General features: G+C 43.8%; 1 protein-coding gene and 1 long non-coding RNA gene across 7 annotated transcripts; both read right to left on the bottom strand.

Moving 5' to 3' along the window:
• Positions 1–51,754: 51,754 nt before the first annotated feature.
• Positions 51,755–108,966, bottom strand: LOC106572122 (solute carrier organic anion transporter family member 4A1). 6 transcript variants are annotated; one of them, XM_014145979.2, is made up of 13 exons: positions 108,627–108,966; positions 71,332–71,401; positions 69,650–70,725; positions 68,286–68,376; positions 67,823–67,944; positions 67,584–67,695; positions 67,065–67,219; positions 66,552–66,822; positions 65,663–65,825; positions 54,225–54,403; positions 54,040–54,104; positions 53,788–53,936; positions 51,755–53,600 (listed from the first exon to the last, which is right to left on the bottom strand). In XM_014145979.2, the coding sequence occupies exons 3-13, from the start codon at positions 70,476–70,478 to the stop codon at positions 53,421–53,423; spliced, it is 2,316 nt and encodes a 771-aa protein (XP_014001454.1). In that variant the 5' UTR covers positions 70,479–70,725; positions 71,332–71,401; positions 108,627–108,966; the 3' UTR covers positions 51,755–53,420. The 6 variants fall into 6 exon arrangements, with proteins under 6 accessions (XP_014001454.1, XP_045552016.1, XP_014001455.1 ...); XM_045696060.1 differs by lacking the exon at positions 108,627–108,966 and adding an exon at positions 98,451–98,686; XM_014145980.2 differs by lacking the exon at positions 108,627–108,966 and adding an exon at positions 89,273–89,448.
• A 15,575-nt stretch (positions 108,967–124,541) lies between these two features.
• LOC106572321 (uncharacterized) lies at positions 124,542–127,335 on the bottom strand. The gene is made up of 3 exons (XR_001321102.2): positions 125,204–127,335; positions 124,976–125,041; positions 124,542–124,811 (listed from the first exon to the last, which is right to left on the bottom strand). It is a non-coding gene; the product is annotated as an uncharacterized lncRNA (long non-coding RNA).
• Positions 127,336–144,179: the final 16,844 nt, after the last annotated feature.

Here is a 144,179-nt window from a genome sequence, read left to right as displayed (position 1 = left end):
GAGAGCTGGCCAAGGACGGCACGCTCAAGAGTTTTGGAGAGAGAAGAAAGAAGGGATACTGGTCTGTAGTTGTTGACATCGGAGGGATCGAGTGTAGGTTTTTTTAGAAGGGGTGCAACTCTCGCTCTCTTGAAGACAGAAGGGACGTAACCAGCGGTCAAGTATGAGTTGATGAGCGAGGTGAGGTAGGGGAGAAGGTCTCCAGAAATGGTCTGGAGAAGAGAGAAGGGGATAGGGTAGAGCGGGCAGGTTGTTGGGCGGCCGGCCGTCACAAGTCGCAAGATTTCATCTGGAGAGAGAGGGGAGAAAGAGGTCAAAGCATAGGGTAGGGCAATGTGAGCAGGACCACCGGTGTCGTTTGACTTAACCTCTTGGGGCTAGGTGGGACGCTAGCGTGCCACCCGTGGTGCACTCCATCAACAGCAGGTGCATTTCAAGAGCGGCAAATTTGAATCCAAATAAATGTCAAAATTCAAATTTTTCAAAAATACAACTATGTTACACCATTTGAAAGATAAACATCTCCTTAATCTAACCACGTTTTACGATTTCAAAAAGGTTTTACGGCGAAAGCATAAATTTAGAGTATGTTAGGACAGTACATTTACAAGAGTTGTGTGTAATGTTTTGTCAAGTCAAAGACAGGGTCACCAAAACCATAAAACCAGCTAAAATGATACACTAACCTTTTACAATCTCCATCAGATGACACTCCTAGGACATTATGTTAGACAATGCATGCATTTTTAGTTCTATCAAGTTGATATTTATATCCAAAAACAGCGTTTTACTATGGCATTGATGTTGAGGAAATCGTTTCCCTCCAATAACCGGCAGTCAAGTCAGCGTCACAAATTAAATAATTAAAATTAGAAAACATTGGTAAAATATTATATTGTCATTTAAAGAATTATAGATTTACATCTTTTGAACGCAATCAACTTGCCAGATTTAAAAATAACCTTACTGGGAAATCACACTTTGCAATAATCTGAGCACTGTGCCCAGAAAAATACGGCGTTGCGATACAGACTAGACGTCATGTTGGGGAGATCTAAAATCGAAAATACTATGTAAATAATCCATTACCTTTGATTCTCTTCATCAGATGTCACTTCCAGGTATCACAGGTCCATAACGAATGTAGTTTTGTTCAAAAAAGCTCATCATTTATGTCCAAAATCTCCGTCTCGTTAGCACATGATGTAAGCCAGCCGGGCTTCTCGTCATGAACGAGGGGAAAAAATATATTTCCGTTCGTTCAAACATGTCAAACGTTGTATAGCATAAATCATTAGGGCCTTTTTTAACCAGAACATGAATAATATTCAAGGTGGACGAATGCATAGTCTTTTATAACGTATTGGAACGAGGGTACCCAACATGAAGTAGCGCGCCAGGTGTCTAATGGGACATCACCGTTCCATGGCTCTTGTTCGGTCAGATCTCCCTCCAGAAGACTCAAAACACTTTGTAAAGGCTGGTGACATCTAGTGGAAGCAATAGGAAGTGCCAAAATATTCCTAAACCCCTGTGTTTTTCAATGGGATAGGTTTAAAGTCAATACAACACATCAGGTATCCACTTCCTGTCAGAAAATGTCTCAGGGTTTTGCCTGCCAAATGAGTTCTGTTATACTCACAGACACCATTCAAACAGTTTTGGAAACTTTAGAGTGTTTTCTATCCATATATAATAAGTATATGCATATTCTAGTTACTGGGTAGGATTAGTAACCAGATTAAATCGGGTAAATTTTTTTTATCCAGACGTGCAAATGCTGCCCCTAGACCCAACAGGTTAACAAACGAGGAGCGGATGTCGTCAACCTTCTTTTCAAAATGGTTGACGAAGTCATCCGCAGAGAGGAAGGAGGGGGGGAGGGGGAGGAGGATTCAGGAGGGAGGAGAAGGTGGCAAAGAGCTTCCTAGGGTTAGAGGCAGATGCTTGGAATTTAGAGTGGTAGAAAGTGGCTTTAGCAGCAGAAACAGAGGAAGAAAATGTAGAGAGGAGGGAGTGAAAAGATGCCAGGTCCGCAGGGAGGCAAGTTTTCCTCCATTTCCGCTCGGCTGCCCGGAGTCCTGTTCTGTGAGCTCGCAATGAGTCATCAAGCCACGGAGCAGGAGGGGAGGACCGAGCCGGCCGGGAGGATAGGGGACATAGAGAGTCAAAGGATGCAGAAAGGGAGGAGAGGAGGGTTGAGGAAGCAGAATCAGGAGATAAGTTGGAGAAGGATTGAGCAGAGGGAAGAGATGATAGGGTGGAAGAGGAGAGAGTGGCAGGAGAGAGAGAGCGAAGGTTGCGACGGCGCAATACCATCTGAGTAGGGGCAGAGTGAGTAGTGTTGGAGGAGAGCGAGAGGGAAAAGAATATAAGGTAGTGGTCGGAGACTTGGAGGGGAGTTGCAGTGAGATTAGTAGAAGAACAGCATCTAGTAAAGATAAGGATGTTAACCTGTTAGGGCTAGGGGGCAGCATTTGCACGTCTGGATAAAAAAAAATGTACCCGATTTAATCTGGTTACTAATCCTACCCAGTAACTAGAATATGCATATACTTATTATATATGGATAGAAAACACTAAAGTTTCTAAAACTGTTTGAATGGTGTCTGTGAGTATAACAGAACTCATTTGGCAGGCAAAACCCTGAGACATTTTCTGACAGGAAGTGGATACCTGATGTGTTGTATTGACTTTAAACCTATCCCATTGAAAAACACAGGGGCTGAGGAATATTTTGGCACTTCCTATTGCTTCCACTAGATGTCACCAGCCTTTACAAAGTGTTTTGAGTCTTCTGGAGGGAGATCTGACCGAACAAGAGCCATGGAACGATGATGTCCCATTAGACACCTGGCGCGCGAGTTCATGTTGGGTACCCTCGTTCCAATACGTTATAAAAGAGTATGCATTCGTCCACCTTGAATATTATTCATGTTCTGGTTAAAAAAGGCCCTAATGATTTATGCTATACAACGTTTGACATGTTTGAACGAACGGAAATATATTTTTTCCCCTCGTTCATGACGAGAAGTCCGGCTGGCTTAGATCATGTGCTAACAAGACGGAGATTTTTGGACATAAATGATGAGCTTTTTTGAACAATACTACATTCGTTATGGACCTGTGATACCTGGAAGTGACATCTGATGAAGAGAATCAAAGGTAATGGATTATTTACATAGTATTTTCGATTTTAGATCTCCCCAACATGACGTCTAGTCTGTATCGCAACGCGTATTTTTCTGGGCGCAGTGCTCAGATTATTGCAAAGTGTGATTTCCCAGTAAGGTTATTTTTAAATCTGGCAAGTTGATTGCGTTCAAGAGATGTAAATCTATAATTCTTTAAATGACAATATAATATTTTAGCAATGTTTTCTAATTTTAATTATTTAATTTGTGACGCTGACTTGACTGCCGGTTATTGGAGGGAAACGATTTCCTCAACATCAATGCCATAGTAAAACGCTGTTTTTGGATATAAATATGAACTTGATAGAACTAAAAATGCATGCATTGTCTAACATAATGTCCTAGGAGTGTCATCTGATGGAGATTGTAAAAGGTTAGTGCATCATTTTAGCTGGTTTTATGGTTTTGGTGACCCTGTCTTTGACTTGACAAAACATTACACACAACTCTTGTAAATGTACTGTCCTAACATACTCTAAATTTATGCTTTCGCCGTAAAACCTTTTTGAAATCGTAAAACGTGGTTAGATTAAGGAGATGTTTATCTTTGAAATGGTGTAAAATAGTTGTATTTTTGAAAAATTTGAATTTTGACATTTATTTGGATTCAAATTTGCCGCTCTTGAAATGCACCTGCTGTTGATGGAGTGCACCACGGGTGGCACGCTAGCGTCCCACCTAGCCCATAGAGGTTAAGCTTGAATGGGCTAGTGACTGTGACAGCATGGAATTCAAAGGAGGAGATAGACAGATGGGTCAGGGGAAAAAGAGAGAATGTCCACTTGGGAGAGATGAGGATTCCAGTGCCACCACCCCGCTGACCAGATGCTCTCGGGGTATGCGAGAACACGTGGTCAGATGAGGAGAGAGCAGTAGGAGTAGCAGTGTTTTCTCTGGTAATCCATGTTTCCGTCAGCGCCAAGAAGTCGAGTGACTGGAGGGTAGTATAGGCTGAGATGAACTCTGCCTTGTTGGCCGCAGACCGGCAGTTCCAGAGGCTGCCGGAGACCTGGAACTCCACGTGGGTCGTGCGCGCTGGGACCACCAGGTTAGAGTGGCAGCGGTCAGGCGGTGTGAAGCGTTTGTATGGCCTGTGCAGAGAGGAGAGAACAGGGATAGACAGACACATAGTTGACAGGCTACAGGAGAGGCTACGCTAATGCAAAGGAGATTGGAATGGAAATTAACTAAACAACTGGGGAAGCGAGACAGCAGGGCCTCCCTCACTAACCATTCACTGAAACACTCAAATATAACTTTTCCAACTTCCACTTTAGAAATTATAATTGATGTAAACTACAGTGGTTCAATGTTTCCAGGAATAGGCTAAAACTTAGTTTATTCAGCTAGATAACTTGGTACAGTATTCTTCCGTGAAACCTACCCAGTGCACCGTATCCTATGACGCCGTAGCTAACTAGCATGCTAGCATCCAATAACACACGGTTAGCACCAATACTTGGTTACAACAAACTACCAATGGATAATTCGTGTCCGTGTCTAGTTCCTTTCATAACGCAGAAGTAGTTAAATGTTGGCTAGCTAACACAAAGTCAGTCCTGCTTGCTACACAAGTGGACTACACCCTTCACAAGTTGACTACCCTCTTCTGCCCCCAGCTGTATCCTGGACACCCTATGTGAATTGATTGCCCCCATCTATCTTCAGAGCTCGTACTGTTAGGTGACCTAAACTGGGACATGCTAACCTAGATGCCCTCAATCTCACACAAAATATCAATGAACCCACCAGGTACAACCCCAAATCTGTAAACATGGTCACCCTCATAGATATCAGTCCCCGCGATATGCAACTTTTCAGGGAAGTTAGGAACCAATATACACAGGCAGTTAGGAAAGCAAAGGCTAGCTTTTTCAAACAGAAATTTGCATCCTATAGCACAAACTCCTTAAAGTTCTGTGACACTGTAAAGTCCATGGAAAATAAGAGCACCTCCTCCCAGCTGCCCACTGCACTGAGGCTAGGAAACACTCACCACCGATGAATCCACGATAATTGAGAATTTCAATAAGCATTTTTCTACGGCTGCCCATGCATTTCACCTGGCTACCCCTAACCCGGTCAACAGCCCTGCACCCCTCACAGCAACTTGCCCAAACCTCCCCTATTTCTCCTTCACCCAAATCCAGATAGCTGATGTTCTGAAAGAGTTGCAAAATCTGGACCCCTACAAATCAGCTGGGCTAGAAACCTGGACCCTCTCTTGCTAAAATTATCCGTACCTTCTCTGTTATGTCATCTGGTTTCCGAGCTGGTCATAGGTGCACCTCAACCACGCTCAAGGTCCTAAACGATATCAATAACCGGCATCGATAAAAGACAATACTGCCAAGGCTTTCGACTCTGTCAATCATCACATTCTTATCGGCAGACTCAACAGCCTTGGTTTCTCAAACGACTGCCTCGCCTGGTTCACCAACTACTTCTCAGAGTTCAGTGTGTCAAATCGGAGGGCCTGTTGTCCGGACCTCTGGCAGTCTCTATGGGGGTGCCACAGGGTTCAATTCTCGGGCTGATTCTTTTCTCTGTATACATCAATGATGTCGCTCTTGCTGCTGGTGTTTCTCCGATCCACCTCTACACAGACGACACCATTCTGTATACTTCTGGCCCTTCTTTGGACACTGTGTTAACTAACCTCCAGACGAGCTTCAATGCCATACAACTCTCTTTCCATGGTCTCCAACTGCTCTTAAATGCAAACAAAACTAAATGCATGCTCTTCAACCGATCGCTGCCCGCACCTGCCCGCCCGTCCAGCATCACTACTCTGGACGGTTCTGACTTAGAACATGTGGACAATTACAAATATCTAGGTGTCTGGTTAGACTGTAAATTCTCCTTCCAGATTAACATTAAGCATCTCCAATCCCAAAACAAATCTGGAATCGGCTTCCTATTTCGCAACAAAGCATCCTTCACTCATGCTGCCAAACATACCCTCATAAAACTGACTATCCTACCGATCCTTGACTTTGGTGATGTCATTTATAAAATAGCCTCCAACACTCGACTTGGCAAATTGGATGCAGTCTATCACAGTGCCTTCTGTTTTGTCACCAAAGCCCCATATTCTACCCACCACTGCGACCTACCTGTATGCTCTCGTTGGCTGGCCCTCACTTCATATTCGTCGCCAAACCCACTGGCTCCAGGTCATCTATAAGTCTTTGCTAGGTAAAGCTCCGCCTTATCTCAGCTCACTGGTCACCACAGAAACACCCACCCGTAGCACGCGCTCCAGCAGGTATATCACCCCCAAAGCCAATTCCTCTTTTGGCCGCCTTTCCTTCCAGTTCTCTGCTGCCAATGACGGGAACAAATTGCAAATATCACTGAAGCTGGAGACTCATATCTCCCTCACTAGCTTTAAGCATCAGCTGTCAGAGCAGCTCACAGATCACTGCATCTGTACATAGCCCATCTGTAAATAACCCATCCAACTACCTCATCCCCATATTGTTATTTATTTATTTTTGCTCCTTTGCACCCCAGTATCTCTACTTGCACATTCATCTTCTGCACATCTATCACTCCAGTGTTTAATTGCTAAATTGTAATTACTTCGCCACTACGACCTATTTATTGCTTTACCTCCCTAATCTTACCTCATTTGCACACACTGTATTTACATGTATTTTTCCTATTGTGTTATTGACTGTACATTTGTTTATTCCATGTGTACTCTGTGTTGTTGTTTGTGTCACACTGCTTTGCTTTATCTTGGCCAGGTCACAGTTGTAAACGAGAACTTGGGTTGAACAGGTTCCCATGCCTCGACCCAGGCAACTTGGGAGGTCTCAGCCAGCTCATCAGGCTCTCACACCTCAGCCGGTTCGTCAGGTTCCTGCACCTCAGCGGAGGCGAGCTGTCCGCTCCTGATCCCCGGGATCGTCCCTGTAGTTGGAATCCTGCGGCTGGAGCCGCGCATCGAGGAGTGGGTACTGTCACGTGTGCTCCCTCTCCGGCCTCTAGGTCACCAGGATGCTCGTTATGGCGCACACCTGTCACCATCGTTACACGCAACAGAGCATTATGACATTCACCTGGACACCATCACCTCCTTGATTACCTGCCCTTTATATGTAACTCCCTTTGGTTTTTTCCCCAGTCGTCATTGTTCCTGTTTCATGTCGGTGCGCTGTTTGTTTCTTGTTTTGTTCATTTATTGATTTAATGTATTCACTCCCTGAACTTGCTTACCGACTCTCAGCGTACATCGCTGCATAAGCATTCACCAAGTTTTTTTAGGCAAGCCTGAATATTCAGGAGTCAAATTTGGCTTCACAAATCCCATAATAAGTTGCATGGACTCACTGTGTGTAAAATAATAGGGGTTGACATGATTTTTGAATCCCCCATACATACAACATCTCTAAGGTCCCTCAGTCAAGTATTGAATTTCAAGTACAGATTCAACTACAAAGTCCAGGGAGCGTTTTGAAAGATTCATAAAGAAGGGCAGTGATTGGTAGATGGCTAACAATAACAAATCAGTCATTGACTATCTCTTTTGGGCATGGTCAAGTTAATAATGATGCTGTGGAGTATGTATTAAACCACCACATCAAAGATACAGTTGTCCTTCTGAACTGAGCTGCAGAACAAGAATGAAACTGCTCAGGGATTTCACCATGAGGCCATTGGTGATTTTAAAACAGCTACAGAGTTCAGAGGCTGTGATGGGAGAAAACTGAGGCTGGAGCAACAACATTGTAGTTACTCCACAACAATGACCTAAATGACAGAGTAAAAGAAGAATACAAATATACAGAATAATACTATAATACTGCCAAAATAGCCGGTAAATGAATGCATGTTTTGGCCTAAATGCAAAGCCTTATGTTTAGGGCAAATCCATGGTGGTGGCTTCATCATTGTATGGGTATGCTTGACATCTGTAAATACTGGGTCTTTTTCCAGGATAAAAAGAAATGGGATGGAGCCAGGCAAAATCCTAGAGGAAAAACTACTTCAGTCTGGTTTACACCAGAGACTGGGAGAGGAATTCACTTTTCAGCAGGAAAATAACCTACAACACAAGGCCAAATCTATGCTGGAGTCAGTGAATGTTCCTGAGTGGCCAAGTTATAGTTTTTAATTAAATCTGCTTGAAATCTTTGGCAGGACTTGAAAATTGCTGTCTAGCCATGATCCCCAACATCTTGACATAGCTTGAAGTATTGTGAAAATAATAAATGGGCATACATTCCAGGTGTGGAAAGCTCTTAGAGACTTACCCAAGAAGACTCACAGCTGTAATTGATGTCAAAGGTGTTTCTAACATGTATTGACTCGGGGAGCTGAATTCTTACGCAATGACTATATTTTAGTTGTTATTGTTTTATTAATCTTAAAAAATGTATAACTAAATTCTTCCACTTTGACATTACAGAGTATTTGACAAAAAAAGGACAAGTACAATTTAATCCCAATTTGTATCACAATCAAATGTGAAGACGTTAGCAAGACACTGTAATTATAGCATAATATTGAGATGGCATTAGTGCTTTCACTGAATTGATCTTAAAGGCATAAGTCAATTCTGTGGCTGATATGAGATCTCTTCTCTAAGCATCAATAACCTTAGGGGTATTTGTCTGTCTATGCTTGTTTTAATATCTCCCAGTTTGGAGTGATTCTCAGTGTGTCTCTAAAAACCCACTCACTATTGATCTTCTTCTCTTTGCTCAAATCCTCCCCTCTTTTCTATACCGCTCCAGATCATTGCACATGTATCTACTACCCATCTCTCCTCTGCCCTCCCATCATTTCTTTCTCTCCCTCTTTTCTCCTATCATGACTCTCTCCCTCTATTTCTTTCCCTCTAGTCTCGGTCTGCACATCAGTATTGTGGAAGCTGTTTTGTGTCACTCATCTCCGTTGTCTATCAGATTCTGTGGTATCTGTGGCGTAGTGATATGATTTATTAATATTGAGGTGCTGAGGACGTTAATGACCCCTCTCAAAATGAACAGGCAACAGCCTGCGTGTGTTTACCGTCTCTGGCCGCCCACGCTCCACTCAGACACAAACCTGTCAGGATTGGTTAATGGCTGACAGGCAGACAAGCACTCGGCCTGCTCCATCTCTAAAACTGTCTCACTGGTTCTGACCCTGTTGATTGGATAAAGGTCATATTCCGCTGGGCTGCCTGATGAGCGGCGATGCCGGTGCATGGAGGCCTGGTGGGGCGGAATGCAGATGTGATGACGGGCGAGGCTGAGGATGGATATTGTCATGGCAGGAGAGAAACACACATCTTTGAAGACAGCCACACTGTCTGAGAAACTCACAAGGGAATTATTGTGCTTCTGGTTGCCATCCAATCAGCATGCTCTAAGTCTGCTCTGTCACTTACTTGTTTGCTGTAGAGGGATGTGGAGAGGATGTCAATGTGTTGGGATGCAGTATCCTATGTGTGTTGCCAACTCATATCTAAAATCCCAGCAAGGCCTGCACCCAGATATACTGTACATGTGGACATTTGAGCTTTTTGCCTTCAGTGTTGCTCTTGAAAAGATTAAAGCAGGTGTGGATTATCCTGATCTCAAGGTGGTCAAATCTGCTGATCTTAGAACGAGGTAAAAGACACTAATCTTACATGGCAACCTGGAAATTGGAAAAGAAGGCATCTAGGAGGGAAATAAAGCAAACCTGTCAGACACGATCACACTTCAAGCCGTTCCCATGGGGCAGATGTGTTTTGAGGATTTAACCAGCAAGGCGAACAATACAGCTATCCTGTGGCAGACTAAAAATGTGACTACCACCTCTTATCAGTGCATCTGGAAGTGCTAATTTCAGTTTAAAAAGGTAATGTATCGAAAAGGTAAATATTTCGGAAGTGGCTCAGGTAAGGGTGGAGCGAATGGGGGAGGAAAGGTGTTGAGGGAAGGGAAGAGGGAAAGGAGGAGGGAAGGGGTGAGGGAAGGAGGGATGTTAGTAGCTACAGTAGTCTCTCCAGCCCCTTTCCCCAATGCCACTCTTTCCCTATGCGGTGAAGGATTCCCTGCTTCTAGCAGGCTGTGTTGAGGGTAGCGCTGTCCATGGTGCTGAATTGTAATTTTGTCCCCAAGTGGTGCTGAATTAACAGTTACACCCACTGTGTTAGTCCATGTCATGTACTTAGCTCCTGGAGCCATTCAACTGTTCACGCTGTGTCTTTGGTTTATGAGGACTTAAAAAAAAAAAATGTAACCTTTATTTAACCAGGTAAAACCCATTGAGGTTAAAAACTTATTTTGCAAGGGCGACCTGGCAAAAAGGCAAAACAGTGAAATAGCTGCGTGTCCATAAAATATTACAGAAAAATACACACAAAAGACAGTGTCATGAGTTAAAGATACAATTGAAGATTAGAAACAACTGCTGTTATCACAAACAGTGTTGTCGATCAGAGTCTTAAAAACAGGCCAGGACACTAACTCCTCTAACTTGACATTTTTTTTTAAGCCTGTTCCAGGATGAAGGGGCATTATGTTTCCCCATCTCAATTCTAGCCTTAGGAACAGACAAGGACAGCAGCGACTGTGAACCAAGACTCTATTGAGTGACTGATCTGGTCAGTAAGGAACAGAGATACAAAGGGAGTTGTCCCATCAATGCTTTGTACACAAAAGAGAGACAGGTCCATTGCACCATAACATACAGATCACAGTGATGGGTTAGTGATCTAGCATTGGTAATCTTAAAGCACGATGATACACTGTGTCCAGAGTTTAAGGTACTTGCTGAGGCCTGCATATTGACAATATCACCATAATTAGGCACTGATAAAAAAAAAAAAAAAAAAGTTTGAACAAGATCCTTTCTGACTAACATTGAAAAGCAAGATTTGTTCCTGAAATAGAAACCCAATTTCTACCTCAGTTTCAATGTGCTGTTTAAAATTAAAATTCAGCTTTTCATCTAACCAAGTCCCAAGATACTTATAGGAGGTGACGCTATCAATTTGCTGGCCTTTTATAGTTAAAATCTGCAAGTGACGTCATCTGTTTACTTCAGGGAAGAGAAAACAATGAACGTTATTTTCCTTGCATTAAGCACAAGTTCCAATTGGAAAAGCTACCTTTGAATAACTGTAAGTCAACTGTAAGTCCGGAAAAGCCTTCTCAATATTAAATGAGCTACAATAAATGATTGCAAATCTCCATCTGTATGCTGATTACACAGAGTCAACAGTCTTCCCTATATCATTTATATACAGTTTAAAAAGGATCGGACCTAATATTGAGCCCTGGGGAACTCCTTTTTTAAGCCTTCAAAATTCAGATTTCATACCATACTGAGCTACACACTGTGCTCTGTCAGAAAGGTCGTTTTGGAACCAGTCCAATGTATCAACACCTTTTTTAGTCTATACAACAGCAGGGCATGGTCAACAATGTCGAAGGCCTTCCATAAGTCCTGAGCATCTAGAATATCACCTACAACCTTACTTGCAGCAGTAATTGTACTATGCTTGGCTCTAAAACTCGACTGGAATTGAGATAAAACTGAGTTATTATAAAGAAAGTCTTTCAGCTGTGAATCTTTCAACAAGGACTTGCAAGGCTGACACATGTACAGGAGTGTTGTTAATGGCAACAACCTCCATACTCAGACACACACACTCAAGCGTAAATAGTAGGTAAATAGTGGTTTCTTCCCGGTCTTCTCTCTGGTGAATGATGAAGAACTGTAGGCACTGCAGAGGCCCATTAGAGACTTGACAACTTCAGAACGTTGAAAAACAAATTTCACCTGTCTACCTTGATGTTCATAAAACTCCACCAACCTGCTCGTGCGGCAGTGGAATCCAGAATGATATGTGACCACTTTGTTTACAGCAACACCATTCTGCTGAGGATACCCAAACCAGAGTGGCCACCGTAAAGCCTAACTCTCTCTGGAAGTTGCTGTAGCCCTGCTTGGGATCTTTAGCCTATAGTGACTCTTGGTTGGGACGCAGGGTCCGTTAGACTACACTAACGATTCGTTTTTTTTTTAAATAACGTAGCTGAATAGCATATCAGGCCTATAACAACCTAATTTCTAATGAGATTTTAGGATGGTTAGCTAAAAATGAAATTGTCATGCGCCAAAACTACTGTGCTCATTAGGAACAGGGTAAATAAAGGACATTGAATGACAGCACCATTGACAACTCCTCCGTTCACCCGGAGATTTCGTTCCACTATTTTGATCTGCCGATGACAACATTTTAGCCTTTTTCGCCATTTACATTGTTTCATAGCCTGTACTTGGATTACTCTACACTGTAATTCATTAAACTGGACTGGATTATTTCACTGCACCACGATTGCAATCCAGTGCATGCAGGATTTATGCAATAAACTGCCCAGAATGAGGAGGTAGTAGGCTGAAGGACACTACCCCAATATTTCTCTCCTAATTAGATAAATGCCTAGAGAGTTAGTGATGCAAACATGGGTACTCCCTGACTCTGATCCAGCATCCAACAGCTGTGCAACAAGTGGGAGGCATCATTTGCAGGATATTCATTCAATATACAATGGCTCACTGTGTGCCTTCATCATCTCCTCTCTCTTCCCTGCAGGGTTTGGAGCTGTTTACAGTGTGAAATGGACAGGACAATATGACTTAATTTGGGTGTAAAGTGAAGGGAGGAGAAAATGAGAAATGTCAACTGTGCCAGAGATGCCGAGAGCTGTCATTGTCAATTCCCAGCTGCACAAAGAGCCAAAGAGAGAAGTGAAAGCCACAGAAGGATGATGAAGGATAAAAGTGAAGTGTCATTCTTCACATGGTTACATGTTGTAATGAACTTGTGACTGTTTCTCATCATTAAGTCAATAGAGATTTGTCAATTGTTTTCTATATGCAATCGATGAGACTCAAAATTCCTCATACCTTTGAAGTCAACTAATCCAGAAAATGGGTGGCTCAGAGAGAGAGAGAGAGAGAGAGAGAGAGAGAGAGAGAGAGAGAGAGAGAGAGAGAGAGAGAGAGAGAGAGAGAGAGATAGAGAGATAGCTAGGAACTTGGTTGACAACATCTCTAATTTAACTCTGGGTGTGTAGAGGACAGGAGCGGAGCGGAGCGGAGAAGACTGTGTGTGCAGGCAGCCCAGCTTTAAATCCAAGCTTCAGCCCCGTTCCTGGCTCCCTGGTGGGGATAATCACCCAGCCCCTCACTGTGGTACCACTCCTCCGCCCATAACCATGGTGATGGAGGGGCTCTGACACATGTCCTCGTTAAAAGGGATCGGTAAACAAACAGCCCTCCCCAACTAACACATGCACGCACACGCACACCCCTAGGGACCCATTGCAAAAGGTCATGTTGCATGTTTATTTGTTTGCTTTTTTTCCTAGAGGCTAAATTCCTATTTTTCCTCAAAGTTGAGGGCTTCATCCAAAACAAAAAAACTTGTGAAGTTGATTTTGTTTTCACTCCTTGTTCTGCCTTTTCTCCTCCATTTTCTCCCCTCTCTTTACGTCTCTGCTCCAGTGTACCAACTGTAGTTGTTCCTGTTTTTTATTACATATCTTACTAATCCCCATCTCCTCCTACTCCTCCTCCTCCTCCTCCTCCTCTCTCGCCCCAACTCAGCCACCCACTATTGTAGGTGCCAGGAAGCCTGGCTGTGTAAATGCATGAATGCACGTCTCACCACATGACTTTCCACGGTGCCTTCAGAAAGTATTCTCACCCCTTTACTTTTTTCACATTTAGTTGTGTTACAAAGTGGGATTAAAATGAATTGTCATAATTATTATGTATAAACAACTATGAAAAATAAAAGTAATATATCTTGATTAGATAGTATTCGTTAATTACAGCTGAGTCTTTCTGGGCAAGTCTCTAAGAGCTTTGCAACATTTGGCTATTATTATTTTCAGAATTCTTCAAGCTCTGTCAAATGGGTTGTTGATCATTGCTTGACAACCATTTTCAGATCTTGCTCTTTTATTTTCAAGCAGAATTAAGTCAAAACTGTAACTTAGCCCCTCAGGAACATTCACTGTCTTCTTGGTAAGCAACTCTATTGTAGATTTGGCCTTGTGTTTTAGGTTATTGTCCTCCTGAAAGATGAATTAATCTCCCAGTGTCTGGTGGAAAGCAGACTGAACCAGGTTTTCCTTTAGGATTTTGCCTGTGCTTACATTCTGTTTCTTTATTATCCTGAAAAACTCCCCTGTCCTTTACAATTACAAGCATACCCATAACATGATGCATCCATCACTATGCTTTAAAATATGGAGAGTGATACTCAGTAATGGGTTTTATTGGATTTCTCCTAAACATAACACTTTGTATTCAGGACAAAAAGTTAATTTCTTTGCCACATTTTTTTGCAGTATTCTTTCAGTTTCTTGTTGCAAACAGGATGCATGTTTTGGAATATTTTCTGTCAATTAGGTTAGTATTGTGAAGTAACTACAATCTTGTTGATCCACCCTCAGTTTTCTCCTATCACAGCCATTAAACTATAACTGTTTTAATGTCACCATTGGCCTCATGTTGAATTCCCTGAGCAGGCATTGGAAAACCTCTCTGATCTTTGTTGTTGAATCTGTGTATGATATTCACTGAGGGACCTTACTGAAAATTGTATGTGTGGGGTACAGAGATAATGTAGTCGTAAAAAAAATCATTTTAAACACTATTATTGCATACAGTGAGACCATGCAACTTATTATGTGACTTGTTCAGCACATTTTTACTCCTGAACTTATTTAGGCTTGTCATAACAAAGGGGTTCAATACTTATTGACTCAAGACATTTCAGCATTAAATGTTTTATTAATTAGTAAAAATGTTGAAAACATAATTCCACTTTGACATTATGGAGTATTGTGTGTAGGTTAGTCACACAAAAAAATCTAAATTAAATCAATTTTAAGTTGTAACTGTAGCACAACAAAATGTGGAAAAAGTCAAGAGGTGTGAATACTTTCTGAAGGCACTGTATATCAATGAGATTTAGGGAAAATAGAGGGTTTTTGCTATGTGGCAAGATGGTTGATTGGAAGTATATTCATGTGTGTATGGTGGGTGGTGCTGGTGGGGGGGGGGGTACACAGCTAATCAGTTGACATACTGATTCAGTTACAGGTCTGGCCAGAGTAATAGCCTGCTGCTCTTTAGCGTAATCTTATATTGCATATTGAGTCCCTGGCACACGAGAGACCATGTCAGCTGTGCCTGAGCAGTATTTGGGAAATGAGTGCGATGAATACTGCATTTTGTTGTGGCATGATAGTATATTTTAATGATGTGTTATCATAAAACACAGTAAGGGTTATGGTTTTAAACGCTAAGACGCATGCGGCTGCATAATGTTAGTCTTGACATGGCACTGTGATTCAGTGATGATGCAGAGCTGAGTGACTTCAGACGTGCACGTGCTCACACACGTGTACGAACACACGCACACACGTGAGCACCCTCAATCACACAGAACAGATGCATTCTCAGTGAAGATTATTTGGCACGTGTAAAACACACAGGTTCATCATTCAAAATAAATGGGAAAGTCATTGTGTGTGTGAAGTCGTATGCCTTCACTGAGCGGGAGCTGTGATATGCATGTTAAATGATGTGACTCTTAGGAAAGCTGGCCATCACAGCTCCACAGTGCCTCCTCAGTCGATTAGACAAACACTCCAGCGTGTTTGGAAGCCCAGTTTACAGTCTTTATGTAGGGAGAGAGAGAACACTCCTGCTGGGTCTAAAAACAAAGAAGTGGATGCCAGCAACTCACGACCTTCCTGAAGATGAACAATGTATACGAAACGCTTCAGTCTGGTTTTAGACCCCATCATAGGACTAAGACTGCACTTGTGAAAGTGGTAAATTACCTTTTAATGGCGTCAGACCGAGGCTCTACATCTGTCCTCGTGCTCCTAGACCTTTGTGCTGCTTTTGATACCATCGATCACCACATTCTTTTGGAGAGATTGGAAACCCAAATTGCTCTACACGGACAAGTGTGTTTCAGACATAAGGAAGTGGATGTCGGCAAATGTTCTACTTTTAAACTCGGACAAAACAGAGATGCTAGTTCTAGGTCCCAAGAAACAAAGAGATCTTCTGTTGAAACTGACAATTAATCTTCGTTGTACAGTCGTCTCAAATAAAACTGTGAAGGACCTCGGCGTTACTCTGGGCCCTGATCTCTCTTTTGACGAACATATCAAGACTGTTTCAAGGACAGCTTTTTTCCATCTACGTAACATAGCAAAAATCTGAAAACTTCTGTCCAAAAATGATGCAGAAAAATGAATCCATGCTTTTATCACTTCTAGGTTAGACTACTGCAATGCTTTACTTTCCGGCTACCCGGATAAAGCACTAAATAACCTTCAGTTAATGCTAAACACAGCTGCTAGAATCTTGACTAGAACCAAAAAAATTTGATCATATTACTCCAGTGCTAGCCTCTACACTGACTTCCTGTGAAGGCTAGGGCTGATTAAGGTTTTACTGCTAACCTACAAAGCATTACATGGGCTTGTTCCTACCTATCTTTCCGATTTGGTCCTGCCGTACATACTATTGAGAACTTTCCAGAACATGTGTTGCCATTATACATTTCAGGATAGTCCGCAAGACTAATGCACTCTCTATGTGCTCTAGGTCATTAGACACCATTAGACATGCACCTGTCTGAGGAGTGGACATGACTGGTTATTTCTGTAAAATGTATCTATGGACTGTCGCTATGGTCCTAAATGCAATCACCTGTCTTAGTCGAGAACATGCCTGTATTTTTGAACTATTGGTGTGGCTCTAGTTTCCATGCTCTAATATGAAACCAAACTAAGATTAGTGCAAGGCAATAAGATAACGGTGGCTAAATGCCAGAGGGGATGAGTCATTAAGAGGAGTTACTGTGTGTGACGTAATGAGGAAAATGTATAAGAAGTATGTGCCAAGACTGGAAAGTTAGTTGTTTTCATGAACCAGCTCGGCTTTAATTATATTGTAATAAAAGTCTATTTGAATGCACAAGCTCTGGTATTTGTGAAATATTATTGACTGAATACTTCCACGACAATACCTACACGTACGCTACGGTCACAAGACCCTGGCCTCCTTACTGTCCCTAGAATTTCTAAGCAAACAGCTGGAGGCAGGGCTTTCTCCTATAGAGCTCCATTTTATGGAATGGTCTGCCTATCCACGTGAGAGACGCAGACTCGATCTCGACCTTTAAGTCTTTATTGAAGATTCATCTCTTCAGTAGGTCCTATGATTGAGTGTAGTCTGGCCCAGGAGCGTGAAGGTGAAAGGAAAGGCACTGGAGCAACGAACCGCACTTGCTGTCTCTGCCTGGCCGATTCCCTTCTCTCCACTGGGATTCTCTGCCTCAAACCCTATTACAGGGGCTGAGTCACTAGCTTACTGGTGCTCTTCCATGCCGTCCCTAGGAGGAGTGCGCCACTTGAGTGGGTTGAGTCACTGATGTGATCTTCCTGTCCGGGTTTCTCTTGTATTATCCGGTGTCCTGTGTGAATTTAAGTCTGCTCTCTCTCGCTCTCTCTCACAGTGCATGCTGGGAGTTTTTTGGAGTTTGTGTGTTTGGTGTGGAGGGCTTTGTCCTAACTTTTTTTCTGGATTCTGTCTTGGTCTTTTCTTTCACATTTTATTTTCTATGTTGGAGGGTTAATGCACTATTTGTTTTAGTGGTATCCACAGGTTTTTTCAAAGTTAGGGTGGAAGAGGACAGAGTTAGTTTCCTGGGGTTTGGAAGGTGTGGTGTGCGCGATGGCTTCTCAGCCTAGCGTGGAGGAGACGCTGTCGTTACGGCATGGATTCAGGTGAGAATGAAGTTAAGGTGGAGGAGGTTCTGCTCGCAGTCGGTGAACAGGTAGGAGCTGAATTTATACATTCTGCTTCCAGAACGAACAAAGCTGTCGTTGTATTCATGAAAAGAGAAAATTTGGTTAGTGGAATATTTGTACGGGGTGTGTTGTTGCCAATTTCGCCTTTTTCTACCCCTTCGACAAGGGTGGTAGTGTCAAATTTGCCTCAGTTTATTACGGATGATCAAATCAGGAAAGAGCTGAGCCGTTTTGGTAAGTTTTCTAGCGTTTTTCGTGTACTCTCGGCAGGTTTTCAGGCAGATGTCGTTAAGCACGTTGTTTCGTTCCGGGGGCAAGTGTTCATGTTTCTGATTGGCACGGGTTGAACCGGGAGTCATTTGGCACGGGTTGAACCGGGAGTCGTTTGGCACGGGTTGAACCGGGAGTCAGGCAGGAGTGTCCTTTCTGTGTTATGAGAGAAACTGTGATTCATGTGTTTTCTGTGTGCTCCAGGTTAATGCCATTAATGTCTCTGTTGGAATGTCTGTGTGAGAGGTTGGTGGTTTTTTTTTACTGTTGGGATGTTTATAATGGGGTACAGGTATTCAAATAAGGAAAAGGCCAAATGTGTTTTGTTGAATTTTCTGTTTGCTCAGGAAAAGTTGGCTATTTGGATAACAAGGAGGAACAGGGTCAAAGGTGGGGGGATAACAGACCCTTTACTATTATTTAATGGGATGGTCTCTGTGCGCCTTGAGTTCTATAAAATGCTAAAAAGTGTGGAGATGTTTCAGGACATATGGTGTGTTGGGGGGGCTGTCTGTATAGCTGGGGAAGATGTTTTGGAAATACGTTTGTAGAAGTGGTGAGGTTTTTTGGTTATTGTGATGTGTTGTTTTGTATCGTGTGGTAGAGGTAAAGGTGAGTATGAACATTTGAACATCTTGGCCATGTTCTGTTATAATCTCCACCGGGCACAGCCAGAAGAGGACTGGCCACCCCTCATAGCCTGGTTCCTCTCTAGGTTTCTTCCTAGGTTCTGGCCTTTCTAGGGCGTCGTTCCTAGCCACCGTGCTTCTACACCTGTATTGCTTGCTGTTTAGGGTTTTAGGCTGGGTTTCTGTACAGCACTTTGTTGACATCAACTGATGTAAGAAAGGCTTTATAAATACATTTGATTGATTGATTGATATTTTTGAGTGGCAGTGATGTGACATGGTTTTGTAGCGAGTGAGTGAGTGTAACTTTGGTCGAAGGCCTAATCCCTTCTTTAAGCCTCCTGCTCTGTTTGATTGTAATTAAGCCCACTGCATATGTCACTGTCATCTCAGGAGTGCGCTTCCCTTCCCGTGTTCTGGGCTGTCATAGGACAGAATTGAAATGGATAATTGCCTTCATTTGAGAAATGAGAAGCCCTGCGCAATTTACTCAGAGAGATAAGAGTATGAGCAAGAGGGAGATAAAAAGAAAGAAAGAGAGACGAGGGATGGACAGAGCGAGTGAGTAACATTGTGCTTTGGCAATATGTATCAATACATCATGCCAATAAAGCAAATTGAACTGAAACAGACAGAGCAAAAGAGAGACAGCCAGGCATAAAGCTACTACTCTCTACTCTTCTTGTCGTGTCAATCTTATCAGTAAACTCTAGCCAAGTGTATGATGTGGAGTGGACACTTCAGAGAAAAGGAGAAAATATAAGAAGAAAAAAGTTGACACTAACCATCCAATCTTTTTATGTGAGTAAAGTACATGTTGGATAAAACATTTAATGACAGGCCTGATGGAAAGAATAAACGTCAGTAAACTTTCCAAATGTCGACAAAAGAAAATAGGTGGAATATTTTTGTGTCAGTAAAATTAATTATGCGATAAATGTCAGTAGAAATGCTTTTATGCGCAAATATTGATAAAATAACCATCATATCGAATTAAACTTGGAGTCACGCGATGACATGGTGTGTGGTCCTCCCACTACGAAAGGCATGCAGTTTATTAGGCTACAGATTAAATAAATTATGATGAACTTCACAGGGTGGTGAAAGTGTAAGGTGATGAGCTTGATGCGCCTTTCCAATAAATATCGAGGGACTTATTCTGGTGACATAATTGATGCTTGGCTGCCGTTTGACATAGTCTAATGTAGGCTATACATGTGCTCCAATACCAGAGTGGGCACACTCGCTATGTACCCACATTTTTTTTTAGAGAGAACCATCAGTGGAGTTTTTTTATTCGATACATGGGAATTTAACCGTGAAAGGTATTTTATGTGCACTACGTCATCACGCACAGCCTTTAATCTGTAACAATTTGATGGAAACATTTCTGGAGGCAAAATAAGCATATTGTTTTAATGCAGATGTTAGAGTATTCACATGAATATCTATCGCCAATTGGATGGAAACCTAGCTATAGGTGTGTTTGGACTGGTGGAGAATCCAGGATGCACTTATATTAACCCCTGCAATCAGTAGGCTATAGTATTGTGCAGGGTTGGCGTCAATTCCAATTTAATTTGAAATTCCAATTCTTGAATTCACTCATGAAGTGGAGAATTTCACATTTCAACAATCTTCAAGTTATGTAATTGGAATTGAATTAGACTGTTTGAATTGGAATTGCACAAAAATTGTATTTTGAATCTAATTGGAATTCAATATTTGTACATTTCCCAGTTAATGGTCTGAATGGACTTAGTTTCAAAAATGGACTGCAGTATTTGTTTTAAATCATTTGAACTTTCATTTCCATATTTCCAGTATAGCTAGGCTATCTGAACAGTGACATGATCAGCCTGAAAAGCTGAGGGAATTGAATTAGATTTGGAATTTGTGGAATTGTCGGGGATAATATTGAATTGTGAATTGAATTCTTGGAATTTACATAACATTGGAATTGAGAGGAATTGTATTATCTCTGGAATAAAAGACTGACCTGGATTTTGAATTGAATTAAATGGAATATACAGGGAGAAGGAATTGAAATAGAATAGAATTTGTGGAATGAACCCCAGCCATGGTATTGTGTGACCTTGCCACCACATTTCACATAGTGCTGTGAGTGCAGGTTTGAATATAAAATGAATGCGCAGATTCTTTTCTCATGATTTATTGCCCTGCAGTTCAAGTTGTTTCATTGAAAGGAGTGGTTAATAAAAGATTAGAACCCAATACGAATGTGCCTATTTTTGCATGCAGCTCACATACTGTTGTTCTTTGCTAAACCAATTGGTTTAGTTGATTAGATCTGTCTGACCAGTGGTGAGGGAAGAAACACAAGCATGCAAATACTGTTTCAAATTGGTGATAAACAATGCTATGTGAGTAAAGTAATGTGTGTGTGCGTGTGTGCGCTCGTGAAAGTATAAAAAAACATATTGACTCACCATACTTGTAGAGCGTGTGTGAGATAGATAAATAGGAGCAAATAAGTAAACATGCATGTCACTAGTGTTTGACTGCCTGGGCATGTTGTGATGAACACCGAGGTCACTTCAGCAGCTAAAGTACAGTACAGTGCACATTCTAAGTAAATCCCAAAACTCAATTTAAATATACCAATTGTTACATGGTTTGGGGTTTCTCTCCTTTTCGAGGTTGGTTAGAATGTTAGCTGAGGCGTGCAGTGATAGGAGTCACCTCATTAGTCAGGATGGGTTTCACCTGTGCTGGCCAAGAGTTATCTTGTTAGTGAGGATAATAATTATTATAATAATTAGGGGTTGCTTATATAGTCCTGTTTCACTGTATGTACAAGTGGGTAACCTGTAGAAGTGTGAGGTGTGAAATGGAAATGTGTTTTTTGCATATCCCACTCCCCCTGAGACACCCTTGGAGAGTGGGGTTACAGCCAGGGGATCAGCCATTATTGACAGCGACCCTGGAGCAATTAGAGGTTAACTGCCTCGTTCAAGGGCAGAGTGACAGATATGTGTTTCACCTGTACTGGCCCAGCATGTAGTTAAAGTGAAAATATCTGATAATTAAAATAATGTGCCACTCTTCAATTAAAGGAAACAAAGGACTATCAAATTGAAAAGTAAAGCTTAGTGTAAATTAAAATAGATTCAAGTAAATTAGAATACCATGTTAAATTGTTGGTCCATTTTAATTTAATTAACTACCTCCAATGCTCTCCGGTTTTGTGATGAAACAAAGGTGTGGTACTTTACTTCAGATACCCGATAGGGCCCTCATCCCCGTCATTCGCAGGAGAAAGTGACAGAGATATCGGGGACGTAGATCGGGGTGCCTTGTAAGGATCCGATGGTGAGTGGGTAATCTGCCTTCACCATCGGTCCTATTAGCCAACGTACAATCATTGGATAATAAAATCGACAAACTACGATCATGTATATCCTATGAACGGGACATTAAAAACTGTAATATCTTATGTTTCACAGAGTCATGGCTGAACGATGACATGAATAACATACAGCTGGTGGGTTTTACATTGTATCGGCAGGATAGAACAGCCGCCTGAGTAAGGAAGTCTCAAGTTTCAAGGTTTTGCTCGCCTGAGGTAGAGTATCTCATGATAAGCTGTAGACCACGCTATTTACCAAGAGAGTTTTCATCTATATTCTTCGTAGCTGTCTATTTACCACCACAAACCGGGGACTTTAATGCAGGGAAACTTAAATCCGTTATACCTAACTTCTACCAGCATGTTAAATGTGCAACCAGAAGGAAAAAAACTCTAGACCACTTACTCCACACACAGAGACGCATACAAAGCTCTCCCTCTCCCTCCATTTGGAAAATCTGACCATAATTCTATCCTCCTGATTCCTGCTTACAAGCAAAAACTAAAGCAGGAAGCACCAGTGACTCTGTCAATAAAAAAAGTGGTCAGATGAAGCAGATGCTAAGCACAGATTGGAATATGTTCCGGGATTCTTCTGATGGGATTGAGGAGTACACCACATCAGTCACTGGCTTCATCAATAAGTGCATCGACTAAACACATCCGAGGAGAGCCTGTGTTGGTATTGCGTATATCTGAGACGTGGGGACCTATTTTGACTCGCTGTGAGCGTTGGCTCAGGAAGTCCAACAGCCACAAAACCAGTCCCCCATCTAAGCAGAAGTCCCGAATGAGTCTCTGTGCCAGTCAGGTTGTAAAATTGGATTTGATTTGGTTGAATTTATTCTTCCACTGTGCCTTATTGTCTCGGCCTTAGTTCTAAATATCAAGGTCGCAAGGCATATGAACGAACAGGTTATAGAGCAAACAACGAAGTTATCACAAAACATACTGTAGGTTGCAATATGGCCTTTTTTTCTTCCCCAGTGATTTTACCCACGCACCACTACTGCCAGAGGGAGCATGCAATTGGCATGCTGACAATAAAAATTGTTGGCATGCTGACAATAAAGTATGTGACAATAAAACATATATATGCTAAACAAAAATATAAACGCAACAATTTCAACGATTTTACTGAGTTACAGTTCATATAAGGAAATCAATCAATTGAAATTATTTCATTAGGCCCTAATCTATGGATTTCACATGACTGGCCAGGGGTGCAGCCCCACTGGGGAGCCAGGCCCAGCCAATCAGAATTAGTTTTTCCCCACCAAAGGTTTTTATTACAGACAGAAAAATCCTTCTCAATTTCATAAGCTATCCGGGTGGCTGGTCTCAGACGATCCCACAGGTGAAGAAGCCGAATGTGGAGGTCCTGGGCTGGTGTGGTTACACGTGGTCTGCAGTTCTGAGGCCGGTTGGACGTACTGCCAAATTCTCTAAAACGACGTTGGAGGCGGCTTATGGTAGAGAAATGAACATTAAATTATCTGGCAACAGCTCTGGTGGACATTCCTGCAGTCAGCATGCCAATTACATGCTCCCTCAAAACTTGAGACATCTGTGGCATTGTGTTGTGTCAATTTCATAAGCTATCCGTGTCTTCTGATCCCTCCTGTCTCAGCCTCCAGTATTTATGCTGCAGTAGTTTATGTGTCGGGGGGCTAGGGTCAGTCTGTTACATCTGGAGTATTTCTCTTGTCTTATCCGGTGTCCTGTGTGAATTTAAATATGCTCTCTCTAATTCTCTCTTGCTTTCTCTCGGAGGACCTGAGCCCTAGGACCATGCTTCAGGACTACCTGGCATGATGACTCCTTGCTGTTCCCATTCCACCTGGCCGTGCTGCTGCTCCAGTTTCAACTGTTCTGCCTGCGGCTATGGAACCCTGACCTGTTCACCGGACGTGCTTGTTGCACCCTCGACAACTACTATGATTATTATTATTTGACCATGCTGGTCATTTATGAACATTTTAACATCTTGACCATGTTCTGTTATAATATCCACCCGGCACAGCCAGAAGAGGACTGGCCACCCCTCATAGCCTGGTTCCTCTCTAGGTTTCTTGCTAGGTTTTTGGCCTTTCTAGGGAGTTTTTCCTAGGGAGTTTTTCCTAGCCACCGTGCTTCTTTCACATGCATTGCTTGCTGTTTGGGGTTTTAGGCTGGGTTTCTGTACAGCACTTTGAGATATCAGCTGATGTACGAAGGGCTATATAAATACATTTGATTTGATTTGATTGTGTAACAATTTTACAATTTTCACATTTTAGAGTGGCCTTTATTGTCCCCAGCACATGGTGCACTCGTGTAATGATCATGCTGTTTAATCAGCGTTGCGATATGCCACACCTGTCAGGTGGATGGATTATCTTGGCAAAGGAGAAATGCTCACTAACAGGGATGTAAACAAATTTGTGCATACTATTTGAGAGAAGTAATCTTTTTGTGCATATGGAACATTTCTGGGATCTTTTATTTCATCTCATGAAACATGGGACCAACACTTTACATGTTGCGTTTACATTTTTGTTCATTATATACTGTATACAATATTTGCCCATTTAAAAAAAAAAAAAGCTCTCAAGTTGGTTGTTGATCGTTGCTATACAGTCTTGCCATAGATTTTCAAGCCGATTTAAGTCAAAACTGTAACTAGGCCACTCAGGAACATTCAATGTCATCTTGATAAACAACTCCAGTGTACATTTGGCCTTGTGATTTACATTATTGTCCTGCTGTAAGGTGAATTTGTCTCCCAGTGTCTGTTGTAAAGCAGACAACCAGGTTTTCCTCTAGGATTATGCCTGTGCTTAGCTTTATTCCATTTATTTGTATCCTAAAAAGATTGGTAATCAGTGACTTGTTGTGTTGGATTTGCTCCAAACATAATGTTTTCTATTCAGGACAAAAAGTACATTTCTTTTCCAGATTTTTTTCCAGTATTACTTTAGTGTTGTATTGCAAACAGGATGCATGTTTTAGAATATTTTTATTATGTACAGGCTTCCTTCTTTTCACTCTGTCATTTAGGTTATTATCGTGGATCAACAATGTTGTTGATCCATCCTCAGTTTTCTCCTCCTATCACAGTCATTAAACTCTAACTGTTTTTAAAAAAATCACCATTGGCCTCATGGTCAAATCCCTGAGCTGTTTCCTTCCTCTCCGGCAACTAAATACAGAAGAGCGTCTGTATCTTTGTAGTGACTGGGTTTATTGATACACCATCCGAAGCGTAGTTGATAACTTCACCATGTTCAAAGTGATATTCAGTGTCTGCTTTTTTTTAACCAATAGGTGCCATTCTTTGCGAGGCATTAGAAAACCTCCCTGGTCTTTGTGGTTGAACCTGTGCTTGAAATGTTCTCGACAGAGGGACCTTAAAGATAATTGTATGTGTGTGGTACAGAGATAGGGTAGCCATTCAAAAATCATGTTAACCACTATAATTGCACACTGAGTGAGTCCATGCAACTTAGTATGTGACTTGCTAACCAAACGTATACTCTTGTATTTATTTAGGCTTGACATTACAAAGGGGTTGAATATTTAGACTTAAGACATTTCAGCTTTTCATTTTTTCTTAATTTGTAAAACATCCCACCCCCAAATCCACTTTGACATTATGGGGCCAGTGTCACAATCTCAATTTAATCCATTTTAAATCCAGGCCGTAACAAATGTTTTTTGAAAAAGTCAAGGGGTGTGAATACTTTCTGAAGGCACTGTAGGTCCATTATTCTTTCTACTGTTTCGATTAGATTTTTGTCATTGTAAAGTATATTTGAAATGACTAAAGTATAATTATTTTACTTAAACCACCTGGATTAGACAGTGCCCTGAAAATGTGTAACACCCTGTGTCAGCTTGATAATGAAGTTATTTTGTTATGCAGAAAGTATGGTCATGGTCCTGTGTCAGTGTCATGGTCCGGTCCTGTGTCAGTGTCATGGTCCGGTCTCGCGTCAGTGTTATGATCCGGTCCTGCAAAAAAAGTTATTACTCACCGGTTAATGTAATACATTTTATTACGTTCACCGGCAAGTTATTACATTAACTGGGTTTATTACACAAACAAATCTAAAAGTTATTACATTTACCCACGGTATTTGATTTACCGCTGTTGCCTTTTGACAGGAAATAATGTTACACCTATTCAGATTACTGTAGGTTTTCAGGGTTTCAATGGCAGGATGATGGGAACTGGGTGCAACAGGAGGCTGGGGTCATCATGGGTACCTGTTTCCACCTAGTGGTTAACATAGTCAGATCCATTTGGGGAAGAACATCATCTCCACTGAATGATCATATGAATAGTAGTAGACTCAATCACATGGAATTTTACAACTTTTATTTGTTAAAAAATAGCTCAATTCAAATTCCGTGCACAATTCCATTTTCAGTCTTGCATTGCTAAGCCACGTCTCCAATGTGCTTTGTGTCCCCATTCAGAGCCCCTATCAGGGGACAAAGGCAAGGCCTTATGACAACTGATTCACATACACAAAAAAACGTCACTAACTACTAGAAAAAGAGAATACCACACAGTAACTGGTCACATTTGATCCATGATAAGGTGACCGTCTCAATTCCCATTGAAGCTTACAGTTTACATGGAGTTGTATGCTCTGCATGTTTGTGTTTTTCTTAAATGGCTGAGTAGTTGAGTTACTCACTGTTCTGACCTTACTTGTGGTAAAAAGAGGGGTTGGGGTCAGTTCCATTTAAATTCCAGTCAATTCAGGAAGTAGTACACTGAAATTCCAATTCAATACTTTTCAAGTAGGACATTTTGGAATTTGGTTTACTTTCTGAATTGACTGGAAGTGAAAGGGAATTGACCCAAACCCTGGTAAACAGGGGGCACAAGATGTTCAACATACTGTACTGTTTTAAATGGCAGTGATGCTGAATGATTCATGGGTATCACACAGTAAACACAGCATTCAATGGTGTTGATAAACTAGAAGACTACAGTATGCCCTCAAAATTAAGAGTGCAATGGGAAAGGGAAGATGAATGCTGTCTGTGGAACCCCCATATATTCCTGTCTCTATCAGTGACTGGTCTCACAATAGTGCCACAATTAGGCGTATCTGTCATTGGGGGATTGTTGCCTTTGCTTTGGAGTCAATTTTTGACCTAATAAGGAATGTTTTGTTACACAGTACAACTGTGTATTTGGCTACTTACAGTAGGTACAGATGAATGATACAGGACATTCCCACTCAGCACTTAATGTCACTATGGGAAACAACTCAAAACCACTGAGCCTGAACTTGAACAGTTTTCATTCACATTGACATGTGGATATGCAATATACTTCATACACAAATTAGTCGGAAAGTAGACTGCTCAAAAAAATTAAGGGAATACTTAAACAACACTTCCTAGATCTGAATGAAATAAATAATCTAATTAAATACTTTTTTCTTTACATAGTTGAATGTGCTGACAACAAAATCACACAAAAATAATCAATGGAAATCCAATTTATCAACCCACTGAGGTCTGGATTTGGAGTCACACTCAAAATTAAAGTGGAAAACCACACTACAGGCTAATCCAACTTTGATGTAATGGCCTTAAAACAAGTCAAAATGAGGCTCAGTAGTGTGTGTGGCCTCCACGTGCCTGTATGACCTCCCTACAACGCCTGGGCATGCTCCTGATGAGGTGGCAGATGGTCTCCTGAGGGATCTCCTCCCAGACCTGGACTAAAGCATCCGCCAACTCCTGGACAGTCTGTGGTGCAACGTGGCGTTGGTGGATGGAGCGAGACATGATGTCCCAGATGTGCTCAATTGAATTCAGGTCTGGGGAACGGGCGGGCCAGTCCATAGCATCAATGCCTTCCTCTTGCAGGAACTGCTGACACACTCCAGCCACATGAGGTCTAGCATTGTCTTGCATTAGGAGGAACCCAGAGCCAACCGCACCAGCATATGGTCTCACAAGGGGTCTAAGGATCTCATCTCGGTACCTAATGGCAGTCAGGCTACCTCTGGCGAGCACATGGAGGGCTGTGCGGCCCCCCAAAGAAATGCCACCCCACACCATGATTGACCCACCGCCAAACCGGTCATGCTGGAGGATGTTGCAGGCAGCAGAATGTTCTCCACGGCGTCTCCAGACTCTGTCACGACTGTCACGTGCTCTGTGTGAACCTGCTTTCATCTGTGAAGAGCACAGGGCGCCAGTGGCGAATTTGCCAATCTTGGTGTTCTCTGGCAAATGCCAAACGTCCTGCACGGTGTTGGGCTGTAAGCACAACCCCCACCTGTGGACGTCGGGCCCTCATACCACCCTCATGGAGTCTGTTTCTGACCGTTTGAGCAGACTCATGCACATTTGTGGCCTGCTGGAGGTCATTTTGCAGGGCTCTGGCAGTGCTTCTCCTGCTCCTCCTTGCACAAAGGCGGAAGTAGCGGTCCTGCTGCTGGGTTGTTGCCCTCCCATGGCCTCCTCCACATCTCCTGATGTACTGGCCTGTCTCCTGGTAGCGCCTCCATGCTCTGGACACTACGCTGACAGACACAGCAAACCTTCTTGCCACAGCTCGCATTGATGTGCCATCCTGGATGAGCTGCACTACCTGAGCCACTTGTGTGGGTTGTAGACTCCATCTCATGCTACCACTAGAGTGAAAGCACCGCCAGCATTCAAAAGTGACCAAAACATCAGCCAGGAAGCATAGGAACTGAGAAGTGGTCTGTGGTCCCCACCTGCAGAACCACTCCTTTATTGGGGGTGTTTTGCTAATTGCCTATAATTTCCACCTGTTGTCTATTCCATTTGCACAACAGCATGTGAAATGTATTGTCAATCAGTGTTGCTTCCTAAGTGGACAGTTTGATTGACTTGGAGTTACATTGTGTTGTTTAAGTGTTCCCTTTATTTTTTGAGCAGTGTAATTCATAACACATTTCATAGTACATGAGGACACTTACAGTAAGGACATTAAATTAACTTCCAACATAATTGCATATGGTAAATGCATTGGTACAGTAAATCACAAAGAAGGTGATGGTACAAAATAAATATTGACAGAAATGTACATGGTAATTGTTACGCACGCCTCTAGTAAGAGGGAACGCAACACCCTGCTACAACTCAACTCTCCGTGGTGTGAAAGAGGTATGGACTGTAGGTGTGAGTAAGGATGACAAAAAGGCAGAGAATACCGTTTACAGGGAATTTATTCCTTCACACGGTAAGTTTGGGGAAAAGGGGCTGGACGGAACCAAAGCAAAGAAAGTAAATATCGAAGCCCCCTCTCCTACCTTACCTGCCTACCCACTACTTAACTAGCACCACCTGGTGCACTAACCAAAATACAGGGGGTGGTCCGCCCAGGTCTTTCCTACTGTGCAGACAGTAAACTACTACGGGCATTGTATGCCCGCGGGCCTCTTGCCTAAACACTCCCTAGGTGCCTTCCCCTTCCCCTGGGAACAAATTAAACAGAATAACACAAATGTACAAACTACTTCACAACAAAACCTGAGAAAACACTAACCCAGGACATTAAAGAAAATTCTGAGCACCAAACACAGAACATAACAATAAGCTTTCTCAGCAACAACTAACTCAGTACATACCCAATTCTCTTTCTGAGAAACACACACACACACACACACACACCATCATTTCCGGACTATTAAGCGCACCTGAATATAAGCCGCACCCACTGAATTTAAAAAACATATTATTTTGAACATAAATAAGCCGCACATCTCTATAAGCCGCAGGTGCCTACCGGTACATTGAAACAAATGAACTTTACACAGGCTTTAACGAAACACGGCTTGTAACAAAAATAAATAGGCTTTAATGAAACACGGCTTGTAACAACAAAAAATTTGCAGTAAGCTTTAGTTGTCTTTTTGCACTGAGTCAATTCCTTACGCTGCTGTTTCCAACGTCATATCATCGACTCATTAAGACCAAGCTCCCGTGCAGCAGCTCTATTTCCTTTTCTAACAGCCAGATCAATCGCCTTCAACTTGAAAGCTGCATCATATGCATTTCTCCGTGTCTTTGCCATGATGAGGGTGACAAAATGACTACCGTAATCAGAATGATGGGAAGTTTGAGAGCGCTCGATTTAATCTAAACAGTAAACAAAAAAGTTGTTTGACCTTAACCAGTTCGGCAATTTCATTGGTCTAATGAAAGCTTCATGCCGCCAAAAAACTGAGCACGTCACAGAATGTGTTTTTTTTTTGAAAAAAAACTTTAAAGCGAGAAAAATCCATATATTAGCCGCGTCATTGTTTAAGCTGCGAGGTTCAAAGCGTGAGAAAAAAGTTGCGGCTTATAGTCCGGAATTTACGGTATATCTATAACCCTCTGCCATCAACCTTCTCTGCCATGAACCTTTTCTCTCAGCAATCATCTCTCCTCTGAGTAACGGAACACTGGCTTATATAGCTTTAGGTGGGGTTGGTAATTGGAGGGGGCGGGGTCAGCTCTCCAATCATCAATGGGGCTGACCAATCAGCTGCTTGTAGAGAATTTCAGGAAACCATTTCCTGAAATACATACATGAAAATACACAAACCACAACACAGAAACTGGGGAACGTAACACGTCCACCACAAAAAATGCAAACATACAGTTTGCAATAACAAAACCTAATGCATCCCCAGTTACTAAACCCGTGATAGAGCGTCGGCAACCACATTTGCCGCGCCCTTCACATAGGCTATCTGTACATTGTATCCTTGTACAATCTGAGCCCACCGCATAAGGCGACGGTTCTGATTGTACATTTGCTTTAAGAACACCAAAGGATTATGGTCCGTGAAGACCATTACAGGCAAGGCACTGGAGCCCACATATACCTCAAAGAACTGTAAGGCTAGCAATAAAGCCAGCGTCTCTTGTTCAATTGTGGAGTACCTTGACTGACACAAGTTGAACTTACGGGAGAAGAAACTGACTGGCTGATCTACTCCATCTTCCTGCAAGAAAACCGCACCCACCCCCACTATACTAGCGTCTACCTCCAACTTAAAAGGTTTGTCAAAGTTGGGGGCGGCAAGTACTGGGGCACTACAAAGTAGCGCTTTAGCGGACTCAAATGCATAGTTAAAGTCCTGGGACCACTTAAATGGTATCTTGGGACTAAGTAGAGATGTAAGGGGAGCTACTACCGTCGAGAAACCTTACAGAAAGTACGATAGTAACCTACCATCCCCAGGAATCTGCGCAACTGGCGGCGAGTCGTGGGAGCAGGAAAAGCAACAATTGCTTCCACTTTGCCAGTTACTGGGCGCACTTGACCCCGTCCCACTTGTTTCCCTAAGTAAGTCACTGTAGCCTTCAAAAACTCACACTTGGCCAAATTGAGGGTTAAAGAAGCATTCTCCAACTGCTGAAACACACTTTTCAAAGTGGCGAGATGATCAGACCAAGTAGACGAATCACCACATCGTCAAGATAAGCAGTACAATTCGGCACATCCGCGAACACAATATTAACTAGGCGCTGAAAAGTTGCAGGTGCATTACACATTCCAAAGGGCATCACAGTGTATTGTACGAAGTTATCTGGCATAACGAAAGCCGAGATGTCAGAAGCTCAAGAGGTCAGAGGCACCTGCCAATAACCTTTTAGCAAATCTAACTTACTAATGTAAGCAGCAGAGACAATTCTATCAATGCAGTCATCTAAGCGAGGTAGAGGAAAATAATCAGACCTTGTAATGGCATTTACTCGACGATAGTCCGTACATAAGCGAGACGTACAGTCAGGCTTAGGAACAAGAATACACGGGGAACTCCAGGAGCTGTTACTGGGTTTTGCCATGTCATTCTGTAATAAATAAGCTACCTCACTTTTCATTACCTCCCTTTTCTTTGCATTAACCCGGTACGGATGCTGACTTATAGGAACAGCGTTCCCCACATCCACGTCATGTTCCAAGATGGACGTGCGACTTGGAACGTCCTTAAACACATTGAGAAAACTGTTTATCAATAGGATAAGATCCTTAGTTTGATCGTTATCCAAATGTTCCATTTGAGAGGGTAACTTTTTCAGCATCTCTGAATTACATAAGCGTTCACACTGCTGTAACGTATGGCGTAACTCCAACCCATCCTCCTTATCCTTCTCTAGGTCCCAGCCAGGCTTCAGCATCACCACAGCCACACTGGAGACGGCGGGCTGGACCGGCTTACTTGAGGAACTGTTGGGAGAATCACGCACATAATATGCTTTCAGCATGTTAACATGACACACTTGGGAAGAACGCCTCCGATCTGAGGTCTTTATCACATAATTGGTGTCACTGAGTTTCTTTTCCACAAGATATGGTCCATAAAAACGTGCTGACAAAGATGAGTCAGGGATTGGCAACAAAATTAAAACTTGATCCCCTGGTGCAAAAGAACCGCGAACAGCCTTTTTGTCATAATGCAACGTCATGCGTTTTTGAGTAGAGGAGAGAGACTTTTGGGCTAACGTACATGCAGCGTGCAGTCTCTCCCGCATCTTACTGACATAATCCAACACATTTTTAGGGGCGCTACTGGGTGTAGGAGATAAGATATGCTCCTTCAAAACTTTCAGCGGACCCCGTGGGGTGTGTCCAAACACAAGGTCAGCAGGGCTGAACCCTAAGGACTCTTGTGTTGTTTCCCTAATAGCAAATAGGACAAAGGGCACCCCCTCATCCCAATCGGTACTGGTATCTATGCAATACTTGCGTAGCATTGCCTTTAGCGTCTGATGCCAGCGTTCGAGAGCCCCTTGACTCTCCGGATGATACGGACTGGAGACCTGATGGGAAATACACAGCGTCTTTAACACATTAGAGATCAGCTTTGACCTAAAGTTGGATCCCTGATCAGTTTGGATTACTTTAGGGAGTCCAAACGTAGAGAAGAACTTCACTAGTGCCTTCACCACAGTCTTAGCCGTTATTGTACGGAAAGGAATAGCCTCTGGGTATCGAGTAGCACTGCACATTATTGTTAGTAAGAACTGGTTACCTGACCTGGTTTTCGGCAACGGACCTACACAATCAATTATCACTTTTTCAAACGGTTCCCCCACCACAGGAATCGGGCAGAGCGGCGCACGAGGAACCATTTGATTCGCTTTCCCAGTGAGTTGACATACGTGGCATGTTTCACAAAATTGGACAACGTCAGACTTCAAACCTGGCCCCCCAAAAATGTCGAAGGACTCGGTTATAAGTCTTCGTGATCCCTAAGTGTCCGGACCACGCCTGGTCATGGGCGAGTGACAACACCTGCTGTCGGAACGGTGTAGGAACAACCACTTCACTCCAGTCACTTACGGTGTCATGAGCTGCCCATTTACGCATCAAAACTCCTGCTTCCGTAAAGTAGGCAGTCGCCTTAGTTTTAGCTTCCTCAGTGGAAATTACCGAAGCAAAACACTTGCGAAGACTGATGTCTCCCTTTTGACATTCAATCACCTTCTCGGGGGTGACAGACAAAAGAATGTCATGTAATTGGGGCGCGATTTCGCTTTCCTCTGCCTTAGTTTTTACCCCCGTAAAAACTGTCGGCATTGCAGAAGGAATACTCGGTGCATTGTCTTCTACCTCAACCTTCTCAAAAATGGAACTAGCCAAATCCACCACATCTCCTAACTTGCGAGATTGTGCCCTCGTTAACACACAAGCTGGAAAAACATGTGGAAATGCTTGAACCAATTTCTCATCTGTAGTTATGATTTCTGGGTTGTCTACTACCTCTAACACAGGAGTGACGTTACCACCAGCAATATCATTCCCTAGTAACAATGTGACTCCTTTTACTGGCAGTGTAGACACTACACCAACACGGAAACGTCCTGATACCAAGTCTGACACTAAGTGGACCCAGTGTAATGGTACAGGTACTGTTTTTGTCTCTATCCCCTGTAATATGACATGAGAGCCACAATACGTTTCAGGAGACCAGGGTAAAGCATCAGTAACAATTACTGACTGCGCAGCCCCGGTGTCTCGTAAGATTCGTATAGGCTTTTGATCAGCTTGTTCTCCAGTTAAGGAAACACAACCGGCAGATATAAACGGAGCATAGACAGGATCCGGTTTCTCAAATGCTAAATCAATATCTCGGTCCAACGGACGAGCCATAGACTTGACTAAACCCACACTTTTCATTTTTGGGGACGGTGACAGGGACTGTTTCGGTTTATTTTTCAAAACCGGGCAGTCCGCAATCACATGACCCTTTTGGTGACAGTAAAGACATTCACGGATTTCATGAAAAGGCTTAGGGTTATCAGAGGAAAAGCGACCTGAACGAGGCCCTGATGATGTAATCGTTCGGCCTTCAAAACGAGGTGCACCAAAGACAGTCTTGTGTGTCAAAGCGTACTCATCTGCCAACACTGCTGCCTGGGCCAATGTCACCACTTTCTGTTCATTTAAATGAACTCCAATTCTATCAGGGAGGTTGCTTTTAAAATCCTCCAACAGCATCAACTCCCGAATATCAGCAAAGGTGTTAGCTTTGCTGGCTGAACACCAGCGATTAAACAGACTTTGTCCCTAGCAAACTCAACAAAAGTACAGTGAGCTTCAGGCACCAACTCATAAGCGGTAGTTTTAACTGTATCATACTGTGAACCGTCTTCCAGGGAGAGAGCAGCTACTACTTCCTGGGCTTTCCCAGACAATTTACATTGTAACTGGAGGGCCAAACCTCGGGTGGCCAATGTAGCGCAGTGGCCACACGCTCAAAAGCAGAGAAATAGGAATCAACTTCCGACTCTCAGAATGGAGGGACTAAAGCTATGTTTTTACTTACATCAAAGTGGGCTTGATGATAAGCAGTTTGTGGAGTCGCATTGAAGCCAGCGTCTAGCTCCAGTTGTCGGATTCTCACCTTTTCCTTTTCAATTTCCATTTTCCTAATTTCAAGTTCAAACTTCCTCTGTCTCTATCTTTTTGCTCCATTTCTAACCGGGCCAGCCTCACCTTCAGCCTAGCGGTCCCGCCTGAACCACCTGAAGCAGAAGATAAAGGATCGAATCGAGGAAATGTAAAGGGGGTACGAGCAACCCCTTCCTCCGCCCTGTCCTCCGACTTGGCATCGGAAGGTCTACCTGTCTCCTCTCCTGAAGCCTCCCTCTTGTCATCTTCCAACGAGAGAATGTGTTCTCTCACTAAACCCTCCCTGACTAGCACCAAAAGCTCAGCCTTTAGGGCTTTCTCAGGGATAACAAATCCATAATGGTCAGCTACAGCTAAAAGGTCTGCTTTCCAAAACCTCACCAAAGAATCAATAGAGGGCGCTGTGGCAGCCATCTTGTACACAGAAGTCCACTGAACACACACAAACTAAACAAGTCATCCAAACTCAACCTACCATCACACCTCAATCACCAATCACAGAGAGCTCAGTGCAGCAGGGTCCATTGGGTTTAATGGAATCCCGGATGAGCACCCATTATGTTACGCACGCCTCTAGTAAGAGGGAACGCAACACCCTGCTACAACTCAACTCTCCGTGGTGTGAAAGAGGTATGGACTGTAGGTGTGAGTAAGGATGACAAAAAGGCAGAGAATACCGTTTACAGGGAATTTATTCCTTCACACGGTAAGTTTGGGGAAAAGGGGCTGGACGGAACCAAAGCAAAGAAAGTAAATATCGAAGCCCCCTCTCCTACCTTACCTGCCTACCCACTACTTAACTAACTAGCACCACCTGGTGCACTAACCAAAATACAGGGGATGGTCCGCCCAGGTCTTTCCTAGTGTGCATAGACAGTAAACTACTACGGGTAATGTATGCCCGCGGGCCTCTTGCCTAAACACTCCCTAGGTGCCTTCCCCTTCCCCCTGGGAACAAAGGAAACAGAATAACACAAAATGTACAAACTACTTCACAACAAAACCTGAGAAAACACTAATCCAGGACATTAAAGAAAATTCTGAGCACCAAACACAGAACATAACAATAAGCTTTCTCAGCAACAACTAACTCAGTACATACCCAATTCTCTTTCTGAGAAACAACCAACACACACACATTTTATATATATATATATATATATATATATATATATATATATAATGTGTGTGTGTGTGTGTGTGTATAACCCTCTGCCATCAACCTTCTCTCACCAATCATCTCTCCTCTGAGCAACAGAACACTGGCTTATATAGCTTTAGGTGGGGTTGGTATTTGGAGACAGCTGCGTCCTGACGAGGGGGCGGGGTCAGCTCTCCAATCATCAATGGGGCTGACCAATCAGCTGCTTGTAGAGAATTTCAGGAAACCATTTCCTGAAATACATACATGAAAATACACAAACCACAACACAGAAACTGGGGAACGTAACAGTTATCTTGCAGTGCAAACTCCATACATGTCAACGCAACACAACATCACTCTGTTATCTTATATTTTTCTTCTTCATTCATGATTTGACACAACAGCAACAGTAGATGATAATAGATTAGAGGCACATTAAAACACTGTTTCAAACGCAACCTCCTCATGCATTCATTCCCTCTACACACAACCACACACTTACAGTACACGCACATACGCACACATGCACACACGCAGTAAACCCAGTAAATCCATCCATCCACCTCCCCTCAGCTCTTGAAGGCACTGTGTTGTGGTAAATCTCCATAGCGGAGCAGAGCAGCAGATAGTCCAAGGTGTTCAGATCAGAGTGTCTCCTGACTGGGGGGTATGGCATGGCTGACTCAATGAGAGGCATTGGCCCATCGCTCTCACTGACGTTGCAGCACTTTAGCCCTGCGACCTTCCTCTATCATTAGGCGACAGCTCCATGGCAATATATACTCAAGACTTACGTTGGACCAGTTGCACAGTGGGCCTCACAGGCTGCAGGAGAAGAGGGCTACTGTTTGACCTATCCTTCCACCTCCCAGACCTGGGGGTCTCCTTTCCTTTTCTCCTTCCAACCAACCAGCAGGATCTGTGTCACAGGTTAGATGACAAGTTGTTTATTCCTGAGTCCAAGAAAGGGGAGGATAAGAGAGAGAGGGGGAATAAGAGATGAATGAATCAAATATATAGTATGAATGTACGTGTAAAGAGATTGTATTAATATTAATATTATTAAAAACAAAAGTGTCAAGTTTCCTCTTAACTTAAGTCCGCAATCTGGATCCCTGCATGGTCTCTTTGAAGATCTAGATCCCTTCTCTAGCCTCCGGATTAAAACCCAATTATGATAAGTGTACCATATTACATACTGGATCTTTAAAAGACACAACTTTCACATGACCCTGTAGTTTACCAATAAAATGTGCTGTTGGTGATGTAGACATACTTGGTATTCATCTCCCAAAAGATATAAATGAACTTACCACAACAAATTGATACAGAAAGTTAGCAAAAATAGACAAGATCCTTCAACCATGGAGAGATAAATACCTGTCTTTATGGAAAAATCACCCTGATTAACTCTTTCGTCACATCACAGTTTACTTATATACTTATGGCACTACCCACACCAGAAAACTTGTTTTTTAAACCATATGAGCCAAAAACAGTTCACTTTATTTGGAACGCAAAGCCAGACAAAATTAAACATGACTATTTGTATAATGAAATGAGTTTGGGGGGCTGAAATGATTAAACAAGCCCTTACCTACAGTGTCTTCAAAAAGTATTCACACCCCTTGACTTTTTCCACATTTTGTTGTGTTACAGCCTGTCAAGGTTGTGCGCTACTGGTAAGAAGTCAGGTGCAGGCGAGCAGAGCATTGTGATCAGGCGCACTTTATTTGGCAGAAGCACAAAAGACAGATGCAACTGCGTCAAAAAACCTCCAGCCAATGGCAAAAGTGAATAAGCGCGAAAACACTCACAATAATGCAAATGTATGTCAATAAACATACTACGGGTCAAAATACCATACCCAGGGAAACCAGTCTGGCACTTAACACTAAACACGAAGCAAAACAATTCCACACAAAGACATGAGGGGAAACGAGGAATATATATGTGCAGTGTGATTAGGGAATGTAAACCAGGTGTGCGGGGAACAAGACAAAACAAATGGAACAATGAAAAATGGAGCGGCGATAGCTAGAAGATCGGTGACGTCAACCGCCGCCCGAACAAGGAGGGGAGCCGACTTCGGCGGAAGTCGTGACAGTACACCCCCCCCTTGATGCGCGGCTACAGCAGTGCGCTGACCCCGACCTCGGGGACGACCCGGAGAGCGAGGCATGTACGGTGGAACTCCCGCAGCATTTCAGGGTCCCCCGCCCGATGCCTCAAATCCAGGATGGAACGGACGGAGAATTCCGGGGCCCCCTCGATGTCCAGAGGGGGCGAAGGAACCTCCCACACCTCAGACTCCTGGAGCGGACCAACCACCACCGGCCTGAGGAGAGACACATGGAACGAGGGGTTAATGCGGTAATCAGAGGGAAGCTGTAACCTGTAACACACCTCGTTCACTCTCCTCAGGACTTTGAATGGCCCCACAAACCGCGGACCCAGCTTCCGGCAGGGCAGGCGGAGGGGCAGGTTTTGGGTCGAGAGCCGGTGCGAACACCGGGGCCTCACTGTTTTTTTGGCATTCGTGCTGGTTTTTTGGCGCAGCGCGGCCTGCTGGAGGTGAACATGGGCGGCTTCCTATGTCTCCTCCGTGCACCTGAACCAGTCGTCCACCGCAGGAGCCTCGGTCTGACTCTAATGCCACGGCGCCAGAACCGGCTGGTACCCCAATACGCACTGAAAGGGGGAGAGGTTAGTGGAGGAGTGGCGGAGTGAGTTCTGCGCCATCTCGGCCCAGGGCACGAACGCCGCCCACTCCCCCAGCCAGTCCTGACAATAAGACCGCAGAAACCTGCCCACATCCTGGTTCACTCTCTCCACCTGCCCATTACTCTCGGGGTGAAAACCTGAGGTGAGGCTGATCAAGACCCCCAGACGTTCCATGAACGCCCTCCAGACTCTCGAAGTGAACTGGGGACCTCGATGAGACACTGTATCCTCAGGCACCCCGTAGTGCCGGAAGACGTGTGTAAACAAGGCCTCCGCAGTCTGTAGGGCCGTAGGGAGACCGGGCAGAGGGAGGAGACGACAGGACTTAGAGAAACGATCCACAACGACCAGGATCGTGGTGTTTCCCTGTGAGGGAGGAAGATCGGTCAGAAAATCCACCGACAGGTGTGACCAAGGCCGTTGTGGAACGGGTAAGGGATGTAGCTTACCTCTAGGCAGGTGTCTAGGAGCCTTACACTGGGTGCACACCGAGCAGGAGGAAACATAAACCCTCACGTCCTTTGCCAAGGTAGGCCACCAGTACTTCCCACTCAGACAGCGCACCGTCCGGCCAATCCCCGGATGACCAGAGGAGGGTGACATGTGAGCCCAATAGATCAACTGGCCACGGACAGCAGACAGAACGTACAGACGCCCGACGGGACACTGGAGGGGAGCGGGCTCTGTACGTAATGCCTGCTCAATGTCCGCGTCCAGCTCCCACACGACCGGCGTTACCAGGCAGGAGGCCGGGAGTATGGGAGTCTGATCCATGGGCCGCTCCTCTGTGTCATACAGCTGCGACAGTGCGTCTGCCTTAACATTTTGGGAACCTGGTCTGTAGGACAGGGTAAACACAAAACGGGTAAAAAAACATGGCCCACCTTGCCTGACGAGGATTCAGTCTCCTCACTGCCCGGATGTACTCCAGGTTGCGGTGGTCAGTCCAGATGAGGAAAGGGTGTTAAGCCCACTCAAGCCAATTTCTCCACGCCGTCCACGCCGGGCTGAGCTTCTTCAAGAAGAAAACACAGGGGCGGAGCTTCGGTGGCGTACCTGAGCGCTGAGAGAGCACGGCTCCTATCCCAGCCTCGGATGCGTCCACCTCCACTATGAACGCCGAAGAGGGATCCGGATGGGCCAGCACGGGAGCCGAGGTAAACAGAGCCCTTAGGTGCCCAAAATCCCTGCAAACACTGCAAACATACAGGACCCCCCTTCAGCAGTGAGGTAATGGGAGCAGCCAACTGGCCAAAACCCTGGATAAATCTCCGGTAGTAATTGGCAAACCCTAAAAACTGCTGCACCTCCTTTACCGTGTTGGGAGTCGGCCAATTATCCACGGCTGAAATTCGGTCACTTTCCATCTCCACCCATGATGTGGAAATGCGATACCCTAGGAAGGAGACGGCCTGCTGAAAGAACAGGCATTTCTCAGCCTTGACGTGCAGGTCATGCTCCAACAGTCGTCCAAGTACCCTGCGCACCAAGGACACATGCTCGGCGCGTGTAGCGGAGTATATCAGAATGTTATCAATATACACCACTACACCCTGCCCGTGGAGGTCCCTGAAAATCTTGTCTACAAAGGATTGGAAGACTGATGGAGCATTCATCAACCCGTACAGCATGATGAGGTACTCATAATGCCCTGAGGTGGTACTAAACGCCGTCTTCCACTCGTCTCCCTCCCGGATACGCACCAGGTTGTAAGTGCTCCTGAGATCCAATTTAGTGAAGAAGCGCACCCCGTGCATTGACTCAATCGCTGTTGCGATGAGAGTTAGCGGGTAACTGTACCTCACCATGATTTGATTTAGACCTCGATAGTCAATGCACGGGCGCAGACCTCCCTCCTTCTTCTTCACAAAAAAAGAAACTCGAGGAGGTGGGTGAAGTGGAGGACCAAATGTACCCCTGACGCAGGGATTCAGAGACATATGTCTCCGCTGGCGACAGGGATACACGTGACTCCTGGGAAGTGTAGCGTCTACCAGGAGATTTATCGCACAATCCCCCCCTCGATGGGGTGGTAATTGAGTTGCCTTCTTTTTGGAGAAGGCGAGAGCCAAATCGGCATATTCTGGGGGGATGCGCACAGTGGAAACCTGGTCTGGACTTTCCACCGTGGTAGCACCAACAGAAACCCCTACACACCTCCCCGAGCACTCCCGCGACCACCCCGTGAGAGCTCTCTGTTGCCATGAAATGGTGGGGTCATGACGAGCTAACCAGGGAAGGCCTAGTACCACGTGAAACGCAGGAGAGTCAATGAGGAAGAGACTGATTCTCTCCTCGTGACCCCCCTGCGTCACCATGACCAGGGAGATGGTGGCTTCCCTAATTAACCCAGACCCTAATGGTCGACTATCCAGAGCGTGTACCGGGAAGGGTCTAACCACAGGAACAATGGGGATCCCTAAACTAAGGGTGAACGCTCTGTCGATAAAATTCCCAGCCGCGCCTGAATCGACGAGCGCCTTTTTCTGGGAATGTAGGGAAAACTCAGGAAAACAAACATGAACGAACAGGTGGACAACAAAGGATTCTGGATGAGAGTGGTGCAGACTCACCTGGGGTGACGCCAGAGAGCCCTGCCTGTTGCCTCGACTCCCAGAGTGACCAACCCAGCACCGACTGGCAGTGTGCCTTCTGCGGCCACAGATGGTGCACGTGAAGGCCCCTCTTCCAGCCTCCCTAAGCGCAGCCCCTCCCAGCTCCATTGGCACCGGAGCGGTGGTGCTGGAAGATGGAACCAACAGAGCCCTCTCTGGACGTCCGCGGGTGACCAGCAGGTTATCCAACCGAATGGACAGATCCACCAGTTGGTCAAAGGTGATGGTGGCATCCCTGCAGGCCAACTCCCGATGAACGTCCTCGTGCAGGCTGCATCTGTGGTGGTCGATAAGGGCCCTGTCGTTCCATCCTACTGCGGCGGCCAAGGTCCAAAATTCCAGGGCGAACTCCTGGGCGCTACTCATCCCCTGCCTCAAGTGGAAGAGCAGTTCCTCCGCCGCTCTACCCTCGGGCGGATGGTCGAAGACTGCCCGGAAGCGATGGGTGAACTCCTCGAAGTGGTCCAATGCCGTATCTCCTTCTCCCCACACGGCGTTTGCCCACTCCAGAGCTCTCCCCGAGAGGCACGAGATGAGGGCGGACACCCTCTCTCTTCCCGAGGGAGCTGGGTGAATGGTGGCCAGGTATAGGTCCAGCTGTAACAGGAACCCCTGGCACCCTGCTTCCGTCCCATCATACTCCCTGGGAAGGGAGAGACGCAACCCACTGGGCCCGGATACAGGAGAGACGGGTAGAGGTAACCCCGGTTGTGCTGGTCGAGGCACTGGAGAGACTCCCTGTCTCTCCCAGCGGTCCTTGGTATGGACAACTCGAGCCATCGTCGCGCCGAGATGTTGTTGCATCGCCGAGTGTTCTCGGACACGCTCCTCGACTCCTCTGACTGGGATACCTGTTCCTGCTGACTCCATGGGTGGTGTGGAATTCTGTCATGGTTGTGCACTACTGGTAAGAAGTCAGGTGCAGGAGAGCAGAGAGTTGTGATCAGGCGCACTTTATTTGGCAGAAGCACAAAAGACAGATGCAACTGCGTCAAAAAACCTCCAGCCAATGGCAAAAGTGAATAAGCTCAAACACTCACAATAATGCAGATGTATGACAATAAACATACTACGGGTCAAAACACGATACCCGGAGAAACCAGTCTGGCGCGTAACACTAAACACGAAGCAAAAAAATTCCACACAAAGACATGGGGGGAACAGAGGAATATATATGTGCAGTGTGACTAGGGAATGTAAACCAGGTGTGTGGAGAACAAGATAAAACAAATGGAACAATGAAAAATGGAGCGGCGATGGCTAGAAGTTCGGTGACGTCGACTGCCGAACGCCGCCCGAACAAGGAGGGGAGCCGACTTCGGCGGAAGTTGTGACACAGCCTGAATTTAGAATGGATTAAATTGAGATTTTGTGCCTATACACAATACCCCATAATGTCAAAGTGGAATTAAGTTTTAAGAAATGTTTACAAATGAATTAAAAATGAAAAGCTGAAATGTCTTGAGTCAATAAGTATTCAACCCTTTTCTTATGGCAAGTCTAAATAAATTCACGAGTAAAAATGTGCTTAACACGTCACATAATAAATTGCATGGACTCTGTGTGCAATAATGATTTTTGTATAAATGACCCCACCTCTGTACCCCACACATACAATTATCTGCAAGGTTCCTTAGTCGAGGAGTGAATTTTAAGCACAGATTTAACCACAAAGACCAGGGAGGTTTTCCAATGGTTCGCAAAGAAGGGTGCCTATTGGTAGATAAAAAAAAACAGACATTGAATATCCATTTGAGCATGGTGAAGTTATTAATTACACTTTGTGTGGTGTATCAATACACCCTGTCACTATAAAGATACAGGCGTCCTTCCTAACTCAGTTGCCAGAGAGGAAGGAAACCGCTCAGGGACTTCACCATGAGGCCAATGGTGATTTTAAAACAGTTACAGAGTTTAATGGCTGTGATAGGAGATAATTGAGGATGGATCAACAACATTGTAGTTACTCCACAATACTAATGTAAATGACATAGTGAAAAGAAGGAAGCTTGTACAGAATAAAATATATTCCAAAACATGCATCTAAACATGCATTAAAGTAATACTGCAAAAGATGTGGCAAAGAATTGCACTTTTTGTCCTGAATACAAAGTTGTATTTGGGGTAAATCCAACATGACACATCATTGAGAACCACTCTTCATATATTCAAGCAGAATGGTGGTGGCTGCATCATGTTATGGGTATGCTTGTCATCAACAAAGAAAATGTAGTTTTTTTTAAAGAAAAATAAACGTAATAGAGCTAAGCACAGGCAAAATCCTACTGGAAAACTTGGTTTAGTCTGCTTTTCAACAGACATTGGGAGACAAATTCACCTTACAGCAGGACAATTACCTTAAACACAAGACCAAATATACACTGGAGTTGCTTACCAAGATGACATTGAATGTTCCTGAATTACAGTGTTGACTTAAATTGGCATCAAAATCTATAGCAAGACCTGAAAAAGGCTGTCTAGCAATGATCAACAACCAACTTCACAGAGCTTGAATTTTTTTTTAAAGAATAATGGGCAAATATTGTACAATCCAGGTGTGCAAAGCTCTTAGAGACTTACACAGAAAGACTCACAGCTGTAATCACTGCCACAGGGGATTCTAACATGTATTGACTCAAGGGATTGAATACTTAGCTAATCAAGATATATTAGTGTTTAATTTTCCTTATTTTTTAAACAATGTTAGAATTTTTATTCCACTTTGACATTACAGAGTATTTTGTAACACAACAAAATGTGGAAAAAGTCAAGAGGTGTGAATACTTTATGAATGCACTGTAGGCAATGCATTCGGACAGTATTCGTATGCCTTGTTTTTTTCCACATTTTGTTATTTTAGTCTTATTCTAAAATGGATTAAATTTTAAAAAATCCTCATCAATCTACACACAGTACCCCATAATGACAAAGTGAAAACAGGTTTTTAGAAAAACAGAAACCTTATTTACATAAGTATTCAGACCCTTTGCTATGAGACACGAAATTTAGCTCAGGTGCTTCCTCTTTTCATTGATCATCCTTGAGATGTTTCTACAACTTGATTGGAGTCCAACTGTGATAAATTCAGTTAATTGGACATGATTTGGAAAGGCAAACACCTGTCAGTATAAGGTCCCAAAGTTGACAGTGCATGTCAGAGCAAAAACCAAGCCATGAGGTCGAAGGAATTGTCAGTAGAGCTCTGAGACAGGATTGTGTCGAGGCAGAGATCTGGGGAAGGGTACCAACAGGACAACGACGCTAAGCACACAGCCAAGACAACGCAGGAGTGGCTTCAGGACAAGTCTCTGAAAGTCCTTTGGTTTCCCAGCCAGATCCCGGACTTAAACACAATATTTCTGGAGACCTGAAAATAGTTGTGCTGCAATGCTCCCCATCCAACCTGACAGAGCTTAAGAGGATCTGCAGAGAAGAATGGGAGAAACTCCCGAAATACAGGTGTGTCAAGCTTGTAGCGTCATACCCAAGAAGGCTTGAGGCTGTAATCGCTGCCAAAGGTACTTCAACAAAGTACTGAGTAATGAGTCTGAATACTTATGTAAATGTCATATTTCTGTTTTTTCTTTTAATACATTTGCAAAAATGTCTAAAACCATGTTTTTGCTTTGTCATTATGGGGTATTGTGTGTACATTGATGAGGAAAAAAACTATTTTATCAATTTTAGACTAAGGCTGTAACGTAACAGAATGTGGAAAAAGTAAAGGGGTCTGAATACTTTCCAAAGGCTCTATACATAGCTACCTCAATTACCTTTGCACATCGGTTCAGTACTGGTACTCATTGTATATAGCCATGTCATTTTTTACTTGTTATTGTTATTCATTATTTAAATAGCATTGTTTTTGTACATTTATTGTCTTTAAAACTGTATTGTTAGAAAAGGGCCCGTAAGTAAGCATTACACTGTTAGTCTACACCTGTTGTTTACGAAACCTGTGACAAATGCAATTTGAAGTTATATAGCTGCACCGTTTGGTTATTATTAACTTTTTTATTTAATGCAAATTTGTCTTACTTTTTCACTCCGCATTGTTTGGGAAAGGCTTGTAAGTAAGCATTTTACGGTAAGTCTACACCTATTGTATTCAGCACATGTGACTTGTGATTTGATGGTGGAGTTATGTCACACAAGCAGTTATCAAAAATATACTGCTCAAAAAAATAAAGGGAACACTTAAACAACACAATGTAACTCCAAGTCAATCACACTTCTGTGAAATCAAACTGTCCACTTAGGAAGCAACACTGATTGACAATTAATTTCACATGCTGTTGTGCAAATGGAATAGACAACAGGTGGAAATTATAGGCAATTAGCAAGACACCCCCAATAAAGGAGGGGTTCGGCAGGTGGTGACCACAGACCACTTCTCAGTTCCCATGCTTCCTGGCTGATGTTTTGGTCACTTTTGAATGCTGGCGGTGCTTTCACTCTAGTGGTAGCATGAGACGGAGTCTACAACCCACACAAGTGGCTCAGGTAGTGCAGCTCATCCAGGATGGCACATCAATGCGAGCTGTGGCAAGAAGGTTTGCTGTGTCTGTCAGCGTAGTGTCCAGAGCATGGAGGCGCTACCAGGAGACAGGCCAGTACATCAGGAGACGTGGAGGAGGCCGTAGGAGGGCAACAACCCAGCAGCAGAACCGCTACCTCCGCCTTTGTGCAAGGAGGAGCAGGAGGAGCACTGCCAGAGCCCTGCAAAATGACCTCCAGCAGGCCACAAATGTGCATGTGTCTGCTCAAACGGTCAGAAACAGACTTCATGAGGGTGGTATGAGGGCTCTGTCATATCCTCACATGGTCTCTCATATCATTGCTATGCAGATGACACACAATTAATCTTCTCCTTTCCCCCTTCTGACAACCAGGTGGCGAATCGCATCTCTGCATGTCTGGCAGACATATCAGTGTGGATGACGGATCACCACCTCAAGCTGAACCTCGGCAAGATGGAGCTGCTCTTCCTCCCGGGGAAGGACTGCCCGTTCCATGATCTCGCCATCACGGCTGACAACTCCCTTGTGTCCTCCTCCCAGAGTGCTAAGAGCCTCGGCGTGACCCTGGACAACACCCTGTCGTTCTCCACCAACATCAAGGCGGTGACCCGATCCTGTAGGTTCATGCTCTACAACATTCGCAGAGTACGACCCTGCCTCACACAGGAAGCAGCGCAGGTCCTAATCCAGGCACTTGTCATCTCCCGTCTGGATTATTGCAACTCGCTGTTGGCTGGGCTCCCTGCCTGTGCCATTAAACCCCTACAACTCATCCAGAACGCCGCAGCCCGTCTGGTGTTCAACCTTCCCAAGTTCTCTCACGTCACCCCGCTCCTCCGCTCTCTCCACTGGCTTCCAGTCGAAGCTCGCATCCGCTACAAGACCATGGTGCTTGCCTACGGAGCTGTGAGGGGAACGGCACCTCCGTACCTTCAGGCTCTGATCAGGCCCTACACCCAAACAAGGGCACTCCGTTCATCCACCTCTGGCCTGCTCGCCTCCCTACCTCTGAGGAAGCACAGTTCCCGCTCAGCCCAGTCAAAACTGTTCGCTGCTCTGGCACCCCAATGGTGGAACAAGCTCCCTCACGACGCCAGGACAGCGGAGTCAATCACCACCTTCCGGAGACACCTGAAACCCCACCTCTTCAAGGAATACCTGGGATAGGATAAAGTAATCCTTCTAACCCCCCCCTTAAAAGATTTAGATGCACTATTGTAAAGTGGTTGTTCCACTGGATATTATAAGGTGAATGCACCAACTTGTAAGTCGCTCTGGATAAGAGCGTCTGCTAAATGACTTAAATGTAAATGTTAAATGGCTTGACGTCCACAGGTGGGGGTTGTGCTTACAGCCCAACACCGTGCAGGGCGTTTGGCATTTGCCAGAGAATACCAAGATTGGCAAATTCGCCACTGGCGCCCTGTGCTCTTCACAGATGAAAGCAGGTTCACACTGAGCACGTGACAGACGTGACAGAGTCTGGAGACGCCGTGGAGAACGTTCTGCTGCCTGCAACATCCTCCAGCATGACCGGTTTGGCAGTGGGTCAGTCATGGTGTGGGGTGGCATTTTTGGGGGGGGCCGCACAGCCCTCCATGTGCTCGCCAGAGGTAGCCTGACTGCCATTAGGTACCGAGATGAGATCCTCAGACCCCTTGTGAGACCATATGCTGGTGCGGTTGGCCCTGGGTTCCTCCTAATGCAAGACAATGCTAGACCTCATGTGGCTGGAGTGTGTCAGCAGTTCCTGCAAGAGGAAGGCATTGATGCTATGGACTGGCCTGCCCGTTCCCCAGACCTGAATCCAATTGAGCACATCTGGGACATCATGTCTCGCTCCATCCACCAACGCCACGTTGCACCACAGACTGTTCAAGAGTTGGCGGATGCTTTAGTCCAGGTCTGGGAGGAGATCCCTCAGGAGACCATCCGCCACCTCATCAGGAGCATGCCCAGGCGTTGTAGGGAGGTCATACAGGCACGTGGAGGCCACACACACACTACTGAGCCTCATTTTGACTTGTTTTAAGGACATTACATCAAAGTTGGATCAGCCTGTAGTGTGGTTTTCCACTTTAATTTTGAGTGTGACTCCAAATCCAGACCTCCATGGGTTGATAAATTGGATTTCCATTGATTATTTTTGTGTGATTTTGTTGTCAGCACATTCAACTATGTAAAGAAAAAAGTATTTAATAAGATTATTTCATTCATTCAGATCTAGGATGTGTTATTTTAGTGTTCCCTTTATTTTTTTTGAGCAGTGTATATCGGAATGTCTGCTCCATCCAAAGTTACAACCAACTGATTGCAGCATTACCACAAAAATGGAGGAGGCAAGTGGAAAGGGGGAAGGTAGGGAACTTGTTTGTCTGTCGTATATTAAAGACAAAAACAGGCTGAAAAAGTTGGCATAAATCATGTCAGGACAAAGATTATTTTCGATGTACCGATTGCATGGCACATGCTTTATGAACTTTCAATTTAAATTATTATACAACATTTTTGCCACCAACAGAATATCTCAGCTATGCAGATTTCCTGTGAAAAGCTATTGCCAACATGTAGCTTGTTTCTGGTCACAGGTTCAGGATTGGCTGAAAAATCAGTACATTCATTTAAAATGAACCTTACAAATAGCAGTGTTGGGTGATTTGGAAAGCCACAGCCAACCAATCAATGATATAATAATACTCTTAGGAAAAAGAATCATCTTTAATTTACAGTCTGTGGATGCTATGCAATTAGAAAGGTTCAAAACTCATGTAAGCACAGTTGAAAAATATATGTCACGTGGAAAAAGAGGGTTGTCTACTGAGATAAGTGGGATGGGGTGAGAGTAACTGAAAGGTGGGATTAAAAAGCTCATGATCGGTAATAGTTATTATTGAAAACACTATACACTGAGTGTACAAAACATTAGCACCCCCTGTTGCCCTCAGAAAAGCCTCAATTCGTCAGGGCATGGACTACAAGGTGTCGAAAGCGATCCACAGGGATGTTGGCCCATGTTGACTCCAACGCTTCCCACAGTTGTGTCAAGTTGGCTGAATGTGCTTTGGGTGGTGGACCATTCTTGTTACACACGGGAAACTGTTGAGGGTGAAAAACCCAGTTCTTGACACACTCAAACCGGTGCACCTGTCACCTACTACCATACCCCATTCAAAGGCACTTAAATATTTTGTCTTGCCCATCCACCCTCTGAATGGCACACATACACAATCCATGTCTCAGTTGTCTCAAGGTTTAAAAATCCTTCTTTAACCTGTCTCCTCGCCTTCATCTACACTGACTGAAGTGGATTTAACAGGTTACATCAATAAAGGATCATAGCCTTCACGTGGATTCACCTGGTCAGTCTGCCATGGAAAGAGAAGGTGATCCTAATGGATGTACCGTTATGAGATCCGTCAATGTAGATTCAAATGGCTACTGATAATGTTCGATATCATAACTACTAAAGGGTCAACATATATATATATATTTTCTTATATATTATCATTATGGTCACAAAATCCACTATTATTTCTGTCAGTACATTGATTCATACTGTGTTTGGTTTTCTGTAAGTATGTGTATTTGAGCGTGATATCTTTATGAGTATTTAATGTTCATTAATGTGTCCCTGCGTTTATTTGCCAAGGGTCATAAATGTAATGTCTGCACACAAACCAGACAAGACAGACAGCAGCGCTGCTGAGTTGTGACTCAACCAGTATCCATGGAAACGTATCCTTTGTTCCACAATCCTCTCTCCTACATAGTTTGTCTTTTAATCCTGTGTCTTTTTGTGTGACCTTGCTCATTTCTTTAATACCGTTCTATGAAGAACCCGGTGACTATTAAATCCATCAATGTGTTGTGTACAAAAGTGCCCATGTTTGTTGGCCTAATGTTCCCTGTGACAGTGTCTGTGTTTTGAGCTGTGGAAAAGTCATATTCATTGAATCCCGTGGAATTAAAAAAGCTGAAATATTTGGCTGTCCCCATTTAGTTGTGGGTTCTGCTGGCTGGGTGAGGGGATGAGAGAATGTGTGTGTTTGTTTGAGGAAGATACAAGAAGATACAGGAAGAGATAGAGTAAGAGAGAACTGTGGGACATATGTCACATGCATTTGTCATTTGTTTGGTTATGTGTATATACAGTACCAGTCAAAAGTTTAGACAAACCTACTCATTCAAGGGTTTATCTTTATTTTTACTATTTTCTACATTGTGGAATAATAGTGAAGACATCAACACTATGAAATAACACACATGGAATCATGTAGTAACCAAATAAGTGTTAAACAAATCAAAATATATTTTATATTTAAGATTCTTCAAAGTAGCCACCCTGTTGAAAAACAAATGATAGTCCCACTGAGTGCAAACCAGATGGGATGGCGTATCGCTGCAGAATGCTGTGGTAGCCATGCTGGTTAAGTGTGCCTTGAATTCTAAGTAAATCACCGACAGTGTCACCAGCAAAGGACCCCCACACCTCCTCCTCCATGCTTTACGGTAAGAACCACACATGCGGAGATCATCCGCTCACCTACTCTGCTTCTCACAAAGACATGGCGGTTGGAACCAAAAATCTCAAATTTGGACTCATCAGACCAAAGGACAGATTTCCACCGGTCTAATGTCCATTCCTTGTGTTTTTTTGGCACAAGCAAGTCTCTTCTTATTATTGGTGTCCTTTAGTAGTGATTTCTTTGCAGCAATTCAACCATGATTCCCCACAGTCTCCTCTGAACAGTTGATGTTGAGATGCGTCTGTTACTTGAACTCTGTGAAAAATTTATTTGGGCTGCAATTTCTGAGGCTGGTAACTCTTATGAACTTACCCTCTGCAGCCGAGGTCACTCTGGGTCTTTCTTTCCTGTGGCAGTCCTCATGAGAGCCAGTTTCATCATAGCCCTTGATGGTTTTTGCGACAGCACTTGAAGAAACTTTCAAAGTTCTTGAAATGTTCCGTATTGACTGACCTTCATGTCTTAAAGTAATGATGGACTGTCGTTTCTCTTTGCTTATTTTAGCTTTTCTTGACATAATATGGACTTGGTCTTTTACCAAATAGGGCCATCTTCTGTATACCATCCCTACCTTGTCACAACACAAATGATTGGCTCAAATGCGTTAAGAAGGAAAGAAATTCCACAAATACATTTTTAACAAGGCATACCTGTTAATTGAAATGCAATCCAGGTGACTACCTCATGAAGCTGGTTGAGAGAATGCCAAGAGCATGCAAAGTTGTCATCAAGGCAAAGGGTAGCTACTTTCAAAAATATAAAATATAACACTTTTTTGATTACTACATGATTCCGTATGTGTTATTTCATAGTTTTGATGTCTTCACTATTATTCTACAAAGTAGAAAATAGTAAAAATAAAGAAAAACCCTGTAACGAGTGGGTGTGTCCAAACTTTTGACTGGTAATGTATGTGGTACATAAGAGAGAGTTTGAAGTGAGCAGACACATCCAATACTTTCAAATACTGATAAAAAATACTAAACAAAACAAATGATTTCGCTGTTCACCTGTTGTTTAAAAAAACATGACATCTTAAGAAACATTTTAATAAAATTCATACGTTTCCATTTCATTTACAAAAGTACCAAAACAAAATCCAAAAGTCAAATTTTACGAAGTGCTAGGGAGTGAGGAGGCATAACAATAAGACTAGGAATGTTTATGGTTACACATACTCTCTAAAGGCGGTCAAGCCCCGCTCTCCCCAATTGGAGAATGGGGGAGAGCTGATCTGGAGGCATTTGGGTCCATAACAAATGAATACATTTAAAACATGAGAAATGCAAATTACCAACACAAGTTGTAAAGTGTCATTACTGTTACATTAAACAATAAAGACTCAATTTTAACACATTTTAACACTATAGAACAGGGTAGTTCTAGGGGAGATTGTTTGTCATGGTAAACTTCTATGGGTCCATTTTTCAGTATAAATCATTAACTACAGCCTCTTTATACAAATATGGCTGGACAATATCAAATCATGCTAAAAACAACAAATTGAAAGACTATATGAGCAATCTGTGCTTTTAATTTCCATCATAAATAAATGATCTGAATGAATTAGATCACAAAACAGAAGAGAGATTGGGGCAATGCTACTTTGGCACACTTGGCGGTTTGGATAAGAGGCCACGTTGTTCTTGTTTTTACGGCAACTCATTCCATTAGTGCATTGTTCCTACAATGTATTACAACCAGCATACACTGCCAGAAAAACTCTCATATAATACAATTGTCTAAGTTCATCAGAGCTGATTAGTTTTAAAGCGCAGCAATGTGTCTGGTTGTGAAAAAGGGTCTTGGTATTACCCCTTCATACAAAACAGTTTGTCTTGTTGTATGACACATGGACAGGATGATATAGCATCATCATCTTCACGGCCTCTCGGGTTTTGTCTTCACTTCTGTTAAATGGCAGCCTGCTACAGGTCATTCAATGTCATACATGTGCTAAAGGCTGTCATAAATAGGTGTGTGCTCTTCCATTTGTTAAAATCTATGTGTGTTATTTGTTTCAATAGGTATAGTTATAATAACAGTAAGTGCCTTTAAATACTCTTGGTCTATAGTTTTTATATGATATGAAAATTCTGTTTTTCTTTGTATTTCAATTCTGTTTCGGTGTAGATTTAAAAAAAACTTGTATCTGTGATAGGACGAGACAACAGGGTTGTTTTACGGGTGTAAATGCCTCTTTCAACACTCATAAGGAATGCTTCATACTCATGGCATGACATAAGCTATACAAACAGCCCCTATGTCACATCCTTTAGACCTGACTGGGAAACAAAACAAAAAAACATACTTTCTATGTCATTTTACATTTAAAATCTTCATTTAAAAATGTGATTTTGGACTGGTTCAAATCCCAAAAGCCATCAGGAGAAACCTCTTAGCTACTTCTCAGACTAACCTCTGACCCTATCTGTGACCTTAGTCTTTCATCACATCACATCACACACACCCCAAGTTCAGTGGGCTGGCAGTGGAGGGCAGGCCGATGGGATGAACGTGGGGTCAGTAGGTGAGACATGCCCTGGGGTGATGTGTCTATGTGTTGGGAGTGTCTATGAGACGGGCATAGGCTGGCAGTGATGAGGGAAGCAGTGGTACGCCACACACACCAACATACACGTGCGGTGAGATGTGGGGTGATACACACTGTAGTGCAGGGTGGGTGGGGTCTGAAGTCATCATAACCTGGTGTGTACATTGGCGATGATCTCTGGTGGAAGGTCCTTGATGGGGAGGTCCCCCGTCTCGCCCCCGCTGTCCCCCGGCCCATGGTCGGTGCTCTCACAGCTGCTCTGGGGCGACTCTGGAGGGGGCTTGTACAGAACACTGGCCAGCAGGAAGAACAGCGTGCCGAGAACCTGACAGAAAGAGGGAGGGAGGGAGGGAATGAGACATGCACTATAGTTAAAGTAGGGAGAATAGAATTCTCTCTCAGTTAAACAAACATTTGATATGGTTACAAATATAAAGAAAATCCTTGAACACAATCCTCCACCTGCAACAGGCTTAGATAACAGCCCAGACAACTTGTAAGCCTTGAGTTACCTTGTAGATGATGCCAGCGATAAGGGTGTAGCGGCTCATGGCAGAGTTCTGGTAGAGATGGCAGGAGCCCTGCTCTCCACACTGGTTCTCCCACAGCAGGCATGAGATGTCGATCACAGAGCCAAATGCTATCGGGCCTGGGATCCCACCTTCAGGAAGAACATATCAAATCATATAATGCTTGTTGTTGGGAATGTTAGGCTACAAGGCCATTAATCAAATAAAATCAAATTCAGCAAGAGCATACAGTACCTAGACTTCGCACCACAATCCATTGGATCCCCAGTCCAAAGGACCTCTGGTTGTCTGGAACACACCTGGAGGGAGAGAGCAGTTTAGAGACAGAGTTCACACACAGGTTTCTCTCTCATGCCTGGTTATAACAGGACTATACCATTGAGTTCTCTCTCTCTTTAGTCTGACTGATCCGTACCCACCTGAGGGTAGCGGTGAGGGCTGGTATACTACACAGGAAGGTGAAGGAGATGATGATGAAGAGGAAGGTGAGGAAGGCTGGCATGTGGCTACAGGAGCTGGTGCATTTCCCATCCCGTGCCAGGCCCTTGTGCCCCGATGTCACATTCCCACCTACCACACAGCTGCAGCCCGAGTACACCTGCACAGGGACACACCAGACAGAGGAGACAGTCAGTCAAAGTCAACATGTACAGTTGAAGTCGGAAGTTTACATACACTTAGGTTGGAGTCATTAAAACGTTTTTCAACCACTCCACAAATTTCTTGTTCAAACTATAGTTTTGGCAAGTCGGTTAGGACATCTACTTTGTGCATGACACAAGTAATTTTTCCAACAATTGTTTACAGACAGATTAATAAACTGTATCACAATTCCAGTGGGTCAGAAGTTTACATACAGTAAGTTGACTATGCCTTTAACCTTTCTGGGAAGGGGGTTCCGCTAGCGGAACACCTGGCCTACAGCCAGTGAAATTGCAGGGCGCCAAATTCAAACAACAGAAATCCCATAATTAAAATTCCTCAAACATACAAGTATTATACACCATTTAAAAGATAACGTTCTCGTTAATCCAACCACAGTGTCCGATTTCAAACAGGCTTTACGGTGAAAGCACACCATGCGATTATGTTAGGTCAGCGCCTAGCCACAAAAAACCATACAGCCATTTCCCAAAGAAGGAGAGGTGTCACAAAAGTCAGAAATAGCGTTAAAATGAATCACTAACCTTTGATGATCTTCATCTGGTGGCACTCCCAGGACTCCATGTTAGACAATAAATGTTTGTTTTGTTCGATAAAGTTAATCTTTATGTCCAAAAACCTCATTTGAAATTGGCGTGTTATGTTCAGAAATGCATTGTCTCAAACAAACATCCGGTGAAAATGCAGAGAGCCACATCAAATTACAGAAATACTCATCATAAACATTGATATAAGATACAAGTGTTATAAATACGATTAAAGATACACTTCTTGTTAATCCAGCCGCTGTGTCCGATTTCAAAAAGGCTTTACGGTGAAAGCACACCATGCGATTATGTTAGGTCAGCGACTAGCCCCAAAAACCATACAGCTATTTTCCAACCAAGGAGAGGTGTCACAAAAGTCAGAAATAGCATTAAAATGAATCACATACCTTTGATGATTTTCATCTGATGGCACTCCCAGGTCTCCATATTAGACAATAAATGTTTGTTTTGTTCGATAAAGTTCATCTTTCTGTCCAAATACCTCCTTTTTGTTCGCGCGTTTAGGCCAGTAATCCAAATGCACAAAGCGCAGGCACAAAGTCTAGACGAAAAGTCAAAAAAGTTCCATTTGAGTTCGTAGAAAAATGTCAAACGATGTTTCTAATCAATCCGTAGGGTGTTTTTATCATAAATATTCAATAATGTTTCAACCGGACAATACTGTTTTCATTAGAAAGGAAAGGGAACGGAGCTCACGCTCAAGGTCACGGGCGTGACTAAACTAAAGGCTTTCACCTGGGCATCTGCTTAGAGTGCTCTTATTCGCTCCCCTTTCACAATAGAAGCCTGAAACAACTTCTAAACACTGTTGACATCTAGTGGAAGCCTTAGGAAGAGCAATCTGACCCCACAGAGACTGGATATTTGATAGGCATTCACTTGAAAAGTACAAACCTCAGAATTCCCACTTCCTGGTTGGATTTTTCTCAGGTTTTTGCCTGCCATATGAGTTCTGTTATACTCACAGACATGATTTTAACAGTTTTGAAAACTTTAGAGTGTTTTCTATCCAAATCTACTAATTATATGCATAGTCTAGCTTCTGGGCCTGAGTAACAGGCAGTTTACTCTGGGCACGCTTTTCATCCAAACTTCCCAATGCTGCCCCCTATCCCTAAAGAGTTTTAAACAGCTTGGGGAAATTACAGAAAATGATGTCATGGCTTTAGAAGCTTCTGATAGGCTAATTGACATCATTTTGATTTTCAAAAACTATTTCAATATTGAAATTCGATCTCCAGGTGTTCCATAGTAATGAACATTTCAGGAGTCGGGACAAGACAGACAGGCAGGCAACTTTTCTCAGCCAGTCGAAATAATTAATCAGCTGGCATAACTTTTATGGATATATACAAATTAAATGTCAATAGAAAACAGGGCAAACAAAACGGAATGCAGCTAGTTTGCTGTCTTTCCAGCTTCAGTTTGAAGTGATTGTGTTAGATATGCTGTTGGCTAGCTCCTCTGAACAATAGTGTCCTGACGACAGAGTACATTTTCTATGCCAGGCGAAATCGTGCATCATTAGCTCATTGTTATAGATGTATCCAAATAAGTTTCACTAGAAAACTGCTTAAACAAACGCAAATGCAGCTTCCTTGCTGTTATTCTGGCTGCACTGTTTGACGTTACTGTAAGTTAGTTGGCTAGCTAGCAAGCAAGGGATAAGAACATTGCCAGACATTATGGCAATGGAACATTTAGAACAAACGACTGGGTCGCGTCCATAGATACAGAACAAAAAGACTGAATGACTGGGTCGCGTCTCTGGCAACCGAACTGATAGAACGAATGACCAGATGGCTTGGGTAGCAACCCTAGATTTGTATCGGGACAATATCTTGTGGAAGGATGAAATAGTATGAATAAATTAATAAACAAAGTTTTTAATGAAAATATGTCAATCATTATTTCAATATGTTGGTAACCCGTTGTATAAAAGTGTTAATACCCTCTAAGCAACTTCGTCTCGGGCCTAACAACACCCGTGCCAATATGTCCTCAGAACACCAGCTTCTCGGGCATTGCCACTTAAGTATATCATTGGCAGGATAGGACATAACAATGGGAATTCCAAACCACCCGTTGTATAACAGCTAGTAAGCTCATAGTCCGTGTTGGTATTAGGTAGAACGGCGCGGCCCCTCCCGCCTGTGAGGAAAACAACCTGTGGTTATCTAGGTTACCCCATTGGCTCACAGCAAAATCTTTTTCAAACGAAATGTTCTTGTTGTGTGCTTGTTTTAGTAAATTACAAAACTACATTTAAGAAAAGTACAACATGTCTAAAGATTGCATTTCAACATTGTCTGCTCCAGAGCGTTTTCACTACTTTGAATTTTTTTTTAAACAGCACTAGCAGCCACGTGAGTGAGTGCAAGCTATAGTTGAAGTCGGAAGTTTACATACACTTAGGTTGGAGTCATTAAAACTTGTTTTTCAACCACTCCACAAATTTCTTTTTAACAAACTATAGTTTTGGCAAGTCGGTTAGGACATCTACTTTGCGCATGACATGGATCATTTTTCCAACAATTGTTTACAGACAGATTATTTCACTCTTAATTCACTTGTATCACAATTCCAGTGGGTCAGAAGTTTACATACACTAAGTTGACTGTGCCTTTAAACAGCTTAGAAAATTCCAGAAAATGATGTCATGGCTTTAGAAGCTTCTGATAGGCTAACTGACATCATTTGAGTCAATTGGAGGTGTACCTGTGGATGTATTTCAAGGCCTACCTTCAAACTCAGTGCCTCTTTGCATGAAATCATGGGAAAATCAAAAAAAAATTGCCAAGACCTCAGAAAAAAATTGTTGACCTCCACAAGTCTGGTTCATCCTTGGGAGCAATTGCCAAACGCCTGAAGGTACCACGTTCATCTGTACAAACAATAGTACGCAAGTATAAACACCATGGGACCACGCAGCCGTCATACCACTCAGGAAGGAGATGCGTTCTGTCTCCTAGAGATTAACGTACTTTGGTGCGAAAAGTGCAAATCAATCCCAGAACAACAGCAAAGGACCTTGTGAAGATGCTGGAGGAAACAGGTACAAAAGTATCTATATCCACAGTAAAACGAGTCCTATATCAACATAACCTGTAAGGCCTCTCAGCAAGGAAGAAGCCACTGCTCCAAAACCACCATAAAAAAGCCAGACTATGGTTTGAAACTGCACATGGGGACAAAGATCACACTTTTTGGACAAATGTCCTCTGGTCTGATGAAACAAAAATAGAACCGTTTGGCCATAATGACCATCCTTATGTTTGGAGGAAAAAGGGGGAGGCTTGCAAGCCGAAGAGCAGCATCATGTTGTGGGGGTGCTTTGCTGCAGGAGGGACTGGTGCACTTCACAAAATAGATGGCATCATGAGGTGGAAGAATTATGTGGATATATTGAAGCAACATCTCAAGACATCAGTCAGGAAGTTAAAGCTTGGTCGCAAATGGGTCTTCCAAATGGACAATGACCCTAAGCATACTTCCAAAGTTGTGGCAAAATGGCTTAAGGACAACAAAGTCAAGGTATTGGAGTGGCCATCACAAAGCCCTGACCTCAATCCTAGTGTTACGTGTTACGTTTTTCTCGTTCCCCATTTTTCCCCTGCTAGTGTGTTTGTCTTGGGCATTACAGGTGTACCGAGTTGCGGCTAACGATGGTGGGCGTGGCTGTAGCTGATTACAGAGAGGATATCTGTTTTGCCGTGTGAGAAGAGAAGAGAGGAGGGGGAGAGAGAGAGGACACTTGTTTTTTGTTTGATTATTTGTGTTAATTTCCTTGTGTTTCAGCCTGTCCTCCTGAGGCGCTCCACCCTACCTAGGTCCTGGAGAAGGGAAAAGGTAGATCTGCCCATGGGTGTACATTCTCACGTAGATAACCCATTGTTTTATACACTAGGTTAGCCGGGCGGGTGTCACCCTTGTATTTTTCTTGGAACCAGGTAGGACAGTGGGTTAGGGTTTAGAATGTGTTAGGAAGGATTAGGTGTGTAGAAGAGGAGGGACCTTTTGTTTATTTTCATTACTTGGACCCCGAACCCAAACAATTCCCTTCTCTTACCTTCCCTTGTTGTGGTTGTTTTGTTTCTTATTAATTATTTATGGGTGTGTTATATTGTTTATTTAACTAATTCACTAAACATCCCCTGAGGGTTAAAATTGAGTTCTGGTTGTGGTCTGATTTATTTATCGCTCATTGCACCCCACATTTCTTCCCTTTTCATCTGTATTACCTGGTGTGTTTAGGCCCAAGCATTTACGTCTCCTCCTCAGACGAGCTACACCCGAGGGGAGAACGTAAGATGGGGGCTCATCCGGGATATTTTTGATCCAGCTTGTGCCTGCACACTAGGGTAGTAAAGGTGGATTGGGTGGTTGTTGTGTTTGGTGTAGTGTTTAGTGCTGTGTAGTAGTTAGGTGGTGGATTTAGAATATGGCCAACTTTAACCTGAAGTTTTTTCTGGATAACCCAACGTGGGAGGGTTTTGAGAATTGTAGGAGAGTGGATTTAGAGACTTTGGCAGACCATTTCGATATCTCCGTGCCTAGGGGTTTTGTTAAGGCGGAGGTAAAGGCATTGGTATTAGCGGCACTGATGGAAAAGCAGGTGTTGGTTTTGCCTCGGCCTACGGTTGGAGAGGTGGTGGATGCTCTGGGTACCCCGACTAGGCCCGACGATGAGGTCGAGTATAAATCCCCGGACACCTTGCCTCGATTTGACCCTCTTTCTCCTGTGCCTACGGCTGTACATTTGCAGATGGAGGCAGAAGAGCGAGCACAAATCCGAAAGGATGAGCTACATCTCAAGTTGGAGATGCGCCGACTGGAGTTGGAAGCAGAAAAGGACCTTAAAATAAGGCAGATGGACTTCGAAATGCGCAAATTGGAATTAGAGGTGGAGATGGCGAGGCTGGCCGCTGTCCCTGCCGTTTCCAATAGTGTGTTTTCCACCCCAGGATCTGCCTCTACCTTTGACATTAGCCGGCATATTGCTTTAGTTCCACAATTCCGTGAGTCTGAGGTTGACTCTTACTTTTGTGCATTCGAACGCATAGCAGTGGCTTTGAATTGGCCTAGGGATGTGTGGCCGCTTTTACTCCAATGTAAATTGTCCGGTAAAGCGCAGGAGGTATTGGGTACTCTTTCTCTCGCTGATAGTCTTAATTATGACATAGTTAAGGCTACTGTGCTCCGTGGGTATGAGCTTGTGCCAGAGGCTTATAGACAAAAGTTTAGAAAGCACTCCAAATCCTCTATAAAAACTTTTGTTGAATTCGCTAGAGAGAAGGAGTCTCTCTTTGACAAATGGTGCTCAGCGAGTAAAATCAACGACTTTGAAGGTCTTCGTGAATTAATGTTATTGGAAGAATTTAAAAACAGCCTCCCAGAGCGGTTGGTTGTATACATTAATGAACAGAAAGTGTTAAAGTTATCTGACGCCGCGGTGCTTGCAGATGAATTTGTGTTAACACATAAAACGGTGTTTCCCACACACCGTAGTGAGACTAGACCGGTTGTATCCTCTTCTGTCTACTATTCACCCCGTTACTCAGGAAGTACACGGCTGAATCAAAAGGAGGAACGCGCATGTTTTTACTGTCATAAAGTAGGACAGGTAATTTCAGAATGTATGTCTCTAAAACACAAGTCACCAGCTTCAACCCCTAAACTCCATAAAAGTGTGGGTTTGATTAAAGTAACCAATAAGAGCTCTGTAAAGGAGAGTCCTGAAGTTGTACTAAGTCGTCCTGATCAAACGTACGACCCGTTCATATTTAAAGGCTTTGTTTCCCTGACAGATGATTCTGGAGACCAAAAGCCAGTTTTGATATTGAGAGATACTGGTGCGGCTCAGTCTGTAATTCTCTCGAGTGTTCTGCCTTGGTCAGAAGAGTCTTATTGTGGCTCTAGTGTATTATTGAGGGGGATCGAAATGGGTTGTGTGCCTGTTCCGTTACATACTGTCCATTTGACTTCTGATCTAGTGAGTGGATATTTCAGAATCGGTGTACAGTCCGAGCTTCCCGTACATGGGGTTGACCTAATCATGGGTAACGATCTAGCAGGAGGCAAAGTTGTGCCTGTGTTAGAAGTACTAGACAAGCCTGATGCTCAGTTAAGTGCTGATGTTTTGGGAACTACGTTTCCCGACGCATTTCCAGCGTGTGCCATTACGCGGGCGCAGTCACGTCGCTTAGGTACCATGGTAGACTTAGCTGACTCTGTGCTTGCACCTATGTTGAATGGGGAAGATATTCAGTGTTCTACTCCTGTGTTCCCAGTGAGTTCTGATCATGATGATGGAAATAAAGACAAGACAATGGCTTCCTCGGTGGACTGTTTAAGGTTGCCAGTTACTCGGGAGGAGCTAATAGCTGCCCAGATAGAGGATGTGGGCTTGGCCAAATGTTTTTCCTCCATGTTACCTTTGAGTGACAAAAACAGGAAAGGTGTGACGTATTTCTTTGAAAAGGGGCTTCTGATGAGAAAATGGACTCCCCGTGCTGACCTAGAAAATGATTGGAGTTCCGTTAGCCAGATTGTAGTTCCTGCCCCGTTTCAGACAAAGGTGTTGTCCCTAGCTCATGATATTCCCTGGTCTGGTCATCTAGGGGTGACTAAAACCTACGACCGACTCCTCCGTCATTTCTTCTGGCCGGGAATGAAACGGGATGTGGCTCGCTATTGCCGTACATGTAGTACTTGCCAGGTGGTGGGGAAGCCTAACCAGGTAATTTCCCCGGCTCCTCTCTGCCCTATTCCGGTCATGGGAGAGCCGTTTGAGAAGGTAATCATTGATTGTGTTGGTCCCTTACCCAGGACTAAGTCGGGTAATCAATTCTTGTTAACAATAATGTGCACTGCTACAAGGTACCCAGAGGCGATTCCTATGCGTAAAATCACAAGTAAGGCAATTGTGAAGGCGCTGATTAAGTATTTCTCTACCTTTGGATTTCCAAAAATTGTACAGACAGATCAAGGCACAAATTTTACATCAAAATTGTTTGGAAGTGTGTTGAAGTCCTTGTCAGTGTCCCATCAGATGTCTAGCGCTTATCACCCGGAGAGTCAGGGCGCGCTGGAACGTTGGCATCAGACGCTAAAAGCTATGTTGCGTAAATACTGTATGGACACAGGAAAAGATTGGGATGAGGGGGTGCCCTACGTGCTGTTTGCTATTCGGGAGACCGTACAGGAGTCTCTTGGGTTTAGCCCAGCTGAGCTAATCTTTGGTCATACCGTGAGAGGGCCTCTCAAGGTACTGAAAGAACAACTTATGGCTGATGATTCAGTTGGGTCCTCTACTAATGTACTAGACTATGTTAGTCAAGTCCGGGAGCGGTTGCATGACGCCTGTGCTGTAGCCAGAGAAAATCTGTCTTCCACACAAAAGAAAATGAAACGTCATTTTGATGTTAAATCTGTGTTTCGTTCTTTTCAACCAGGTGACCAAGTCTTGGTGTTGTTGCCGGTACCCGGCTCGTGTCTCTTCCAGTTTCTCTGGCCCATATGTAGTGGACCGAAAACTCAGTGATACTGATTATGTTATCAAAACGCCAGACCGTAGACGACCATTTAGGGTATGTCACATTAACATGATTAAAGCCTATCTTGTTAGAGGTGGTATCGAGTCTCCCATTACCAGTGAAAAACCTGTTGTATCCTCTGTTGCTTCTGTGAGCCTGGTTACTCACCCAGGAGTCAGCATAAATGATGAGGACGGTTTGGTGATGCGGAATACTCCTGAGCAGTGTGCTCGTTTGTGTAATTCGGAGATGGTGGCGTCTCTCCCAACCCATTTGTTGCATTTGAATGATCAGCAGAGATCTGATATTGAGTTACTAATCACTGATTTTCCAAGTCTCTTTCAGGATGTTCCCAGTCGTACCAATGTGTTGAAACATGATATAAATGTAGGTGATGCTGCTCCAATCAAACAGCACCCTTATCGTGTGAATTCAATCAAGAGAGGAGTGATGAAGAAAGAGGTAACTTATTTACTGGAAAATGAGATGGCAATCCCCAGTGGCAGTCCTTGGAGTTCCCCCTGTCTGCTGATTCCAAAGCCTGACGGGACTCAAAGATTTTGCACTGACTACAGGAAAGTGAATAATGTTACTATACCTGACTCATTCCCTTTACCTCGCATGGATGACTGTATAGACACCATTGGATCGGCTGCGTATGTTACTAAGCTTGACTTGTTAAAAGGTTATAGGCAGGTGCCTTTAACCCTTCGTGCCTCTGAGGTGTCTGCTTTTGTAACTCCTGACAGTTTCTGTCAGCACACAGTGATGGCTTTTGGAATGAGGAATGCTCCAGCCACGTTTCAACGTTTGGTAAATATTGTGTTGGCTGATGTTCCTGATTGTACTGCATATCTGGATGACCTGGTTGTTCATTCGACTACCTGGCTTGATCACCTGAGCACATTGAGGGCTGTGTTTGCACGCTTGGCCAACGCTTCTTTGACCCTTAACTTAGCCAAATGTGAGTTTGGAAAGGCAACTGTTACATATTTGGGTAAAGAGGTAGGTCGGGGTCAGGTGCGTACCGTAGCAGCTAAGGTGGATGCTATCACCCGGTTTCCTGCCCCTGCCACTAGCCGAGAATTAACGCAGATTTTTAGGCATGACGGGTTATTATCGTACATTTTGTAGGAATTTCTCAACAGTTGTAGCCCCACTGACTAGGTTACTCAGTCCTTCAGTATCCTTTGAGTGGACCGCTGAGTGTCAATCTGCTTTTGACTCTGTAAAAGCACTATTGTGTACTTCTCCTGTTCTTTCTGCCCCTGATTTCCAGAAACCATTTAAGTTGGAGGTGGATGCCAGTTCAGTGGGTGCAGGTGCTGTACTATTACAGGAACACGATGGTATAGATCACCCAGTTTGCTACTTCTCTCGAAAATTCAACAGCTGTCAGTCAAGGTATTCCACTATCGAACAGGAGACCCTGGCGCTGTTATTTGCCCTACAATTTTTTTGAAGTTTATGTTGGTTCCAGTGTGTTGCCTGTTGTGGTATACACAGACCCCAACCCTTTAACTTTCTTGAGCCGCATGTATAACCACAACCAACGTCTTATGCGTTGGGCGTTGGTTATACAGGGTTATAATTTACAAATTCAGCACATAAAGGGTTCGGAAAACATCGTTGCGGATGCTTTGTCCCGTGCCTAGTAAAAAAAAAAAAATACTAATAGCACCAGGCATTGATAACTTCGCTGTTGTAAAAAAAGATATATATGTATGTAAGGGTTTTATCATAAACCCAGGGGTTTACTCTTTTTGGGGGGGGGCGTGTTACGTGTTACGTTTTTCTCGTTCCCCATTTTTCCCCTGCTAGTGTGTTTGTCTTGGGCATTACAGGTGTACCGAGTTGCGGCTAACGATGGTGGGCGTGGCTGTAGCTGATTACAGAGAGGATATCTGTTTTGCCGTGTGAGAAGAGAAGAGAGGAGGGGGAGAGAGAGAGGACACTTGTTTTTTGTTTGATTATTTGTGTTAATTTCCTTGTGTTTCAGCCTGTCCTCCTGAGGCGCTCCACCCTACCTAGGTCCTGGAGAAGGGAAAAGGTAGATCTGCCCATGGGTGTACATTCTCACGTAGATAACCCATTGTTTTATACACTAGGTTAGCCGGGCGGGTGTCACCCTTGTATTTTTCTTGGAACCAGGTAGGACAGTGGGTTAGGGTTTAGAATGTGTTAGGAAGGATTAGGTGTGTAGAAGAGGAGGGACCTTTTGTTTATTTTCATTACTTGGACCCCGAACCCAAACAATTCCCTTCTCTTACCTTCCCTTGTTGTGGTTGTTTTGTTTCTTATTAATTATTTATGGGTGTGTTATATTGTTTATTTAACTAATTCACTAAACATCCCCTGAGGGTTAAAATTGAGTTCTGGTTGTGGTCTGATTTATTTATCGCTCATTGCACCCCACATTTCTTCCCTTTTCATCTGTATTACCTGGTGTGTTTAGGCCCAAGCATTTACGTCTCCTCCTCAGACGAGCTACACCCGAGGGGAGAACGTAATACCTAGAGAAAATCTGTGGTCAGAACTGAAAAAGCCTGTGCGCACAAGGAGGCCTACAAACCTGACTCAGTTACAGCAGCTCTGTCAGGAGGAATGGGCCAAAATTCACCCAACTTATTGTGGGAAGCTTGTGGAAGGCTACCCAAAACGTTTGACCCAAGTTAAACAATTTAAAGGCAATGCTACCAATTACAAATTGAGTGTATGTAAACTTCTGACCCACTGGGAATGTGATGAAAGAAATAAAAGCTGAAATAAATCATTCTCTCTACTATTATTCTGACATTTCACATTATTAAAATAAAGTGGGGATCCTAACTGACCTAAGACAGGGAATTTTTACTAGGATTAAATGTCAGGAATTGTGAAAAACGGAGTTTAAGTGTATGTAAACAGTGTATGTAAACTTCCGACTTCAACTGTATACTGGCTATCATTCATCTTCATTAACTAATGTATCTAATTTAACTAATTTATTTAATGTATCTTCATTCCTTCATCTTCATCTAACAGAGACCTGTTACACAGACCCTGCCCAACGATTTTTACAATTAGAGTTTTAACCAAAGTGAGATCTTTGCTGAAGGTTTGGTTCATTACCTGTCTGCCTGTTGAGATCTCTGTGTGGTTGATTGTGCTGCATCCTGCATGGCATGGGGAGTAATACATCACACCGTCGTCTCCACAGACTGGGTTATAGAGCTCTCGTAAACAGTTGCAATTTGCATTACACCCCACTGTCAGGTTGCCCCCCAACAAAGAGCTGAGAGAGGGAGAGAGAAATAGAGTTGAAAGGTTATTTTCTATGACATCCATGATTAATGTCTTGCTCTGTATGCAGTAGTATTTATTCTACTGTGTTATTAATGTTAATTAGCCTGCAAAACAGTCTGTTTAGCTAACATTCCACTCCTTAAACTCTTTGTCATTGCAAAGTCACTATTCGGCGGTATGTAACCTAAACAGACTTGTACCATGGCTAACTGTTGATCGTTTCGTGGAATGGAACTGGAATAGGACAATAAGGAGCTGGTCTAGTTGTTGACTAGCTAAATATATTAATTTGCTTGAGGGGGAATGTCTTGTCTATCACATTGTGCATAGACATGCGGCTGACAAAGTCAAAGTTTTAAACTGTAAAATACTTGTCAAACAGCATACCCTCCTCTCCTCCCCTGGTGGGTTGTACAATCCCCCTGCTTCCTCTCTGTTAATTAGTATTCCACAGCTAGAGGGCATCAACTAATGTGTAATCAACTCAGTGTTAATGTGTGCTACTTTAATGTTGAGTCATTGGTGTTGTTTACTGTGGGCTACTCTGTATGCTTTATTTAGTCTCTTAAGATTTTCATAATTCAATTGAGCTCGTCCTGATTTTCACCTACATATCCTTACCATATGATAATGTAACATTACATAAATAATGTCAAATGATCCTTCTAATGGACACCGATGGTCTGTCTGTTCAATGCGCCTGGTCTGGGTTTACCTGTTGCGGCGGTTGTTGGCTTGCTCATAGTACTGTTCATTGTAGTTCTTGTTGTACTGATGGCCCGGTGGCAGGTTGCTGGGGTAGGGAGCGGTCACCCCGGCCATAGGGACATTGGGACAGTGGATGAGGAAGATGAATATGGCCAGTAGACTGACGAGGGCACACACCATGCAGAAACGGATGATGCCACGGCAACGTAGGTTCAGCTTCTTCACGATGTAGCCGCCCAGGAAGGTGCCACCTCCGCCCGCGGGCACCACCATGTAGCCTGGTGGGAGTAAAGGAAAGGTTAATACCCATGTGTATGTGAGGGACGAGGATGGATGAGGATGGATGAGGATGGAAGCATAAATAGCTAAATGGTAGTAGTGTGACTAAAAGAAGAGAGGTAGATGAGGTAGGGTCCTAATATAGTGGAGGGGGGTAGGTGGTGTTTCAAATATACAATCTGCTATAAGTGCATGTTTGCGTATGGGGTAATGTTAGTTGTCTGGTTCAGTAGTCTCTCACCGAACCATGTGGCTGCCTCAGATGCACTCAAGCTGAACTGAGACTCCAGGAACTTTGGGCCAAAGGTGGACATGCCAGCGATGAGGGTGGCCTCCGTGGCCCCCGCCAGACAGAGGAAGAGGAAGGGAGGGTTCTTCAGCAGGAGCAACACTGACCTGGAGAGAGAGAGCGAGTGAGAGAGAGCGCGCAAGAGAGATCTCTTTAGTAAGACCTTATCTTCTTAATTAAAGGTCCATCCCTGACCCTGGAAATGACAGCCACAGTGAAAATAAATACTTTACTACCATGTTATACGATGTAATCATTGTCCTGTTTCCTCTCAGTAATCCTCTGTTGCCATGGAGAACCAGCTGGCTTTCTGAGCCCAAGTGGGGTACAGGACACATAATAAACACTGTAGCTATGCATGGAGGGATTACATTATCGTATATAAGTCTGATATCTGTGTGAGAGTTATGAAGTAAGAGTGTAGGGCTTTCTGGTGGTCCCTCTAGTGCCCTAGAGTGTATGGTCACCTACCTAGGCATGTCCTTCACTGACTTCCCAAACTGAGGGTCTGATGCACTGGCCTGACTGCCATCTTTCAGCTGGTGGGCCTCAGACACACGCATGGCGACATACTTCTGAGAGCCTAGAGAGAGAAGGGGGAAAATAGAGATATTCATGTTGATGGCAAAGATTGGGTTAGTTGCTGATCTGATTGTTTAGTGTTCTGTGTTCTGTGGTGCTGGATAAGTGACAATAAATTGGTAAGTAACCTGGTAGTTGGCGTGGGTAGCCCAGGATGGGCAGGGCAATGACCAGCGCTGCTGCCCCTCCTGCAAGGAAGCCAATCCACCAGGCCCCCACCCACAGAGGGTTCTCTGGAGTCAGCTCCGTCCTACACACAGGGAAGGGGCACAGAAGAAGGAATGAAGAAGATGAGAAAGAGACAAAGAGGGAGAAAGAGTGTGCTAGGGGCAATAATTAAGTTGATAGCTTTTTTTGGGGGGGGGGGGGTTGAGCAAAGGTTACACTGCAAATGGCCACTAGGTGGCACTATTCTTTATCTGTAGAAAGATGTTGCTCTGCTGCAATCTCCAATTTTAAGGTGAACAATTTTTATACAGTCTATGGGTCTAACTGATCTAGAAACGGTAAGTACAGCTACGTTAAGTAGCTAACTCCCTGAGGTTAGTCCAGGTGTATGGTAGGTGGAGACAGAATAACTGAGGTACTCACGTCACGTGAACCTCTGTATAGATGTTGAGAAAGTGTCCTCCTAGAAGGTACCCTGCTGCTGGACCCACGATGGCTGCTGTATAGAAGATCCCTAAGGAAACAGAGACCAGAAGAGAGCTGCGTGTGTCAGTTAGGGACTTCCTACTTCCTTTCAACTGAGTAAAAATACCTAATTGTTCCTGCTTTGATGGTTTGGTTTTCATCTGTGTTGTTTTATTGTGATAGATAAGCTCGCAGAAACAGAGTGCGTTCACTGAATCCTCACTGGGGTCAGCAAGGTGGACATTGTCTTTGATTGCCTCTGTTGCCTTTGAAATTAGGATAGCGGTGGAGAGGCCCAATTCAAGGGCATATTATTGATGTCTGTGTTGAAACTGCTGAATGGAAAGATGGGAAGTCTAAGGGAGCCTGAGAGGGTCAAAATTGTAGGCCTCATTCTGGGTGTGACATTGATCCTCCTTGATGGTAGGTCAATAGGGAACGTCAGATGTGGCGGGGGTTTCTGTGGCTTGTCTGCTGAACCTCAGGTGGAGACATAACGTCGCACACATCCAATTTCAACAACTTTCACCTACAATCAAGCTCAATCAACAGGGATGTAACAGTCTGTTATTGTTTTAGAGTTAAATACTGCCTTTCCGAGCCATTAGATATAACCCTCACTTTCACATCTAATACCTCTTTTTTACTGAGTCTTTCTCCGATGTGTGACATCTCAAAGGTCTAATTTATTCACCTATTACATCAGTGAAGCAGGCTCTGCTCTCATCCTGACTACTTTTCTGTCATTATAACTTGTCTCACAGCATCCTGGTTACTGCTTCTGTGCAGCGTGGGTCATTCTGTGGACACACCTAATTTAGAAGTGACCACAGGGTTATAGATCACACAGGATATCAGCCATCACAGCAGCCACAAATACTGGCAGCACACTTCAAGAGTAGCATGAAGCAAGTCTAGACCCCTCAAACTCAACTCCACTGCATTTTTTCATTGTTCCCTTATAGTCAGGGACTGATTTAGACCTGTGACACCAGGTGGGTGCAATTAATTATCAGGTTGAACAGAAAACCAGCAGGCTACGGACATCATAGGGTAAGAGTTGAGTACCCTGGTTTAGACCATAAGCAAATCAAGTAAGTCATCTACAGTTCACAGTTCCTTTGACACAGTACATTTGGTGTTTTTAGTTACGTTAAAATCAAATATTGTAACATTATTAAACACAATTAAAACTATTCTCTGATTGATGACAAATATATGCACCACATTAAATCTGAAAAGTACACCTGAGAAAATACACATTCCAAAAAAGATTAGATAGAACAATGGTACTACAGTCAGCGTTGTGCTTAGTGGCTCACCAATGTACACTGGAGCATAGCTGGACTTGACGTTCTCGTCCAGGTAGGTGACCCCCAGAGTGTACAGGGGAGTGGCTCCCACCCCGTGCAGGAACTGGCCCAGCATGAAGACAAAGCGGTAGCTGGACAGGCCCCCACCCTCGCTATCATGGCAAGGGCTGGTACGGTTTCCTGTGCACACACCTGTCCGCTCAGGAATGCTGACATGGTATGGGGGAGTGGTGAAGTGAGGCAGGGCGAACACCAGAGAGCCTAGCGCCATGACTAGCACCCCCCAGCCCAGCCAACGAGGCTTGTGCCCCGTCCCACCAAAGTAACTGACGAAGGCCAGGCACACACAGGCAGCGATGTCGTAGGAGCTGGCGATGAGCCCGGCCTGGTAGCTACGCAGGTCAAAGCGCCTCTCTATGGAGGTCACCACGGTGTTGATGAAGCCGTTGATGATCATGCCCTGGAGGAAGGAAGCCACACAGAGGAAGAAGAGCACCCAGCGAGGGGTGTTGAAGGTCTGGATGGCTCGGGGTGTCAGGGCCCCCCAGCCACACAGCCCTTCTGAGTCCGTGGGGATGAATTTGAGGCCCAGGGGGGTCTCTGTGGGCACCTCAACCCCGTAAAGCTGTCCAGGCAGAGGGGCAGAAGCCCTGGTGAGGATGAGGTGGCCAGCAGGGCCTTCTCCAGCAGGGCTGCCGGGGCCTGAGTCCACTGGGCTATCCTCGTGAGAGTTCAAGGGGCTGGGTGTATCCAGGGAGGGGCCCATGGGGCCATTCTGGAGATCCAGGAGCTCCTGCTTGGAGCTGAAGGAGGTGTCAGCATTAAGTAGGATGGGCATGGCCCCAGGGAGAGGCTCTCTGAGAGACAGGGTCTGGCCTGGGAGACAGGGTAGTATTTTGGGGGAGGGAGAGACTGCTAAAAGATAAGGATGCTGTTCTCCTGTAGGCTACTGTCTGTTCCCGGTATGTGCCTATGCCATGGAGCTGTCAAAGTCTCTGCATGTGGAAAGCACAGCTCTGCAGGAGGTCCACTATATCGGGGAATGGACAGGACGTGCCATTCGGGAGCCTCTGGGAAACTTCATCCTAAAGAGAGGAGAGAACAGGACATATTTTGAAAATATGAAAATGTTGGGATAAAAAAATCATGATTCTAATACAACACATTTAATCCAATTCCTTTGCCTAGTGCCTGCTGACAGAGGACATCTGTCTCTGGTTGGGTTTAGCCAGGTCTCATGGTACTGTACTATACTGACTATTACCCTCCTGTGATGGTGCCAGGGCATTGGAGTGGTCCAGAGGACCAGAACAAAACACTAACGTGATTAGCTCTGCATGGTAGCTTTAGCACAACTATTACTGCTTTCTGTTATCTGTCCAGACCCACAGGTTTCCCCCAACAAACACAGCCCAGTGGGCTAAAACTGGTTGAATCAACGCTTTTTCCACATCATATCAACACATTTTTGTATGTGTTGCCGTTGAATCATCGTAGAAAACTGATTGAATTTGCCAAAAGTCATCAACATATGAGTAATGGCGCTGTATTGGATAGCATTCGTTGTACAGGCTACTGACCAATTCTGCTATTTTGTGTGTTTTTTCTGCGCTGATATTAACTTTTTTGGTACATAATGTTTCCGCTATGACCGAAAATAGCTTCTGGACATAAAAACAGTGATCACTAACCTCGATTTGGATGAAGATTTCTACTTCAATGAGTCGGAGGCGCAGGACATACTGCTCCCCTGGAAAGGCCCTAATCCCAGTGACACAGAAAATTAAACAATTACATAAGAGAGGCCAACTTGCGGGCACCCTGACGAAACTACATCGGTGAGTACATAAACCGCCTCTACCCTCCATTCTATTGGCGAATGTACAATCACTGGACAACAAACTGAACGAGATCCGTTCAAGACTATCCTATCAACGGGACAGTGGTGTAACAAGGGCATGGATAATATACATCAAGCTATTTTTTCTATTCATCGGCAGGACAGAACGACAACGTCAGGTAAGCTCAAGGGAGGAGGCGTGTGTCTCTGTTATCCAATGGCATTGAGGAGTTTACCACATCAGTCACCGGATTCATTAATAAGCACATCAATGACTTTGTCCCCATAGTGACCTTACGTACATATCCCAACCAGAAGCAATGGATTACAGGAAACATCCTCACTGAGCTAAAGGCTAGAGCTTCTGCTTTCAAGGAGCGCCACACTAATCCAGACACTGATAAGAAATTCTGCTATGCCCTCCGACAAATCATCAAACAGGCAAAGCAGGACTCTGATGCTCGTCGGATCTGGCAGAGCTTGCTATCACGGATTACAAAGGGGAAGAAAAAAATAACGGTAATATCTTATGTTTCACTGAGACGTGGTTGAACGACGACATGGATAATATAGAGCTGGGTGGCGAAGTCTGGTAAGGGGCGGGGGTCTCTGTCTATTTGTCAATAACTGCTGGTGCGCAATGTCTAATATTAAAGAAGTCTCGAGGTATTGCTCGCCTGTGGTAGAATACCTCATGAAAATATCGTGTTACTTAAAGAAAAAAAAAATTCAATATTTTCTTAACTCCTCTTGAACTGCACTGTTGGTTAAGGGCTTGTAAGTAAGCATTTCAAGTTAAGGTCTACACCAGTTGTATTCGGTGCATGTGACAAATAAAGTTTGATTTGATTTGAAACACTACTCTATTACACCCCACACTGCTCTGCCCACCTGGACAAAAGGAACACCTATGTGACAATTCTGTTCATTGGCTACATCTCAGCGTTCAACACCATAGTGCCCTCCAAGCTCATCACTAAGCAAAGGACTTGCCCCGGCAGGGATGTGCGGCTTGGTTGGGTTGTGTTTCAGAGGACGCATGGCTCTCGACCTTCACCTCTCCCGAGTCCGTACGGGAGTTGCAGCGATGAGACAAGACTGTAACTACCAATTGGATACCACAAAATTGACGAGAAAACTGGGTAAAAAAAAAAACAAGGTCCTGGATGGCAGGGAACTCGGTCCCATTGTTGTACTGGGCTGTACGCACTACCCTCTGTAGCACCTTGCAGTCGGATACCAAGCTGTTGCCATACCAAGCGGCGATGGAGCCAGTCAAGATGCTTTCAAAGGTGCAGTTGTTTAACTTTTGATGTGAAGAAAAGGTAAAAGTTGTGAAAAATATAAATAGTAAAGACAGATAACCCCAAAAACTACTAAAGTAGTACTTTTAAAATATCTTTGACTTAAGTACTTTACACCACTGGTCCACACACACCAACACAATTGTGAAGAGGGCACAACAACGCCTCTTCCCCCTCAGGAGGCTGAAAAGATTTGGCATGGGTCCTCAGATCCTTAAAAAGTTAAACAACTGCACCTTTGAAAGCATCTTGACTGGCCAAACCCTCACCTAACCCAGAGCCAATTGTGCGCCGCACAATGGGTCTCCCAGTCACGGCTGGCTGCAACAGAGCCTGGACTTGAACCCAGAATCTCTAGTGGCACAGCTAGCACTGCGATGCCGTGCCACTGCGCCGTACCACTGCGCCACTCGGGAGGCCATCTGGGACCTCTATTCCAGGCGGTGTCAGAGGAAGCCCCTAAAAATTGTCAAAGACTCCAGCCACCCAAGTCATAGACTGTTCTCTCTGATACCGCACAGTAAGCAGCGCCGATGCACTGGAACCAACAGGACCCTGTCTGGAACCAAGTCTGGAACCAACAAGACCCTGAACTACCTCCCAAGCCATAAGACTTCTAAATACTATGTTAAATAGTTAACCAAATAGCTACCCGGACTATCTGCATTGACCCTTTTTGCACTATATTTTTTGACTTGCCGCATACGCTGCTGCTTCTGTTTATTAACTGTCACTTTACTCCTAGTTATATGTACATATCTACCTCAATTAACTCGTACCCCTTGTATATAGCCAAGTTATCGTTACTCATTGTGTATCTACTATTACATTTAATATTACGTGTTTTATTTTTCTATTAGCTCTCTATTTTCTTTCTCTCTGCATTGTTGGGAAGGGCCCATTTATTTCACTGTTAGTCTACACCTTTTGTTTACAAAACATGAGACAAATATCATTTTATTTGATTTCTAAGGGAATTTCATATTTTTCCACCTAACTTTTAACCTAAATCCAATGACAGGGTGCATTTTTTTTGCTGATTTCATGTTGAAATTCACATTAGTTGACAACTCAACCATGTGACAATCAAAATCCCCCATTTTACATGAAGACATATCTAGTCAGTGACTGTTCCCTATATACTGTACTCTACTGACTCTCATTGTGCTCCATGAATGACAGTGGAAACACTTTGAATAATATCTCGGATTAAACAATGGTACCATATGAGGGTAATACTGTATACAAATAAACAAAGTGATTGCATACGGTGCTGTGGAACAGAAGGTAGAGAGCACAGGCTAACAGGTGAACCAAAGGTCACCCATCAGAGCATCGTCTGACCGCTCGATCTCTTAACCCACCTTCCCTCGCCTCCACTTCTCATTCCCCACACCGAGTAAACAAATTAAAATGGATGGTAAGGCGGAGAGAAGTACTGAAATATATGCCTAACTCTGTGAAGGGCTGTGTGTGTATGTATGTGTGTGTCCATGGTTCAGACAGCTGACCACAGCCACAATAGCTTTCTGCATCAATAGCCCTACGCTTCCAAGACACTGTTAACAATGCAAACACTAAAATATAAAACAGAAACACAGTGCCCTTATACCCTAGGCATAGGAGTGATTGACATTAAGCACAGTGTTGCCAATTTAGCAACTTTGTTTCTGTATTTAGCAAGTTTTCAGACCTGTCCAGTTTTGGTCAAAAATTACAAATCCGTCTACTTTTCAGGCTGCCTTGGTTTTACCACCAACGGTTTTAATAGGATTTAGCAACTTTCCCCCCTCAATTCTGGCCTAAATAAGAGTGGGAGAAGCTGTCTGTGCATCAGATGTCACAGCAATTACCATTTAACTTGTTAGGTATAGTCCATTTGTAACTCCATTCACTACTTGTAGCTGTATAGTCTGTTAATTTAATTGCTGGTCTTTGCTAGCTTAATGTTCCGGTAGGTAGGTAGCTGGCACTCACTCACGTGGCTGCTAGTGCTGTTATGAAAAAAATTCTAAGTAGTGAAAACGCTCTGGAGCAGACAATGTTGAAATGCAATCTTTAGACATGTTGTACTTTTCTTAAATGTAGTTTTGTAATTTACTAAAACAAGCACACAACAAGAACATTTCGTTTGAAAAAGATTTTGCTGTGAGCCAATGGGGTAACCTAGATAACCACAGGTTGTTTTCCTCACAGGCGGGCGGGGCTGCGCCGTTCTACCTAATACCAACACGGACTATGAGCTTACTAGCTGTTATACAACGGGTGGTTTGGAATTCCAATTGTTATGTCCTTTCCTGCCAATGATATACTTAAGTGCCAATGCCCGAGAAGCTGGTGTTCTGAGGACATATTGGCATGGGTGTTGTTCGTCTCGGGCCGGAAAACCGTGCCAATATATCCTCCAAACACCGGCTTAGAGGGTATTAACACTTTTATACAAGGGGTTACCAACATATTGAAATAACGATTTAAATATTTTGATTAATATCTTTATTTTGATTAATTTATTCATACTATTTCATCCTTCCACAAGATATAGTCCCGATACAAATCTAGGGTTGCTACCCAAGCCGGCTGGTCATTCGTTCTATCAGTTCGGTTGCCAGAGATGCGACCCAGTCATTCAGTCTTTTTGTTCTGTATCTATGGACGCGACCCAGTCATTTGTTCTAAATGTTCCATTGCCATACTGGCTGGCAACGTTCTTATCCCTTGCTTGCTAGCTAGCCAACTAACTTACAGTAACGTCAAACAATGCAGCCAGAATAACAGCAAGGTAGCTCCATTTGCGTTTGTTTAAGCAGTTTTCTAGTGACATTTATTTGGATACATCCATAACAATGAGCTAATGATGCACGATTTTGCCTGGCATAGAAAATGTACTCTGTTGTCAGGACACTATTGTGCAGAGGAGCTAGGCAACAGCATATCTAACACAATCACTTCAAATTGAAGCTAGAAAGACAGCAAACTAGCTGCATTTCATTTCGTTTGACCTGTTTTCTATTGACATTTCTTTGTATATATCCAGAAAAATGATGCCAGCTGATTCATTATTTCGACTGGCTGAGAAAAGTTGCCTGCTTGTCTGTCTCGTCCCGACTCCTGAAAAGTGAATTACTATGGGACACCTGGAGATCGAATTTCAATATTGAAATAGACAGCTAGGTTTATACAAATCTCCGCTTTTGAAAATCAAAAAGAAATGGGAGATAATGTCAAGATGCTTTTTATAGTGGAGATCAAGTTTATAAATTGCCTGGCTGGGCTGATGAGACAGTGGATTGAGCATTGAGATGGAACAGAGTAAATTGGCATTTCAACGTCATAGCTTTTGCCGGTGGTAACTTGTGGAATATACACTGGCTAGAATGCGATAAGCATCCAGGATTAGACCCACCTGTTGTAGAATTAAGCAATAAATTATGAGATCCCGAGGATTAAAGTGCATTATAAACTGGGTGGTTCAAGCCCGGAATGCTGATTGGTTATATCAGACCGTATACCACGGGTATGACAAAACATTTATTTTTACTGTTCTAATTACGTTAGTAGCGGAAGTTACGAATGTAACTATGGTTCTACGAATACCTGGAAGACCGTCAGTATGGTTGAAAGTATGGATTATATCCCTCGCATTCCGCGCAGGTCAAGTAATAATAACAATAAAGTCACGACGGTGACGTGACAGCATGGGAGGACCTGCCCCCGCGGTTCATATAAAACTGTAAGTCAAACCACACACTGTCTCAGAGGATCTTCTTGCCCAAAAGATTCCGAGTGATAGGAAAGTACTGACGGTCTTCCAGGTATTCGTAGAACCATAGTTACATTCGGAACTTCCATTGTACTTCATACCTTTCAGACCGTCAATACGGTTGAAAGTACGGATGACTCATACCAACAAGGTCACAAGGAATAGCACTACTAACCTCTGATTAATGCACCAGTGCCACTGGAAGAATGGCAGAGCCCATGGTGTGGAAGGATGCGACGTTGACTTTGTAAAATCTTGAGAACGTGCAGGGCAACGGCCAGATAGCAGCAGCGCATATCTCATTCAGGGGGCCGCCTCTCAGCGCAGCCCAGGACACTTCTGGTCGCAGCCCAGGACACCTCTGGTCGAGTGACATATCACAGCTTCTGGGACAGGGAGCCCTTGTAGGACAACAGGGAGCCCTTGTAGGACAGGGAGCCCTTGTCCCTTCTGGGACAACTCCCTTGTAGGCCTGAGTGATGACATCCACAACCCAGTGTGAAAGCCTCTGCTTGGATAATGCAAGGCCTATTGACTTCCCACCAAATCACAGAAACAGCTGCTCTGACTTTCTGTAGTGTTCCGAGGCTTGCATATACAGTGAGGGAAAAAAGTATTTGATCCCCTGCTGATTTTGTACGTTTTCCCACTGACAAAGAAATGATCAGTCTATAATTTTAATGGTAGGTTTATTCGAACAGTGAGAGACAGAATAACAAAAAAATCCAGAAAAAGGCATGTCAAAAATGTTATAAAATTATTTGCATTTTAATGAGGGAAATAAGTATTTGACTCCTCTGCAAAACATGATTTAGTACTTGGTGGCAAAACCCTTGTTGGCAATCACAGAGGTCAGACATTTCTTGTAGTTGGCCACCAGGTTTGTCCCACTTCTCTTTGCAGATCTTCTCCAAGTCATTAAGGTTTCGAGGCTGACGTTTAGCAACTCAGCTGCCTCCACACATTTTCTATGGGATTAAGGTCTGGAGACTGGCTAGGCCACTCCAGGACCTTAATGTGCTTCTTCTTGAGCCACTCCTTTGTTGCCTTGGCCGTGTATTTTGGGTCATTGTCATGCTGGAATACCCATCCACGACCCATTTTCAATGCCATGGCTGAGGGAAAGAGGTTCTCACCCAAGATTTGACGGTACATGGCCCCGTCCATCGTCCCTTTGATGCGGTAAAGTTGTCCTGTCCCCTTAGCAGAAAAACACCCCCAAAGCATAATGTTTCCACCTCCATGTTTGACGGTGGGGATGGTGTTCTTGGGGTCATAGGCAGCATTCCTCCTCCTCCAAACACGGCGAGTTGAGTTGATGCCAAAGAGCTCCATTTTGGTCTCATCTGACCACAACACTTTCACCCAGTTGTCCTCTGAATCATTCAGATGTTCATTGGCAAACTTCAGACGGCATGTATATGTGCTTTCTTGAGCAGGGGGACCTTGCGGGCGCTGCAGGATTTCAGTCCTTCACGGCGTAGTGTTACCAATTGTTTTCTTGGTGACTATGGTCCCAGCTGCCTTGAGATCATTGACAAGATCCTCCCGTGTAGTTCTGGGCTGATTCCTCACCGTTCTCATGATCATTGCAACTCCACGAGGTGAGCTCTTGCATGGAGCCCCAGGCCGAGGGAGATTGACAGTTCTTTTGTGTTTCTTCCATTTGCGAATAATCGCACCAACTGTTGTCACCTTCTCACCAAGCTGCTTGGCGATGGTCTTGAAGCCCATTCCAGCCTTGTGTAGGTCTACAATCTTGTCCCTGACATCCTTGGAGAGCTCTTTGGTCTTGGCCATGGTGGAGAGTTTGGAACCTGATTGATTGATTGCTTCTGTGGACAGGTGTCTTTTATACAGGTAACAAACTGAGATTAGGAGAACTCCCTTTAAGAGTGTGCTCCTAATCTCAGGTCGTTATCTGTATAAAAGACCTGGGAGCCAGAAATCTTTCTGAATGAGATCGGGTCAAATACTTATTTCCCTCATTAAAATGCAAATCAATTTATAACATTTTTGACAGGCGTTTTTATGGATTTTTTTGTTGTTATTCTGTCTCTCACTGTTCAAATAAACCTACCATTAAAATTATTGACTGATCATTTCTTTGTCAGTGGGCAAACGTACAAAATTAGCAGGGGATCAAATACTTTTTTCCCTCATTGTAGTGTTTGATGAAACGGACTGGGCACGAGATTTGCTCGCTCCTCCTCCGCATTCTGGAAAGGAGGGGGGCAGTAGGCCACCAGTTCAATGGCTTGATTGATGTGAAGGGGTGATAAACCCCTTAGACAAAAATACTGGATTGGGCCATAAGGTCACACCTAGGTCGTCTGCCTTCCATTGTAGGCATACCGGGCTCATAGAGACCGTGTGGAGCTCACTCACACATTTCGCTGATGAAATAGCTAAGAGGAAAGCCATTTTCAGGGAGAACCATTTTATGTCCGGCTCCTCCGATAATAACAGGATCGCAGCCAATCAGTAGAGGGTCGGGCTCTTCAGAAGCCACACCCGTAGCTGAAGTTTCTCTTTGCTGGGATGCCATATCCTGCATTCCAACTGTGAAAACAGGTCCTGTCTGTGAGGCAGCTACCATGGCACTCTCTCCAGAAGACTGAGGAGGGTTGGAGAAAACAGGGTCTCGCTGGCCATCTGGGGGCTACAAGCAGCAGCCTATGTTGAGCCCAAGAGACCCTGTGCAGCATTGCTAAGATCGGGGGTTCAGAGGGAAAGCATACAGAAGGCCCTGGCCATGTGTGGGCTAAGGCGTCCATGCCCAGGGGGCTCTTGGACTTTTCCAGAGAGAACCAGAGGGAGCAGTAGGATGTTTTTGCTGAGGCAAACAGGTCCACGTGCTGTTCCAAACCTCTGCCATATCATCTTCACTACCTGTGGGTGAAGTCTCCATTCCCCCTGGGGCGGTTTCTGTCATAACAAAAAGTCTGCCACCTCGTTCACCTTGCCTGGGAGATGAATGGCTCGTAGGAAGGCCAGATGTGGTAGGGCCCATATCAAGAGTTGTTGGGCCACATGTAGGGACCATACAGACCTCATTCCCACTTGATGGTTGATGTGGAACACTGTTGATGTACAGTGCCTTGCAAAAGTATTCATCCCGCTTGGCGTTTTTCCTATTTTGTTGCATTACAAGCTGTAATTTAAATGGATTTTTATTTGGATTTCATGTAATGGACATACACAAAATAGTCCAAATTGGTGAAGTGAAATGAAAAAAATTACTTGTTTGAAAAAATAAAAAAATTAAAAGTGGTGCTTGCATATGATTTCACCCCTTTGCTATGAAGCCCCTAAATAAGATCTGGTGCAACCAATTACCTTCAGAAGTCACATAATTAGTTAGATTGCACACAGGTGGACTTTATTTAAGAGTCACATGATCTGTGACATGATCTCAGTATGTATACACCTGTTCTGAAAGGCCCCAGAGTCTGCAACACCACTTAGTAAGGGGTACCACCAAGCAGGCAGCACCAAGCAAGACCAAGGAGCTCTACAAACAGATCAGGGACAAAGTTGTGGACAAGTACAGATCAGGGTTGGGTTATAAAAAAATATCTGAAACTTTGAACATCCCACGGAGAACCATTAAATCCATTATTAAAAAAGTTAAAGAAAATGGCACCACAACAAACCTGCTAAGAGAGGGCCGCCCACCAAAACTCACAGACAAGGCAAGGAGGGCATTAATCAGAGAGGCAACAAAGAGACCAAAGATAACCCTGAAGGAGCTGCAAAGCTCCACGATGGAGATTGGAGTATCTGTCCATAGGACCACTTTAAACCGTACACTCCACAGAGCTGGGGTTTATGGAAGAGTGGCCAGAAAAAAGCCATCGCTTAAAGAAAGAAATAAGCAAACATGTTTGGTGTTCGCCAAAAGGCATGTGGGAGGCTCCCCAAACATATGGAAGAGGGTACGCTGGTCAGATGAGACAAAAATGTAGCTTTTTGGCCATCAAGCAAAACGCTATGTCTGGTGCAAACCCAACACCTCTCATCACCACGAGAACTTCATCCCCACAGTGAAGCATAGTGGTGGCAGCATCATGCTTTGGGGATGTTTTTCATCGTCAGGGACTGGTAAACTGGTCAGAATTGAAGGAATGATGGATGGCACTAAATACAGGGAAATTATTGAGGAAAACCTGTTTCAGTCTTCCAGAGATTTGAGACTGGGACGGAGGTTCATCTTCCAGCATGACAATGACCCTAAGCATACTGCTAAAGCAACACTCAAGCGGTTTAAGGGGAAACATTTAAATGTCTTTGAATGGCCTAGTCAAAGCCCAGACCTCAAACCAATTGAGCATCGGTGGTATGACTTATAGATTGCTGTACACAAGCAGAACCCAACCAACTTGAAGGAGCTGGAGCAGTTTTGCCTTGAAGAATGGGCAAAAATTCCAGTGGCTAGATGTTCCAAGCTTATAGAGACATACCCCAAGAGACTTGCAGCTGTAATTGCTGCAAAAGTTGACTCTACAAAGTATTGACTTTGGGGGGTGAATAGTTATGCACGCAGAAGTTTTCAGTTTTTTTGTCTTATTTTTTGTTTGTTTCACAATAAAAAATATTTTGCATCTTCAAAGTGGTAGGCATGTTGTGTAAATAAAATGATACAACCCCCCCAAAAAAATCTGTTTTAATTCCAGGTTGTAAGGCAACAAAATAGGAAAAATGCAAAGGGGGGTGAATACTTTCGCAAGCCACTGTATTGTCTGATTGTATCAGGACATGCTTGTGATAGAGAACCGTCAGAGTGTGAGTCAGAGCTAGGTAAACTGTCTGAAGTTCTAGCACGTAGATATGCTCTTTCCTCCAGCGGGGGCACCACTCTCCCCATACAGACCTGTGTTGCCACACTGCTCCCCAGCCTGTTAGCAAAGCGTCGGTCGTCACTACCTCCCGCCTTGACGGAATTGATTTGAGAGGGACACTTGTAGTCAGGTAGGCTCTCTTCCTCCACGGCCGTAGAGTAGAGTAGCATGCCCTTGTCACCAGTATGTTGGTGTTTCTGTTCCGCTTGGGGTCCAAGTGGAGGTCGTTGAACCATCTTTGTAGTGGACTTAAAGACAGCTGGCCTAACGGTGTCACCACAGAGGCCTCCGCGAGCATGCCCATCTGTTGTTGGAACGTTCGTACCTTCACCAATGCAATCAATTGAAATTGTTGCAGAAGAAGAAGAATAGTGTCCACGAGCAGAGGTGTTATACATGCCCTGATAGTGCAGGAGTTCAGAGCCATGCCAATAATGTGGTTCAGAGTCAGCGCTGTGCCCTCGGTCGCACACTCGCGAGATGGGGCGCAGATGAGCCAGTTGTTGAGGTAAGGAAGGATCTTGATCCCTTGTAGGTGGAGGGAGCTCAAGGCTGTGCTCAGGCATCTTGTGAAGACGCGAGGAGCCAGGGAGAGACCGAAGGGTAATACCGGAAACGGGTATGCCTGGCCCTGGAAAGCGAACCGCAGAAAATGTCGGTGTTCTGGTAACACCGGAATGTGATAGTAAGTCAAGGGACGTGAAGCATTTCCCCGCGGCTAAGGTCTGGAGAATGTCGACTGTCCGCAACATGTGGAAGGGGAGAACTTTTTGGAAAACATTGAACCATTTTAAATCCAGACCTGGACAGAAGCCTCCATCTTTCTTCGGAACCAGGAAATAGGTTGAGTAAAAGCCATCTTGCTGTTCTGGTGCTTTTACTATTGTGATCGCGCCCTTCCCCAGGAATGATGTAATCTCCTGGTTGAGGGTGCAAGCTTTCAGGGGTTCTGTGTCTCAAGTCATTCTGATCCCTGAGAATGGTGGGGGTCGGCGTCGGAAATGCAGCCTGTACCCCTGTGAGAGGGTCATCACCACCCATGGGTCTGAGGAGTGGGATACCCAGTAGGTCAGGTGCTGCTGGGTATATCGGCCTATGACCGAGCCCCGCCATTCAGTTTCTGCCTCCACGCCTGTTTGTGGGGTTGGGGGGGCACTGACAATGACCACAGCCCCGGCCCCTTGGGGGTTGGGGGGTGGCTGCATCGCCGTCTGGGGCTGGCGAGCACCTGTGTTAGGCTGGTGGTAGGACCAAGGGTGTGTGTACGGCTGGGCCAAGTGAGAACGGCGAGGTCTACGTGCGTCACGCCTCCCTCTGCCACGACTGTGATGCCTGGTTTCTGGCCTGTGGGTTCCACAGTGGTGTAGCCTAAGTCATCTGTTTTCTGCGTTCGATGGCCCGCTCAGCCGCAGGGCTGAAAAGCAGTCCGGGGAACACTGGGAGCTTTCTCAGTGTGCGTCTGGAGTCATTGGACATTGAGGCTTAGGCGAGCCAGACCTGGCGACGAGTCACAACAAGGGTGGACATTAGTCTGCCTAGCTCTCTGGTCATGAATGCAAACGCTTGAAGAGATGTGTCATCTAGGTTGCAGAGGTCCAGGTCTGCGTGCTCTGGCTGGAGCATCCTGTTCTGTGCTAGCATGAGCACTGAGAAGGAGTTCCCAATGTGGGCCATACGGACCGCTGTGTTGTAGGCACGTGACAGTAGCTCCTCTGTGGCCCTGCACTGAGGTCTTGGGCAGCGGGCGTCATCTTTCAAGGCTTCATCTGCGGAGAGCATTAGCTCTGCTATGCATTCATCCACCTCAAGCATATGGTCCAGCCCATGTTGTTTTGCATCGCATATGGCAAGATAGCGTCCTACTGTCCTTGCCGTGTTGGGCAAGTGCCCGCGGGTCACCCAGCATCTCTGAAGCTCTGTAAGAAAAGCCGGTGAAGGTGGCACACTGAACGGTGTAGCTGCCGGGGCCTTCTTAAAGAACAGGTTAGCGGCAGGGGCTGTGGCTTGAGGGTCATCAAGCTCTAGCCTAGCTAAGGCCGCACGCAGGACCGCGCATAGTGAGGCAGAGCTTCCTTCTGAATCTGTGTGATCAGAGCCTCGGAATGACTCCTCTGTCCCATCTTTAGCTTTGAGACTTAATGGCTCCACAACACTGGATGCCCGAGTGGACAGCAGGTCATCATCCCGGCTATCTGAGTCCTCTGTTGCGTCCCCCATGCTGGAGGGTGTGGTAGAGGGCCCCGGCTCAGGAGGCTTGAAGGAATGCAAAAGCGTTTGTAGCTGCTCTATCTCAGAGGATATGGAATCTACCTTCCAAGTGAGGCTCTTATTTTTTAAACTTTTTTTACCGGGGGGGGGGGGGGGCATCAGTGTTTTATGTGCTTTCCTTCTTTTGGTGGCCCTGGGTGGGACCTTGCGAACAACGACGGACGCTGGTAAATTATCTGTGAAAACCAGGCACTCAACTCTGGCTAGCCGCGCTTGCCTCACCTTCGCAGGAAGGACGGCACAGTTAATGCAGGGGTCAGAAAGGGCCTCACGCAGGTGGACAACGCCTAACCATCTTCAAGTTGTAGTTCAGCTCCACAGGAGGATCAGCCATGCATGCCCAGCATCATGGTGATGCAGTGTTCTCTCAGCTCAGAATGTGAAGAAAATAAATTATAAATATGAAATATTTCTCATGCAAACTCATCAAACTAAGTAATATAATAGTGACCGAAGACTATATACAACAGCTACAATAATCTGGCGGAAGCTGTACAGTCGTGGCCAAAAGTTTTGAGAATGACACAAATATTAATTTTCAAAGTCTGCTGCCTCAGTTTGTATGATGGGAATTTGCATATACTCCAGAATGTTATGAAGAGTGATCAGATGAATTGCAAAGTCCCTCTTTGCCATGCAAATGAACTGAATCCCCAAAAACATTACCACTGCATTTCAGCCCTGCAACAAAAGGACCAGCTGAAATCATGTCAGTGATTCTCTCGTTAACACAGGTGTGAGTGTTGACGAGGACAAGGCTGAAGATCACTCTGTCATGCTGACTGAGTTCGAATAACAGACTGAAAGCTTCAAAAGGAGGGTGGTGCTTGGAATCATTGTTTTTCGACTGTCAAACATGGTTACCTGCAAGGAAACACGTGCCGTCATCATTGCTTTGCACTAAAAAGGGCTTCACAGGCAAGGATATTGCTGCCAGTAAGATTGCAGAAAGTCCAGCAAGTGCCATGACTGTCTCCTAAAGTTGATTCAGCTGCGGGATTGGGGCACCACCAGTACAGAGATTGCTCAGGAATGGCAACAGGCAGGTGTGAGTGCATCTGCACGCATAGTGAGGCGAAGACTTTTGGAGGATGGCCTGGTGTCAAGAATGGCAGCAAAGAAGCCACTTCTCTCCAGGAAAAACATCAGGGACAGACTGATATTCTGCAAAAGGTACAGGGATTGGACAGCTGAGGACTGGGGTAAAGTCATTTTCTCTGATGAATCCCCTTTCCGATTGTTAAGGGCATCCTGAAAAAAGCTTGTCCGGAGAAGACAAGGTCAGCGCTACCATCAGTCCTGTGTCATGCCAACAGTAAAGCATCCTGAGACCATTCATGTGTGGGGTTGCTTCTCAGCCAAGGTGGTGGGCTCACTCACAATTTTGCCTAAGAACACAGCCATAAATAAAGAATGGTACCAACACATCCTCCGAGAGCAACTTCTCCCAACCATCCAGGAACAGTTTGGTGACGCACAATGCCTTTTCCAGCATGATGGAGCACCTTGCCATAAGGAAAAAGTGATAACTAAGTGGCTCGGGGAACAAAACATCGATATTTTGGGTCCATGGCAAGGAAACTCCCCAGACCTTAATTCCATTGAGAACTTGTAGTCAATCCTCAAGAGGCGGGTGGACAAACAAAAACACACAAATTCTGACAAACTCCAAGCATTGATTATGCAAGAATGGGCTGCCGTCATTCAGGATGTGGCCCAGAAGTTAATTGACAGCATGCCAGGGCGGATTGCAGAGGTCTTAACAAAGAAGGGTCAACACTGCAAATATTGACTCTTTTCATCAACTTCATGTAATTGTCAATAAAAGACTTTGACACTTAAGAAATGTTTGTAATTATACTTCAGTATTCCATAGTAACATCTGACAAAAATATCTAAAGACACTGAAGCAGCAAACTTTGTGAAAATGTATATTTGTGTCATTCTCAGAACTTGTGGCCACGACTGTACAGCAGCCGTAAAAATAATTTTGAGTGAGCCTAGCTATGACCACAGGGCTGGAGCAGGAGAGGTAACATGTTTAAATGTAGGCTTATTTATGCGAAACACACACAAATGGCCGTCATTTGATAAGCCAAGTTGACAACACACAGTGGCAGCTATGTGAAGTTGGTAAGCTAGCTGACGACACACAGTGGCAGCTAGGTTGAGTTAGTAAACTGGCTAGCTAGCTAGCTTGCAGCATGCTAGTAATACCAGGGGAGAGGGATGCCTACGGGAGGAAATCTGAATCTCACGTCATATAGCTGGCTAAGCTAACAATCTTCCTAGATGTGGTTATTTAGGGAAGTGACCTGTTCGAGTTTTAAATAGTCGACGGACGACTAGTGCCCGGTGGCCTCAATAACGAGCACAGCAGTGGAGGATATCTTGACAAGGTTAGCATCGGAGTACTGTGGCCAACACACACACTAGCTAGACAAGGAAGCCCGATATCCTCCAATAAAAGAGAGCTGTCACACAGGCTTGGGGGGCGAATTTCGTGCTCTGACCCGGAGTTCACAGGCTGTTGGTGACAGACTGACACACAACTCACACAGAGTTTAGCTTAGCCTCCCGGGACCTGGGAAGATGCAATCTGAAAAACGGGAGCAGCGGAGCAGTCAACTTGTGCGATGCGGCTAAGCTAACTTTGCGAGAAGAAATAAGAAACGTCACCGGCATGACTTTGTTGTTATTATTACTTGACCTGCGCTGAGCGCGAGGAATATAATCCATACTTTCAACCGTACTGACGGTCTGAAAGGTATGAAGTAGAACCCGTTTATAATAGCAATAAGTCACCTCGGGGTTTGTGGTATATGGCCAATATACCATGGCTAAGGACTGTATCCAGGCACTCTGCGTTGCGTCGTGCTTAAGAACAGCCCTTAGCCTTGGTATATTTGCCATATACCACACCCCCCGTGCCTTATTGCTTAAATAACTCACGACTAAGGGATGTTTTGACCCAGTCATTCATTCTAATAATTCTATTCATTAGACGTTGCTAAGCTAAACAAATCATTGGAATTTTGATAGCTAGCAGAGATTCAATGATGAAGAGAGACAAGAACTTCAATAAATAATGATTTAATAAAAGCCTACATAAGCAACAACTATTAGGGTTGGCAAGTCTGAACTAATGAAGCTAGTTGGTGATGTTAATAGTGATGTTTCCGTTGATGGCACACGAGTGGAAGAACTGTCCATGGTCCTAGCGCTGGTTGGTGACAGCCAGTGCTTGCCTCTTCTTTGGCTGAGCATGGGACGCCCCACTTACATCATCGCCTGCTAAAATGGCATTCCAGCACTTTCTGTTCTCTGAGGTGCAGCCAATAACTATTGAGTGAGCTCTCAAAACCGATGACCATTCACAGCCATTATTTCCCTTGCCTCCAGGTCCGCATCAGATAACTTTTGCATTCTGAAGTAGCTACCCAAGCAGGCTGGATGTTAGTTATTTTGTCATGTTTTGACCCAGTCGTTAATTCTAATCATTCAACGTTGCTGTACTAAACAAATCATTGGCATGTAACTAGCTAGCAGAGATTCAATGATGATGAGAGACAAGAACTTCACTAAATAATGATTTAGCTAATAAATATCCAATAAGTGTGCGCTGGTTAATGAATGAATGAATGAATGTTTATGGTTTCCGTGGTCAATTATTAGTTTCACATTTATTCTTGGAACAGAAGAGATCGCATTTGTAAAATGATACATTGTTGCACCGGTCGTGGGCAGACAGGTAAGTTTATACAACCCCAAACTTTTGCAAACCAAAATATATTATGAATTTTATACCTGGGCTGCAGGACAGTGGACAGGACAGTGGACAGGACAGTGGAATTATGACATTAACACGGCATGATATTTTGCAGGAGCATTGTCCCACAACTCCCGTATACTGTATCAACCAATTAGCATCCAGAATCCAAACAACCCATTTTTATGGTCCCGTGTGGCTCAGTTGGTAGAGCATGGTGTTTGCAACGCCAGGGTTGTGGATTCAATTCCCACGGGGGACCAGTATGAAAAGAAAAAAAAAAGTATGAAATGTATGCATTCACTACTGTAAGTCGCTCTGGATAAGAGCGTCTGCTAAATGACTAAAATGTAATGTAAATGCAAATGAGACAATATACACATGGCTAGTACATTCATAAAGTGCCATTGTTTACGTCATTACCTAGCAACACACTACTACCTTTACAGATCCACTGTCTCATCTGCCAAGCCATGCAATTTATAAACTTGTCCACTGTAAAAAGCATCTAGACATTATGTCCAAATTCGATCTCCACTGCGTCCCATAATAATGAATGTGTTAGGAATCGGGGCATGACAGACGGGCAGCTTTTCTCAGCCAGTCAAAATCATGTATCTGCATAACTTTTATGGATACAAAGAATTTTCTATAGAAAAACTGATAAAACAAAACAAAATGCAGCTAGTTTGCTGTCTTTCCAGATTCAGTGGGTGTGTGGTAGCTGTGTAGTTGGCTATCTAGCAAGGGGGAAGAGCCTCCATAGCAACCATTTTTGCTTGCCATAGCAACCTGTAAAGTTCTGGAACTATCAACCAGCGCTTGGGTCGTTTTGCTTTACATGGCAGCCAATACGAATAGAACTAATGACCAGAAAGCGCCTGCAATTGCACTTGACAACCAGTGTTAGTGAATGTAGCATCACATTTTGTAGAAAAATGTATGGTTTGGGAAAGAATCTTGCTTTTTAATGCTGATAACCTGTTGTATAAAAGCAATAATATATGCGAGGCCATGTGTTATGACATGTTTATCATGGCTGTGGTGGTCTACGGCTAAACCACTAGGCTTCGCCTCGTGGCTGTCACTGCCATGATACAATTGTCATAACACATGACCTCTCATCTATTACTGCTTAAATAAAATTATACAGCTCAGACTCCATCTCATTAAACCTATTCCAACAGCAATGAAAAAGAACTGAAAGCCTTTAGTCAGATAACACTTGGATATTTTTATGACCAAATCGTTATTTCAAACATAAAAAATACCTTATTAAACATACTCCTTGTTCCTTGGTTTGTACAGACCATTTTTGGTTTACATTTTTGAAAACATTCTATTCCATACAATCCAACGGCTCGAGAACTTTCATGATACCTGCAGAAACAGTTTGGTCTGCCAACATTCTTCAGAGCCATGAACATGTGATGCTTTGTTGAATGATCAACTAAACCCATATCATTTTTTTGGCTCCTCCTTTTCTTAATGTTTGGTGAGCAAGTACTAGGAAAGAAAAGCTAACAACCGTTTCAAGTATGCAATTAAAGCATATTGCTGTTATCTGTTATTTTGAGACTGGAGAAAATCCTTTCTTCCTCAGCTTTGGAAGATACGCAGGACCTGTAGACTATTTATCACCTTTTCATATAATATGCTAACCCTCCACTCCTCAGTACAACATCATTTAGTTAACAATATAATCAGATTGAAGATTAAACTCACACAGAATAAAATAAAATCCTCAGATTGATCATACTGTTTTCTCAATTACTCTTCAATACCAATAATGAAGCATTACAATAAATACTAAGTAGAAAGCGAAATATTAAGCATTATTTGCATCCTACCTCCACTCTTCCTCACAGGGTAAGGGAAACTGAGTCAGGGAGAGAGATAGAGACGGAGGTATCCCAGGTTCTAACCCAGTCTCTCCAAGCCTCTTAAAGGCTAACACTGAGACAGCACAACGCCCAATCCTGACGTACAGATCCTGCTGATGACAGCCATGTGGGACAGCCCACCACTACAGTACCTAATCCACCTGGATAATTGGCTAGGGCTTACCACCACCTCCCACTGACCACCCTACCCGACCCAGACACGCACACAGCTACACACACACTACCGCTGTAGAATACAGTATAATATAATATATATGATATAATATAATAACTGCAGTATAATCTCGTTTTAGATCACACATCTCTGTGGTTATAGCTCAAAGGGTGAATTGTAAACAACGGTAACTACTGTAAATGCAAACTCATTATTCACTAGAGCAGCAAATGAATGTGAATGTTGTGTGTGAATAGGAGAATGAAATAGCCTAGTCTGACCGCCAGCCACACAGCCATTGTTTGTGTGGGGTCGTTTCAGGACCAGTATATAGGGAAACGTTATCCTAACAGTGAACTGAATAGCACTTCAGCTCTTCTGAAGTGAATTATAACAGTGTTGTGTGTGTTTGTGTGGTGTTTCTCTCTCTCTCCCTCGCTAAAATACACACACAAACAAATACACCCTTTACCACATCACCTTTAAGATATACCCTCAGGTTTTGCCTGATTTTCCCTGAGTGCCACTTTACAGGTTAAATCATCTGCTGCTGCCTTCAGGATCCTCAAAACTAGCAATTATTTGCCAGAACCTCTGCGCTCAGTCCACAAAGGTAATATCAAAAACCTGATTGTCACAGCTTTGAGGATGTTTATGACATCAGGGTTTTTGGCTACATGCCATATACAGTAGTAGTAATATTGTCCTCATAATTCTGCATGAAATGATAGCACTGGTGGTCTGTTACTGCTGTTAAAACAACAGAGAAAGACGAGTACTATCTGGCTTCAGCAACAATGGTCATGATGATTGCAGATATAAGAGTATGCGGTGGTGAGCCAGACCAGAACATTTGATTAAATCCTAATTAAATCGTATTGAGCAGTTGATTGATGGCCAAGTGGAGATATCCCCATTTCCCTCAGATAGCTTGAGAGAGAGAGAGTAAGACTCTAGATTAGACTATGGGAACGAGTCTGGAGCTGGAAGGACGCACTTGAGCCAGGGTACAATGTTCACAATGAGCCATGGGGTGATGTCCGTTATTTAGTTGTTTGCGTATCCCAGTGCAACGGATATATGAAGAAAAACAAGGCCTAAACACAAGATTTGGCAAACCTTCTAGTGTTTTACAGACCTGTTCCATTTATATTAGGATCTTCGAGTCTTTTCATTTCTATATCAAAGTGAGATCAAAATGAGGGAGCTCAGATGAATAAGCAAAGGGGCTACCGGTCCTCATTCTTATGAATAGCAGCTCATTCTTATGAATAGCAGCAGTGTTTGCTTTGGAGTGAGGAGGGTTTCCTCCTCTTTGGTAAACAGTTTCCTTTGATGTGTTGTTGGAGGCGCTCACATGGCTATTGCATGCAGAGCCAAGAGGTAGAACCAGAGCCATATATTTAGATTTGGGACAACTTTTACAATTGTTTATATTGTTCTTATTCTAGACATTCAGTTCCATAGCATTGTTTAAATATCCCCCATGTAATTTTAATGGGGAGTTAACATGGCTGCCATAGAATGTTGTAGTGCCATGCAAATGCATCATAATTCAGAAACCTCAAAGGCCCAATTCTTTAAGGGTGCGTTCGTCAATTTACCCTGGATAGTCAAGAGTGCATTCTGGGCTGTTCCTAAATTCAGAGTGTTGTCAGTTTGTAAATTCAGAGTGCACACTGGACGCTCTGGCCGAGAAGTAGAGTTGATCCGAGCAATCTGACCTCACAACAGCAATCATGCACCCAAGCTAACTGGCTAACGTTGGCTAGCTTGATAGCTACTTTTAGTCACAAATGAGAGAACACCTCACTCGGACCATTTCACTCGCCCTAGCAGAGCTGGTTATACTGTTTTCATGTTATCTTAAGGTTTAATTACAGTTTTTTGTTTGTAAATTCATCAATTATTCTTCGCTCTGATACTCTCAAACCAGAGTGCTCTGAATGTGGGAGTAGATTGCCAGAGTGAATTTACAAACACACCCTAAATATGTGGCTCTGTGTAGAACCACTGTCTCACATAAAATAGCAGGGTAAGGAAGCCACCCTACTCATTCTCACCTGTTGTTCCTGGAAGGGAAGCACTTTCAATACTAATGCTTCATTCAACCTCCTTTCCTCAACTACAACATAGAGGATGGAATATGGATGTAACACACTTATTATCAGGTTTAAGTTCGGTAATAAGGTACTGTAACTTGACGCTGTCAAACATAATTTTTAGGGAAAATATTCAACTAAACATATTTGAAAATGAATAATTTGGGGAAGTACTGTATGTTTCTGTATCTGTCTTGTGACAGATTGGTCCAGAGCACACACACGATTTGGTTTTGCCTGCTGCGATCAGACAATGTATGGTCTGACTGCAACGTCATAGATGTCCGAAAGAAAAACTCAAATTTAACCAATCACTACAAAACGAACCAGGGAACAGCCCACTAACATTGTTGTCTTTCAGCCCCCGTTGGCTCAATGTTCCTGGGAGGTTCAGGCAACAGCAAACATACTATTTCCATTAGAACAATCTCCGATACTGATCTAACCATTGTGTCTAGTCTACAAAGTACACTATTAAAATCCTGAGATTCCTTCATCTCTGTTTGGCCCCAGGGTAGTATTGTTCTCCATACTGTTTATCTTTATACAGTTACAGTACATCCATACTGTATGCCCTCAAAAAAATAATATGAAATTTTATGAGGTGGTCGACACCCATTGCACGTGCTGTGTAGGCTAATACCACCCAAGTTGAGCACTTACAGTAAATTGTGGGGCAGCAGCTAGCCTAGTGGTTAGAACGTTGGGCCAGTTACCAAAAGGTTGCTAGATCGAATCCCTGAGCTAACAAGGTAAAAACATATGTTGTTCTGCCCCTGAACAAGGCAGTTAACCCACTGTTCCTAGGTCGTCATTGTAAATAAGAATTTGTTCTTAACTGACTTGCCAAGTTAAATAAAAAATAAAAGTTCTGACTCTCATCACAAACATTACACTAATACACTGGCTTGGTACACTGGCTCACCCCCTTTGCATTTTTCCTATTTTGTTGCCTTACAACCTGGAATTAAAATTGATTTTTGGGGGGTTTGTTTCATTTGATTTACACAATACAACACTTTGAAGATATAAAATATTTGTTTTATTGTGAAACAAACTAGAAATAAGACAAAAAAACAGAAAACTTGAGCATGCATATGTCACGTCCTGACCATGGTAAGATGATATTTTCTATGGTAGAGTAGGTCAGGGCGTGACAGGGGGTGTTTTGTTCTATGTTTTCTATATCTATGTTTAGTTCTAGTTTTTTTTCTATGTTGGAGTTTTTTGGGTTGATCTCCAATTGGAGGCAGCTGGTCCTCGTTGTCTCTAATTGGAGATCATATTTAAGTAGGGTTTTTCTTCCTGGGTTTTGTGGGTTATTATATTTTGAGTAGTGTTTGTTTCTCTCTGCGTCACAGTTTGTTGTTTTGTCAATTCAGTTATTTATGTATTGCAAAGTTTAACGGATTAAATAAAATGTGGAACTACAACCATGCTGCACTTTGGTCTGCTCCTTTCGACAGCCATGACAGAATAACCCACCATCAAAGGACCAAGCAGCGTGCCCAGGAGCAACAGAAATGGACCTGGGAGGAAATTCTGGACGGGGAAGGACCCTGGAGTCAGGCTGGGGAGTATCGCCGGCCAAAGGAGGAAATTGAGCCAGCGAAGGCGGAGCGGCGTTATTATGAGGCGCTGTACCAACCACGAGGCAAGTGCGAGACAGCCCCAACATTTTTTGTTGGGGGGGGGCACACGGGGAGCTTGACAGAGTCAGGTTGGAGACCTGAGCCAACTCCCCGTGCTTACTGTGGGGGGCGAGTGATCGAGCAAGCACCATGTTGTCGTGTCTTTGGCTATGCCGGATTAAGTGATATGACATGCTAACCTATAAAATCCTTTCTCTGTAATTAATATTACCTGATTAAGCTAATCATGTAAATGTAATTAACTAGAAAGTCGGGGCACCACGGAAGAACGTTTATAGAGCCGTTATCTTCCGAATAAACTCTTAAAAATACTTAGTAATATTTTACATCGATAGCCGTCATCTTAATCATCTTATTTTATTTTCAGTCTCATAATGAAAGTTGTAAATTCTTGGCTATCTTCACGAACCCTGGCTAACAAGTTGAATCAGCAATACAAAATTGGGTTTAATTATTTATTTACTAAATACCTAAACTAATCACACAGAATTACAAATACACCGAATACAAATGATGTCATACATGATGGCTGGTTACACAAAGGAAAGGGGGTTGGGCTTGAATGAAAGAGCGGGAAGATTTAGGAACAAAGAAACAGCAGCTATGCTATCGTAAATACAGTATCTTATGCATTCTAAATTACCGCCCATTTGCAAAAGGAAAATGCAATAAATATTTACTCTGAGCTGCGCTTCGGTAGATTGGTCGTAGATGCTGGCCAGGTCGGCCAACAGATCTTCCTGTCCTCGGAAGAATGTCTCTGGTGGTAAATTGGATACGTGGTGGTATCTTCGTCTGTTTGTTAGACTGGATCTGTCGTCCGTCCTTTCCTAGCCCCCGTCTACAGCGGCCGCTGCTAACTCAATGGCTAGGAAGTATCACTTCTGTAGTGATTAAGCTCAAAGTTCATACCATTCGCCACCAAAGCTCACGCCGAGGTTGGCTTAGTTCTGTACTTGACATGTGTGTCCTTCTAACGTAGAGGCTGCAGACCTCACGTACTGGAACCTGTGGTTATCTTTTCGTCAAAGGCTTATATAGTGGAGAGGGGGAAGGATGTGTTTCATCGTTTATAACCCCTGTCTCTTCACAGGGGTGGGCCACTGATCAAGCAGGGCACTTTCCTTATGAAAACCCAATTCTCTCATTTGGAAGCTAAAATTACATTTAAACTCCTAACAAACAATTTCAATATCAAACATTTCAATTGCATAACAATTCCATGTGACTCTGATAACTAGAGGGTGTATACTTTCCCAGGTACAGTTTATGTCGTCCTGTCATCAGTCATAATGTCTCAGATGACAACCGAACTGACATCCATACTCATTACGTTCCAAAGCATATTTCCAACTGGTTTTATTACCAAAATATGGTTCCTTTCCCCATTTGTTTGATGTTCCCAAACTCTCTATATTTAACAGGACAGCAGTCCTTCAGGACAGCAGTCCTTCAGTAGGGTCAGAAAGAGAGGGGAAGGGAGAAAGGTATTTATGAGGGGGTCATAAACCTTACCTACAGGCCAACGTCATGACAATGTTATGCGGGGATGCGCACTGTGTCGCCAGTGCGCAGCTACAGCCCGGTGCGCTCGGTGCAAGCTCCCCACAGTTGCCGTGCTAGAGTTGGCATTCAGCCAGGAAGGAGTGTGCCTGCTCAGCGTTCCTGGTCTCCGGTGCGTCTTTTCGGTCCAGGTTATCCTGCGCCAGGTTATCCTGCGCCAGCTCTACGCACGGTACCCCCAGTTCGCCAATACAAACCTGTGCGACCTGTCACAATGCCTCGCGCTTGCCATGCAACGGGGGTTATCCAGCCAGGACAGGTTGTGCTAGCCATAAGCTCCAGACCTCCAGTGTGCCTCCACAGCCCAGTACGTCCTGTGCCTCCTCCCGCACTCGCGCTGAGGTGCGTGTTACCAGTCTGGCGCCACCTATGCCAGTCCCACGCATCAGACCTCCAGTGCGCATCCCCAGTCCAGAGCCTCCAGCGACGCTCCCCAGTCCGGAGCCTCCAGCGACGCTCCCCAGTCCGGAGCCTCCTGAGATGGCCTGCAGCCCGGAGTCTTCAGTCCCGTCCTGACCATAGTAAGATATTTTCTATGGTAGAGTAGGTCAAGGCGTGACGGGGGTGTTTTGTTCTCTGTTTTCTATATCTATGTTTAGTTCTAGTTTTCTATTTCTATGTTGTTTTTGGGGTTGATCTCCAATTGGAGGCAGCTGGTCCTCGTTGTCTCTAATTGGAGATCATATTTAAGTAGTGGTTTTTCTTCCTGGGTTTGTGGGTTATTATATTTTGAGAAGTGTTTGTTTCTCTCTGTGTCACGGTTTGTTGTTTTGTCAATTCAGTTATTTAGGTATTGCAAAGTTTCACGGATGAAATAAAATGTGGAACTACAACCACGCTGCACTTTGGTCTGCTCCTTTTGACAGCCATGACAGCATAACTATTCACCCCCCCCAAAGTCAATACTTTGTAGAGCCACCTTTTGCAGCAATTACAGCTGCAAGTCTCTTGGGGTATGTCTCTATAAGCTTGGCACATCTAGCCAACCTGCTCCAGCTCCTTCAAGTTGGATGGGTTCCGCTTGTGTACATCTTTAGGTCATACCACAGATTCTCAATTGGATTGAGGTCAGGGCTTTGACTAGGCCATTCCAAGACATTTAAATGTTTCCCCTTAAACCACTCAGTGTTGCTTTAGCAGTATGCTTAGGGTCATTGTCCTGCTGGAAGTTGAACCTCTGTCCTAGTCTCAAATCTCTGGAAGACTGAAACAGGTTTCCCTCAATAATTTCCCTCTATTGAGCGCCATCCATCATTCCTTCATTTCTGACCAGTTTCCCAGTTCCTGCCGATGGAAAAACATCCCCACAGCATGATGCTGACACCACCATGCTTCACTGTAGGGAAGGTTTTTTCGGGGTGATGAGAGGTGTTAGGTTTGCACCAGACATAGCGTTTTCCTTGATGGCCAAAAAGCTACATTTTAGTCTCATCTGACCAGAGTACCTTCTTCCGTATGTTTGGGGAGTCTCCCACATGCCTTTGGGCGAACACCAAACATGTTTGCTTATTTTTTTCTGGCCACTCTTCTGTAAAGCCCAGCTCTGTGGAGTGTATGGCTTAAAGTGGTCCTATGGACAGATACTCCAATCTCCGCTGTGGAGCTTTGCAGCTCCTTCAGGGTTATCTTTGGTCACTTTGTTGCCTCTCTGATTAATGCCCTCCTTGCCTGGTCCGTGAGTTTTAGTGGGCGGCCCTCTCTTGGCAGGTTTGTTGTGGTGCCATATTCTTTCCCTTTTTTAATAATAGATTTAATGGTGGGATGTTCAAAGTTTCAGATCTTTTTTTATAACCCAACCCTGATCTGTACTACTCCACAACTTTGTCCCTGACCTGTTTGGAGAGCTCCTTGGTCTTCATTGTGCCGCTGGCTTGGTGCTGCCCCTTGCTTAGTGGTGTTGCAGACTCTGGGGCCTTTCAGAACAGGTGTGTATATATACTGAGATCATGTGACAGATCATGTGACACTTAGATTGCACACAGGTGGACTTTATTTAACTAATTATGTGACTTCTGAAGGTAATTAGTTGCTCCAGATCTTATTTAGGGGCTTAGCAAAGGGGGTGATGCACGCACCAGTTTTCCGTTTTTATTTATTTATTTATTTTTTGAAACAAGTTATTTTTTTCACTTCACTTCACCAATTTGGACTATTTTGTGTCCATTACATGAAATCCAAATAAAAATCCATTTAAATTACAGGTTGTAATGAAACAAAATAGGAAAAACGCCAAGGGGGGAATACTTTTGCAAGGCACTGTAACTGTGTGCATCACATGACTCTGATCATGATGTGCACTGAAGTCTTACATCATGTATTCAATCCATTACAGCCAATATGTTTACATACTGTAGGAGTACCAGTATGACCTCATAGATGAGCAGCATTGTTCTGACTAGTGCCTGATGATGAATTATGAGGTGATCAGTGCACATTATGGACATCATGATCAGAGTCAGGTGATGCACACAGTCACCCCAAAAGCACTAGCAAGACAGAGGGATACACTCCATACATAGCAGCCACAAGAAAACTACAACTTACATCATACAGTAGACAGAGCTGCAAACAAGAACTGACAGACAGAAAGGCCATGGCACAGCAGGTATAGAACTGCCAGACAGACGGCTGGACAGACAGCCGGGCCCTCAGTGAGTAGGCGTCAGCAGGTTGTCCCTTAGGCCAGCAGAGATCTTGACTGGGGCTGAGGCTAGGCAGTATGACATTGCCAGAAAGCCAGGCCCTGAACTCAGCATGGAGACACAGTGTCTGTCTGTCCGTCCCTCTCCAACATCCAAGCCGTAACGCATCCCATACAGCTACACGCGCTCATTCTAAACAATACGCCACACTATAGGTCCCAGTTCTCCATCTTTAACTGACTATCTGTCACACACTCCCACTGTACCTACGCACTGTCTATGCATCAGTCCCCTGTGTGCATGTTAGTGGCTAGTTTTCCCTCTGGGTGCTTGAAGCGTAAGGCAGGGCCAACCTGAAACACATGGGGCGGACAGGACTCATCCGTTTATGATCCTGGTTATGGCAGCAGTTTTCTGTTATCATTGTCCAGATGCCGTTATCATGGGACATTACCTGCCAATTTAACAGGTAGCTACTAAGCTTCTCTTCATGATGCTTCTGCAGGCTATGCATGATAAGGCTACATGAAATATCAACATGACCAGTGAAGAATTTGAAATATTACGATTTAGTTTTTCACAAGGTGGGAAATAGGTCCTACATTTCCAAATATGTAGTCCATCTCCTTAGCTACAATTTATACAAATGTACTCTGGTTACGCACGTTACATTGTACCCTACCAAATGCAACAGTGACAGCAGCTGTAGTGACACTGGGTCCAGGGTGCCCTTTGGAATCCTACTCACAGTAAGTTGATGTTATTACACTTTACTGCTCTATTATGGAATGCATATACAATACAACTGTGTGCCATAAAACTAGATGCCTTTCATATTTGTGCTTGATACAGGTACCTCAACCACAGTTGATTCAGCCAAGTGTATTCAGAGATTTCCTTTTAGAATTTTGGAAAATGTAAGTAAGACCTATTCAAAAACTGTTTACTGTACATACCAAGTCAGAGTAACTGATCTTCAGTTTTACTTTCCTTTTCCTTTAGATTATTTACCTCCTAAAGATGTGCTGACTGTCTTTTCGTTTCCCTTCTGTTTATATGTATTCCATACAGCAGATGAGACCAGTTCTGTCAGGTGATCCGCTGGGTACATCCACTAGTACAGTATCTAACATACTGTATCCACTGAGCTAAAATGCATTTTAAATCCCGAAAGCTTCCCTCCCAAAGTTTTCCCCTAACAGCAGCAGTAGCAGCAGTTTTAACAGCCTGTATCTCCCTACACAGCAGTTGAGCAGCACATTGCTGTCTCTTGATATCAAACCTATGACCTGCCCAGTCTCCCTTGGGATTGGCACGTTCAGTGTTTTGGATGAGGCCTTTCCATCCTAGTTGAAAGAAATGTGAACTTTGAAACCTCTTGGCTGATCTTGAAGCCTAATCAGCACTTCCTGGTACTGCCTCAGAACAACAGGTGAGTCAGATGTGTAACTGGGCTGTGGGGAGACTCCAGGAACAGATATCCCCAACTGTATTTAATATCAATAGCTTTCTTAATGGACGGTTTCCATTGACACCCATAATATGCCAACCAGTGTGTGATATCCTCCTGTACAGAAAGGTATGTGTGGAAAAATCCCCCAGCCTTCCAGCTCATTGCAGTAACAGTACACCCCACAGGCCACAGCTCACTCTATTGGAGCTAATGAGACTGGACAAGGCAGGCACTGACCCAATAATGGCTTTCCACTTGCTGCTCACTGGGCTAACATCACCCTGCGGCCAATTCTTTATTCAATTTCTTGCAAAAAATAAATCCCATATTAAATAACAGAAGAATACCTTAAATGTACCTTATGCAAAACCATATCAGAGACCCAGTGTTAATTTTTTTATCTCCTGTATGGGTTAATATTGGGTCAAATGACCTATGATTCATTACAGTGGAGGCTGCTGAGGGGAAGACACCTCATAATAATGGAGTGAATGGAATGGCATCAAACCATGTTTGACTTATTTGATACCATTCATATATTCCACTCCAGCCATTACCACAAGCCTGTCCTCCCCAATTGAGGTTCCACCTATTCTCATGTGATTCATTAATTCTTTTCAGCTAAATAATTTAATGTATTAAATTAATAGTTTAGTTCCAAAACGACATAAAAACTCTTTGAAGCTTCTATACTGCAATAGTCTACACACCATATAAATATAATGGATTTTACACAGCATACTACAATTTCACTTCCCAGGGTGCAATGCTCCACCCAGGGCTGTTGGTTGGCTAGTGGTTACTGATAGCAAGCCTAGACAAATACCAAGTAGTCTAAATATAGTGAATTTCACATGACTTTAGGGTTGTGTAATTTAAAATAAAAAATAAAAATCATTTTTAGCAGGCTCTTAGACTTACAGGAGCAATTAGGTTTAAGTGCCTTGCTTAAGGCCACATCGACATATTTTTCACCTAGTCGGCTCGGGGATTTGAACCTGCGACCTATTAGTGGCCCAAAGCTCTTAACCGCTAGGCTACCTGCTGCCCTCATACTATAATGCTCACATGAATGTCATACTGAATATACAGTATGATCATGTCATTGTCAATCAAAAATAATTATAATTTTATTGAATAACGACAATGATACAGTACACTGCACTGCTTTGTAATACCCTTTGCATAGTTGTTTCGGTGGACTGGCCCCTCATCATCTGCTCTGTAATCAAAGTATTCCCATAGTTCGCTTCTGGAGCCAGTTTTGTCAACAAGCTGCAGGCATGGAGGTATGATGTTTTTCATTTTCTCTCTCCTCTCACTTGCTTCTCAAAAGTGGCTTGCATGACAAAAGTCAGCTGCATGACCAAGCCAAAGTAGCCTGGCTAGCTACTGCCACCTTGAAAAGATTCAGACAAATTACTAGACACTCGATCCTCTCAATCGGTATATGACATGAGACACATTTGACCGAAAGTAACACAAATTCTAGTACCAAAATGTTTTTCATGTTCTAGTATCAAAAAAGTACTGAAGTTTTGGTATACCGTGAAACACTAGTAGGAGAGGGGACGGCTTTTTTTACTCTCTCCTCCCCTGGCTGCACCCCAGCAATATTTGTCTTTGGCGGCTGAGAGTCATAAATGGGGACACACCAATGCATCCTTCCTCAGATGTTATATAGTTTATCATATGCATATGCAAATCTACATTTGTGAGTTGGGTGCATACATATGTGATGAATTAAATCAAAGCCAATCAAAGCCAGAAATGCTGTATACTGAGAGGCTTTAAAGGAGGATTGGTCCCTATCCCTCTGACTGTGTGTAGTTTGAGTGATGTAATGTGCTGCCTCAGGCCTATAGGGGTGGGGTGATTTTGATGGGGATAGGTATGAGTTTGTTGAGTGGAGGAAAATTATGTACATTTACTGTACAGATCACTGTGTAAAGGTCCAATTCCATCCAAAAATAACACGCATACCCACACACACACACACACACACACACACACACACACACACACACACACACACACACACACACACACACACACACACACAAATTAACCTCCTGCCCTACTTTTCCAGGCAGGCTCGCTATCTCCTGTTGATGTGTCGGATCGCAGGTGAAACCAACTGGAAGAAATGACCTCCAGTCAGCCAATCAGACATCTCCAAGCCAGACTTACCCTTAAATTAGCTTTCTGAGGGGTGAGGAGAGGCCACCATGTCGATGATGCTAATTAATTACCCGTGTCTGCTGACCCTGATGCTCACTGCCTGCCGAGGTTGAGCTTGCCTCAACTACAGAGATGAAAAGAAAGACTGAAAAAATAAACACAGCGCTACAAATGAACCAGACCTCACAGTGAAGCTACGGAACACTCAGAGCAGGATATAGGTCAGCCAGTTCAACGACATGGAGAGTGGAGGGCAGTGGGAAACAGTGAGGGCCTTCTACGCCCTCAGAGAATGCCTAAGGATTTTTTTTTACTTCCGCCTTCTTGAAGGCCTCGACACGTCACTCCTGAGAGTGCATGCAGTAGCCTAGCTTTCCCACGGTTTAGCTAGCTTTTGTTGTAGTGTGCGGTGCCTACAGACACAAGTGTTATTGAGAAGGATGTTTTTGCTAATTTGTTAACATCGCCCTGAGTTGAGTGCCACGGTGGTGCGCATCGTACAATGTTTAATTCCCTTCATCTGAACATCAGTGTCAGCAACAATCAATCATGTCAGTTCATTACACACAGCATAACACCTACAATTAAATACCTGAGAATACATTTATTTGGGAATATATTACATAGAACAGACATGCTTTGGTATTAGGCTGTATTTAACTCTGCATTGTTGGAAACGGACCAGTAGGTAAGCATTTCAGTGTTAGTCTACACCTGTGGTTTACAATCCATGTGACAAATAACATTTGATTAGATTCATTATAGTGCTAACAAGTCTCACATCAGCTCAGTAATGTAAAATTAATCTAACATGTGAGTCGGTTTGACAGTTGTCTTTCAATGTCAAGCTATTTAAAGTTATTTCAATTATTTTCTTCATGCAAATAAAGACAGGGAAGAGTGGTATCTATCTACAGTACACTAGGCATTGCAATAGCTTGTATCTTCCCTATAGTATTTGACAAAGCATTGCAGATAACAGTAAAGCTTTAAAAGGGGATACAGTATGTTTAAAAATAACATAATGAGCAAATTCTTGTCTGACAACCAAACTAGCCACTATCCAGTGTTGGGGAGTAGTGAACTACATGTACAGTTGAAGTCGGAAGTTTACATACACCTTAGCCAAATACATTTCAACTCCGTTTTTCACAATTCCTGACATTTAATCCTAGTAAAAATGTCCTGTTTTAGGACAGTTAGGATCACCACTTTATTTTAAGAATGTAAAATATCAGAACAACAATATTAGAGACAATGATTTATTTCAGCTTTAATTTATTTTCTTCACATTCCCAGTGGGTCAGTTAGTATTTGGAAGCAATGCCTTTAAATTGTTTAACTTGGGTCAAACGTTTTGGGTAGCCTTCCACAAGCTACCCCCAATAAGTTGGGTGAATTTTGGCCCATTCCTCCTGACAGAGCTGCTGTAACTGAGTCAGGTTTGTAGGCCTCCTTGCTCGCACACGCTTTTTCAGTTCTGCCCACACATTTTCTATAGGCTTGAGGTCAAGGCTTTGATGGCCACTCCAATACCTTGACTTTGTTGTCCTTAAGCCATTTTGCCACAACTTTGGAAGTATGCTTGGGGTCATTGTCCATTTGGAAGACCCATTTGCGACGAAGCTTTAACTTGCTGACTGATGTCATGAGAGTTTGCTTCAATATATCCACATAATTTCCCCACCTCATGATGCCATCTATTTTGTGAAATGCATCAGTCCCTCCTGCAGCAAATCACCACCACAACATGATGCTGCCACCCCCGTGCTTCACGGTTGGGATGGTGTTCTTCAGCTTCGAAGCCTCCCCCTTTTTCCTCCAAACATAACGATGGTCATTATGGCCAAACAGTTCTATTTTTGTTTCATCAGACCAGAGGACATTTCTCCAAAAAGTACGATCTTTGTCCCCATGTGCAGTTGCAAACCATAGTATGAAAGCAGTGGCTTCTTCCTTGCTGAGCAGCCTTTCAGGTTATGTCGATATAGGACTCGTTTTATTATGGATATAGATACTTTTGTACCTGTTTCCTCCAGCATCTTCACAAGGTCCTTTGCTGTTGTTCTGAGATTGATTTGCACTTTTCGCACCAAAGTACGTTAATCTCTAGGAGACAGAACGTGTGGTCCCAAGGTGTTTATACTTGCGTACTATTGTTTGTACAGATGAACGCGGTACCTTCAGGCGTTTGGAAATTGCTCCCAAGGATGAACCAGACTTGTGGAGGTCTACAATTTTTTTTCTGAGGTCTTCACTGATTTCTTTAGAATTTCCTATGATGTCAAGCAAAGAGGCACTGAGTTTGAAGGTATGCCTTGAAATACATCCACAGGTACACCTCCAATTGACTCAAATGATGTCAATTAGCCTATCAGATGCTTCTAAAGTCATGACATCGTTTTCTGGAGTTTTCCAAGCTGTTTAAAGGCACAGTCAACTTAGTGTATGTAAACTTCTGACCCACTGGAATTGTGATACAGTGAATTATAAGTGAAATAATCTGTCTGTAAACAATTATTTGAAAAATTACTGGTGTCATGCACAAAGTAGATGTCCTAAACGACTTGCCAAAACTATAGTTTGTTAACAAGAAATTTGTGGAGTGGTTGAAAAACAAGTTTTAATGACTCCAACCTAAGTGTATGTAAACTCTGACTTCAACTGTAGCTTGGTGGTAGTTTAACTAAATTTAAATCTCGGTAGTGTTTTCAGTTACTTTTATTTTTTTTTACCATGGAGCGGATTTAGCTAACTACTGGAACTACACACTACTTTTTTTGCAAGAAGAAAACATAGTTGAAGTAGGCAAGAATTTCCTTTCTCTTTCAACATCAGACATGTCTAATTCTCACTTGCATTTAATAAATTACACATTCTGTTAACACCTGACTCCAGAGTGATCTGTTCTTGCACTTTGTAGTCTATGACATTTAAGATTTAGATATGATAATATATCACGAAGTAGTTTAGATGTAGTGAACTTCTTTGTGAAGTAACTTCAGTTGAGTAAACTATATTTTTCTTAGGGGTAGCTTTAGCGTAGCTTAAGTTCTTCTGGTGTGAAGTAACTAATAGTTTGGTAAACTATATTTACAGAGTAACTGAGTACAGAGTATTTCTATTCTTATAAAGTTCACTCAGTCATGTTTTCTTTTAGATTTGATGTACGTTACATCACATACTAACTTGACCTACCTCTCTCTCTCTCTCTCTCTCTCACACACACACACACACACACACACACACACACACACACACACACACACACACACAGTATTGGATAGCATACCACTGATAAGTGGTTTGTTTTGGTGGCTACCTCTCCTTATTGTGCCAAATGGAGCTCACTCAGGCAATATCCGTTTGCCAGGCTCAAATGGGGAGCAGGTGGCAGGGAGAGGGAGGAGGCTGAACCTTGCTAACCAGAACCAGGCTGGGGATGCCTAACCAGAGTCCAGACCGTACACGGTTCTCATTGCTATTGCATGGGATTATGGCAGGCATGGTCATGCATACACAGTATAACAAGAAACATGGGGATATGATGTATATAGGTCTTATTCTTTCCTTTGAACTCCTCACCAGCACACACACACACACACATTCAATAATAGCATACGCACACACACACATGCATACACACACACACACACTTAGTTTTACACGACCTTATTCAATATGACCCTAAAATGTATGGTCCTTGGATCAAAACATATTATGATTAACATCTATATAATTTATTGCAACCACACCATGACACATAGAGGATACTCTCTCCATCCACATAGTGGCATACAGTAGGATTGGTCGGGGAGGGTATGGGGGGTCTGGGAACCGCGATTGGTTTAAGACCTTCAACACGTTGCCCTCTGCAACCACTGCTGTCACTCGGTCAACAGGACTAATTTTTCATGTGGTTTTTAAAGTGAGTAGTGGTCTCCTGTGGGATGGGGGAGGGGGGATGCACACCAGAGTCAATGGGCATTTAACAATGGACAAGCTCACATGGGAGACCCCTGTCAATTATGTATAAGGGACAAGGGATCGAGTGTTAGTGAGAATCACTCTTAAAATATGAAAATGTTACAGGCATGGGGAAACAGAGAAGGGTTTTAGTGAGTAAAACTACCATGTGTCAAGTCTGGTCTGGCAGTGGTTCAGATTTGAAATCAAATTCTCACAGAGACTGTTATAGTGTAATGACAATATATCCCCAGGCATACAAGATATAGGGGACATTTCTTTTTTCTTCTTTTTTGTTGTCGACATTTCTGTTTTATTCTGTATGCTATAGGTTTATATGCAAATGTTGGTTACCAAAGGTTACAGACCATAGGATGCACATAATGAGTAAGCATGAGGTTTATCTTTTAGTAGGTTGGTATGCATTCATTGGGGCCTATTTCACGTGCTTTTGTAAAAGAGCAGGTGCACAATGCAGGCACGCCACTCGCACACAGTAGCGTTTGGAGACTGCATGGAAGACATTTTGCCATGTTGATTTAGCCTACGTACGAGGAAGCAACACGAGAGACGCAGGTGTTACTGTTTGACCATAGAGACGCAGGTGTTACTGTTTGACCATAGAGACGCAGGTGTTACTGTTTGACCATAGAGACGCAGGTGTTACTGTTTGACCATAGAGACGCAGGTGTTACTGTTTGACCATAGAGACGCAGGTGTTACTGTTTGACCATAGAGACGCAGGTGTTACTGTTTGACCATAGAGACGCAGGTGTCACTGTTTGACCATAGAGACGCAGGTGTTACTGTTTGACCATAGAGACGCAGGTGTTACTGTTTGACCATAGAGACGCAGGTGTTACTGTTTGACCATAGAGACGCAGGTGTTACTGTTTGACCATAGAGACGCAGGTGTTACTGTTTGACCATAGAGACGCAGGTGTTACTGTTTGACCATAGAGACGCAGGTGTTACTGTTTGACCATAGAGACGCAGGTGTTACTGTTTGACCATAGAGACGCAGGTGTCACTGTTTGACCATAGAGACGCAGGTGTTACTGTTTGACCATAGAGACGCAGGTGTTACTGTTTGACCATAGAGACGCAGGTGTTACTGTTTGACCATAGAGACGCAGGTGTTACTGTTTGACCATAGAGACGCAGGTGTTACTGTTTGACCATAGAGACGCAGGTGTTACTGTTTGACCATAGAGACGCAGGTGTTACTGTTTGACCATAGAGACGCAGGTGTTACTGTTTGACCATAGAGACGCAGGTGTTACTGTTTGACCATAGAGACGCAGGTGTTACTGTTTGACCATAGAGACGCAGGTGTTACTGTTTGACCATAGAGACGCAGGTGTCACTGTTTGACCATAGAGACGCAGGTGTTACTGTTTGACCATAGAGACGCAGGTGTTACTGTTTGACCATAGAGACGCAGGTGTTACTGTTTGACCATAGAGACGCAGGTGTTACTGTTTGACCATAGAGACGCAGGTGTTACTGTTTGACCATAGAGACGCAGGTGTCACTGTTTGACCATAGAGACGCAGGTGTTACTGTTTGACCATAGAGACGCAGGTGTCACTGTTTGACCATAGAGACGCAGGTGTTACTGTTTGACCATAGAGACGCAGGTGTTACTGTTTGACCATAGAGACGCAGGTGTTACTGTTTGACCATAGAGACGCAGGTGTTACTGTTTGACCATAGAGACGCAGGTGTTACTGTTTGACCATAGAGACGCAGGTGTTACTGTTTGACCATAGAGACGCAGGTGTCACTGTTTGACCATAGAGACGCAGGTGTTACTGTTTGACCATAGAGACGCAGGTGTTACTGTTTGACCATAGAGACGCAGGTGTTACTGTTTGACCATAGAGACGCAGGTGTTACTGTTTGACCATAGAGACGCAGGTGTTACTGTTTGACCATAGAGACGCAGGTGTTACTGTTTGACCATAGAGACGCAGGTGTTACTGTTTGACCATAGAGACGCAGGTGTTACTGTTTGACCATAGAGACGCAGGTGTTAGTGTTTGACCATAGAGACGCAGGTGTTACTGTTTGACCATAGAGACGCAGGTGTTACTGTTTGACCATAGAGACGCAGGTGTTACTGTTTGACCATAGAGACGCAGGTGTTACTGTTTGACCATAGAGACGCAGGTGTTACTGTTTGACCATAGAGACGCAGGTGTTACTGTTTGACCATAGAGACGCAGGTGTTACTGTTTGACCATAGAGACGCAGGTGTTACTGTTTGACCATAGAGACGCAGGTGTTACTGTTTGACCATAGAGACGCAGGTGTTACTGTTTGACCATAGAGACGCAGGTGTTACTGTTTGACCATAGAGACGCAGGTGTCACTGTTTGACCATAGAGACGCAGGTGTTACTGTTTGACCATAGAGACGCAGGTGTTACTGTTTGACCATAGAGACGCAGGTGTCACTGTTTGACCATAGAGACGCAGGTGTTACTGTTTGACCATAGAGACGCAGGTGTTACTGTTTGACCATAGAGACGCAGGTGTTACTGTTTGACCATAGAGACGCAGGTGTCACTGTTTGACCATAGAGACGCAGGTGTTACTATTTGACCCTTTTTAATAATAACCTGAGTGAATACAATAACATGCATGAACCTGTGTTGCGCGCTGCATGGCTTTGTTGCGCGACTGCATAGACAAAGGATGGGAGCATGATCGGAAACCCAGTAGGCCTATGCAGAAAAGACGTAGGTGTCTTATATATAAACACCCTCCCTGCATGTCGACCGCTAATTGATCAGATATGTAGGCTATTCAGGCTACAACAGTTAGACCAAAAACAATTCGCTGCTGTGGCACTGTTATAGCGGAATAATAATACCAGGCGAAATTATGCCAACAAGTTTAGTTTCGCCCTATATAATATCCATTTCGTTTTCTTCCGTTGTTTTCCTCGGTGTCACGCCTCAACACTTCCTCTTGTCATGATGGGCAAATCCGGCAGCAAATTCATGCGCTAATAACCAAAAAAGTATTCGAGTGAATCCTCTCATACTCCTGTAAATAGAATATGTGCTAAGGCATATACCAATGGACAGGTAGCCAGTTAAATCCACCTAATTGTAAAATAATGGTCAATAATAATAATAATCAAACAGTCGGTTATCAGCCCATCAGTCAGTATGGTGACTGTATTGTATGAACTAAATAATTTACAGCCTATACAGAATGCCTTCGTAATGCTTCCTACGCAATGTAAGGGATTAAATAGGCTAGATACAACCAGATGTTGTTGATGCTGTACGACGCTTTTGTTTATCTATCAACCATCATTAAGCCCGATGTGACCGAGGAACAACAATGCTTTAATCAGTTTAGGCTATGCAGAGCTATGCAGAGGTTGTATTAATGACTTGGCGTAAAACATGTGCGCCACTGGGTAACGGCATCCACGTTCTTTGGCTTTACAGTAATGACAGCCATAGACCACGAACATGCTGATGCTGGCCATCGGGATACAGAAGTCCTGAGAGTATCCCTAAACGGAACTGGAATGACTGATGTGTCGGATACAAAATGTAAAATACTTACATGTTAGTGTCCTTTTAGGTTGCTACCCGTTGTCTCGACCATGCCATTGGGCGGATGACCATTCCATTGGGTGGATGAAATAATGATTCAAATGTCTACATTGATACGTAACGACGTCCTTCCTTTTTTGTTGGTCCTCCCAGTTGGCGGCAGCGTAGGGTCTCTACGCCTCGATTAGACAGACAGTGACATTTCGATTAGATAGACAGTGTTATTGCGTTTTGGTACACAAGATGTAGCCTACATGAATTTCCAATAGAACCCTGCATTTGCCTTGCAGCATTGCGTTGCAGAGGCAGTGCGTTCTGTCTCTTACAAAAAATATTGCCTTTTTGAAACTGCAGTCAAAGTGCAGTAACTGCAGTCAACTGTGGTATTTTGGACGCAGTAATTGCAGAATATCTGCGGGGTACTGCAGTTAAATTGCTGTTTTACTGCAACATAACTGCAGTTACACTGCAAAATTACTGCAGTTAAAAGAAACGGTGTTATTTTGGACTCATTTAAATATGACCCTGTGATGTTCTTCCACCATCCCCACACTCAGTTTGTGTGTGTGACATTTCTATTGACAGCAGTTATACTGCACTCTGAATGCCATCTTTTTTCGTAAGGGCTGTGGTGCAAATGTAACCCAATAGTACTTTGTAACGAGAATAAAGGATAACTCACCGTGTACTTAGATACATTCGTTTTATTCTTCTCTTTAACAAGGTTTCCATCCAACCATTTCATATGGATGAATTACCTGATTTGATGCATGAAAAAAGTTACAACCCAGCTGATGGAAACAGGATATGTCAGTACAATTTTATAAATACAGAGAGACAATTTGTTTGTTCTTCGTGGTGGGATCGTTTTGTTTCTGTAAAATTAATTTTGCGAGAAATTGCGGTGGAAACGCTTTTATGTTGTGTTGTCCTCCCACTACGACTCAGGAAACCATACAGTTTATAGTCTGCCACATTAGACAGGTCATAATACCCATAAAACCTAGCTGTCAAACACAGAAATGGTTCCAATCGTCTTTCCACCATACATTTTTTACATAGGGAATTTTAAAAACACTTAAGTATGTGTTTGGTGTAGGCTTACCTTGGCGCGACGTTTTGATAATCGTGTAATTCTCTCTCAGACAAGGTTAGTTTTATCAATATGTAAGCCTCAATTTACTCCCCAAAATTTGAAATGCTAATTAGCAACAGGGAAGACCTCAGCAAGACAAAAAATTCCTGCAGGAATCTCCTGCAAATCATCTCTAGCCGTCACTGTCAGCTACCGTTCATCAGCACGATCAGAGACCTTGTGCTGTATTGAAATTAATTGAATGAATTCCGTCTCCTTTCTCTGTCTAGCCATTGACTACACTTTAGCTAGCTAGTTAGGAGAGCAGTAGGTAAAACAATTATTTTGTATTACTTAGCCTACATAATTGTTTGTACAGTATGTCGACTTTGAGGTCTATTTCAGACCTTTTTGCATTTTTCAAAGATGAGCAAGTGGCGAAGTGCAGCTATAGTGAGTGGCAACTTACCGGTTTGGTCAAGGCCAATATGAGGGTTAAAGTTTATCCTGTGTCGGTGAGTGTATCTATTAAGTTTGAGCATCTTAGCAATACAATGTGTTCTAGACAGCTGTCAACATTCTACAAGGAAAGAGACACTTAATCAATTATATAATCAGTAGCCCTTTCCTGCAGTCAAATTACCTCGTGGCCTCATGGGTAGAATATTATTTGTAAGAACTGACACGGGAGTAGAGAAGCAGGTACGAAGACTGAACATTTAAAATTGCACAGACAAGGAACAGGACAGGAAGAGCTTCAGAACCGGGTAACAAAACAAAATACTACAATTAATGTTGAAGTGGGGGACAGAGCTGGGGAACAGACAGATATAGGGGAGGAAATAACACAAGTGATTGAGTCCAAGTGAGTGGAATGAAACGCTGATGCGCGTGACAAGGGAAGCAGGTGTGCGTAATGATGGTGGCAGGAGTGTGTAATGCTGGGCAGCCTGGCGCCCTCGAGCACCAGGGAGGGAGAGCGGGAGCAGGCGTGACAGTACCCCACCCTCAAGTGGCGCCACCCAGGTCCCACCTGGACGAGCCTGACGGGCCGGCCGAGGCATGGGTGCTGGACCAGCCGGCTGGGGTGTAGAAGCCCGACAAACTGGCAGAGGCTAAGGAGCCTGGCGAAGCCGGCTGAGGCGTGAGAGCCTGATGATCCGGTTGAGGAATGACAGCCTGATGATCCCGCTGGGACGTGGAAGCCTGATGAGCCGGCTGAGGCGTAGATGAGGCGTAGATGCCTTACGGCTGGCTGAGGCGTAAAACCTGACGATCCGGCTGAGGCCTGACATGGGATGTGCGCCTGCTGAGCCAACCAGGGCAAGGAAACCTCTCGAGCCAACTAGGGAGTGGAAGCCTGATGAGCCGGCTGAGGCACCCCCGGTTCCATCGGTGGCAGCCCCTGGACCTGACATCACCACCAACCAAACAGCCAGCACTCCCACTGCACTGAGGCTAGGAAACACTGTCACAACTGGTAAATCCACGATAATTGAGAATTTCAATCAGCATTTTTCTACGGCTGGCCATGCTTTCCACCTGGCTACCCCTACCCCGGTCAACAGCCCTGCACCCCCCACAGCAACTCGCCCAAGCCTCCCCCATTTCTCCTTCACCCAAATCCAGATAGCTGGTGTTCTGAAAGAGCTGCAAAATTTGGACCCCTACAAATCAGCCGGGCTAGACAATCTGGACCCTCTCTTTCTAAAATGATCTGCCGAAATTGTTGCAACCCCTATTACTAGCCTGTTCAACCTCTCTTTTGTATTGTCTGAGATCCTCAGGCTACCTCTGGCGAGCACATGGAGGGCTGTGCGGCCCCCCAAAGAAATGCCACCCTACACTATGACTGACCCACCGCCAAACCGGTCATGCTGGAGGATGTTGCAGGCAGCAGAACGTTCTCCACGGCGTCTCCAGACTCTGTCACGTCTGTCACGTGCTCAGTGTGAACCTGCTTTCATCTGTGAAGAGCACAGGGCGCCAGTGGCAAATTTGCCAATCTTGGTGTTCTCTGGCAAATGCCAAATGTCCTGCACGGTGTTGGGCTGTAAGCACAACCCCCACCTGTGGACGTCGGGCCCTCATACCACCCTCATGGAGTCTGTTTCTGACCGTTTGAGCAGACACATGCACATTTGTGGCCTGCTGGAGGTCATTTTGCAGGGCTCTGGCAGTGCTTCTCCTGCTCCTCCTTGCACAAAGGCGGGGGTAGCGGTCCTGCTGCTGGGTTGTTGCCCTCCTACGGCCTCCTCCACATCTCCTGATGTACTGGCCTGTCTCCTGGTAGTGCCTCCATGTTCTGGACACTACGTTGACAGACACAGCAAACCTTCTTGCCACAGCTCGCGTTGATGTGCCATCCTGGATGAGCTGCACTTCCTGAGCCACTTGTGTGGGTTGTAGACTCTCATGCTACCACTAGAGTGAAAGCACCGCCAGCATTCAAAAGTGACCAAAACATCAGCCAGGAAGCATAGGAACTGAGAGTGGTCTGTGGTCCCCACCTGCAGAACCACTCCTTTATTGGGGGTGTCTTGCTAATTGCCTATAATTTCCACCTGTTGTCTATTCCATTTGCACAACAGCATGTGAAATTTATTGTCAATCAGTGTTGCTTCCTAAGTGGACAGTTTGATTTCACAGAAGTGTGATTGACTTGGAGTTACATTGTGTTGTTTAAGTGTTCCCTTTATTTTTTCGAGCAGTGTATATATTCTTTGAGCTGTACCATATAGTTTTAGGCTACTTGTGGATCTATGACAGTTAAGTTGGTATATAGCCTATTGACTTGGGTTTTTAGTAAAACAATAACCACATGGTACATTCTCACATCAAGCCACATGCATTATAGTTGTAGTATAGTATAGTTGTGTAGGTACGCAAAATGGTATGCAGGCGAATTCAAAGAGGCTGATGGTGTCCAATGATATTCCACCCCCTATGGCGCTATATTTTTATTATTATTAAAAGAAAAGAATTTGCAGAAAAACCAGTATACATACAAGACAATGACAACATATGCTAGGAGGTACAACAAATTACAGATTATACAAAGACCTTAAAAGAAACACACATATTGATTGCTTTAACAGCATTCTTATTAGAATAATGTAGAATTGTCTTAATGTACTGCTCAAATTCCTTATAGAAAACACAGAAGAGTGGTTTTTATTATTGAATTTACATTTATGAATATGACATTTTTCCATTAGCAAAGTTAAATTTACGAGATAAAATTAAGGAACCGAGCAGCACATTCTCCCATAAAAAACAAGTCATCAAAAAATATGAACAATTATAAAACTATGAATATCTGTCACGTCCTGACCAGCAGATGGAGCTGTTGTTGTAGTTTTGGGGTCAGGACGTGGCAGTCTTGTGTTCTGTGTTGGTCTTGTGACTCCTGATCAGGAACAGCTGGGGATCGTTGTTCCTGATTGGGAGTCATATATGTAGGAGTATGTTTGTCACTTGGTTTTGTGGGTAGTTGTTTTTGCACTGCGTATTGTGTGCCTGCAAAACTGTTCCTGTCTTATATATTGTTTGAATTGTGAAGTGGATGCTCTACTCCTTTATTTTTATTAAAGATGAGTATTCACATACCTGCTGCGCCTTGGTCCATTTTTACAGAAGACAGCCGTTACAGAACTACCCACCACCAAAGGACCAAGCAGCAGAAGAGGAGGAAGCCACAGGAGAAGGAAATGGAAGAATGGACCTGGCAGGACGAAAGAAAATTCTGGGCGGACAAGTTAAGGGAGCTAAGGGAACCCGAGAGGCAGCCCCAAGATTTTTTTGGGGGGGGGCACACGGGTAGTTTGGCCAGGCCAGGGAAGAGCCGTAAGCCAGCTACCCGTGACTACAGGGAGGTGCGTGACGAGGTGGAGGGCGTCATGTTACGCTGAGGTGCGCACCATCTCGCCTATACGGACGCACAGCCCAGTGCGCCCAGTACCAGCGCCCGCAGGTGCCAGGGCAAGGGGAGCATCGAGCCGGAAGGGGTGATGCCAACCCTGCACTCAAGACCGCCAGTGCGCCCTTTCGGTCCGGTGTTTCCCGCTAGACACACTAGCATGGAGGTGCGTGTCTCCAGGCTGGTACGTCCAATACCTGCCCCACGCATCAGGAGTCAACAGTCGTCGGAGCTGCCCGCCAGTCAACAGTCGTCGGAGCTGCCCGCCAGTCAACAGTCGTCGGAGCTGCCCGCCAGTCAACAGTCGTCGGAGCTGCCCGCCAGTCAACAGTCGTCGGAGCTGCCCGCCAGTCAACAGTCGCCGGAGTGGCCGGACTGCGCTGAACTGCCGGAGTGGTCGGACTGCGCTGAACTGCCGGAGTGGCCGGACTGCGCTGAACTGCCGGAGTGGCCGGACTGCGCTGAACTGCCGGAGTGGCCGGACTGCCCTGAACTGCCGGAGTGGCCGGACTGCCCTGAACTGCCGGAGTGGCCGGACTGCCCTGAACTGCCGGAGTGGCCGGACTGCCCTGAACTGCCGGAGTGGCCGGACTGCCCTGTTCTGCCGGAGTGGCCGGACTGCCCGGTTCTGCCAGAGGTGCCCGCCTGCCCTGATCTGCCAGGGTGCCCGGCCTGTCAGGATCAGCCCGAGGGGTCCTCCTGCCCTTCGGTCCAGCCCGAGTGGTCCTCCTGCCCTCCGGTCCAGCCCGAGTGGTCCTCCAGCCCTCCGGTCCAGCCCGAGTGGCCCGCATGCCTTCCGGCCCAGCCCGAGTGGCCCGCATGCCTTCCGGCCCAGCCCGAGGGGCCCGCATGCCTTCCGGCCCAGCCCGAGGGGCCCTCCTGCCTTCCGGCCCAGCCCGAGGGGCCCTCCTGCTCCCCGGCCCAGCCCGAGGGGCCCTCCTGACGCAGTTGGTGTGACGCAGGATCTAGCGGATGACAGGTATCGATTTTGAGTATGAGACGTGGCTCCAATTCGTGACCTTTCTTACGATATTTGGTCAAACGATTAGTCTAAACTGCTTTGAGATGTCATTCATTTCAATATAGTTTAAAATAAATATATTAAATGGGAGAAAGTGTAGGCTACAGAAGTGGGCTAGGCTAGATGAGAAGGATTTTGGAGCAGCTTGTATTTTAGGCTACCAACGTACTGTATGTGTTTCCTGCGCAATTCATGTGAAAATATTTACCCAATTAAATGTGTAGGGGTTGTAGAGCTACAGTATATAGTCCATGTCTGTCATCAGATACTGTTGTGTTGTGAGGGTGAAGTAATCTGCAACTCTGTCTGGGTGTCATTCAACCATGTCCTGTTTGGGTTGGCAGGTTGAGGACGTGGTTGCAGTCTGCAGCATCATCTTCCTTACGAAGTGATGTTCTCACGGATGTTATAGGTGGCTGTACTGTGTGTGTCAGAGGCAGACCAGGTGCATCCCAGTCTCAGAAGTCTGTTTTTGTGGTCAGATAAGGGGTTGTTTGTTCTCTGTTCGGTTACTGCTATGGTTGAGGAGTTCACAAGCATGCGTATAATCCTGCAAAATAAATTATACGTGTGGAATTGATGTGCCTAGTCTCCCTCATTGTCATTAAAATAATGTTGGGGACACACTGAAGATAAACATGACATATCTTAGGGCCAGGGCAAATTATTCTGAATGTTTGCTGTGTAACACAACCTCTGACTAAAGTCTATGTTTAGAATGATTAACCACTAGAATATGATGTTGCACATGTAGCCTCCTTTCTTACTGCTATAACATTTCTGTCTCTGTGTCTTGGCTGATAACAGACACTGTAAGTATTCATAGACAATGTGGGGTTATCTACAGCAGGGCAAAGTGCAAACTGGTTGATCTATTTAATAAGTTACACATCGAAAATAAGTAGAATGCTGTTTCCTCATTCTTACAAAATCTCTTTCCATGAGCAATTGTATTAGTCTAAAATCATATACAATTTCCCTTTTCTTTTGCATACAATATATCTCAGTATTAGTATTATACAGTCTTTTTTTGCTCATCTTTATCAAGGGTGCCAATAATTATGGATCTGACTGTATTCCAAATTGTATCATACTTGTTGACTTTTTATAATTAAGAATGTATGATTTAGATGATTAGAGGCTTTTCACAAGGGTTTTTCATCTTCCTCACTTGCACATATTGTAACTTGTGTGCAAAAAACTTGACAAATAAAATGGTATATTATTTTACTCTAACTTTGTATTACTGGTGTCTATGCCTTGAGTATTTACTTGAAATTAAATGGAATCTCTGTACACTCAGGATCAATAGACAATTTTCAACATATTTAGGCTGAGCTTTCGGTCGTCAGACCTTCATCAGGCTTTCATTACCTTAACTTATCAATCCAATTTAGTTACAAAACTCACCCCTCTCTTCTCATTATGGGGTGCTAATAATGGCAGTCTCAGACTTCGGCGATAACAGATAAGTATTCATATAAAATGTGTGGTGTTCTATATTATTTTACCCTTTGCATTAGTGTTGTCTATGCCTCCCACAGTTGTGTCAAGTTGGATGAATCTGGCTTTGGGTGGTGGACCATTCTTGATACACATGGGAAACTGTTGAGCTTGAAAAACCCTGCAGTTCTTGACACAAACCATTACACCTGGTATCTACTACCATACCATGTTCAAAGGCACTTACATTTTTTGTCTTGACCATTTACCCTTGTCTCAATTGTCTCAAGGCTTAAAAATCCTTCTTTAACCTGTCTCCTCCCCTTCATCTATACTGATTGAAGTGAATCATGTGGCATCAATAAGGGATCATAGCTTTCACCTGGATTCACCTGGTCAGTCTATGTCATGGAAAGAGCAGGTGTTCTTAATGTTTTGTATACTTAGTGTATAATCCTGCATAAACGACTGCTAAACTGATCCTCAACACTGGGGCCCCTCAGGGGTGTTTGCTTAGTCCCCTCCTGTACTCTGTGTTCACCCACGACTGCGTGGCCAAACGACTCCAACACCATCATTAAGTTTGCTGACGACACAACAGTGGTAGGCCTGATCACCAACAACGATATTCTCTGACTACAGGAAAAGGCGGGCCGAACAAGCCTCCATTAACATCAAGGGGGCTGCAGTGGAGCGGGTTGAGAGTTTCAAGTTCCTTGGTGTCCACATCACCAACAAACTATTATGGTCCAAACACACCGAGACAGTCGTGAAGAGGGCACAACAACACCTTTTCCCCCTCAGGAGACTGCAAAGATTTGGCATGGGTCCCCATATCCTCAAAAAGTTCTACAGCTGCACCATCGAGAGCATCTTGACCGGTTGCATCACCGCCTGGTATGGCGGTGATGCTCGACATCTGATCGTAAGGAACGACAGAGGGTAGTGCGTATGGCCCAGTACATCACTGGGGCCAAGCTTCCTGCCATCCAGGACAGATATACTAGGCGGTGTCAGAGGAAAGCCCCAAAAATTGTCAAAGACTCCAAGCCATAGACTGTTTTCTCTGATACCGCACGGCAAGTGGTACCGGAGCAAAAGTCTAGGACCAAAAGGCTCCTTAACAGCTTCTACCCCCAAGCCATAAGACTGCTGAACAATTAATCAAATGGCCACTGGATTATTTACATTGACCCCCCTCTCTTTTGTTTTTTACACTGCTGCTACTCGCTGTTTATTATCTATGCATAGTCACTTCACCCCCACCTACATGTACAAATTACCTCAACTAACCTGTACCCCGCACACTGACTCGGTACTCCCTGTATATAGCCTCGTAATTGTTATTTTATTGTGTTACTTTTTATTATTTTTCACTTTAGTGTATTTGGTAAATATTTTCTTAACTCTTTCTTGAAACTGCACTGTGTATTCAACGCATGTGACAAATGAAGTTTGATTAGATTTGATAACCTAAATTGAGTGTGCAGTTGATGTGCACACAGCCCCCTTAACAATGTCATTAAAAATACCTATAGGTTGGCACATGAAAGGGGCAAACTGAAGATACAAATAAGTTACATCAATCATGTCTTAGGGCCAGGACAGAAAAATGGGAAGTATTTAGCTTATACTGTATGTTTGCTGTGTAACAACCTCAGCTACTCTCTCTGAAGTCACATTTACTACATGTTTACATGTTACATGTTTACCACTAGAGTGTGATGTTGCACTTCTGTATGCTGTTGCCAGTAATTGAAGATCTTGGAAGATTCCTGGCAGATGTCAGATTATTCGTTACCACATACAGCAGGCTATTGTGCAAAGATAAATCCATTGATTCCAAATTGGTTTGATGATTGTGACATTATCATACTTCCTTGAGAGGAGAGTGTAATAATTCATACTGATATGTTGGGTAGCAAACCAAACTGTGGTAATTTGCAGAAGTAAAAGTGCTTCATAACATCAGCTGATCTACTTAATCAGTTATACAGTCATAAAATGAGAAGTAGCATAAGGAAATGAATTAATTGTGGCTTGAGAGACTATTTCCTTATTCTGACCCAGGTTTAGGTAAGGATCAGCTGAGAGAGATGGCCTGTGGAGGAACTAACCTGTTCTGCATGTCTTTCTCTCTTCATTGATCCAGTTAGCAGGGCTGGCTCCAGGCATAAACAACATAAGCAGTCGCTTAGGGCCCCGGCCACTAGGGAGCTCCCCGACCCCTCCTTTCTTGGGGGGAACCAAAACTAAATCTCGCTTAGGGCCCCCAAAAGGCCAGAGCCGGCCCTGCCATTTAGCCTTTCCTGCAGTCTCTCATTCTGCAGACAATGCTTTACAAACTTTTGGAGAACACAGAAACGTTGTCCTCATTGCCGCGCTATAATCCCAACAGCTGAGGGAAACCTCTCAAAAAACCATGTTCTGAAGAGCATGGCCGAAAAAGGTTAACAAGATAAGACAAAAAAGGTAGCAGTCCATAATGGGAAGAGGGGTGAGTTTTGTAACTAAATTGGATTGATAAGTTAAGGTAATAAAAGCCTGATGAAGGTCTGACCACTGAAAGCTCAGCCTAAATAAATAGAACATTGACCATTGATCCAGAGATTCCTATTCATTTCAATTAAAGCCTTTTACAAAACAGCCTTTTTTATCCTTTCATTCGCTTCTTGAATTTGGTAATTTCATTTCTCCAGTGTTCTATGGGGATGTTCTGGAAAGACTTAACATATTGTTATTCTCATAATTGTTTCTCTTACAAGGAGACTGACTTGTGCAACAGACCAACAGTTGGTTTGCGTCATATGCATGAATGGGGAGAAGCATCATGAGAAAACGTTAAAACGTATCAAAGAGACAGCCGTGGCCAGGAGGAACTAGAGGAGGCAATTCAGTTCCTCACTCTGTGACAACAGCTCCGTAGAGCACCTGACCAAACAACAGGAAGAATAAATGACAGAAAACAAGACTGAGTCCTGTCAGCTAATGACTCAAATCAGCATCCAGTTTGAGGAGATGCACCATTTTCTAAAGAAGGAAGAAGAGATTTAAAAAAAAGGAGTTGCAGGAGAAAGAAAGGGAAGCCGTGGAGAACATGAGAGGGTGTAGTGAAAAAATTAGAAGGTGGTGAGGCCCAGCGTTTGGACTCAATACATTGTTTAGATGGAAGGCCATGTAGTTGCATCTCACTGGAGAGAGCCACACCTTATACGTAGCTGGCCATATATTTGCATCTCACAAGCGAGAGCCACACCTTATACGTGGCAATCTCGGGGATAAGACGTTCCCACAGAAGTCCAGACTCACTGACGCCCATGTGGCTCAGTTGGTAGAGCATGGTGTTTGCAACGCCAGGGTTGTGGGTTTGATTCCCACGGGGGACCAGTATGGAAAAATAATGTATGAAATGTATGCATTCACTACTGTAAGTCTCTCTGGATAAGAGCGTCTGCTAAATGACTAAAACTTAAATGTAAAATGAGAGGTGTGAAGTCTGATGAAACTTGAATCGACGAAACTAACTAATGTTACTGTGAATCACATTTTCATGTTTGGATTGTTTCATGAATTCATCGAGAGCTAAGAATGTGTTCTATTGTGCTTATTGTGCTGTAAGTGCTATAGATTTATTGTTACAGGGAAACTGTTATTCTGTTCGTCAGACGGTGGATAGTTCAAAGAGGGAGCGACACAGGGGTGCACTCCTATCATTTAAATTGAGTTGATTAGATTAGAATCTGGCTTTGAGAACTTGTTAGCAAGCTCCTGTGTGTATCACACACATAAACTCAGCAAAAAAAGAAACGGCCCTTTTTCAGGTCCCTGTCTTTCTAAGATAATTCGTAAAAATCCAAATAACTTCACAGATCTTCGTTGTAAAGGGTTTAAACACTGTTCCCCATGCTTATCCAATGAACCATAAACAATTAATGAACATGCACCTGTGGAACGGTCATTACGACACTTAACAGCTTACAGACGGTAGGCAATTAAGGTCACAGTTATGAAAACTTAGGACACTAAAGAGGCCTTTCTACTGACTCTGAAAAACACCAAAAGAAAGATGCCCAGGGTCCCTGCTCATCTGCGTGAACGTACCTTAGGCATGCTGCAAGGAGGCATGAGGACTGCAGATGTGGGCAGGGCAATAAATTGCAATGTCTGTACTGTGAGACGCCTAAGACAGCGCTACAGGGAGACAGGACGGACAGCTGATCGTCCTCGCAGTGGCAGACCACGTGTCACAACAGCTGCACAGGATCGGTACATCCGAACATCACCCCTGTGGGACAGGTACAGGATGGCAACAATTGCCAAAGTTACACCAGGAACGCACAATCCCTCCATCAGTGCTCAGACTGTCCGCAGTAGGCCGAGAGAGGCTGGACTGAGGGCTTGTAGGCCTGTTGTAAGGCAGGTCCTCACCAGACATCACCGGCAACAACGTTGCCTATGGGCACAAACCCACCGTCACTGGACCAGACAGGACTGGCAAAAAGTGTTCTTCACTGACGAGTCGCGGTTTTGTCTCACCAGGGGTGATGGTCGGATTCGCGTTTATTGTCAAAGGAATGAGCATTACACCGAGGCCTGTACTCTGGAGCGGGATCGATTTGGAGGTGGAGGGTCCGTCATGGCCTGGGGCGGTGTGTCACAGCATCATCGGACTGAGCTTGTTGTCATTGCAGGCAATCTCAGTGCTGTGCGTTACAGGGAAGACATCCTTCTCCCTCACGTGGTACCCTTCCTGCAGGCTCATCCTGACATGACCCTCCAGCATGACAATGCCACCAGCCATACTGCTCGTTCTGTGTGTGAGTTCCTGCAAGACAGGAATGTCATTTTTCTGCCATGGCCAGCAAAGAGCCCTGATCTCAATCCCATTGAGCACGTCTGGGACCTGTTGGATCGGAGGGTGAGGGCTAGGGCCATTCCCCCCAGAAATGTCCGGGAACTTGCAGGTGCCTTGGTGGAAGAGTGGGGTAACATCTCACTGCAAGAACTGGCAAATCTGGTGCAGTCCATGAGGAAGAGATGCACTGCAATACTTAATGCAGCTGGTGGCCACACCAGATACTGACTGTTACTTTAGATTTTGACCCCCATTATTAAATTTCTGTTAGTCGCATGTCTGTGGAACTTGTTCAGTTCATGTCTCAGTTGTTGAATCTTGTTATGTTCATACAAATATTTACATGTTAAGTTTGCTGAAAATAAACGCAGTTGACAGTGAGAGGATGTTTATTTGTTTTGCTGAGTTTAGTTATTTCTCTTAGAGATTATGTTGAACTGAAGACACGTTATCTCGTTAGGTCTTATTTAGTTGATAGTCAGTTATTCTGTGTTATTCTGTAATGTATAATGTATTTTATGTACTTGTTTTAGTGTTAACTAGTGGTAACTAATACATTCTATTAGTTGAAATGAGTAAATGCATTCCTTGTTTTACAGAGTAATTATTTGACTATACCTTCATAATTTAGTAGGTCTATTGGTAAATACTATATAATTTACACTACCCATAGCATATGCTTGGGTTCCACCTTGACATCCCTGAACTACTTGACTCAATACATGAATGCTACAACATTGGTCGTCAGGATTAGCTATTTGTATCTAGCATCTTATTAATTGCATAAATCCAAAGAGTAAACAGTACTGCGAGGAGCACGTTTTTCTATACAGGCATTTGTCTATGGAATAGCCTCCCCCTGGAGATCAAGCAAAGAAAAAGTAGAAAAAGCTTTAAAAAGCAGTTGAAGATTTTCATTTGGACAAGGTTGTCTAAGTAAGAGAAACCACTCCACTTCCCCTTGTGCCCCCTACGGCTGGTCAGGTGTATTTATTAGATTGTTTTAATGTGAAATGAATATGGTTGATTTTTAAGGTTAGGGAGAAGTGCAGTGAATAGTGCCACTTTTTAGGATGTCAATATAATTGAATGTAGTTATGGTTGTTTGTAATTTGAATTAATACTTCAAGTGATATCCTCTGGGTCCACATCAATTAAATTCAATAACAGTGAAAGATAGACACATGTTCATTGTAGTCATACTGAGAGGTGATGCAAAGCTTGCTACCTTGACTTGATCCACCAGAGACGTACAGGGCCTGTTGCATTTATTCACATAATATTGAAGTCAGATTGATGAATGTCATTTATTATTTATCATATTCAACATCATTTGCATTCAACTACATAATGGTGACCCTGGCGTGATGTGTTTTACCGCAGGGAAACGTAATTGTATTATTTTCTTCCAGGTTCCATTCACCAACATTTAAAGAACAATTCCTTCTGAATCAAATTTGAAAAACTGTACATTCTAAAAACATTTAACACGACTAGGCCAACGAACGAGGACATAGACATAACATTGAATATTTAACTGTAACATTTAAAAACACTTAGCTCTCCCGACCTAATGGAAGCCGTACATGGACACTGAGGCCCTTCTTTCTGTTTGGCACATAAGCCCACTGCAGAATTGTGGGAGTTGGACTTATTTGAGTTTGCCGCTGAACTGTTGATTTACTGTGGCCTGCTCTTCCTAGATACTGTGAATAGGACAATGATAGTTTTGGAGACATAAAGATACAACATTGTACTGTTTCGTTTTCGAATTCGTGAAACGCTCCTTATTTTCAATATGGATAGCGAGCTAAGCGATAATGTTAAGCCAATAGCTGCGTTTTTGGAGACATGGGCGGTCCATGCCGCTGAGGATCTCATTCCTGCACATCAAATGGGTTTGAACTCAAGTGACAATAATGATGCGATCCTCAGCTGGTTTTACAGCAAAGGTATCAATTGTAATGATAAAGATGAATATCACAAACTCGTGTTGACTATTGGACAAGCACAAGACACTGCACACACAGCGAGAGTGGCTCTCTCAGACAGGATGGCTTTAGAAAAACCTTGTATGGAAATTGTTGCATTGGAATTGCGTGTTTATTTTCTGGGTAGGTATATAGACAGCTGTATTTTCAAGTCGGTTGTGGCTAATGTTACTGAGAATTCTACTAAATGGTGTAACTAATGTAACAAGACTGGAAATCTTATACTGTAGATGAATGCCGGAAATACAGTAGGGGTGGGGAAGGTATTAGCACTATACGGATTGTTTTAGTGTGTTCTCATTTGTTTCAAACTCCTCACTCTGAAAGGGGGAGGAGTAATTGTTAATTGCCATGTATTGTTAGAATTTTAATTTGCAGTGATGCTGGATGTTATGCTTTTTCGTTGTGCTTGTTTTTTGCTTGTTTCCTTTCATGCATCCAGATCATGTGTCTTCTAACTCGTCCTCTGTTTGGATCAGGTAGTTAAATGGATAACTTGGCTGGTTTCCATTTAATGATAGTGAAACTTTATTCACAACTTATTATTATTGTCATGAGACATTTATTTCGGAATCTGTATTTGTCATACATTGCAGAGTATGATATCATGTTGCCGTGTGTACTTTCAGTGTATTGCTATTTCGAATGCTTTCCAAGTGTTTCACAAACAGTGGTGCGTCATCAAATGTGAAACGAGACTCCGATGATGTGGCCTGACCTGTCCAGCTAAGCCACACTCCTTTTGATGGAGGTGTCTCCACTGTGTCCTGCCAAGCCTTTGGGAGGTAGCTGTTACACGGACACAATGCTGCTATTTTTGAAGGTGTAATCACCTCTCTCCACATATTTCTCTGGTTCCTCTGGTTGTCGTCTAAAATGCAGAGTATCCACAGGAGGGAATGAATGTAGTTTATTTTCATTCAACTACATGCTGCAGATGCTGCAGGTCGTGAAACCTCTCCCAGAGAGACTGGCACTACAAAAGATAGTCAAAAACTCCCATGACAGATGCGGTGTATTTTGTACTCCTAGAAATGCTACATCAGCTAAATCAGCTCATACAGCACAATATAGTCCATCAATTTTATATCACATACAATGAGAGCATACCACACACAATGAGTGACAGTAAGTTCAGCTCTGGACAGCACTGCTGGGAAATAGAAGTAGGCAGGGGACGCTGGGAGGTAAACATAATCGTCGACGCTGCTATGGTTGGTTACATAACTTTTTTTATTTAACTAGGCAAGTCAGTTATTAAGAACAAATTCTTATTTACAATGACGGCCTAGGAACAGTGGGTTAACTGCCTTGTTCAGGGGCAGAAGGACAGATTTGTACCTTGTCAGCTCAGGGAATTGTACTTGCAACCTTTCGGTTACTAGTCCAATGCTCTAACCACTAGGCTACTCGTCAACAAAGTGCCTTGTATAAAAAAATATGTAGAGTACCAGTCAAAAGTTTGGACACGCCTACTCATTCAAGGGTTTTTCTTGATTTTTTACTATTTTCTACATTGTAGAATAATAGTGAAGACATCAAAACTATGAAATAACACATGGAATCATGAAGTAACCAAAAAAGTGTTAAACAAATCAAAATATATTTTATATTTGAGATTCTTCAAAGTAGCCACCCTTTGCCTTGATGACAGCTTTGCACACTCTTGGCATTCTCTCAACCAGCTTCACCTGGAATGCTTTTCCAACAGTCTTGAAGGAGTTCCCATATATGCTGAGCACTTGTTGGCTGCTTATTCTTCACTCTGCGGTCCAACTCATCCCAAACCGTCTCAACTGAGTTGAGGTCGGGTGATTGTGGAGGCCAGGTCATCTGATGCAGCACTCCATCATTCTTCTTCTTGGTCAAATATTTCATGGGTGTATGAACACTAGGGTGAGTTAAAAGACGTTGAAACATTGAACGTGGGTAAATTAAAGCAGACAGTATATATTGAGGTTTGCTTCTTAGTTGAGAGAGGGCCTGTAATGGTTACACTGGGTGCCAGTCAGGTGATTATCACATGCTAGGCAGAACGAGAATGCAAAACCACACCTTGTTGAGGGAGGCCAGGCAGGTGCGGAGGGAAATCACCCTCTTCAGCCCTCCTCCCAGGGTCATCTGAGGAAGTTAGAATTAGAAAACGTATTAAAGTGTCACTCCACAATGATAGATCAAAATACAGATTTTAAAAACCACATTGTCGACCACTCAAATAGAGCTTTGATACACTAAAAGCAGTGGTAGTCAAACACGGTACAGTATTTCATTTGGAGTCACTACCTGAGGGATGTGGTGGGTGCCGTAGGTGGTGATGAAGTGCCGTTGCATGGGGAGTGTGGTTCTGTTGAGCATCTGGGGGAGGGAGAGAGTCTCCTGGTGGAAGTCAGGGTAGAGAGGGGTGATGAAGAGACAGTACCTGAAAAACAGAAGAACAGAAGATGCAAAAAGTGACATCATAAACTTCTTGATGTTAGTTCATTTGTATTTCAAATCTTCTTTTTTTTTGTGACCTACTTTGTATTTTCTTTTTATGATGGGCTCAGATTGATTGAAGCTAGATATACTTTATTAAGCTAGCCAGCTTCAGTTAGCTTCACATTCCAGCTCAGTCTTAATCCGTACTACAGCGGTGGATACTGTTTATCTGCCTGCCACTAACTCTAGCAGACTTGTATCTGCGTGTGCATGTCACACATGGCTAGTCGAAAGCCGAACTCTTCATTGAGACAATGCTGGAACATCAATCAATGGATGAGTCTGAGCCACATTTTCATTTGTGACTAAATCAAAATGAAAGAAAAGTTATCTTGCAAAATCACCAAGCTATGGTGTGATATAGGCTTGTTATCGTTAATGCCATCTTTGGTGTGCTTTTCAATGCACAATAACCTTTTTTTCCCACTCCTATCGATAAAATAATTGTATTAAGTCATATGTTTTACTGTGTGTGAAGTTGAAAATGCATTCTGTCATTACTGAATGTGTAATGTGATAGGTATTTAACAATAAAAAAAATGTACACACAAAAAACATTTGATTAATAATAAAATATTGAATCAGTCGTCTTCTTCAAATGAAGGGGATGAGGATGCAGTCTTTGTGAGAGGGAGGGAATATGATTTCGTTGGTCCTCAACTCGCTGCTCAGGCACTTCATTCAGGATAAATGGAGTTAGCCTGCCCAGGAGCAGGTTAATTCTGAAGGATTCGTTGCCATCGAAATGTACGTGGCTAAAAGGTGAGCCACTTTCGTGATACCGGTTATCCCGAATTGAACTCAGAGTTGACCAAAGTTACCTCACTAACTTCTCAAACTATGTACGTAGTATAGGGCTCTGATCAAAGACAGTATGCAAAATCGCATTTAACAAATACTTAAACAAAGAATTGAAAGACAGTAGAAAATAAGAACAAGCAGTCAATGCAAAACGCCAAACAAAAACAATAAATAAATCAAAGAAAAAAACAAGTTAACAATTGTCCTGTCTACAAATCGACTTTCTGCACGCTAATAACATCCACTCTGGCTCTGACGGAGGCGAAGCCGGAAACTGGCTGCCCTCCAGCTGCAGGTTGGTGAATCCTGCCAACCCCGCAGCCGTCCTCCAATCATTCTGTATCATTGAGACACTCCCCACCAAGGAGCTGACAGACGTTAAAGCAGAGCTGGAGAGCCTTACGCTTCAGCTGCTGTTCACCCACAAGTCCTGAACAGAGAGGGGCAGCTTCTCAAACCTGTTGCCCATCAGTGGGTTCTCACACAAGGTACATGAGTTGGTGGTGGTGATCAGGTAGCTCTGAGAGTTAATCACGTAGGCCCCTTTGAGCTGTAGCGTGACCACGTCGAAGCCCTGGCCCACAAGGCTGTGGCCAGGAACAAATGGGGCTTGGTGCACTAGATGGTGGTTAACTGACGGCAGTGGGAGACCTCAGACAGGCCCAGGTGTGACCAGACCAACAGACACAGGCACAGGTGGATCAGGGGTGAGTGAGAGAGTGATGCTGTCATAGTGGTCTTCTCTCTTCCAGCTTGCTGTAGTCTGTAAAACAGTTTAGAACCATTGGTGAGAAATACTGTGACAAACACTTCTATGATCAGTACATTCCAGTCTTAAACACTATTACAATCAGTCAAGTCATCAATCTGCAAAACGTTTGAAGCATTTTGAAGGTAACTCACCGGAAAAGTATTTCCCCTTTTTCTTCTGAACATTTTTAATATAGATCTAAAATATAACTCTTGCTTGATTTCTGTCTCGAAATGCTTCAAACTGATGATTTCTTCTCCTCTCCCTTCCTATTTAGAGATGGTTATCAGCTCCCTCAATGGGTTGGCTTTGCCAGGGAACTTGAGTGGCATTTTATTATGGTTCAAAGTGTGCCTACATTTTACAGACAATACTCTGCCACAGACATGTAATTTCTCACAACAACAAACATTTAGATGAAATCAACATATTACGATATTCTTTGAATACTAATATTTATCTAATAAAATAATACAAATCATATATACAAAAGGAGCTGTTAAGGGGCAAAGTGTAGAAAATAATGATTTAAGTGATTTAAGATATGATTTAAGTAAATGATTAAGGATTCTATCTCTGACTCTACTGATGTACTTTCTATGCTTGTGATATGTGGTTGTCCCACCTAGCTATCTTAAGATGAATACACTAGCTGAAAGTTGCTCTGGATAAGAGCATCTGCTAAGTGACTAAAATGTAAATGTCAAATAACACACACATAGTATGTCAGGGCTGTCTTCAGGAATGGACCAAAATGCAACGGAGTTAGTATTCATATTTCAATTTAATTAGAATGAACACTACAACAAACAAAACAAGGAAACTGACAGCCAACAGTCCTGTCAGGTGCAAACACACTAAACAAGAAACAATTACCCACAACCCCAAAGAAAAACACACACTACTATATAGGACTCCCAATCAAAGACAACACAACACACCTGCCTTCAATTGGGAGTCCAACCCCAATTAACTAACACATAACACAAAAGCTCTGCCACGTCCTGACCAAAACTAATACACTTACGCCCTCTGCTGGTCAGGACGTGACATAGTAACAATCTCCTAGGTTTATATTGGCAAATGACAATTCATCCATTGACAGTTTAGAATAACCATTGACAATAATATTTTAGATTATACTTTATGTATATATTTTCATGTGTTAATCTAAAGGTTAATATTAAGTAAAGAGACATGCAACCTATGTAGGTGGAGCACTTGATTGCACCCACCGCTGTTGTTTTCTATCAAGTGAACTTCCTTGTGCAGTAAACTTTCAAAGTCTGGTTCAAAGTCAGGAGAAAATGTTTTCCTCAAATATTCTTCACCTTTCCGGTTCCCTGTACAAATTTGTGCAAATGGAGATTGGTCTAGACATAAACAAAAACACCATTGGTCTAAATGACAGAACAGGGAAAATTAAGATTAAGATTATCAATAAATATATATCCTATGTCGTGTCTTTGGCATCATTAAAGGTGAGGATTGTTATTTTATCAAATCATTTCTCTGTAATTATAATTACGCGATTAAACTAATCATATACATTTAATTAAATAGGAAGTCGGGGTACCACGGAAAATCTTCAGATTACAAAGTTATAATTTTCCCAATATAATGCTTCAGATATATTTTAATCAATTAGTCTTCTATTAATGAATTATTCTTTACCTCACGTTAGTCTCATCTGAACGCCGTAAATTGTTGGTTATCTGCACGAACCCAGCCTTTACTATAAATCATCCATACACCAATTGGCTTAATCATTTATTTACTAACTAACTAAATAATCACAGAAATGCATAAACAAACAAACAGTAGATATTGGTTACTAACATTGATAGGGATGATTCCCTAGTGGGCTAAACCGATATGACGGCTTGGTGGACAAAGGGAAGGGGTGTGGACTGAGAAAGAGCGGGAAAGACAAAATGAATTCATTACATTTACATTACATTTACATTTACATTTAAGTCATTTAGCAGACGCTCTTATCCAGAGCGACTTACAAATTGGTGCATTCACCTTATGATATCCAGTGGAACAACCACTTTACAATAGTGCATCTAAATCTTTTAAGGGGGGGGGGTACACAGTCTATAATTATATACATTGAAATGCTAATCCTTCGCACATGAACAGCCGCTCATTCGAGAATAATTGCAAGTACATATTTACGGTGTATCTCATTGTTGTCTTCTCTGTTGGAATCAGATCCGTCTGCTGGAGAGTTCATCCGAATCTCTCTCTCTCTTTCTGTTTCCCTGAAGATCAAGGTATTTCTTGGTTAGAGTGGCTACTTCAGAGTACCATTCAGAAATGTTTTCAAAGAATAGGTGTTTCGGTGGTTGTCGGTATTCGCATCTCCAGTTTACATAATTTCTGGCAGCAGACTAGTAATTAGAATCTAAGATTTGCTCTTATTCTGTAGGGATCGATAGTCTCAGAGTTTAACCATTTCCAGCCATGTAGCCAATGCTCCACATGGTATGGTTTTCTAATCTTGGTACTCAAACCTGTGCCACCTCAGCTTACACCGAGGTATGCGTGGTCTGAAGAGGATTTCCTCAGGAGGGGGGTTTATTTGTAACAATAGAAAAGGTGGTTCCATGACGCCAGATAATGTCTGTGCTCACGGGGGTGTGTCCACTGACTAGTTGAACTTTACAGGGAATACAATTCTCTCAAAATTAAAGGTTAACATCACATTACATCATATCACAAATAGTTTCATCTTTACTAATTTATTTTATACAAGAATTACATGCAAACACCATAATTGAGAAATGTACACATTCAGAAATATAGTTATGTGTGTTTCCTGTCCTGCGTGAGGTCACCAAATGAAACACATTCAACATAACTGTCCCTTAAGTGTCCACGGACCCTTCCCACATTCTCACAAGTGGACATCTAGTTTCATTTTCCCATTTAGGAGTTCGGCCACGTGAAATCCTTTGTTCACTCTGTTGTCTCTCTCTCTGCATGAAAAGGGGAAGAGAGTCTCCGCCAGGAATTTACAACCTGAGATAACAGAACCTGGAAGTAGGAGCGAGTGAGAGAGGGGGAAGCCACGATCTACACCCAGAAAGGGCCACGTCATGACACCTATCATATACTGTGTATTATTCATATAAAAGTCTAGATTAATCTTACAGTTAGTGCTTTATTGTATGCAGTTGAGATATCAAGCCCTATTACAATAATGGTCTACATCAAGGAAGGCCTATCTCAGTTAGTGGGAGAAGGTAATCTCCATTTATTCAATAGTCCTAGTGAAAGAGAGTGACCCGGCTCTACGTATTTTACTGGTTTGTGACTCACTGGCACCGTTCCCGGTTAGAGGGGAATAAAGCAGCCCAAGAGTTAACACACACAAAAACATGATCCGCACAAGGGAAGATGAGCATGGGGATGTACATGGGGATGGTCTGTAAAGGTCCAGAAACAGAGAGATAATGAATATACACATTAAATGCAATGACTAGAGCAGGATGAATATATGCATATGAAATGGGGTACAAAAGTAAATAAAAATGGAACAGAACTGCAATAGCACAATAGGTAAGGACTGTATTTAAGAACCAGGTATTACATAATAGTAAAATAAGAACAACAGCAGTTTTCAACTGTCCTGACATTAGGGGTAAGCTCGTTCCACCATTGGCGTGCCAGGACAGAGAAAAGCTTTGACTGGGCTGAGTGTGAGCTGACCCCCGTAGGGCTGGGAGGGCCAAGAGACCAGAGCTGGCAGAACGGAGTGCTCGGGTTGAAGTGTAGGGTTTGAGCATAGCCTGAAGATACATGGCTATACACAGGGAGTACCAGTACCGAGTTGATGTGCAGGGGTACAAGGTAATTGAGGTAGCTATGTACATATAAGTATGGGTAAAGTGACTAGGCAACAGGATAGATAATAGACTGAGCTGTAGCAGCAGCGTATGTGGTGCAGTAGCAGCAATGTATGTTGTGAAAGTGTGTAACAGAGTGAAGTTGTTGAAGTCTTGAACGCAGGCTCTGTCAGCGCCAGTTGTCTGTAAGTGCCAATTAAGGGTATGGCCCAAGGTACAAATACTTGTTTGTTTCATTCATTCACTGGACCCCGTTACAATGTGCAGGTTGGCGTGCCTTGGGAGGATGGGTGTGGTGATAGTGGCCTAGACAAATGTGATGTAGTGTGAGTACGTTCATGACAAGGTTGCCTGTAGCCTTTGGTATCTGTTCTCCTTCTCCCATAGCGTGTCTTCCTAAGTATGTCTTTTGTGTGTTGACCAGAAATGATAAGTATATTGATTAAAACGTAGTACATTGATTGACGATTGAATGCCTATGTGCTGATGGAACTCAGAAGATGATTTAACCCTGTTGTTCTTGTCAGCAGTGATTGTGTGAGGCGCTAGGGGCTAAAGATGATCTCCATGAGAAGCTTTTATTGAGCTGTTTGAGTAATTCAGATTGTTAATAAAACATATATTTTTGATATATTTCTGGACTGGTCATTCCCATGCTCCACTCCCTGAATCAAAGCACCTGTGTATTTTAGACTAATGCTGAGGACCTCAGCTTTCATAGATAAAAAGTGGTGAAGTAGGGCTATGGCAATATTATTTTATGTGTGAAATCCCCTATGTACATTTGACGATAGTCGGCAGGATCAGGTACCGGAGCATGGGAATATTTGAAGTGTTTATTTATTTGGTAAGGTATCGTTTTAGTATTTGTATTGGTGCATTTAGATTTGTATGCCTCTCTGGTTACTCTTGGTTTTAGTGGAGCATCTGAAGCCTGGAGTGCGCTGTGGTGTTTGGGTGAGTGGGACGGAGGTGTGCTGAGGAGGGGCACTTGCCCAGCACTGTTGTGGCCGCCATGGCTGTGCCCTCCGCTGCTATCCCGGTGAGTGGTGCGTGGCCTGGTGGCTGGGTGAGTGTGTAGGAGTGTGGGAGGTTTGCGGTGTCACTTCCATTAGGGAGATCGGAGGGGGATATGCTGAAAAGAGAGTGCATCCCTGGCACCAAAATGATTGCTGCCTCAGTGACGTATTGGCTTGCAGAGGGACTGGGTTCACTCGTTCCGCCGTTCGGTTCGACAGAGGAGTGCAGGCCCTCAAGAGGCAGCAGAGGCCAGTCCCTGGTCCTTGCCATGAGAAACGTGTAAAAAGCATAGTCGCTACTCCAGAAAGGGGGAGGGGGTGCGATGCGCCCTGACCTGTGCCAATGAGCTACTAAGACAATTTATGCTTGCTCCAGCCATGCGATCCAGAGGCTCCGTATGTGTGACGCAATTATGGAGTCTCCTGAGGCTTGCAGAGTCCAAATCGAGCTCCGTACCGCATCGCTGTGCGCTTCCCAAATTGCGGAGGGCTCCGTATAGCTCCGCATTGACATGATTGGTTGACGGTAGGTGGAGGTGGGAGGTCCTGTATAAACACAAACTCACTTTCTTGACAACAGCTCTGCGAAGCACAGGAAGTACAGTATGAATGCCCTGACTCCTACAGAGTCCATATCGCAGTAAATGCTGTACGGCCACTGCAGACGTTGGATTGACCATGCAGAGCCTTTAACCCAGCAAGAACCAATTATGCTTAAGCTGAATATGTGGTCGGAGGCTCCATATCAAATCAAATCAGACTTTATTTGTCACATGCGCCGAATACAACAAGTGTAGACCTTACAGTGAAATGCTCATTTACAAGCCCTTAACCAACAGTGCAGTTCAAGAAGAGTTAAGAAAATATTTATCAAATAAACTAAAGTAAAAAATAATAAAAAGTAACACAATAACATAACAATAACGAGGCTATATACAGGGGGTACCGGTACCGAGTCAGTATGTGGGCGAAGCTGTTAAGGAGCCTTTTGGTCCTAGACTTGGCGCTCCGGTACCACTTGCCGTGCGGTAGCAGAGAATATAGTCTATGACGGGTAACTGGAGTCCCTGACAATTTTATGGGCTTTCCTCTGCCACCCTGGTTGCTCTTGGAGGGTGTGCCGCAATTGCGGTGCCTCCAGAGGCAAGCGAGGCCAAATTTAGCTCCATACTGCATCGTGTGCGCCTTCCAAATTTTGTAACAATGTGGAAGGCTCCGTATAGCTCTGCATTAACATGATTGGTTGACGGGAGGTGGGAGGTGCTGTATAAACACAAACTCCCTTCCTTGACAACTTGCTTCACAGCACCTCTGCGCTGCTCCGCAAAGCGCATGTCACGTCCTGACCCTAGTAAGATGTCATTTTCTATAGTAGAGTAGGTCAGGGATTGACAGGGGGTGTTTTGTGTTTTTCTATGTTTTCTATGTCTATGTTTGTGTTCTAGGCTTTCTATTTCTGTGTTGGGGTTGTTTGGGTTGATCTCCCATTGGAGGCAGCTGATCCTCGTTGCCTCTGATTGAAGAAATGAGGAGCTGTGTGTATGCGCAATGTCAAGGATTCCCCCGGTACTGCTGCTCATTCCGTTCACCAGCTCTGGAGGTCTACATCACTGGCCTTCTAGACGTCACTGAACTGGATCATTACCACCAACCCCGGACTGTCTTGTCTCATTACACACACCTGGTTTCCATTCCCCCTGATTAGTATGTGTATATGTGTGCCCTCTGTTCCACATTGTCCTTGTTGATTATTGTTCCATGTCCGTTGGTCTTGTGAGTACATGTGCTCTGTTGTATCGGCTTTCGTGTTACTGTGCACTTGTTATTACGGGTCTCGTCCTCTGTATTTATTACAGCGTTACACCTTGCGCTTAGCTTGGGTGACAGCCCTGTGTTATATATATTGTTTGTTTTGGGCTTCATCCCCGTCATTTTGGATAGAGAAATAAACCCCCCTATTTCATATTCCTGCGCCTGTCTCCAATCATTATACAACGTGACAGAATAATCAACCCATCTAATGGAGACAGCGGGAAAGACCGAGCTGGAGACCATCGTAGGGACGGACCAGCATCACAAGAACTGTCTCTCCAGACTTGGCAACGCCATGGACAGGGTACTGGCAACCATCCTGTGTTAGGAGGGGAATGTGCAGTCCCTCCAGTTTCCAACACCGGTTACGGTACCAGCTCCCACAGTACCACTACCTGCCTCCGTCCCATTTGAGCCAGTCCATGGAATACCCCTGTCCCTCCCAGAGCGCTCAGTGAGATGCAAGCGATTCCTTCTGCAATGCAACCTGTACCTCGCTCGCTACGCCGAGGCTGTCTCCGGGAGAGACAGGGTTGCCACCGTCATCTCGGCACTGACAGGACTGGCCCTGGACTGGGGTGCCATGGTCTGGGAAATGGGCGGTCGAGGTCGAGGTCCTACGAGCGCTTCACCCTCCTCTTCCGCTCTGTGTTTTATCATCCTGTGGAGGGCCGAGAGGGAGGTGAACGCCTACTCTGACTAAGCCAGAGATCTAGGACCGCCTTGGAGTTCGCCCTGGAGTTCCCAGACCATCGCAGCCGCCACTGGATGGAACGAGTCAGCTTTGGTCACCGTTTTCCGCAGCGGACTGCAGGAGGAGGTACAGCTGGAATTAGCCTGCCGTGATGACAACCTGTCACTCGACCAGCTTGTCAGCATGGCGATCTGGTTGGACAATCTCCTGCAGTCACGAAAAGACCTGTGTGGAATCCGGAGCCCATGGCTACACCTGCTCCATGGCCAGAGCCAATGGAGGTGGGCTCTCGCAAGTTTTCCCGAGGCAGCGCGTAGGAGAAGGAGGAATCTGGGCCTCTAATCCTATTGTGGAGAAAGTGGTCATTTCTCCCTGACCTGCCCTCTATCCGCTAATAGGCGAGGAGGTGACAAGCCAGGAAATTCCCCTGCTCCAACCCAGGGAGGATGCAAGATCTCCTCTCCTTTTCTGTCATCTCAACCAGTGTGTTTTCCCATTAAATTCCCGGAGTATCCTAGCCCCTCACTCCCGTTAGCTCTGATAGATTCTGGAGCTGCATTACGCATTCCTTTGGTTCCCCTACAGTCAACCATTCTGGTTCGAGCCCTGGATAATTGTCCAATAGGGACAGTGCTCGTACATCACATCACTGTTCCCGTTTCTCTGCTGAACCATGACTCTCATTTAGAACAGATCACCTTTTTGATTATAGACACCCTCACACACCCTGTTGTTTTAGGTCTCCCCTGGTTGAGTTGGCATAACCCTGTTATTTTCTGGTCCGAGAGGAGACTGCTGGGTTGGTAGCAGGAGTGTCAGGGGAGGTGTCTTGCGATGTGTGTCAGCACCACTACGGTGGAAATTCTGGACCATGCCCCTCAAGTGGATTTACCGGAAGAATAGCAGGATCTGCACCGGGTTTTCTCAAAGACCCAGGCTACACGCCTGCCTCCTCATTGCCCCTGGGACTGTGCAATTGACCTGCTGTCTGACGCAGCCCTCCCGAGAGGACACGTCTACCCCCTCTCCTATGTGGAGACCGAGGCCTTAGAGACCTACGTACAGGAGAGCCTCCAGCAGGGTTTTATCCACCCCTCCACATCACCAGCCTCCCCAAGCTTCTTTTTGTTAAGAAGAAAGATGGGGGACTGTGACCCTGCATTGATTATCAAACACTGAATAAAGCCACTGTTAACCTGTTGGGTCTAGGGGGCAGCATTTGCACGTCTGGATAAAAAAAATGTACCCGATTTAATCTGGTTACTAATCCTACCCAGTAACTAGAATATGCATATACTTATTATATATGGATAGAAAACACTCTAAAGTTTCCAAAACTGTTTGAATGGTGTCTGTGAGTATAACAGAACTCATTTGGCAGGCAAAACCCTGAGACATTTTCTGACAGGAAGTGGATACCTGATGTGTTGTATTGACTTTAAACCTCTCCCATTGAAAAACACAGGGGTTTAGGAATATTTTGGCACTTCCTATTGCTTCCACTAGATGTCACCAGCCTTTACAAAGTGTTTTGAGTCTTCTGGAGGGAGATCTGACCGAACAAGAGCCATGGAACGGTGATGTCCCATTAGACACCTGGCGCTACTTCATGTTGGGTACCCTCGTTCCAATACGTTATAAAAGGCTATGCATTCGTCCACCTTGAATATTATTCATGTTCTGGTTAAAAAGGCCCTAATGATTTATGCTATACAACGTTTGACATGTTTGAACGAACGGAAATATATTTTTCCCCTCGTTCATGACGAGAAGTCCGGCTGGCTTACATCATGTGCTAACGAGACGGAGATTTTTGGACATAAATGATGAGCTTTTTTGAACAAAACTACATTCGTTATGGACCTGTGATACCTGGAAGTGACATCTGATGAAGAGAATCAAAGGTAATGGATTATTTACATAGTATTTTCGATTTTAGATCTCCCCAACATGACGTCTAGTCTGTATCGCAACGCGTATTTTTCTGGGCACAGTGCTCAGATTATTGCAAAGTGTGATTTCCCAGTAAGGTTATTTTTAAATCTGGCAAGTTGATTGCGTTCAAAAGATGTAAATCTATAATTCTTTAAATGACAATATAATATTTTACCAATGTTTTCTAATTTTAATTATTTAATTTGTGACGCTGACTTGACTGCCGGTTATTGGAGGGAAACGATTTCCTCAACATCAATGCCATAGTAAAACGCTGTTTTTGTATATAAATATGAACTTGATAGAACTAAAAATGCATGCATTGTCTAACATAATGTCCTAGGAGTGTCATCTGATGGAGATTGTAAAAGGTTAGTGTATCATTTTAGCTGGTTTTATGGTTTTGGTGACCCTGTCTTTGACTTGACAAAACATTACACACAACTCTTGTAAATGTACTGTCCTAACATACTCTAAATGTATGCTTTCGCCGTAAAACCTTTTTGAAATCGTAAAACGTGGTTAGATTAAGGAGATGTTTATCTTTCAAATGGTGTAACATAGTTGTATTTTTGAAAAATTTGAATTTTGACATTTATTTGGATTCAAATTTGCCGCTCTTGAAATGCACCTGCTGTTGATGGAGTGCACCACAGGTGGCACGCTAGCGTCCCACCTAGCCCCAAGAGGTTAAGTTCAGCTATCATTTACTCCTCATCCCAACCATCATCAAACAAAATCACGGGTCGCAGTACATCTCGAAACTGTACTTGAGGAGCGCCTACAATCTGGTGCGCATTTGTGCAGGCGACGAATGGAAAACGTCCTTTTCCATGACTACGGGGCATTATGAGTATCACGTAATGCCCTTTGGCTTGTCTAATGCTCCTCCAGTCTTCCAGGCCTTTATTAACAAAGTGTTTCGGGACATGCTGGGACGAGACATTATATAGGCAACATTTTGGTATATTCTGCTGACTGCGCCCAGCATGTCTCGTTGGTCAGGTCTGTGCTGGGAAGACTGTTGGAGCATCATCTATATGTTAACTTCTTGGGGCTATGTGGGACGCTAGCGTGCCACCCGTGGTGCACCCTATCAACAGCAGGTGCATTTCAAGAGCGGCAAATTTGAAACCAAATAAATGTCAAAATTCAAATTTTTCAAACATACAACTATGTTACACCCTTTGAAAGATAAACATCTCCTTAATCTAACCACGTTGTCCGATTTCAAAAAGGTTTTACGGCGAAAGCATAAAGTTAGATTTTGTTAGGAGAGTACATTGACAATAGCTGTGTGTAATGTTTTGTCAACTCAAAGACAGGCGTCACCAAAACCATAAAACCAGCTAAAATGATGCACTAACCTTTAACAATCTCCATCAGATGACACTCCTAGGACATTATGTTAGACAATAAATGCATTTTTAGTTCTATCAAGTTCATATTTATATCCAAAAACAGCGTTTTACTATGGCGTTGATGTTTTGGAAATCGTTTCCCTCCAATAACCGGCAGTCAAGTCAGCACCACAAATTAAATAATTAAAATTAGAAAACATTGGTAAAATATTATATTGTCATTTAAAGAATTATAGATTTACATCTCTTGAACGCAATCAACTTGCCAGATTTAAAAATAACCTTACTGGGAAATCACACTTTGCAATAATCTGAGCACTGCGCCCAGAAAAATACGCTTTGCTATACAGACAAACGGCCATGTTGGAGAGATCTAAAATCGAAAATACTATGTAAATAATCCATTACGTTTGATTCTCTTCATCAGATGTCACTTCCAGGAATCCCAGGTCCATAACGAATGTAGTTTTGTTCAAAAAAGCTCATCATTTATGTCCAAAAAGCTCCGTATTGTTAGCACATGATCTAAGCCAGCCGGACTTCTCGTCATGAACGAGGGGAAAAAATATATTTACGTTCGTTCAAACATGTCAAACGTTGTATAGCATAAATCATTAGTGCCTTTTTTAACCAGAACATGAATAATATTCAAGGTGGACGAATGCATTCTCTTTTATAACGTATTGGAACGAGGGTACCCAACATGAACTCGCGCGCCAGAGTCTAATCGGCCATCACCGTTCCATGGCTCTTGTTCGGTCAGATCTCACAGTAAAAGACTCAAAACACTTTGTAAAGGCTGGTGACATCTAGTGGAAGCAATAGGAAGTGCCAAAACATTAATCAACCCCTGTGTGTATCAATGGCATAGGCTTAAAGGTCATTCAACACATCAGGTATCCACTTCCTGTCAGAAAATGTCTCAGGGTTTTGCCTGCCAAATGAGTTCTGTTATACTCACAGACACCATTCAAACAGTTTTAGAAACGTTAGGGTGTTTTCTATCCATATATAATAAGTATATGCATATTCTAGTTACTGGGTAGGATTAGTAACCAGATTAAATCGGGTACGTTTTTTTATCCAGCAGTGAAAATACTGCCCCCTAGCCACCAACAGGTTAAACAAGAAAAATGTTTGTTTTTCCAGTGTTCCGTGTTCTTTTTGGGCTACCTCATATCCACAGAGGGAGTAGAGATGGACGCAGAGGAGAGGCAGGGAGAGGAGACCCCATCATCCCTCCGTTCCGTATCATCGCTCCAGTGGTGTGGGACGTGGACGCCCACACCTGCGTACGGAACCCGCATAGGCACAGTTCCCGGAGAACCGCGCCTATGTGCCCACGGGTGTGCGGGACTGCCTCCTTATCTGGGCGCACACGGCACCTGTGTCAGGTCATCCTGGGATAGGCCGTACCATCGCCTGTCTGACTGAGAAGTACTGGTGGCCCACCTTGGCTAAGGACGTCCAGGTTTACGTCTCTTCCTGCTCCATCTGTGCCCAGTCTAAGACACCCAGACACATTCCTTATGGAAAGCTCCTTCCCCTGCCGGTTCCACAATAACCCTGGTCTCACCTCTTGGTGGACTTTGTCACTGACCTTCCCCCCTCCCAGGGGAACACCACCATTCTCGTCATTGTGAACCAGTTTTCCAAAGCTTGTCGCCTCCTTCCTCTGCCTGGGCTCCAGGCAAACCGTTGGCCAGGCAAACCGTGGAGGCTCTTTTTACGCACGTCTTCCGGCACTTCGGGATCCAGGAGGACATTGTGTCAGACCACGTGGCCCTCAGTTCACCTCACGCATATGGAAGGCGTTCTTGGAACGCCTGGGGGTCACGGTCAGTCTCACCTCCGGGTACCGTCCTCAAGCAAATGGGCAGGAATCAGGAAGTGGGCAGGTTCCTGAGGTGTTACTGTCAGGACCGGCCGGGGGAGTGGGTAGATTTTCTACTTTGGGCTGAGTATGCACAGAATTCCCTTCGCCACGCCTCCACTAACCTCACTCCTTTCCAGTGCGTGTTGTGGTATCAGCCGGCCCTGGGACCTTGGCATCCGAACCAGACCGAGGCCCCTACAGTGGACAAGTGGTTTCGGTACGCTGAGGAGATCTGGAACACTCGTCTCCAGCGGGCCGTGCATCGGCACAAGGAACAGGCCAGAACAGACTGACCGCCACTGCAGTGAGGCGCCTGTTTTCTCTCCAGGCGACCGAGTCTGGCTCTCCACTCGGAACCTGCCCCTCTGCCTGCCCTGCCGTAAGCTGAGCCCGCGGTATGTGGGGCCATTTAAAGTCCTTAGGAGGGTTAATGAGGTAACGTACCATTTGCAACTCCTTGCTGATTACCGCATGAACCCAACTTTTCATGTGTCTCTCCTCAAGCCAGTGGTGCCTGGTCCCCTCGCTGAGGCTTGACCAAGTGACGCCCCGCCTCCACCTCTGGACATCGAGGGAGGTCCGGTGTACTCAGTGCGTGAAGTCCTGGATTCAAGGCATCAGGCGTCTCCAGTACCTCATCGACTGGGAGGGGTACGGCCCAGAGGAGCGGCGCTGGGTTCCTGCGGTGGACATCGTGTATGGTTCGCTGACCAGGGATTTTCACTGTCAGCGCCCTGACTGACCCGCACCGCGTCCCTGTGGTCGTCACCGAGGCTGGTGTCGTCCTGCTGCTAGTGCAGCGCGTCGGGGGGGAGGGGAGGGGGGGCGGTACTGTCACGGATTTTCCTGGTACTACTGCTCATTCCGTTCACCATCTCTGGAGGTCTACATCACTGGCCTTCTAGATGTCACTGAACTGGATCATTACCACCAACCCCGGACTGTCTTGTCTCATTACGCACACCTGGTTTCCATTCCCCCTGATTAGTATGTGTATATGTGTGTCCTCTGTTCCCCATTGTCCTTGTTGATTATTGTCCCATGGCTGTTGGTCTTGTGAGTACCTGTGCTCTGTTGTATCAGCTTGCGTGTTACTGTGCACTTGTTATTACGGGTCTCGTCCTCTGTATTGTTATTACGGGTCTCATCCTGTGTATTTATTACAGCTTTATACTTAGCTCTTTGTTTGTGTTACAGCCCTGTGTTATATATATATATATATATATATATATATATATATATATATATATATACACGTGTTTGTTTTGGGCTTCGTCCCTGTCATGTTCATGACGTACGCTAATTTGGGTAGAGAAACAAAAACAAAAAAATCGTATTCCTGTGCCTGTCTCCTATCATTATACAACTTGACATGAGAACATGTATTACAGAATTTGGTGACTCGTATGGCTGGTGAACCCTGGTGATGGAGTGACAAAAAGAACTGTAGAAATGACAAGGAAGTTGACAAACGCTACATCCCCCTTTTGCTCTACCGCTTGAATTGTTTGGTCCTCTTATTCTTTGCTTTATGCTTGTCTTTTTTTGCTAAGAACTTTATTCCTTACTGACTGTATTATAGAGATCTGTCCTTTTGGGAGCCCAGATCATTTATTTTTAAAATCCCATCATTGGATTGTTCGGTAGTTGGGTTTCCCAAGGGACAGCTATGCTGGCCTATGGAGAAAAATATAGAAAAAAGCAGTTGCCTGGTAATGTGTATGTGTCTTTTAAGTCTTGGAATGTTCTCAAACCATTACTCTCTCCATGATATTGGCAAGGGTATAGATTCCACATTTGGACCATTGGGGGTGGAAAAAGGCATTGTTGTGAAATAATGGAGTATGGGCATGCCATTTTGATTTCCAGTTACATTGTTTTTATAATTTTGCGCCAAATAGAAATTGTGAGCAATAATTGGACCAAAGCATAGTTTAAATTGTATAGGGCAATAGGAGACACCATATTTCCTTCTATACTCCGCCATGGGGTGGAAGAATAATGTTTAAACCAATTTAGGATAGGTCAAAATGCATAGTACCAGGAAATACAATTCAAAGTTTGGTACGGATATTCCTCACTATACATCTCTCCCTCTTTGCAGGGGCGGAAATCCCGGGGGGGACGGGGGACACACGACCCCCCCATCCTGGGAAAAATATGATTTGTCCCCCCCAATATATCACTGAAACATAACTATGTAATTTAAATAATATTCATAATACGCAATGAAAGCAATAGTGCTGATTATAGACACTTAATAGCGCGTTTTTAAGTTTCAAAAGATTGCGACCCCCCCACGCTTTGCCTCACAATGGTTTGATCCACTGCCAGTTCCTTATTTGGCAAGGTAACAGAGGGGTGGAATCCACTGTCTGAAAGGCACTCAATGAACGTAACTGACGTGAGGTTAATCCAGTCAATCGCGCACACACACTAGCTGAATATGCAGAGCTAGCGGGCAAATATTAACTATTAAGCTAGCTAGTACCTATTCCATTTATGTGGCCTCGTCAAAGATGGAATCTTTGCTATCGTCAATTTATTCCAAGATCAGCATGCAGATGATGTAAGTTAGTGCTTCAAAGTCCCTGTGATAAGGTTAGCGATAAACTGAAGTCCAAACTGAACAGAACTACACTCTCTTCTACCATTGTCTTAAATATATTTAATGGTCTCGTTGAAAAAGCTAAATTGTCGCAAGGGAACTTTTATTTATTTATTTTATTTCACCTTTATTTAACCCGGGTAGCAAAGATTATAGCAAACACCACTGAAACGGAATTGGTGCTCGCTAGCTTTGCAAATTCAGCTATTGTTGGAAGCCAGCCAATATGAAACTATTAAAATTACAAAAGGTTGCAGCATATGTTGTGTAAATGGTGAACTCATACAGCTGTCCACTCTTGTCATTTTAATCCGTTTCACATTTGCTAGCTACCTTTTAGATCAAAGCCCAAATAGAATGATAAAAGATAAGATGATAGAAGCCCATTTCCTACTGTAAATAACCTACACACTGTGTGTGTGTGTAGCCAGCAAGCCAGGTAGAAAAATGGCAGAAAAATAAAAGACGGACATCAGAGTATTTTTCAGTACACCAAAATGCAAAGTAAGAACCCTAGTAGTCTAATATCTCAAAGACTAGTTGATAAAATGTTCATAAGAAAGAAATGAAATTCTAATGGAAATGTTTCACAATTATGTCATTAGGCAGAGCAGGCAACAGATGGCACACAGACAGCAGAGTTGGGGACAGATATGCAGGGACAGACTGGCAGAGACAGGGAGTCTCAGGTAAGTTTGTTGAGTCTTTGTTTGACAACATTATGAAAGGTTCTCAATTTTTGTACTTGTAAAATAGGAACATAATTGGAAAATGCCATGGATACCCCCACTCTCAACTTAAACTGGTGACTGAACTAAGATTTGTTAAAGGCAATGGTATTGCTGTTGTGATTAGTTGTGTAGTTTTGGGTACCGGTAGTTAGGAGTACGGCAAACACCTTATTTCTTTGGTTCCTCAATATACATTTACCATATTACAATGTAGGCTATGTGTTACAGCACTACTTTTGGTGTCCCCCTCAGGAATTGCTCTTGAGAAAATTTCATGTAATTGTCCCCTCCAAAGTTGATATCAGATTTTCGCCTCTGCCTCTTTGTAAGTTTGTTCATTTTATCTGGGATCGCTTACCTTGCCATATGAATTTTGAAACCGCACTAAGAATTGTATCCCAATAGCCAGAAGGGGGAGACATGAGAAGCATTGAACTACAGAAATTCAGCCGTGGCAATATATTCATTTTTTACAGTACATATTCTGCCATTTAAAGTAACTGGGATGTTAGTCCATCTGAGGTCGGATTGAATTAATTTCAGCGTTCTGTTAGTTTCTAGCAATGGTTTTATGTAAGGAATTAAATATATATACTCCCAAATATTTAATATGGGTAACAATTGGCATTCCATTGGGGTCTTGAGAGGCAGTAGAGCTGATTTGCTTAGATACTGTAAATGTTATAACTTGAGATGAAGCTGAATTTATCCATGATATTCAATGCGTTTGGGAGCGAATTGAGATACATTGTCTAGATATAGTAAAATATCATCTGTGTATAATGAGATGACGTGACCTGTATATTTTAGGGAAACTTTGTCTGTTGTTTCTAGTGATTCTGAACGAAGCATAGCAGATATTGCCTGTTATAACTATAGACGAAGAATTGGCATATAGCATTTTAATCACAGTAATGAAATTGCAGCCATTTCCCATATGTTCAACGACAGATCAGAGATATGACCTTTCTAGTCTATCAAAAGCTTTTTCAGCATCGAAAGCTGTTATTTCTGATGAAGCATCTAAGATATGTAATGGTCGACAGAGGTTATTCTGAGGATAAATGTTTTATAACAATCCCACTTTAGTCCATGTGGACCAATTTGTGTAGGTAAGTCTCAAGATGTGATGACAACATTTTGGAAAACAGTTTAATAAGTGTTTATCAAAGATAGGGGGTGATAGTTAGAACACTGGGCAGCGTCCTTACCTTTTTTAATAAAAGCGACGTTTGTGCTGTATTCACATCTCACCCAAATGAACTGTTTTAGATTCAAGAGTTGCTATATCAGCTAATTGATTATTACTGCATTGCTTGTTGGCCAGTAAACGACTGGG

This window comes from Salmo salar, chromosome ssa15 (genome assembly GCF_905237065.1).
Source record: "Salmo salar chromosome ssa15, Ssal_v3.1, whole genome shotgun sequence".
Lineage (NCBI taxonomy): Eukaryota > Metazoa > Chordata > Actinopteri > Salmoniformes > Salmonidae > Salmo > Salmo salar.
Note: the sequence above shows the minus strand (reverse complement) of the source record. Positions and strands in the feature narration are given on the sequence as shown.

Coding starts and splice junctions, on each gene's coding strand:
- LOC106572122 (XM_014145979.2), bottom strand. CDS start 70,478: ATGCCCATCCTACTTAATGCTGACACCTCCTTCAGCTCCAAGCAGGAG. Junction 67,220..67,583: donor TCAGTGAAGGACATGCCTAG/GTAGGTGACCAT, acceptor CTCTCTCTCCAG/GTCAGTGTTGCTCCTGCTGA. Junction 65,826..66,551: donor GCCAACAACCGCCGCAACAG/GTAAACCCAGAC, acceptor TCCCTCTCTCAG/CTCTTTGTTGGGGGGCAACC.